Source organism: Stegostoma tigrinum, chromosome 6, assembly GCF_030684315.1.
Source record: "Stegostoma tigrinum isolate sSteTig4 chromosome 6, sSteTig4.hap1, whole genome shotgun sequence".
NCBI classification, from domain to species: domain Eukaryota; kingdom Metazoa; phylum Chordata; class Chondrichthyes; order Orectolobiformes; family Stegostomatidae; genus Stegostoma; species Stegostoma tigrinum.
The window spans coordinates 100,860,447-101,004,625 of NC_081359.1; the positions used below are offsets into that span (position 1 = coordinate 100,860,447).

The window sequence follows — 144,179 nt, forward strand, 5'->3', positions numbered from 1 at the left end:
AGCGGAATACAGCTTGACCGGTAAGCCGTCGCTTCCGGGAGTCCTATTCCTCTGCAAGGACTTGAGGGCTCTGGCCAGTTCGTCCAGGGATATCGGCCGGTCCAGCTACTCCCTCGTGCCGTTGTCTAAGACCTCCGTGATAGACGACAGGAACGACTCGGAGGCCGTGCTGTCCGTGGGCTTCGTGTCGTACAGTCCGGCATAGAAGTATCTGCTGATCCCCAAAATGTCGGGCCGAGAGGACGTCACCGAGCCGTCGTCCTCCTTCAGCTGGCTAAGCACAGAGCTCTCTTTGTGCACCTTCTGAAAGAAGAAACGCGAGCACGTCTCGTCCTGCTCCACGAAGCGGACCCTGGACCGGAAGATTATCCTGGAGGCCTCCGCGGCGAAGAGCGAGGCTTGCTGGCCCCTCACCTCGCGGAGGTCCTCCGTGACATCGACCCCCATCAACTGCAGAAGGAGCAGGTTCTGCACCCTTTTCTGGAGTCGCGACAGCTTTCCCCGCCTCTCTCTTGCCTTCTGAACACCCTTGAGGACAAAGAACCTCTTGATGTTCTCCTTCACCGTCTCCCTCCCAGCCAGACTGGTTTCACGGTTCTCCAACCGGCGTACTCCCTCTTAAGCTCCTCGACGTTCTCTGGGGTCAACAGAGTCGTGTCGAGCTTCCACGTCCCCTTGCCGGCCGGCTGGTCGTCCTGTAAGTGACAGTCGGCCAACAGGAGGCAGTGGTCAGAGAAGAACACCGGCTCGACGCTGGTGGACCTGACCGAGAACGTCCATGACACAAACAGGAAGTCTATCCTTGAGCGGATAGACCCGTCTGGCCACGACCAGGTGTACCTCTGCTGCGCTCCGTCTGCAGGGGTGCTGAAGACGTCGAGCAGCTTGGCGTCCTTCACCGTGCCCATCAGGAATCTGGACGTGACGTCCAGTTGACTCCCCCCACCCGCTGTCCCCACGCCGGATCTTCCATCTGCATCAATGATGCAGTTGAAGTCTCCGCCTAGGATGACCGGCCTGGACGTAGCCAGCAGGAGTGGAAGTCGCTGCAGGACGGCCAACTGCTCACTCTGTACCGCTGGGGCGTACACGTTGATCAACCTCAGGGGAGCATTCCTGTAGGTGATGTCAGCCACTAGGAGGCGCCCCCCCCCACCACCTCCTGAACTTGAGAGATGGTGAAGTCGCGCCCCCGCAGCAGAATAGCCAGGCCCGAGGAGCGACAGTTGTTACCCCCCGACCAGATCGAAGGCCCACAGGTCCAGGCGCCGGGCCATTTCCCGTACCTGCCGAGGTGCGGTATCCCACACTCCTGCAGAAACAGGAGGTCCACCTTGATGGTGGTCAGGTAGGCCAACGTGGACGCACATCTCGCGGTTGACTTGACACTGCGCACATTAATGCTCACAACCCATACCCCCATTGTGGGCAGTGACCGCAGTACCCTCGCCAAGTCAAAGGTCCAACCCCTCCATCTGTCCCTTCATGCCCATTGCCCGGGCTAACTGCTGGACGCTCTCCGGGCTCAGGAAGCCGTCCATGCTGCCTTCCGGGTGGCATCCCCCCGTCAGGGGTGCGAAGGCAGGAGGGTCCGGCTCCGGGTCAGGCTGGGGACGCGCTGTTTCCTCCTTCCCGCCTGGAAGTTCCGGGGGGCCCTCCAGTGCTCCAGCGGCACTTGACTGGGTGTCGGAGTGAGCCTCAGGACGCCTCCCGTCACCTGGAAGCGGGGTGCTGCTTTCCTTCCCCCTCGAGACCTTTAACTTCTGCTTCGGGTGGGCCCTCTCCGAATCCTCCTCGTCAGAGGAGCTCTTATAGCCCCCCTGTAGCTGCCTCTTCCTGCCTGATGGTTGCGGTTCCTGGGCCCATCGACGCACCTTCCTCCTCGCTTTTTGGACTGTTGTCCACTCCTCTGGGTCACCTGTCGCCACCTCCATTGGCTCCGGGTTGTCGGGGGGGATCGGAGCCTGCAGGGGTGCTTTGCTGGCCTCGGGCCCATCCTGCAGGGCTGGGCCCTCCTGCACAGCCTGGCCCTCCTGCATGTTAGTGGGGTCCTTGCTGGGCCCTGGTACCTTTCTCTCCTCCGGGGGGGCTGGCCCCGCATTTCCCCTGCCGGCGACCTGGGCGTAGGTGGTACCCCGCCGCGGGCATGCCCTATAGAAGTGGCCCGCTTCCCCGCAAAGGTTGCAGCTTCTCTCTCGTGGGCAATCCTTTGCAAGCTGTCCCTCCTCCCTGCAGTTCCTGCAGATGGTGGCTTTGCAGTCGGCCGCCATGTGACCTGACCTACCACAGGCATGGCAGACTTTAGGTTGCCCTGCATAGGTCAGGTAGCCCCTGCTCCCACCGATCACGAAGCTGGACGGTGGGTGTGCGACATTCCCGTCTGCGCCCATCCTCAGCGTCACCTTGACCTGCCTCTTACTCGTCCAGATGCCAAGGTCCCCTTCCACCTTCACATACCTTCCGAGGAAGGTCAGGACATCAACTGCTGGCACATGCGGGTTGTACATGTGTACAGTCACCATACGGCTCCTCTGTGCTGGCATCGCAAACAGTGGGACAGCGGTCAATACAGAGAGGGGGCCCTCCCCTCCTTTCTCCCTGAAAACCTCCAGGAAGCGCTCGCAAAGCTTGGCACTCCGGAAGGTCACGTCGTAAAAACCTCCTCCGGGGAAATCCTGCAGGCAGTAAATGTCCGCAGCAGCGAACCCACAACAGTCCAACAGGACCCTCTTCACAAAGAAGGTGTGGTCCACAGGTGCACCTTCCTCCACCTTCTTCACGGAGACACGGATGGTGTTCTGGACCCCCTGACCCGGGGCACAAGCACTTGCCGCAGCCATTGTTGCAGGTTGGCTGCTCCCCTGAACCAGCGTTAGGCCGAAGCCAGCATTAAGATCCACTGGTCGCAAGGGTGCACAGCCAACCCGACGTCCTCCTTTCACCTCCATGATAGCACTCTCCTCCTCTCGGTCCACAAGAGAGTGGGTCTTTATTGTGTTCCAGATGTAAGCTAGTTCACTGAGCTTGCCGGTTTGTTCCCAGATGTTTCGTCACCATTCTAGGTAACATCAACAGTGAGCCTCCGACAAAGCGCTGGTGTTATGTCCCACTTTCTATTTATCTGGTTAGGTTTCCTTGGGTTGGTGATGTCATTTCCTGCATTGGTGATGTCATTTCCTGTTCTATTTCTCAGGGGATGGTAGATTGGCTCCAAATCAAAGTGTTTGATGGAGTTCCGGTTGGAATGCCATGCTTCTAGGAATTCTCGTGCGTGTCTCTGTTTGGCTTGTCCTGGGATGGATGTGTTGTCCCAATCAAAGTGGTGTCCTTCTTCCTTATCTGTGTGTAAGGATATGAGTGATAGTGGGTCATGTCGTTTTGTGGCTAGTTGATGTTCATGTATCCTGGTGGCTAACTTTCTGCCAGTTTGTCCAATGTAGTGTTTGTCACAGTTCTTGCAAGGTATTTTGTAGATGACGTTTGTTTTATTTGTTGTCTGTATAGGGTCTTTTAAGTTCATTAGCTGCTGTTTTAGTGTGTTGGTGCGTTTGTGGGCTACCCTGATGTCAAGAGGTCCGAGTAGTCTGGCAGTCATTTCGGAAATGTCTTTGATGTAGGGGAGAGTGGTTATGGTTTCTGAGCCCGTTTTGTCTGTTTGTTTGGGTTTGTTGCTGAGGAATAAAGATTAAAAGGTATAAAGATCAAAAAAGATGAAAACACTGTTATCCTTCCTGCAGGCAAAGGACGCCTGACAGTCATCTTAAACCGAACAGACTACATTGAGAAAGCGAACGCGCTGCTCGCAGATACTGACACTTACCAACAGGTGGCGATAGACCCGACCCCACAACTGGAGAACCGAATCACAGCCTTACTCAAAAAACTTCAAAAATCTGGAGAATTAAACAAGAGAGACTTCCAAAAAATGAAACCAGATGGATCCAACACACCACGCTTCTACGGACTACCAAAAATTCACAAACCAGAAGCCCCCCTCAGGCCCATAGTGTCGCTACCTGGAACACCAACCTACAGATTAGCCAAGGAACTACACCAAAGACTAAAACACCTAGTAGAAGACTCAAAAGCTGACGTTTCGGGCCTAGACCCTTCATCAGAGATTGATGAAGGGTCTAGGCCCGAAACGTCAGCTTTTGTGCTCCTGAGATGCTGCTTGGCCTGCTGTGTTCATCCAGCCTCACATTTTATTATCTTGGAATCTCCAGCATCTGCAGTTCCCATTATCTCTAGTAGAAGACTCACACCACTCCATTCGCTCCACCCAAGAATTCCTGAACACCATCAAAGACACCAAGATAGAAGAGGATGAAATAATGGTCTCCTTTGACGTAACAGCCCTGTTCACATCCATCAACATCAACCTGGCCAAAGAAACACTGACTACACTATTAGAAGAACAGAAGACACATACACCAGACACCACCAACCTCATCAGCAAGGACAACATCATCAAGCTAGTGGACCTGTTCCTCACCACCCACTTCACTTTCAGTAACAAAACCTACAGACAAACCAATGGTACACCCATGGGATCTCCGATATCAGGGTTCTTAGCAGAGGCAGTAATGCAGAGACTCGAACAAACAGCTCTGCCAATCATCCAACCCAAACTTTGGGTCCGCTATGTGGATGACACCTTTGTCATCACTAAACAAAACAAATTAGAGGAAACATTCAAGACCATCAATAATACCCTTACTGGCATAACATTCACAAAAGAGGAGGAAAACAACAGCAAACTGCCATTCCTAGATGTCACAGTAGAGCGACCAGCCAATGGGGAACTTCAAACCAGCGTCTACAGGAAAACAACACATACGGACCAAATACTGAACCACAGGAGCAACCATCCCAACACCCACAAACGAAGCTGCATTAGAACATTATTCCAACGAGCCACCACACACTGCAGCACAGAGGAACTACGCAGAGCAGAGGAAAATCACCTATACAGCGTATTCAAAAAAGAACGGGTACCCTATGAACACAGTCCGCCGATTCCTCAGCAATAAACCCAAACAAACAGACAAAACGGGCTCAGAAGCCATAACCACTCTCCCCTACATCAAAGACATTTCCGATATGACTGCCAGACTACTCGGACCTCTTGGCATCAGAGTAGCCCACAAACGCACCAACACACTAAAACAGCAGCTAATGAACTTAAAAGACCCTATACAGACAACAAATAAAACAAACGTCATCTACAAAATACCTTGCAAGAACTGTGACAAACACTACATTGGACAAACTGGCAGAAAGCTAGCCACCAGGATACATGAACATCAACTAGCCACAAAACGACATGACCTACTATCACTAGTATCCTTACATACAGATGAGGAAGGACACCACTTTAATTGGGACAACACATCCATCCTAGGACAAGCCAAACAGAGACACGCACAAGAATTCCTAGAAGGATGGCATTCCAACCAGAACTCCATCAACAAACACATTGATTTGGAGCCAATCTGCCATCCCCTGAGAAAAAGAACAGGAAATGACATCACCAATGCAGGAAATGACATCACCAACCCAAGGAAACCTAACCAGATAAATAGAAAGTGAGACGTAACACCAGCGCTTTGTCGGAGGCTCACTGATGATGTTGCCTAGTATGGTGACGAAACGTCTGAAAACGAACCTTCCAGCTCAGCGAGCAAACTCACATCCAGAACCTCAACCTGAGCTACAAATCTTCTTAAAACTCGCTGAATAAATCCTTCTCTGAATTGATTCACTGAATTCATTTTTAGATTTACCAATGAATATTCTAGACTGATTATCCCTCATGTTCAATTCTCAGAAAGTGGAAAATTGCACCACATTTGGGTGGCACTTACGGAGTTTGTTTCAAGAAGAGTTCGACATCAAGACTTCCTTTCACTTTCATTGGCAGTTAAGGGGTAGTGTACTCCAAACAGCAAAATAGCCATCTGTAATGTCACAGTTTTGTAAAGGTTAGGAAAGTGGAAAGAAATAGGACAAGTGAATTTGTTGGATTATTGCGTGTCTGTTTCTGGAAAATAGTTGGTTCATATCGAAAAAGCCAATGTGAGCATTGTGAAAAATAAATAATGAATTTGCACTTGTATGCACTGGAAGCACATTTTGGTGATTTGTGAATTAAAATGAATGTGTGGACTCTGCTGTGCTGGCGTACAAAATTGTGATCATAATACTGAAATACTTCTCTGCCCAGGACTTTAAGAAACTACATAACGTTTAAACACAGCCCAGATTATCACACAAACTAACCTTCTGTCCAATGAGCACCTGTTCTGAGGAACACTCACTCAATCTGAAACTTTAACTCTGATTTCTTTCCACAGACGCTGCACAGTTGAGCTCTTCCAGCAGTTCCTGTTTTTGTTTCTGATTTACATCAGCCTCCGTTCTTTTGGTTTATTCTATCTATTAACTCCTTCTGTACTTCTCGATTGCACGGAAAGGCAGCCAGCATGATCAAAGGCACTCCCATCCCGGTTATATTCTCTTCCAACCTCTTCCATCATGCGGAAGATACAAAACCTAAGCACATGTACTAACAGGTTCAAGAACAACTTCTTCCCTGCTGTTACTAAATTTCGAAATGGATCTCTGAAATTTCAAATTTAACGTTGATCTTACTTTTGTGCCCATTCTCTACAGCCGTTGAGTTTGTATTCCTCACTTTGTTGCATTACTCTATGATCTTTGGATGAAATGGCCTGCCTGTACTGCACACAAAACAAAACTTTTTACTGTATCTAGGCACATGTGATAGTAATCCATCAAATCAAATCAAAGCCCTGAAATACCTGTCTGATGTGACTGATCCTGATCTGTGGCATTACTACTGTAATATCTCTGAGCTCTACATTAGAATTCCTTCCCTCAGTCTCTTGATTGTCACTTCCCTCTCTTCCTTTTCAACTCATCTTTCATAAAATCCATTAATTTGCTAAGTTGTCATTGCTCCTAATAAAGATAGAGTTGCATATATGTAGCGTCTGTCATGATCTCAGGTAGGTCAAAATATTTTATAACTAATATTGAGGAGAACTAATTACTTCTACAATAAAGGATCACCTGCTTTAGCTCTGTGTTCATTTTTGTTCAATTAAGTTTCTGTGAAGCACTTTGGGTTTCACTTTTTGTGTTAAATGATGTGTTATAGAACAAATGTAAGCTGTTTGGCCCTTGAACACAACAGAGTTTTAGCGTTCTCAAATGATTGCACCATAAATCTTAAATAAAACTATGAAATAATGGGTAGGACGATGGCCTGACAATGGCAGGGACATGGGTTCAAATCCACCTTCAGGTGACTGTCTGTGTGGAATTTGCACATTTTCCCCATGTCTGCGTGGGTTTCCTCCAAGTGTTCCGGTTTCCGCCCACAATCCAAAGATGTGCAGATTAAGTGGACTGGCCGTGGGAAATGCAGGGTTAGGGTCAGGAGGTGGGTCTGGGCAGGATGCTCTTTGTAGTTCAACATGGACTTGATGGGCTGAATGGCCGCATCCCTTTTTCAGTGATTCACTAACATCCCTTTTTGTAAAATCTCATTACGTTGCATCTCCTTGGATGATATAGACAGTCATTAACAATCAGCTTGCTGCTCCAACAAAGAAATTCCTCATTTAAGATTTGCTTTTCTGTAATCGGATATGTTCCATTCTTATGATCTTTAAAAAGCACCTCAGCAGTAGTTGGTTGTTTGCAAATGTGGTTAAGCTGAGGACAATGAGAAGCTGAGTCACAAACAAATTGGTATTTTGAAGGATAAGATCAAGTAAAGCTGAACAGATCTTCGTTATCTGATGCAATCTGACAAACTTGTGAAGTCTCACATTTGTTAAGGCCAGCAATCTAATGTCAGTTTCTCATACTGCCTTCCTTTTTCTTACACGTTCGCCAATTTCAAACGTGCAACCCCTGCTTATAGCTTTTGTCGATTTGCACTTTGCACAGTTAGGACCCTCAATGGTTTCAATGGCCAACAGCACAGAAACATCGAAATTAGGAGTAGGCCATTCAGGCCTTTGAGTCTGTTCCACCATTCCTACTTTTCTTCCTTTCCTTTAATACCTTTCATCCCAAACGCTACAAGAAGGGTCACAAGTCGGCAGACTGGTCTAGAAATCAGGCTGGATCCATCTTTAAGAGTAGGAGGAAGGCAGTTAAGGAGGGTATAGTGGAAGGGAATTACAAGGTGAATTGGAGGAAGGGATGTGGGATGGGAGGAGGAACAGGAGAGATTGTGGAGTAGGATATGATCATATGTGCTCTTGATCCATAGAAAGATGTTTTAATAGAGCTTTAAACTTAGAAGTGATCGTTGAATTAAATTAGTATTATTGTCGCATGTACTCGAATGAATACACTGAAACGTTTACAAGTCACCACTTACAACATCATCTTAGGTACCGAGGAAGCTCGGTACAGATACTAAATGATTTGGTATAAAACAGAAAAAAAGAGCTTAAGAATTAAAAGGAAAAATAGAAAGTAAAAGTACTCAGTTTACAGTCCTTCCACTCCAGTCCGTGCCAGAATCTAGCCTCAAGACAGCACCAGTCTCCAGTCCATTAGGGCTTCAAAACTCAAGGCCTCACCTCCATTCCACAAGGTGCCCTCACCTACCTGTGATAGCCTCCAGCCCCTCACCTCCATTCCACAAGGGGCCCTCACCTACCTGTGACAACCTCCAGTCGCTCACCTCCAGTCCACAAGGGACCCTCACCTACCTGTGACAGCCTCCAGTCACTCACCTCCAGTCCACAAGGGACCCTCACCCACCTGTGACAACCTCCAGTCGCTCACCTCCAGTCCACAAGGGACGCTCACCTACCTGTGACAACCTCCAGTCACTCACCTCCAGTCCACAAGGGACCCTCACCTACCTGTGACAACCTCCAGTCACTCACCTGCATTCCACAAGGGGCCCTCACCTACCTGTGACAACCTCCAGTCACTCACCTGCATTCCACAAGGGGCCCTCACCTACCTGTGACAACCTCCAGTCACTCACCTGCATTCCACAAGGGGCCCTCACCTACCTGCGACAACCTCCAATCGCTCACCTCCAGTCCACAAGGAGCCTTCACCTACCTGTGACAGCCTCCAGTCGCTCACCTCCATTCCACAAGGGGCCCTCACCTACCTGCGACAACCTCCAAATGCTCACCTCCATTCCACAAAGGGCCCGCACCTACCTGTGACAGCCTCCAGTCCCTTACCTCCAGTTCGCAAGGGACCCTCACCTACCTGTGACAGCCTCCAGCCCCTCACCTCCAGTCCACAAGGGACCCTCACCTACCTGTGACAACCTCCAGTCCCTCACCTCCATTCTACAAGGGGCCCTCACCTACCTGTGACAACCTCCAGTCCCTCGCCTCCGTTCTACAAGGGACCCTCACCTACCTGCGACAACCTTCAATCCCTCACCTCCACTCCACAATGGGTCCTCGCCTTCTTTCAATGCCCTCCAGCCTCTCACCTCATAGAGTCATGGAAATATACAGCATGGAAATAGACCCTTTGGTCCAATTCGTCCATTCCAACCAGACATCCTATACAAATCTCGTCCCATTTGCCAGCATTTGGCCCATATCCCTCGAAGCCCTTCCTATTCATAAATACATCCAGATGTTTTTTAAATTTTGTAATCACACCAGCCTCCACCGCTTCCTCTGGAAGCTCATTCCATACATGCACCACCCTGTGTGTGGAAAAAGTTGCCTCTTAGGTCCCTTTTAAATCTTTTCCCTCTCACCTTAAAACTATGCCCTTTGTTGTTGGACTCTCTCACCTGAGGGAATAAACTTCGTCTATTCACTCTATGCACGCCCCTCATGATTTTACAAACCTCTTTAAATTGACCCCTCAGTGTTCAACGTTCCAGGAAAATAGCCCCAGGCTATTCAGTCTCTCCCTGTTACTCAAACCCTCCAACCCTGGCAACATCCTTGTAAATCTTTTCTGAACCCTTTCAAGTTTTGTGACATCCTTCCTATAGCAGGGAGGCAAAATTGACACAATACTCTAGAAGTGGCCGAACCAATGTCCTGTAAAGCCACAACATGACCTCCCAAGTCCTATACTCAATGAACTGGCCAATAAAGGCAAGCATACATAATGCCTTCTTCTCTAAACCGTTTACCTATGACTCCAAAGTCAATGAACTATGAAACTGCACTTGAAGGTCTCTTTGTTCAGCAACACACCCCAGGAACTTACCATTAAGTGTATAAATCCTGCCTTGGACCACCAGTCCACAACGGGACATCTTGTATGTGGGACGACATTCAGTCCCTCACCTCTTGTACACAAGGGGCCTCACTTACCCACAATCTGGCCTTGCTTCCTTGTGAAGGCCTCCAGTCTGGGGTCTCACCTCCATTACACACCAGGGGCTCACCTAAAATGTGTAACAGGATTCTGGCATAGCCACCATCGAAAGCCTGTTTGATTAAGATGCCTAATGCTTGTTTTAGGCATTAACTTGGGGACTCTGAAGCAAAGGGCCTGATGAATTTAACATTGGGACAAATATCTGTACAGCTTCACGTTCCACAGCATCGACAAACAATGTGTTACTGTTAAACAGATCTAGGTGCTATAGTTGATGTAAAAGATCCCTTTACACTATATTGAAGAACTGGGGAGTTATCACCAGTGTTCCAAACAATATTTATCCCTCAAACAACATCACGAAACAAACAGATTATCTGGTCACTGTCATGACTGGTACGAGGTCAGCCAGGTGCACCTCATAGAATATGAGTTCCCTGACTGGGGCTGTTAACCTGGCCCAATCAGGGAGCCCTGGCTGACAGATATAAACAGGGGCTCTATTCATTCTAAGAGATGGCTCTGAGTTAGCTGGTCAGTGTTATGTATGTGGAGATAAAGGGTGACTCGGTGACAGGATACCGGTCTTTGTGGAGTTACTTCAGTCCCTACCATATTGGTTGCTGGGTGTCTGACATACACAAATCAAATGCCTTAGTTCTGACACTACAACAATGATTGCACGTCAATAAATGTTTTCATTGTCTTTAGAGTGGTTAAAAACAACAGCGGTTGTGAGAAGTCATCACCTTTTCTTTTAGCAAAGTGCAGGGTTAATTAAGGAATGTGGCAGACTTTGCCTCATTGGTCTGCTCTCATCCATTTACTCTTCCTTCAGAGGAAGGCTCAGAGGAAATCTGATCAAGGTTTTCCTGATAAGTAACTTCTCCTGCTTGTGCAGGAACAAAAACGGAGAGGGCATAGGTTTAGAGTGACTTGCAAAAGAAGCAAGGATGATATGAATTAATATCTCTCAGTGAATAGCTAGGGTATGGAATGCAATGTCTGGAATGTTGCTGGACACAGATTCAGTTGAGGCATTCAAGACACCTTTGAATGAAGATAAAACTATAAATGTAACTGTATGGGAGAAAGGCAGGAAATTAGAACTAGGTAATGATTACCATTTGAAGACCCAGTTTAGCAATGCTGGGCCGAATGCCCTCCTGCTGTGTCAGACAATTCTGTGGGTTGATTCTGTGATTTTTCAGATCCTGCACAGTTCCTCCTCCATGTCAGGTGAGCTACAGACAGAAATTTGAAGCTGATACTTAAAGATGCCAAGCATTTTTTGAATGTCACTCGATTTATTCAAACCAGTTTCTAAAATTTAAAAAAATTTATAAAGAAGGGTCACTGGACCCAAAATATTAACCCTGCTTTCTCTCCACAGAGGCTGCAAGACCTGCTGAGTTTCTGATACAATTTCCATTTTTGTTGCAAATTTCCAGCAACCTCAGTTCTTTGCGTTATCTGAGATTGTATTATCCTGCTTTGCTGTGAGTTCACAGAGGATAGATATGACCAGGCACTGAGGTTAGAAACTTGAGCCTTTCCAAAGAGTACAAATCTATGTTTTGGTTTTTGTTTACAGAATGGTGAGTAGTGGCTCAGTGGTTAGCACTGCTGCCTCACAGTGCCAGGGGCCTGGGTTTGATTTCGCCCTCAGGTGACCGTCTGTGGAGTTTGTACATTTTCCTTGTGTCTGCATGGGTTTTCTCCAGTCCAAAGATGTGCAGGCTGGGTGAATTGGCAATGGTTAATGCAGGGTTATAGGGATGGGGTGGGAGAGTTGTCTGAGTAGGATGCCCTTCAGAGGGTCAGTGCAGACTTGATGGGCTGAATGGCTTCGCTCTGCACTGTCAGGATTCAATGAGAATGGCATTCAGTTCCTCAGATTTATGCTCAGCCTTTTTCAACAAGTCCTTCTGTTCCCTGCTCTCGCATATGTTCAAGTAGATCACCCTTAAAAGCACCAATACTGTTCACTTTCATTACTCATCATTGAAATTTAAATACTCTTTGGTTAAATTAGTTCTGAATCCCTGACTAGATTTATTGTTGATGATCATACAATCATGCTCCATAGTTTTATGGAATCATCTTCTCCATACCTATCCTAATGAATGCTTTTACCCATTCATTCATTGGATATGGGTGTCACTTGCTGGACCAATATTATTGCCCATCCCTCATTGCCCAGAGAGCAGTTAAGAGTCAACCACATTGCTGTGAGTCTGGAACCACATGTAGGTCAGACCAGGTAAGGATGGCAGTTTCCTTCCTTAAAGAATATTAATGAGACAGTTGGGTCTTCCCTGACAATGTTTTCATGGCCATCATTAAAATCTTTTTTCCAGAAAATTATTGAATTCAAATTTCAGGGTGGGATTCAAACCGTAGTCTCCAGGATCAGCCATGATCACAATGAATGGTGGTGTTGGCTCAAAGGGCCGAATAGCCTGCTCCTGCACCTATTGTCTATTAGAACATACATAGAACAGTACAGCACAGAACAGGCCCTTCAGCCCACGATGTTGTGCCGACCATTGATCCTCATGTATGCACCCTCAAATTTCTGTAACCATATGCATGTCTAGCAGTCTCTTAAATGTCCCCAATGACCTTGCTTCCACAACTGCTGCTGGCAACGCATTCCATGCTCTCACAACTCTCTGTGTAAAGAACCTGCCTCTGATATCCCCTCTGTACGTTCCTCCAACCAGCTTAAAACTATGACCCCTCGTGTTAGCCATTTCTGCCCTAGGAAATAGTCTCTGGCTATCAACTCTATCTATGCCTCTTATTATCTTGTATACCTCAATTAGGTCCCCTCTCCTCCTCCTCTTCTCCAATGAAAAAAGTCCGAGCTCAGTCAACCTCTCTTCATAAGATAAGCCCTCCAGTCCAGGCAGCATCCTGGGAAACCTCCTCTGAACCCTCTCCAAAGCATCCACATCTTTCCTATAATAGGGCCACCAGAACTGGACGCAGTATTCCAAGTGCGGTCTAACCAAAGTTTTATAGAGCTGCAACAAGATCTCACGACTCTTAAACTCAATCCCCCTGTTAATGAAAGACAAAACACCATATGCTTTCTTAACAACCCTGTCCACTTGGGTGGCCATTTTAAGGGATCTATGTATCTGCACACCAAGATCCCTCTGTTCCTCCACACTGCCAAGAATCCTATCCTTAATCCTGTACTCAGCTTTCAAATTCGACCTTCCAAAATGCATCACCTCACATTTACCCAGGTTGAACTCCATCTGCTACCTCTCAGCCGATCTCTGCATCCTGTCAATGTCCCGCTGCAGCCTACAACAGCCCTCTATACTGTCAACGACACCTCCAACCTTTGTGTCGTCTGCAAACTTGCTGACCCATCCTTCAATCCCCTCATCCAAGTCATTAATAAAAATTACAAACAGAAGAGGCCCAAGGACAGAGCCCTGTGGAACACCACTCACCACTGACTTCCAGGCAGAATATTTTCCTTCTACTACCACTCGCTGTCTTCTGTTGGCCAGCCAATTCTGTATCCAGACAGCTAAGTTCCCCTGTATCCCAATCCTCCTGACCTTCTGAATGAGCCTACCATGGAGAACCTTATCAAATGCCTTGCTGAAATCCATATACACCACATCCACAGCTCGACCAGCAGAGATAGTGGCAGTCTCATTTCTGCTGCTTGGGGACTCTACACAGTACTGTTAAAAGCTTTCATAAGTGAATGTGCTATAGATTTTTACACGTACATAATTATGCTATGGATCTCGGGGGTGACTTGAAGAATTATAAAAGTTTATGTTAGATGTTGGTTTCATCACACTTGGAATACCACACAGTTCTGGACTCCATGTAAGAAAACAAACGTAGATTGTGCAAAAAGATTAAGTAAAGTCACCATAGTCCCACTCACCCATCAGAAAGAGACAACTGGCAGTGAGGGTCATAATGTCTCAGGCAAGGAGTGAGAATTGAAAAGGCAGAATCTTCAAGGTAACCTAAGCCAGTGCAAGAATTGAACACACAGTGTTAGCATGACTCTACATCACAAACGATCCATCAAGCCATCTGAGTTAACTGAAATCAAGGTGCTGAAAGGGCTTATAGTGCAGTCTAGGAGAAAATACTATTAGCTTGAAGATGAAAATTCAGGAGACACTTCTATATCCTGAATGGTGAGTATTGTCTATTGATATTACTTGGGCCTCTGGATTAATAGTATAACCTAATACCACTAACCTACACACAATTTTAAATGCCCTACAAGATCATTCCTGGAACTTCCCTTCCCTTTTCAAACAGGAAGGCTGTCCAATGTCATGACAGCATGAGAAGAGGTAGATGAGACTTGTCTCATCTTGAGGAAACAGCACTGGTTCTAGAATTAAAGGTTCCCTACAAGGTGGAAAGAGGCCATTTGGCCCATTGAGTCATTACCACCCCTCCAAAGAGCATCCCACCCAGACCCACCAGCCCCATCTTATCCCTGTAGACCTGTATTTGCCATGGCTAATCCACTTAGCCTGCACATCACTGAACATTATGGAGCAGTTTAGCACGGCCAATCCACCTAGTCTGCACATTTTTAGACTGTGGCAGGAAACCGGAGCACCTGGAGGAAATCCACACAGACACAGGGAGAACGTGAAAACTCCACACAGACAGTCACCTCAGGCTAGAATTGAATCTGGGTCCCTGATGCTGTGAGGCAGCAGCCCTCACCACTGTACTGCCTCGTAAACCATCATAACTAGTAAAACCAGTAAAACTAAAATGAAAACAATTGATTTCATGGATGTAAGGAGAGTCTGACAGGTTCACACTAGCCACAAGCCAAACCAGTACTCCAATAACATTGAGGTGCAATTGGTCTGAACTAAATCTAGCATCTTATGAATAAAATGCCCCTTACCATGCAGAAGGCAAGTTTCGCTGTTGCTGAGTTAGCCTTTATATTCCTATTCGGTGAAACACAGCTGCCTGGGATTTCCGCAGGGGAATGCCCCAAATATAATTTTATTGTAAGATCAGAAGAAATCCTAGGATTTCCTCAGGGGTTTCCTGCTGATATTCTTAATGTGGAAGAATGATGTAGAAATCCTCCCCCACCCTCTTCGTCAACATCAGCAAAATACTGTGGATGCTGGAAACCTGAATTAACAGTGGAAAATTTCAGGAAAAACCAAACGTTTTCTCTTTCCAATATACGCTGCCTGATCATTTTCAGCATGTTCTGTCACTGCACTCTAGATGCAAGTCCCAGTGACAAAGGCATGAGGTGGCACCTAGTGGGGGAAAAGAGAATTGCTCTTACTGAGCTGCTCACGGTTCTTTTCAACTCGTTCCTGCAAAACCACCTTTCCTAGAAACATTAAGTATTAAATACACCAGTTGATTTACTGCACCTCCCAGTCGCGAACCATTTCAACTCCCCCTCCCATCCCTCAGACGACATGTCCGTCCTGGGCCTCCTGCAGTGCCACAATGATGCCACCCGAAGGTTGCAGGAACAGCAACTCACATTCCGCTTGGGAACCCTGCAGCCCAATGGCGTCAATGTGGACTTCACCAGCTTCAAAATCTCCCCTTCCCCCACTGCATCCCAAAACCAGCCCAATTTGTCCCCTCCCCCCAATGCATCACTAAACCAGCCCAGCACGTCCCTGCCTGCCTAACCTGTTCTTCCTCTCACTTATCCCCTCCTCCCACCTCAAGCCGCACCTCCATTCCCTACCTACTAACCTCATCCCGCCTCCTTGACCTGTCTGTGCTCCCTGGACTGACCTATCCCCTCCCTACTTCCCCACCTATACTCTCTCCACCTATCTTCTTTTCTCTCCATCTTCGGTCTGCCTCCCCCTCTCTCCCTATTTATTTCAGAACCCTCTCCCCATCCCCCTCTCTGATGAAGGGTCTAGGCCCAAAACGTCAGCTTTTGTGCTCCTGAGATGCTGCTGGGCCTGCTGTGTTCATCCAGCTTCACACTTTGTAATCTTGGATTCTCCAGCATCTTCAGTTCCCATCATCTCTGATCCCAATTTTTACAAACATCTTTTATATAGTTACAAAGTACAATCAAGGCTATGGGCAAAATGCTAGAAAGTGGGAGTGGTGTAGACTTGATGGGCAAAACGGCCTCTCCTGTGCCAGAATCAGGCTATTCAGCCTATTGAATCCACACTAGCCCTTCTGAAGGGCATCCCATCCAATCCTACCTCCTACTAGCTCCCTGGACACGATGGACAATTTAGCATGGTCAATCTTCCTAACCTGAACATCACTGGGCTGTGGGAGGAAACCGGAACACCCAGAGGAAACCTGGGCAGACGTGGGGAGAATGTGCAAACATCACACACACACTTGTCTGTGGGTGGTACTGAATCTCAGTCCCTTGGCGTTGTGAGGCAGTAGTGCTAACCACTAAGCCACTATACCATCCTGTGCTGTATGTTTGATTCTCCAGTCTATTCAAACATGCATCTCCTCACCCAGCACACAGAGTCTACCCCTTTATAAAGAAAAATTCAATTAACCTAGTCAGATCTGGTTGTCATGTCCCCAATGCAAGTGAAATTTTAACCCAGACCTTGTGACTCTGAGGTAGGGGCAGTACCACTGCCCCACAAGACTCTTCTGCACCTTTATGAAGTGGCACATCATAATGTCCATTGCCTGCATATGGCTGAAAATAATTAATATAGAATTTACAACTGTGCGTCCACATGGAAAAGTAATATTAGAATGGTTTTGGGGCGGCACGGTGGCTCAGTGGTTAACACTGCAGCCTCACAGCACCAGGGACTGGGTTCAATTCCAGCCTCGGGCAACTGTCTGTGCAGAATTTGTACATTCTCCCCGTGTCCATGTCGGTTTCCTCCGGGTGCTCCAGTTTCCTCCCACAGTCCAAAGATGTGCTGGTTAGGTGGATCAGCTATGCTAAAATTGCCTGTAGTGTTCAGGGGTGTGTGGGTTACAGGGGGATGGGTCTGGGTGGGATGGTCTGAGGTTCAGTGCAGACTTGTTGGGCCGAAGGGCCTGTTTCCACACTGTAGGGAATCTAATCTTTACAAAGGAAGATTGTAACGTCTCCTTTTCTGCCCTTCTCCTTTAGTGAAGGCATGCAAAATGAAATCCCAAAATGTGGTTTATCTTTCATAAAAACTGAAAGAACTGTGGATGCTAGAAATCAGAAACCAAAACAGAAATTGCTGGAAAAGCTCAGCAGGTCTGACAGCATCCATGGAGAGAAATCAGAGTTAACATTTCGATTCCTTTCCTCAGAACTGGCTGGATCCGAAATGCTAACTCTGATTTCTCTCCACAAACGCTGCCAGGCCTACTGAGATTTTCCAGCAATTTAAGTTTTTTTTTGTTTTTTTTAATTCATTTTTGGATTTCAAGCATCATTGGTAAGGCAGCATTTATTGCCCATCTGCCTACAAAGAACAAAGAAAATTACAGCACAGGAACAGGCCCTTCAGCCTTCCAAGCCTGCACCGACATGCTGCCCTTCACAAATAAAACCCCCTACCCTTCCAGGGGACCATATCCCTCTATTGCCATCTTATTCATGTATTTGTCAAGACATCATTTAAAAGTCACTACTGTATCAACTTCCACTACCTGCCCCAGTAGGAAGTTCCAGGTACCCACCACCCTCTGTGTAAAACACTTGCCACGTACATCACCTTTAAACCTTGCCCCCTGTACCTTAAACCCAAGGCCCCTGGTAACTGACTCGTCCACCTGGGAGAAAGCTGCTGTCATGTCTGTCCATGCTCTTCATAATCTTGTAGACCTCTATCAGGTCACCCCTCAACCTCTCTCATTCTAGTGAAAACAGCCCAGGTTTCTCCAACCTCTCCTCGTGGCTAATGCCCTCCATACCAGGCAACACCTGGTAAATCTTCTCTGTACCCTCTCCAAAGCCACTACATCCTTCTGATAATATGGCGACCAGAATTGAACACAATATTCCAAATGTGGCCTAAGGTTCTATAAAACTGCAACATTACCTGCCAATTTTTAAACTCAGTGCCCCGGCCGATGAAGTCAAGCATGCTGTATGCCTTGTTGACTGCCTTCTCCACCTCCGTTACCACTTTCAGTGACCTGTCTACCTGGTCACCCAGATCCTTCTGCCTATCAGAACTCTTATGGGTTCTGCCATTTACTGTATATCTTCCATTTGGATTAGACCTTCCAAAATGCATTACCTCACATTTTTCCAGATTAAACTCCATCTGCCATCTCTCTGCCTAAGTCACCAACTGATCGATATCCTGCTGTATTCTCTGATGGTCCTCATTGTGATCCACATTTCCACCAACATTTGTATCATCCGCTGACCTACCAGTCAGGCTAGTTACATTTTCCTCCAAATCATTTATATGTATCACAAATAGCAAAGATCCCTACACTGATCCCTGAGGAATGCCACAAGTCACAGCCCTCCATTCAGAAACACACCCTTCCATTACTACCCTTAGTCTTCTATGACCGAGCCAGTTTTTTTTTAATCCAACTTGCCAGCACATCTCTGACCCCATGCGACTTTACCTTCTGTAATAGCCTGCCATAAGGGACATTGTCAAAGGCCTTAGTGAAGTCCATGTAGACAGCATCCACTGTCCTACCCTCATCGATCATCTTTGTCACTTTCTCAAAAGCTCAATCCAGTTAGTGAGACACAACCCCCCCTTCACAAAACCATGTTACCTCTCGCTAATATGCCCAGTTATCTCCTAGTGGGAGTAAATCCTGTCTCAAAGAATCCTCTCCAATAATTTCCCTACCACTCTCATAAGGCTCACCGGCCTGTAATTAGCTGGATAAACCCTGCCACACTGCTTAAACAAAGGAAAGACATTGGCTGTTCTCCAATCCTCTGGGACCTCCCCTGGAGAGAGTGAGAATTCAAAGATTTCTCTCAAGGCCCCAGCAATTTCCTCCCTTGCCTCCCTCAGTATTCTAGGATATATCCCATCAGGCCCTGAGGACTTGTGTACCTTAATATTTTTCAAGACCCCCCAAAACCTCCTCCCTTTAGATCTCAAGATGACCCAGTAGCCAGTACAGTACACAGTGCAGTGAGGATATGTGTTGCAGGATTTTGATTCAGAGACAATGAAGGAATGGCGATACAGTTTGAGAAATGATCAATAAAGATTCCTGCAAATTTCAGAGTCCATTAGATGCTTATTTTCACACTTTAAATTTAAGGAGGCCGGAATTTTGCAATGTATTGATGTTTGGTCAGTTTTTCAATGAATTTGAAACACAAGATAGAAGCAAAGTCTCTGAGCTGAGGTACACCTGAGATTACAGCAGTGACATTGCTCAGACCTGGAGGCTGTTGTCCATTGTGCTCATTTGGTCACCGCCATATATTTTACTCGCAGGGAATTTCACAAGGGGTGCAGAAGAAAACTTTGTGGATTCACAATGCAAACATTTCAGCCGTGTCAGCAGATGAAATATGTTTACATCTCACACCTCTCTCACTTTGGAGGAGGCGACAGACTTGGTGGTATTATCACAGGACTGTTAATGTGGAGACTCAAGTAATGTCCTGGGGACCTGGGTTTGAATCCTGCCATGGAGCAAGGTGGAATATGAATCCATTTTTTTAAAAAATCTAGAATGAACAGTATAATGGTGACTGTGATTGTCAGGGAAAACCCATTTGGCTCACTGATGCCATTTTGGAAAGAAAACTGCCATCCTTACCTGGCCTGGCCTATGCATGACTCTGGATCCACAGCAATATGGTAGACTCTTAACTGCCCTCTGAGCAACAATTGCCGATCTAGGTGAAATGTCCTCAATGAATATGTGACACCACTCTCTAAAAAAAGGAAGTAGACAAAAAGCAGGTAACTATAGGCCAGTTAGCTTAACTTCGGTCATGGGGAAAATGCTTGAATCTATCATTAAGGAAGAAATAGCAAGACATCTGGGTATAAATTGTCCCATTGGGAATACCCAGCATGGGTTCATGTTTAACTAATTTGGTGGAATTCTTTGAGGACATTACTTGCATGTTGGACAATGGGGAACCTGTGGATGTGGTGTATCTGGATTTCCAGAAGGCATTTGACAAGGTGCCACACCAAAGGCTGCTACATAAGATAAAGTTGCACAATATTACAGGTAATGTATTGGCATGGATAGAGGATTGGTTGACCCAGTAGAAAGAAACAAGTAGGGGTAAATGGGTGTTTTTTTCTGGTTGGTGGTTAGTGACTAGTGGTGTGCCTCAGGGATCAGTGTTGGGATCCCAACTGTTTACAATTTACATAGATGATTTGAAGTTGGGGACTAAGAGTGGCATGAAAATTTGCAGATGACAATAAAGTGAGTGGTAGAGCAAAGGACTGAGGACACTGAAAGTCTGCAGACGGGTCTAGATAGTCTAATTGAGTGGGAAAACGTCTGGCAGATAGAGTACAATGTTGATAAGTGCGAGGTCATCCGTTTTGGTAGGAATAACAGCAAAATGGACTATGTTTTAAATGGTAAAAAATTGCAGCACACTGCTGTGCAGAGGGACTTGGGTGTCCTTGTGCATGAATCGCTAAAAGTAGGATTGCAGGTACAGCAGGTAATTAAAAAGGCAAATGGAATTTTGTCTGCCATTGCCAGAGGGATGGAGTTTAAAAACAGGGAGACTATGCTGCAGCTGAATAGGGTCCTGGTGAGGCCACACGTGGAGTACTGTGTGCAGTTTTGGTCTCCTTACTTGAGAAGAGATATACTAGCGCTGGAGGGGGTGCAGAGGAGATTCACTCAGTTGATTCCAGAGTTGAGAGGTTTGGATTATGAGGAGAGACGGAGCAGGCTGGGGTTATACTCATTGGAATTCAGAAGAATGAGGGGATATTTTATAGAAACATATAAGATTATGAAGGGAATAGATAAGGTGGAGGCAGGGAAGTTGTTTCTGCTAGCAGGTGAAACTAGAACTAGAGGGCATAGCCTCAAAATAAAGGGAAGTAGATGTAGGACTGAGGTCAGGAGGAACTTCGTCACCTAAACGGTTGTGAATCTGTGAACTTCCCTGCCCAGTGAAGTGGTTGAAGCTACCTCACTTAAGGCAAGGCGAGAAAAATTTTTGAACAGTAAAGGTATTAAGGGTTATGGTGAGTGGCGGGTAAGTAGAGCTGAATCTCAAAAAGATCAGCCACAATCTTATTAAATGGTGGGGCAGGCTTGAGGGGCCGGATGGCTACTCCTGCTCCTAGTTCTTCTATTCTTAAGTTCTAATATTTAAAAAAAAACCCTTACATCACAGTTGATTCATGGGGAAAGTTTACCAGGTTAATGCTTTGAATGGACGAGGCGAGGTGACTTATGAACAGATGTTGGAGAAGATAGTCTTGTATCCACTGGAGTTGAGAAGAGAAAGAGGCAAATTGAATGAAATATATAATTCTGAGGAACCTTCAGTGTGGATATGGACAAAATGTCCCTTCTTATGGGAGAATTAAAAATGTTTGACAAGTGGCTGTCCATTTAAATGAAAGATGGGGCGCAACTCTTTGGAACTCTCCTCCTGAAAAACCTTTGAATATTTCCCAGGCAGAGGTAGATAGATTCTTGATAAGCAAGGGGGTGAAAGTTACTGAGTGTGGTGGGAATATGGAGTTAACAGGTGAACCGTAGTCTCATTGAATGGCAAAGTAGTCTCGAGGGGTTCCCATACAGCACGAGAAGATGCTTTGGACTATAGTTGTCATGAAGATGCAGCAGATATTGTCAGTCTGAGTTAGCTGATTAAATTCAGACTGGGCTGGTAGATTCTGACTTGCAGCTGAATGTATTCTTATCTGCCTACCAAAGGCAGGTAGCAGGAACAGGAGTTGGATGATCAGCCATGATCATATTGAATGATGCGGAGGTGCCAGTGTTGGACTGGGGTGGAAAAAGTCAGAAGTCACACAACACCAGCTTAAAGTCCAACCAGTTGATTTGACATTGCAAGCTTTTGAGGCGCAGCTCCTTTGTCAGGTGAAGTGGAGTGAAGCACACATTCTTCTGCATCTATGTTCCAATGTTTCAATACAAATTGACTTTGCCTGATAACCATGAATTGTTCAGTGCACTGCTATGACATATTTAACAATATATTCGAACATTGGGCAAGGAAACTGGAAATTGTGGAAATGATGAAGAATAAGTGGCTAGTGAAATAACTCCACGGAGGTCAACATCGCATTACCAAGATACCCTTTATTTACGCATGGTGATTGGACCAGATTGACAGCCCCAATCGGAAAACTCATATTCTATGAGGACCAGAGATAGTAGGAACTGCAGATGCTGAAGAATCCGAGATAGCAAGATGTAGAGCTGGATGTACACAGCAGGCCAAGCAGCTTTCCTGCTCCTAAGATGCTGCTTGGCCTGCTATGCTCATCCAGTTGTACATCTTCTATGAGGACCAACTAGTTGACATCATTACAACCATTCCATCACTCCCCTCTAAGTCCAGGGATATAGGCCTGGTCTTCACCTGGAGTATCTCCTGGGGTGTTTCCGCATTGGGTCAAGTTTGCCTGGCTCAGCCTCAGAAAGGGGTGATGTGCCCTGGATTGTAGCCCGCCTCTTGCATCCTCTTGAATCTTGAAGGAAATTCATCATCTACTTCAGGGCATAAAGGCATTGAGGCTGTGGCATCTGCCTTGTCCATCTCAGGCTCCGATATTTCTTACAAGCTTGATGGAGGGATCAAGTTCATTATTCCAACAGTCTTTCAGCGGTTCTGAGGGGCAGGGAATGTTTTGCTGCTGCCCTGTTTGTGAGTTTGCCATTTTCATGTGGCCCACGTGCTTGTTCAGGACTGCCTCATCTAATCAAACTTTGTATGTCATGGGATCTGACCTCGCTTCGACATGCTTCTTACCCATGCAGGGCTATTTCCGTGGTTTCGTCACCAAATCTTGCCCCTGAATTAACTGTCTCTCTCGCTTACAGAAGTCTAGCGTCCAGTATTGGCGTTCTTAATGCTGCTTCACCTTCCCCACCCCCAGGTCTGGGAAGATCATATGTAGCCTGGTGCTGAGTCTTCTCCCCGTTGGCAATTCTGTTGTAGCTATCTTTGTAGTTACTTGAGGGGTGGTCCGATAATCAGACAGGAACTGGAATAGTTTGGCATCAAGTGAAGCTATATGTTGTTTCTTTAAGCCTATTTTTAAAGTTGGGACTGTTCTTTCACCAGGCCATCTGTTGATGGATGGTATGGGTTATCCTGATATGCCAAATGCCATTTAACTTTAGGAAATACTCAAATTCCCTGCTGGTAAGTGATGATCCATCGTCCATGACCAACATTTCCAGGAAGCTGTGTACTGCAAAGGAAGCTTGCGGCTTTTCCATCGCCACCTCTGTGTTTGACAAATGAACTCTAACATCCAACCACTTTTCATGGGCATTCATGACGACTAATAACATTGAGGCCATGACAGGATAGGCAGAGTCGAGCTGATATCAACCTCCATTAAAACCGGGTGACTGTTTGACAAGATACTTATTTTGATTGGTTCTGATTTGAATGTTGATAACTGTTCCAAGCCAGATGTAGTGAGCTTTCCAGGGTGAGCACCCTCCTGGATACCGGCCTGTGAGTCCTCTTATTAAATTCAGGCCTACTGGGAACTTTTGTGTTGACTCAAGTCCACATACCAACAGCGACTACAATAGCTTACTAGTCCGGACCTTGAAGAAAGTGTTTACTGTTTAGCTGAGGCTTGAGTTTGTTTTGGGGTTTTGTTGGGGACTGACCTAGGGTCCCTCAATTCAAGATATGCCTTGAGTGAGGCTATGAAATTGTCTTTATTAAAGTGGTGTTCCCCAAGCTCATTCGGCCTGGTGAGGGTGTCCACTTCAATCAGCATACCCCGTAACTCACATGCTCCACTTGCTACACTTTCTAATGACAGAGCCAGTTGTGGAGCCTGTTTAAAGTCTAATTGTGCTTCAGAAATAGGTGCTTTTGCATAGATATGTTATCAATCCCACATACCAAATGATCTCTCACATCTCACTAAGGGTTAAATCAAGGTTACATGTCTCTGCCAGTTGTCTTAACCTAGTCAAAACTCCCAAGACGGAGTCCGTTGGTTCTTGAATTGCCGAATAAAACTGGCAGCATCTTAGAATTAATACAGACGAGGGGTTATAATATTCCTTTACTAAATCCGCCAACTCTTGAAAGGTTTTACTATCTAGTGCCTTAAGAAACATTGGTCTCCTAATAACCAGTAAAGCTGCGGGTCCACAAGCTGTCATGAGAATTAGTCATTGGTTTTCATTTGCCCAAATGTCAACTGCCCAGAAAAAATAATGCATTCTTTCCAGATATTGGACCCAGTCTTCGAAGGCAGGATCGAATGAGTCAAGTATCTCAAACAATTGCACGGTGGTAAAAATGCTTATCCCACTCAAAGACGACTGCTGTAAGTGAATTTCTTCAGGAGCATATTTTATCTCTCGTCGTCACTGAAATAACTGCACAAAAGCTCGTAAACTGTCACCAGATCATAATTTATACACACATGTATATTACTTGACGCTGATCCAGCTACCTCAGGGACAGCTTTCTGAGTGAACAATACGTCTGACACTCCTGTTTCTATCTTCCAGCTGGGACTCCCTGATTGGACCAGATTAACAGCCCCAATCAGGTTAGACCTCAGAGAAAGGAATGCAGCAATTTCATAGGTAGACAGGTTCATTTTTACTACTCTGTTCATTTTATCTACTGTAGCTACTGTAATTATGATTGAACTGAACTGTATTAAAATTAACATAAAATTGTACCGAGCTGCATTGTGATTTTTTTGGAACTTCTCTGCTTTTTTTTTAGGATTTAAAACCTGTTGGCTACATGTTCTCGATAACAAAGGATCTAGGCCCGAAACGTCAGCTTTTGTGCTGCTGAGATGCTGCTTGACCTGCTGTGTTCATCCAGCTTCACACTTTGTTATTGAGAACATGTGGCCAACAGGTTTTAATTCCTAAAAAACAGCAGAGAAGTTCCAAAAAATCACAATGCAGCTCGGTACAATTTTATTTTAATTTTATTACAGTTCAGTTCAATCATAATTACAGTAGTTACAGTAGATAAAATGAGCAGAGTAGTAAAAATGAACCTGTATACCTCTGAAATTGCTGCAATCCTTTCTCTGAGGTCTAACCTGATTGGGGCTTTTAATCTGGTCCAATCAGGGAGTCCCAGCTGGAAGGTAGAAACAGGAGTGTCAGACGTACTGTTCACTCAGAAAGCTGGCTCTGAGGTAGCTGGATCAGCGTCAAGTAATATATATGTGTGTATAAATTATGATCTGATGAAAGTTTACGAGCTTTTGTGCAGTTATTTCAGTGACGACGAGAGATAAAATATGCTCCTGAAGAAATTCACTTACAGCAGTCGTCTTTGAGTGGGATAAGCATTTTTACCACCGTGCAAATGTTTGAGATGCTTGATTCATTCGATCCTGCCTTCGCAGACTGGGTCCAATATCTGGAAAGAATGCATTATTTTTTCTGGGCAGTTGACATTTGGGCAGATGAAAACCAATAAGTAATTCTCACGACAGCTTGTGGAACCGGAGATTTACTGGTTATTAGGAGACCAATGTTTCTTAAGGCACTAGATAGTAAAACCTTTCAAGAGTTGGCGGATTTAGTAAAGGAATATTATAACCCCTCGTCTGTATTAATTCTAAGATGCTGCCAGTTTTATTCGGCAATTCAAGAACCAAGGGAACCCGCCGTGGGAGTTTTGACCAGGTTAAGACAACTGGCAAAGGCATGTGATAATGGGAACTGCAGATGCTGGAGAATCCAAGATAATAAAATGTGAGGCTGGATGAACACAGCAGGCCCAGCAGCATCTCAGGAGCACAAAAGCTGACGTTTTGGGCCTAGACCCTTCATCAGAGAGGGGGATGGGGTGAGGATTCTGGAATAAATAGGGAGAGGGGGGGAGACGGACCGAAAATGGAGAGAAAAGAAGATAGGTGGAGAGGAGAGTAAAAGTGGGGAGGTAGGGAGGGGATAGGTCAGTCCAGGGAAGACGGACAGGTCAAGGAGTGGGATGAGGTTAGTAGGTAGGAGATGGAGGTGCGGCTTGGGGTGAGAGGAAGAACAGGTTAGGGAAGCAGAGACAGGTTGGACTAGTTTTGGGATGCAGTGGGTGGAGGGGAAGAGCTGGGCTGGTTGTGTGGTGCAGTGGGAGGAGGGGACGAACTGGGCTGGGTTTGGGATGCAGTGGGGGAAGGGGAGATTTTGAAGCTGGTAAAGTCCACATTGATACCATTGGGCTGCGGGGTTCCCAAGCGGAATATGAGTTGCTGTTCCTGGAACCTTCGGGCGGCATCATTGTGGCACTGCAGGAGGCCCATGATGGGCATGTCATCTAAAGAATGGGAGGGGTAGTGGAAATGGTTTGCGACTGGGAGGTGCAGTTGTTTATTGCAAACCGAGCGGAGGTGTTCTGCAAAGCGGTCCCCAAGCCTCCGCTTGGTTTCCCCAATGTAGAGGTAGCCACACAGAGTACAATGGATGCAGTATACCACATTGGCAGATGTGCAGGTGAACCTCTGCTTAATATGGATAGTCATCTTGGGGCCTGGGATAGGGGTGAGGGAGGAGGTGTGAGGGCAAGTGTAGCATTTCCTGTGGTTGCAGGGGAAGGTGCCAGGTGTGGTGGGGTTGGAGGGCAGTGTGGAGCGAACAAGGGAGTCACGGAGAGAGTGATCTCTCCAGAAAGCAGACAAGGGTGGGGATGGAAAAATGTCTTGGGTGTTGGGGTCGGATTGTAGATAGCGGAGGTGTCGGAGGATGATGCATTGTATCCGGAGGTTGGTGGGGTGGTGTGTGAGAACGAGGGGGATCCTCTTTGGGCGGTTGTGGTGGGGGCGGGGTGTGAGGGATGTGTTGTGGGAAATGCAGGAGACGCTGTCAAGGGCGTTCTCGACCACTGTGGGGGGAAAGTTGTGGTCCTTGAAGACATCTGGGATGTGCGGGAGTGGAATGCCTCATCGTGGGAGCAGATGCGGCGGAGGCGGAGGAATTGGGAATAGGGGATGGAATTTTTGCAGGAGGGTGGGTGGGAGGAGGTGTATTCTAGGTAGCTGTGGGAGTCGTTGGGCTTGAAATGGACATCAGTTACAAGCTGGTTGCCTGAGATGGAGACTGAGTGGTCCAGGAAGGTGAGGGATGTGCTGTAGTTGGCTCAGGTGAACTGAAGGTTGGGGTGGAAGGTGTTGGTGTCCTCCAACACTTCTGCCATCTACAATCCGACCCCACCACCCAAGACAATTTTCCATCCCCATCCTTGTCTGCTTTCCAGAGAGACCACTCTCTCCGTGACTCCCTTGTTCGCTCCACACTGCCCTCCAACCCCACCACACCCGGCACCTCCCCTGTAACCGCAGGAAATGCTACACTTGCCCCCACACCTCCTCCCTCACCCCTATCCCAGGCCCCAAGATGACTTTCCGTATTAAGCAGAGGTTCACCTGCACATCTGCCAATGTGGTGTACTGCATCCATTGTACTCGGTGTGGCTTCCTCTACATTGGGGAAACCAAACGGAGGCTTGGGGACCGCTTTGCAGAACACCTCCGCTCGGTTCGCAATAAACAACTGCACCTCCCAGTCGCAAACCATTTCCACTCGCCCTCCCATTCTTTAGATGACATGCCCATCATGGGCCTCCTGCAGTGCCGCAATGATGCCACCCGAAGGTTGCAGGAACAGCAACTCATATTCCGCTTGGGAACCCTGCAGCCCAATGGTATCAATGTGGACTTCACCAGCCTCAAAATCTCCCCTTCCCCCACTGCATCCCAAACCCAGCCCAGTTCGTCCCCTCCCCCCACTGCACCACACAACCAGCCCAGCTCTTCCCCTCCACCCACTGCATCCCAAAACCAGTCCAACCTGTCTCTGCCTCCCTAACCTGTTCTTCCTCTCACCCATCCCTTCCTCCCACCCCAAGCCGCACCTCCATTTCCTACCTACTACCTCATCCCACCTCCTTGACCTGTCCGCCTTCCCTGGACTGACCTATCCCCTTCCTACCTCCCCACCTATACTCTCCTCTATCCATCTTCGGTCCGCCTCCACCTCTCTCCCTATTTATTCCAGAACCCTCTCCCCATCCCCCTCTCTGATGAAGGGTCTAGGCTCGAAACGTCAGCTTTTGTGCTCCTGAGATGCTGCTGGGCTTGGCAGAGGCATGTGACCTTGATTTAATCCTTAGTGAGATGTGAGAGATCATTTGATATGTGGGATTGATGACATATCTGTGCAAAAGCACCTATTCCTGAAGCACAACTGGACTTTAAACAGTCTCTGCAACTAGCTCTGTCATTAGAAAGTGCAGCAAGTGGAGCATGTGAGTTACGGGGTATGATGAAGGGTCTAGGCCCGAAACATCAGCTTTTGTGCTCCTGAGATGCTGCTGGGCCTGCTGTGTTCATCCAGCTCCACACTTTATTATCTTGGATTCTCCAGCATCTGCAGTTCCCATTATCACGGCAACATGTTCTCATTCCCGTGGTGTCAGCACTCGGATATAATCGGTCACCCTCGTGTACTTTCGGCACCATCGTTGCCCCTCACAAAGATGGCGGCAGTGGGCAGTCAATCGTGAAGACTTGTGCGCCCGGCCTCCCGCCCCGATGAAAAGTCCCTTAAGCCGTCTATTAGTTGCCTGACAAAAACTCCGCGTGAGGTGAGACGCCGGTTGGGCGAAAACTGCGCTCTCTGGGAAGCGCCTTCCTTCAGCAACACGCGAGAGGAAGATCTCCGCGAAATAGGTTTGAGGCGTGGTGATGGCCCTGCCGGGTGGAATCATCAGGCGGGTTGGCTGGTCGGTCACAACGGTCCTTTATGAGCTGGGTCGCTGTGGTGCTGGAGGTGGTTGTTGCTGCTGGCCGGAGGCCTCTAGCAGTTTGCCGGCCCTCGGCCTAACGTTCCCCCCGCCCCCGCGCTGCAGCTTCACGAAAAGGTAGGTCGCTGAAAACCAGCTGCCCTCAAGGCCACGAACCCCTGCCTCCATATCTCGGAGCCGCCGCAGCGTTGTCTTAATTCACTAGGACATTTCTGTCCGAGTCGCAGGCTTTGATCACGTCATGTTTGTGTTTTGTATAAGAGTTTATTTTTAAATTATTCACTCGAGGGACGTTGCTGGCTGGGCCCAGCAATTACTGTTGCCTGTCTTAAGTTCTGAGGAAGGACCCGAAATGTTATAACTCAGCTTTCTCTCTCCACAGATGCTGCCAGACCTGTTGAGTTTCTCCAGCAATTCCTGCTTTTTGTTTTGTTTCTGATTTCTGGCATCTGCAGTTTTGTTTTTTTTTTAAAAACTCTTCATTGCCCGTCCCTGGTTGACTTTGATTTGTGGTGGTGGTAAGCTGCCTTCTTGAACCAATGCATCCATATGCTTGAAAGTCGACTTAAATACCTTTCGGGAGGGAATTCCAGGATTTTGACTCAGTGACACAAAAGGAACATTTCTGGTCTGGATGGTGAGTGATTTTGAAGGGGAATTTTCAGGTGGTGGTGTTCCCATGTATCTGCTGTCATTGTCTTTCCAGATGGCTGTGGGTTTATTGAGACAACAAACAGAAATTGTTGGAGAAGCTTGGGAGGTCTGGCAGCACGAGGAGAGAAGAAGGCAGAGAGATGCTGCCAGACCTGCTGAGTTTGGATGGAAAAATATGGTTTTGTTTCAGATCTCTGGCATCCACAGTTACTTGTTTTACAATATGATAGAGATTGGTTAATAGAAACCAAATGATGCAGTTTTCTAGGAGGTGCAGGAGTAGAGAGATATGGGGCAAGGAGTGGGATATATACACACAGACTTGGAGGTAAAAGCAAACTACTGCAAAGGCTAGCAATGCAAGCCAGGCAGCAGTTGTGGAAAGAGAAACAGAGTAGATGTTTCAAGTCTAGTATGATGACTCTCTTCTGAATTGAAAGGCATTGGAAAATTAGTTGAATGTGATAGCATATGTTCTTTTCAAATACACATCAATCTGACTTGGAAGTATATCACTGTTTCTCAGGTGTCAATTTGTTAAAAGTCTCTGGCAACATTGTGGATCTACCTAAAGCAAATGGACTGCAGCGGTTCAAGAAGTTCAGCTCACCACCATTTTCACTATGATAATTATGGATTGGAAAATAATATTGACTTGGTCAGCAGAATCTACATTCCCTGTATGAAATATAAGAAAATATTTCTTAGAGGTCTCTATATTGCATGGACTGGAGGCAAGTTCAAGAAAGTATCTAACCACCACCTCTGTTAAAGTGGAGATGGGCAATAAATTCTGGGCTAACCTGCTGTGTCAATATCTCAAGAACAAAATTAACTTTGAAAAAGTTGAGAAGGCTACTTAAAATGCCAAGATAATAAAATGTGAGGCTGGATGAACACAGCAGGCCAAGCAGCATCTCAGGAGCACAAAAGCTGACGTTTCGGGCCTAGACCCTTCATCAGAGAGGGTCTAGGCCCGAAACGTCAGCTTTTGTGCTCCTGAGATGCTGCTTGGCCTGCTGTGTTCATCCAGCCTCACATTTTATTATCTTGGAATCTCCAGCATCTGCAGTTCCCATTATCTCTGATACTTAAAATGCCAGCTGACTTCCCTTGACTTGATGAAAGGATTTGGGAGTAAGGGATTAATACTAAACCTTTACAAACCATTGGCCTCAGCTTGTCTTGTGTCTGTTCGACAAACCTCTGTGGATGTACATATTAAACATGGATTGTATGGTGTGTGGCAATTCACGACTACCTTTTTGGCCAATTCGGTGTGGGTAATAAATGATCGTTCAGCCAGCGAAGCCCTGTGAAAGAATATTTAAAAATTGTTCTGGTCCTCAGGTTTTATGGAAGGATGTCAGATCCATTAGAGAATGATCTGAGAAAATTTACTGGAGCAATATTGGGGATGAGGTCTTTAAATTATGCAGAAGGAATGAAGAAGCTTGTGTTGCTCTCTTTAATGCCCAGAAGTATAAGTGGAGGTTCAGTAGAGGGTTTCAAAATTGAGGAATTTTGATTGATTTAGATATAGGGAACCATAGGAAGGTTGAGAACCAGAAGAGGTACTGATTATGTATGTTTGTAAGTGACAGTTGGCAAAAAAAGATGAGTTCTTTACATGGTGTGTGGTGATCATCTGCAAGACACTGCCTGTCAGTAATGAAAGGATATTTAATAGTAGCTTTGAACAAGGAGTTGGCATTGGATGTGTGCTTGAAATCAAGAAAAATTGAACTGATATGAGCAAAGAGCAAGGGAGTTCAATTAATTGGCTTTTTCAAAGAGCCAAGTTTTGCCCTTCTATGCTGTATGATTCCATGGTTCAAATACGATGCTGAAGTTATTCATACCTTTATTAATCTACATGTGCTAAATTGTTGATAATGTACCATTTTTATTTGGATGCCACCAACATCTGATGCAGTTCCACCTGCAGCTGCAGAAATCTGCTATTTTAGGTGGAACTTCAAAAAGTTGTCAACCCTCACCCATGGCTCCAATCTCCCAAGTACATTAACAGGAAAGTTTCTGAGTACTCACACCAGAGGCAAAGCTCAAGAGCATCCACTAATGTATTGCTAAATGACAATGTTAAGTATTTTTAAGGATCTGTCGTGTGTGATCCACAGTATTGCCTCTGAGGCAAACTTGTAATGTTGAGAGTATTAAACCAAAATTTACCATTGTATTTTTCTGTTAGAAAATAGAAAAGATCCATTTAACTTTGCTCATCTCTTTAAGGTCAGAATGTCTTGCTAATTGACATGAATGCAGTTCAAGATCATTCAATTTACTAACTGTATGGGCAGATTGGATTTCATTTTAATGAGATTTCCTTTTCTCTGGTGATTGACTAATCCCTATCCATTAACTAATCTTGAGAATGGCATATGAAGCCCAGTCTGTTTTTCCATGGGAGAGGAGAGTGAAAAGCAAATGACATTGAACACTTTGACGGAGGTTGAGAATAGCATTTTAGAATAAATTGGTGTCACTTGTGCTTTGACCTTCATAATATATTTACAACTGTTAAAGTAGTGGTATTTTAATTAATGGTATTTACTGCATCAGTGAAAGGAGATTTGCATTTATATGGGCCTTTTCATGATCATGGGCCATTCCAAAGTTTTTTATAATGTAATCTCATTGTAATGCAGGAAGCATTGTTGCCTATTAATGCTTGCTGTTGATTTTTGTTTGGGTTTGTGATCACTGGTACCTAAGGAAGGAAGTCAAATATTTATTGCACTCTTCTGATGGATTGAGAAGCAGCTTAATTAGCCATTAGTTAATTAAGCAAAGAAAGGACCCATGAAAAATAACCAGTGCGGGAACTATTCTGTAGAATGGAGGAGCAGAGGCAGTGCTCCCCACCCTTTTGTGGTGGTCTTTGGTGGTCTTGGTACCCAATATTCTTCACACTTCCTTGTTACTGATGTTGCAGAACTCCTGATCTTACCCCAGTGAGGTGGTGTGCCTGTCTCCCTACTAATAAACCTTACTTTTGCAGCCTGCGCATAAATGCTGTGTCAGTCACCTGTCTGACCCCTCTTGGACGGCAGCCACTCATGTCAAGATGACTGTTGTCCCCTTGCTGCTTCCATTTGAAGGTGAGTTTTCATTCCTTCTAATCACAAAATCATCTTATTTTTTGATATACTTCTTGGGTATTGGAGTAGAGTGAAGCACAAGTCCAAGACCTTGCTAATCCGTATGACCTTTCCTCTGGTTTAATGGAGTGATTTGTTCACGTTTTCAGAAGGCGAGTTACTAACGTGACACTGTCAGATGAGGTCCCAATGCTCGCAGGAAATAGAAATATCAAATGCTGAGTTAAAACGTTTAAGAGGGCTCCCAATTTTCAACAGCAAACTGCCTCCAGCAGCAATGCCATAACGACTGAGTAATTTGCTTTTTGTGATTGAGGGGTCACGATCGTGGTGATAACTCCTGCTGCTCTTTGCATTGCTGCCCTGAGATCACTTGCATCTACCAGAGAAGGCAGACTTGACCTTGTCTTAACATCTCATCGAGACATTGGCCTCTTCTGACCTTGATCAGCCATGATCGTATGAAATGATGCTGCAGGCTCGAGGAGCTAAATAGCTGACTTCTCCTATTCTTGCGCTGCACTCCTTCGGTCCTCCACTGAAGTACTGGATTTCTTTGTTGAACTCAAGCCATGGAGTGGGTTTTAACCCCACAGTAGGAATAAGGAATAATAATAGGCCAATTTGCACTGAGCTTTCTCTGCCCTTCAGTATGTTCATGACTGATCTGACTTTAACCTCAACTCCACGTTCCCTCAAGAATCTATTCATGTCTGCCTTTAAAAATGTTTAAAGATTCTGCATCCACTACATTTTGAGGAAGGAAATTCCAAATAATCTCAAATGTTGGTCAGAAAGAAAGGCCTCTGTCTTAAATGGGCGTCCCCTTCACTCTAGATTGTCTCGCAAGTGGACATCCATTCAAAACCTACCTGGTCAAGTCCCCTCAGGATATTTTGTTTTAAGCAAGTCACCTCTGATGCCTCTAAACTCCAGAGGATACAGCCCTAAACTCTCCTAGACAACACCTTCCAAACCCATGACCACTTCCACCTAGAAGGACAAGGACTGTAGATACATGAAGCACCACCAGCTGCAAGCTCCACTTCCAGCCTCTCCTCATCCTGACTTGGAAATGTATTGCCATTTCATCAGTGTTGCTGGGTCAGAATCCTAGAATTCCCTCCCTTAGGGCATCGTAGGTCAACCAACGGCATGTGGATTGCAGTGGCTCACAAAGGAAGCTCACCATCGCCTCAAGGGCACCTTGGAATAGACAATTAATTTTCATTTTATTGTCACATGTCCATCTAGCAATCTGCCTCTCGCTCTGCACCACCTCTATGGCTGTAACACTGTATTTTGGACTCTGTTCTGCAACTCTGATGCACTTTATATAGTACGACCTGCCTGTAAAGCATGCAAAACAGCACTTTTCATTGTATCTTGGTAGATGTGACAATCAATCAATAAATCAAAGTTCACGTCCCATGAGTAAATATATATTTGAAGCTGAGAAGTGTATGCGCAGTTATATGAGGAATTAAAGAAGGGGCAATCAGCTTCTGTGCTGGTGTAGAGAACGGCATTCTCTCTGGTGTTTTTAGTATTATATTGGGATGCTGTTGAGATTAATGAGACTATTTTTACTGTGTTTCAAAATATTTAATTGTGTGTTATTTGTAAAAAAAAATATGAATAATTTAGTTTATTCTATTTTATCCTAACTTCTGTTTTGTTGCTAAGTCAGAATCTGCCACATTGCTTCGGTGAAAAAACATCTTGTTAAAACTGAAAAAAAACAAAATATGATCTACCAAGTGAGATTTCAGTCTAGGATCTGATTTGCCTGTCATATCACTTGCAGGGATCATAATACCTGATTTAGTTGCAGACTTCAAATTGAGTGGATCACTTTGTCATGATCAAACAATTGTCACTTCTGTTCCCTTCAAATTAAGTGTCAAACAGAGAATGCAGAATCAAGGGGTCGGAAGAATTGAAGGGAAGAGAGAAACTTGATCAAATTCCAACTGAGTAAATTATTCGAACTGAATAGTCTGTGTTCTGACTGATTTCATGCTAGGATCTTAAAAGAAGTAGCTAGTGAGATAGTTAATGAATTGATTTAATTTTCCAAAACTCATCAGTTTCAAGGAAGGTTACTTTAGATTGGTAATTTATTAATTCAATACCTTCTCTCAATGAGAGAAAGGCAGAAAGCTGGAAGCTGCAGGCTAGTTATCTTAACATTCTCTTGTAGGGAAATTTGTAGAAGCTGTTGTAAAGATGTTATAACAGGGCATTTGGACAAGTTCAAGGCGGTTTTGTCAAAGGAGAATCACGTTGAATTTACTGGAGTCCTTTGAAGTTGTAACTTGTGTCATAAATATTGGGGACCCAGGGGTGTTTTGTACTTAGATTTCTAGAAGCATTTGATCAGGTGCCACAAAGATAACGATGGAAGAATAAAAGTTCATGATGAGGGCATGATATATTGGCACGGATAGAAGGTTGGCTGTATAACAGAATAAATAGGTCTTTTGCAGGCTGGTGGGATGTCACAAGTGGCATGTTAGAAGGGTCAGTGCTGGGGTCTCAACTCTTTACAATTTGTACAAATGATTTTGTACAAAGGTAAGATGGTAGATTTGCTGATGATACAAACAAAGGTAGAAAGTGAGTTGTGAAGAGGACGTAAGGAGCCTACAAAGGGACAAACGTAAGTTAACAGAATGGACGTTTTGTCAGAGAGAATAAAAAAGCACGTTATTTAAATGATAAGAGATTACAGAGCTCTGACTTGCAACGCGATCTGATGTCATAGAGTATGAATTGCAGAAGGTTAGTATGCAAGTACAGCAAGTAACCAAGAAAGATAACAATACGGTTGTGAGGTGAATTGAGGTTGTAGACTTGCTCATGTTTTGTCGTCCTGCTAGGTAACACTGCCAGTGCCCCTTGGTGAAGCGCTGGTGTTCTGTCCTGCTTGTTATTTATATCCCTCGGTTTGCTGGGGTGGTTGGCATCACTACTGGTTCTGTTTTTCACTCGTTTGTGTATCGCGTCTGCGGCATTCGTGCAGGAAATACAGTTGTTTGCAGGTTGCACTCAGATGGATGGCATTTGTCTCCCATCTGTGGGTCAGTTTGAGGGTGTTGCACCCACAGGTGTTTAAAGTTTTTGAGAAGATTTGTAGCTCGGGTTGTGGATGAGGCTGTATGCAAGTACAGCAAGAAATCAAGAAAGATAACAATACTATTGTGAGGTGAATTGAGGTTGTAAACTTGCTCGCCGAGCTGGTCAGTTTAGTTGCAAACATTTTGTCACCCTGCTAGCTAACGTGGCCAGTGCGCCTGTACTGAAGCATTGGTGTTCTATCCCATTTGTTATTTATATGCCTCGGTTTGCATGTGGGGTGGTTGGCATTACTTTTGGTTCTGTTTTTTACTGGTTTGTATGTGATAGTAGAGAGGCTAGGCATCAATTATGCAGAGCATTGATGAGACTGAATCTGGAGTGCTTTGAACAGTATTGGTCACTGAAATTTTTACTCTCAGGCTTGCATTTCTGTGACGGAGACCATTGAGCTCTCAGTAGCATTGCGTGATGTGCAGGGAATTACAACTGTGGCATTAATGCTGCTGGAAGAATTGAACTTACAAGCTAAAAGCATCAGAAGAAACATGGTGGCCTTTTATAGTTTCAGAGATGGTAGGAACTGCAGATGCTGGATAATCTGAGGAAACAGGTGTAGAGCTGGATGAACACAGCAGGCCAAGCAGCATCAGAGGAGCAGGAAGGCTGACGTTTTGGGCCTAGACCCTTCAGCAAGTGAACAAGAAGGTGGTGGTATAGATCCAACTGATTCCACCATCAACTGTCAGCAGCAGCAGTGGGTAGCTCCTTCACTGTGCACTGCAGAAATTCATGAGGCTTCATAGACAATACCTTCCAAACTTACAATCACTTCAATCTTGAAGAATAAGGGCAACAGATACGGTAGCATCGCCAGCTGTAAGCTCCCCTCCAAGCTACTTACCATCCTGTTTTGCAGATATATTGCCGTTCCTTCAGCGTCGCTCGGTCAAAATCCAGAAGCTCCCTCCCTGACGGCACTGTGGGTCTGCCTATACTAAATGTTTCGAGACAGCAGCTCACCACCACCACCTGCTGAAGAAGAATGAGCAATGGGAAATAAATACTGGCCCATCCAGTGATACTCCTATCCTATGAATGAATAATAAAAACATCTGTGATTATTAGAGAAACGTTAATATTCAGCATAGTTAATAAACTCCATAACATCTGTCTCAACATGAACTCAGTTTTTGTGGCGTATGTTACAAGAGCTAACATAGTGGGTACTACTCAGGCCATATTGTACTGACAAGAATCATCACTGTTTCTTCAAGCAATGTGTCAGTATTTAATTTTCCATAGGAAGCAGACACAATCAGTCCATCCTTTTCTGGTAGATATGACCAGATACTACTTGTAAAACCTTAAGGGCCGGTTCTGTGCTGTACTGTTCTATGTTCTATGTTTACAGATCCTTTTGCTTCATGCATTCCATGGAGTTTGCTTTTTCTGGGCTGTCCCTGCACTAAGTATGAATAAGCCTGGCATATCCAAATTGAGATCTGTATTGCAGCTTGTAGCAATGTTTGTGATCTAAACCATAAACAAACATGTTTGTAACGGTTAGTTTGATGCTTTTATCAATGGTTCTCAGTGCCAGATTGTTTCTGGAGGTGAAATCAGCTGAGACATCTACTTGTTGACATTGGCCGTACTCCTTAAGAGAGAAGCTTATGAAACAGACTTGAAGTGGCAAGTTTGGCCTCAAGAGCATCATTAGCTGAATTATAATGGGTGGAAGTGTTGCCCTGTGCCTGAGGTGGTCAAAGTATTGCCTCTAGGCTGTATAACTAATGCTGGGTTGGCCTATAAACGGTGCATTGTTTGTTTAATATTTTCTTGAAAGTTAGTGTTTAAAGTTACAGTTGATCTTTAGCTGATTTTATTTTGTATGTTTTGTAGTTTTTGGTTTTGACTTTTTGTTACAAATCAAAGCTAACAGGTTCCTGTAAAACCTAGATTTTTCATCCAGTATTAAGTGCTGACTTAAAAACTGCTTTGTTCCGTGTTGTGAGTTTAGTCATTTTTAAAATAAGCATCAAATGAATAAATGTAATTCCTAAGGTTTTATCTAATGGATTTCACTTGGGTTCACTTGCAAGCTTCTAAAGCTTGCTGACAATAATACAAATGCACTGTTGCTTTAATCGCCTTCTGACCTGAATGCAGTGGTGTAATTTACTGGCTAGAGGTTGCAATTCCCATCGCTGAGATCGATGCAATCCATAATCTGTGATGGGGATGAGAAATGCGTCACACATAGTTGGTTTCAAATCCATTCCTATGCCTTGGGTAATCACATTGAAAAATACTTTTTATTGCTGCTTTATATTCATCTCTCTCCTCTCTGCTCACTAGTAGTTGCTGCTTTTCATGGGGAAACAATTTAAAACGTTGCATGCTGAACCTGTAAAGGTCGGGAGTATTTGATAGTCGAATAAGAATTGGTCTCAGATTGAGCTGCAACAGGTGTTAAAGCCTTGCTTCTAGTTGTCATTGAAAAGTTTCTAAGATTATTGATTTCATTCCCTAGGGTAGAGACTTTTGACCTTGGAATACATCATAAAATTTTACAAAAAACACTTTATACTTGGACTTGATATGTTCCACCTTCTTTAGCTTTGCCTCATCTGTAGACTTAGACATTATGTTGATGATTCCTAACTCTACAGCATCTATAACAATATTGAAGAAAAAAGAAGTCCAGAAACAGATACCGATGAGCCTTCACAGTTTTGTAGGGGCAAGAGGAGACTGAGGGGACAGTATTCAGTTGGTTTAAGCTGCTTAAAAGGACCTTGAACTGTTGGCAGCAGCCAGTTTTGTGGAGGTCCCATGCAGGGACATGTTTGTCACAGAAGGTGCATTCGTTACATGGCCCAACAGATTGATTGTTTGTGAATCCTTCCAGTGCACCTTACGGGAGGCAATAAGAACAGGAGTTTCCTGGTCTGCCATCTGCAGAAACCTCAGCTTTACTTTTGTCTTTGAGTCTGGACCAATGCAATGGAGGTCCATGGCCTCACTTTCAGTAAAGATGGATAGAATAAAAGACAACTGACTGTAGTAACAAATGATCACACTAACCCCTGCACCCCCAACATTTTCTCGCTATAGTTTGCTTTCAATTTTTCTATGTGGCCCTGCCACTCATTCCAGCACAGTAATGCCGTGTGGGAGTAGGGAATGTGTGGTTTGGAAGAAGAGCTGACCAGTGCGAACAATCCTTTCTATTTGGGAAGGGAGGTGATAGTGGTCTTGAAAGGGAGGAAGAGAGCTTTGGAAGAGAGGAAGTCATTGAAAACATCAGATGGCATGAACGCCAAGAAGGGAAGTTGGATGGTTAACATTGTGGTAAAAATGGAGTGAGGAGATAAGACATGTCTTCGTGGAGGAATTGATGAACAGGGAAGAACATGCAAGAAAATAAAGAAGGAGATAAGAGTTCAGGGTTATGCTAGAGATTGAGATCCTAATGTAACAATCTGTTACAAAATTCCATAACATTTTGTACAAATAAAGAGTAACTTATTAATACAGTGTGCTTTTGTATCTTGGTCCCTTTCTAATTTCCTGTGCAATAAGAAAATAAGTATCAGTAATGAGTTACACAGGTCCATTTCATGTGGATAGTTTGCAAAGGTTTTTTTGGTTAAGCAATGACCACAGTATGGTTCAGTATCCTTCATTTAACCCATGTGTGTATAGAGTGATTATTTTCAGGCTCTGGCTTGGCTAAATGGGAAGAGTACATTTTAAATTAAAAATTACCTCCTGTGCTTATAACATAGCTGCTAATTTCATACTTGAGTAATTTTTCACTAACCTTATCCAAATGCTTGATGCTAAATTGACAATAAAAGACAAGGTGCTTATTTGACTGTCTGATTTTCACTACTTAGCCTGGTGCTATTGTTGCCTGTCATCCATGTGTGTGCACTTTTCAGCAGAATTGTTGGATATATTTTGGAAAACCTGACTAGTTTAATTCTCAGCTAGTAAGAACTGCCGATGCTGGAGAGTCTGAGATAACAAGGTGTCAAGCTGGATGAACACAGCAGTCCAAGCAGCATCAGAGAAGCAAGAAGGCTGATGTTTCGGGCCTAGATCCTTCTGAAGATATAAATAATAAATAGACTTGGATATATTAAGTATAACCTCAAAAGTTGCAACACAAAGCAGCGACGTGAAGTAAACAGTGAGGATAGTAGCGAACTTCAGGGGAATGAAGGCAGAGACATGCTAAATTTTCAAAAAAAGATTTACGAGGATGTTGCCAAGTTCAGAAGCATGCAAAATGTAACGAAACTTCGTCTTTTGCAAATAATTAACTGCAGCTGATCTAGTATAAGTACATCTTGCATTGCTATTCATTCTACCAGAGTATTATCTGCTTGCAGAAATCTCTTCTCTTCCACAGTTACGTAACAGCCACATAATGTTGTGAGCCTGCCGCTGGATCCCGCAGCATCTATCTGGCCTGTACCCATTATAGTTGAGAGTTGATATTGCTGAACGTATAAGATCCTGAGGGGACTTGAGGGTGGGTGCTGAGAGCATATTTTCCTTGTGGAAAAGCCTAGAATTGGTTGGTACATTTAAAAATAAGCAGCCTGGTTCCATTCCCAGCCAATTCAGCCTCTCCCTGTAGCTCGAATCCTCCAACCTCACTGACGTCCTTGTGAACTTTTTTTTGAAAATTTAACAAAGATTACTAAAAAACAGCTGCTTTCTCAATTTTTCTAGCCACTTTCAAACATTTGTGTATATCCACCCCTCCTTTTTTCTCCTCAATCTTACTGCCAAAGTAAATCACTATAGACTTTTCACTGTTGAATATTAAACAGCATGTCTCTGCCTTCATTCCCCTGAAGTCTGCTATTATCCTCACTGTTTACTTCACGTCAGTGCTGTGTGTTGCAACCTTTTGAGATTATACTTAATATATGCGAATCTGTTTATTACTTACGTCACTGGGGGAAATCAGGTTTCCTCCCAGAGGTTCATGAGTATAGATCTTATGAAATGGTGGAGCAGGTCTTAATATTGTAAAGGCATAATATCGGCATAGAATCCTTAGTGTGGAAACAGTCCCTTCGACCCAAGAAGTCAACTCTGACCCTCAAAGCATCCCACCCAGACCCATCCACCTAATCTACACTTCCCTGAACACTACAGGGAAATTTAGCATAGCCAATCCACCTAGCCTGCACATCTTTGGACTGTGGGAGGGAACCAGATCACCCAGAGGAAACCCACGCAGACATGGGGAGGATATGCAAACTCCACACAGACAGTAGCCCAACGATGGAATCGAACCCGGGTCACTGGTGCTGTGAGGCAGCAGTGCTAACCACTGAGCTACACTGCCACCCTGTATGTGGAGGGTTTGGAGAGGGTACAGAAGAGGTTTACCTGGATTAGAGAGAATGATCTATAAAGAGAGAATGGAACAACTTGGGTAGTTTTATCTGGAGCGGTGGGGGCTGAGGGGAGACTGGATACAAGTCTATATAACTGAGATGAACAGATAGCGTTGACTGCCAGAATCTTTTCTCCAGAGTTAAATGTTTACATGCTTTCCCCCCTAGTATTAATGTGAGGGGCTTTTTTTTTTGTTACAGGGTGGGAGGTATCTTGAATGTGCTGCCAGGGATAGTGTTGGAGGTAGATATGAATATGCAAGGAATGGAGGAATACGGACCAAGGACTGGTAGAAGAGATCAGTTTAATTTGGCACATGTTCAGCACAATATGGTGGGCTAAAGGGCCGGTTTGTGCTCTGTATTGTTCTATTTTCTAGGTCCAAAGGGCTTAATGGCCTACTGCACCTAATTTGTATGTTTTCTGCATTATTTATGAAGGCAGAAAATGTTAGTGATCCCTGGGTAATCCCAGTGAGTTGTGGCTAACTTCCATGTAAGTGTGCAAAGTTAATAGTGATTTATTGTATAGGGTAGTGCTAACAATTTAAAGTTATGTCAAGGTGACCTATTAGGAGAATGTTGAGTAAAACCTGATCCATGTAGACAGTATCTGCTTTGTTACATTGAAAGTTAGGGTCAGAACTGGTAGGGCAATTTTTGCAAGTTAATAAGACATGGCTTCCATTTCCAGAAGGTATTTTGAGTGTCTCTGATGACTGGTTTATTCAGCTAACAAACAGCTCCTCTCCTCTTCATGCATCTTGTCCACAACTGGTGAATGGACCGAGCTTGCAGTCTTCTGGATCTGAGTTGTCAGCCTTTTAGAAATCGGAGCTTCATCAACGTCTGCCTAGCCTGTAGGAGCACCCCCAGACTCTAATTCTGTATTCACTAATGGGATGAGGGTGTCACTGACTGGGCAGTATTTATTGCCCATCTCTAATAGCCCTGAGAGCAGTTAAATCACCCACATTGTTGTGGGTCTGGAGTCACATAAGCCAGACCAGGTAAAGATGGCAGTTTCCTTTCTTAAATGACATTAATGATCCAGAAAGAATTTTTCTGACAATTGGCAATAGTTCACGATCATCATTAGACTCTTAATTCCAGATATTCAATTGAATTCAAATTCCACCGTCTGCCAAGGTGTGATTCGAACCTGGCTGCCCAGAATGTTGTCTAGGTCTCTGGATTAACGGTCCTTTGAAAATACTGCTAGGCCGCTGCTTCCCTTCCCTCCCTCCAGTGAACTGGTGCAGAAATGGTCAGAAATCACACAACACCACGTTATAGTCCAACAGGTTTATTTGAAAACACAAGCTCGTTGGACTATAACCTAGTGTCATGTGATTTCTGACTTTGTCCACTCCAGTCCAACACTGGCACCTCCACATCGTGGTGTGGAATTGGGCAAGGGTCATGTAATCTCTTAACTGCAGCAAAGTGCTGTTTGCTCCAATTAACACACTGTTTCCTTTTCCCAGGTAAATTTCTAACCACTATTAAGATGGCTGCTACAATAGTGCATGATACTTCAGAGGCCGTGGAACTATTTGCCCCACAGGGCTTATTTCTGAAGCCAATCGCTAAGCTGACTCTTAGCGTATCACTCCCCCAGCTGAAGCAACCAGGTAAGTCCATATCAAACTGGGAGGTGATGGAGAGACTCAAGTACATGGTTCACCCTGAGCAATTTGCTACACTGCGTGTGTCCAAGAGCACAATGGATTTTGTTCGCTTTGAAGGGGAAGTTGAAAACAAGAACATGGTGAAAACCTTCCTGTCCAAACTGGACAGTAAGACAATTAAGCTCAGTGGCTTCACAGACACCTTAAAAGTGCGAGCAGCTGAAGTGAAAATAGATTTCCCGACCCGTCACGACTGGGATTCATTCTTTCGGGATGCCAAAGACATAAATGAGACCTTACCAGGTGAGAGGCCAGATACCATTCATTTGGAGGGGCTGCCATGCAAGTGGTTTGCCCTGAAAAATTCCAGTTCAGAGAAGCCAAGTGATTTCATCCTGCGCAAGGTATTTGAAACATTTGGGGAGATTCGAAACGTGGACATTCCAATGCTCGACCCTTACAGAGAAGAGATGACTGGGAAGAACTTCCACACTTTCAGCTTTGGGGGTCACTTGAACTTTGAAGCATATGTGCAGTACCAGGAGTATATCGGATTTGTGAAGGCAATGGATGCCCTCAGAGGAATGAAACTGCTGTACAAAGGGGACGATGCAAAGGCAGTGGCTTGCAGCATAAAGGTGAGTGCTTGATACATTCTGTGCTGTTTTGGGCACTCTGGTAGAACAAATACGAGAGCACTTCATAAAGTATGTGGTAGATGATGCATGGGATGTAGCTAATAAGGGACCCTTTTGTAAAACAACGTGTATTTTTTGTTCCTTTTGCGTGATGATGACTGAAAACTTAGCTTAGACAAAGTTTTAAGGAGTATCTTGAGGAAAGCGAAGTAGAGGGGTGGAGATGTGTAGGAAGTGAATTCCAGACTTTAATGTTGTTGGCATTAGCAATTAAAATTACAAGTCCCTAATTAGCTGTTTGTGTGGAAATGTGGCATTGGAGGCGATCAGAAGTAAGGAGAGACAAAGACACGAAGCAATTTGAAAATGAGGATAAGAATATTAAAATTAAATATTTTACTATGCATTCACGGGATGAGGGTGTTGTTTCCCCATCCTTAAATGCCCAGAGGGCAGTTAAGAGTCAGCCACATTGTTGTGGGTCTGGAATCACGTGTAGGCCAGATCAGGTTAGGATAACATGTTCCTTCCATAAAGCACCTTAGTGAACCAGGTGGGTTTTTCCAGTAGTTAGCAATGGACTCATGGTCATTATTAAACTCTTAATTCCAGATTTTCATCTGCTGTGATGGGGTTCAAACCTAGGTCCCCAACACGTTATCTGGGTTTCCAGATTAACAGACCAACAATAATACCACTAGGCCACTGCCTCACAATATTGTTGCTTGGCCAAGAGCAAGTGTATATCTTTGAGAACAGGATTGGTAGGTGTATAGTACTTGGTGTGAGGCAGGACAAGGCAGTAAAGTTTTTTTTAATGAATTCAGGCAAATGTGGCAAGATTTGAATCCCCATCGGGAGAGCTTTTGATAAGGTGTGAATAAGTTTATTTAGCATCAAATGGGCTGAAGCAAGGGAAAATTGGGTAATATTGCAGAGGCGGAAATTGGCTCCTTGGTTAGTGTCAGATCAAAAGCCTCTGCTATTTATGATACCAAGTTTGCGAACAAACTGGTATAGCCTCGGAATGCAACCTTGGGAGATGGATGAGTCGGTAACCAGGGAATTGACCAAAATTTATTCTTCCCAATATTTACTTCTGAGGAGTTGTCTGCTATCCATTGCTGGTCATCAAATAAGTAATCTGATAATTTGTTAGCAGTGGAAGGGTTTCAGTCTAAACTAGGGGCTTGTATCTACACAAACAAAACTACGAAAGTGTGAGAGGTAAGTTGGCTAGTATAACTTCATTTAAAGGCATGACAGTGGATAACAAATGCATGCATTGTGAAACTTATACATTACATACTGGTGCACATGGCTAAAAATGCAATTTGAGGATAGTATAGATGCAAAGAGGAGTCGTATAAAATTGTTCGAAAAGATAGCAAGTAATTACATAACATAAGAACTAAGAGCAAGAGTAGGCAATTCAGTTCCTCAAGCCTGCTCCACCATTATATTACAATCATAATTGATCTCTTCTCAGCCTCAATTCCACTTTCCTGCCTGATCTCTCTCTAACCCTTCAGCCCAGTACAACTTAAGAAACCTGTCTGTCTCCTCCTTAAATTTACTCAATGTTCCAGCATCCACCACAAACTGGCACAGCGAATTCCACAGGTTCATGATTCTTTGAGACAGGTAATTTCTCAATCTCTTTGGACAAATTCGTCATCTCAGGAATCAATCTAGTGAAACTCCTCTGAACTGTTTCCAATGCGATTACATCTCTTCCCCCCCCCCCCCGCCCCCCCATCAAATAAGGATCTTAAATTGTATGCAGTACTCCAGCTGTGATCTAATTAATGCCTTTTACAGTTGCAGCAACACTTCCCTACTTCTATACTTTGTTCCTTCAGCAATGAATGTCAAAATTCCATTTGCCTTCCTTATCGCCTGCTGTACCTGCATACTAGTTTTCTGCAGTTCTCGTCTGAGGAAATTCAGGGTTTAGGATAGGCCATTTCAGACTGAGATGAGAAGAAATTTCTTCACTCAGGGTGCTGCTTTTGTGGAACTGTGTACTACATTAGGCTGTTGAGTTACTGTTACTGAATATGCTTGAGAAATAAATAGATTCCTAGAACTGACAAGGTATGTGGAGATGTGTTGAAATAAAGGGTCAGCCACGAAGGGTAGAGCAATGATCTGATGGACCAAATGTCTCTCCAGGTCTGAGTTTCCATGTTTCTCTTAGAGAAAGGTGGTAATGAAATAGAGCTGAGTATAATCAGTGAACATGAGAAAATTAATGCTACACTTTAGATTATGTCACTGTGGGGCAGCATGTAGATGGGAAATGGAATGGCAGCAAGGATAAATTGTCATTTGTCACTACACCTCAGACCAGAGGACAAGTTGAGAAGGAACTTCTTTCATGGTAACCTCAAGTGGCGTGAGAATTAAACCTATGCTGTCAGCATTATTCGGCATCACAAACCAGCCATCTAATCAACTAAGCTAACTGACCCACTGTACCAAAGATAGACAGACAGAGGTAGAAGTACAGGCAAGTACATTGCAGTTGAGAGTCTGGTTATAGTCATTTTCCAACCAACCTGTTTAGAACTGTTGTTACACAGTTCATTTGGAGCAGGTTGGTCTTGACCCCGGACCTCCAGGCGCAGAGCTGGGGAAGCTACCTCTGCGCCACAAGAACCTCTAAGAATGTGGCTATAATTATGTAGATATGAGTAGAATCGTGAGCAAACTGTCCCACCCAACTGGATAACAGTAGAGAGATCTTCAAGAGGAATGGTTATAGAGAGCAGTGTCAAAGGCTGCAGATAAGAAAAAGCCAGGATGTGTAAGGATGTCACTTGTAACTGATAAGAGCAGTTTAAATACACTGATGGGAGCATAAATCTGATGAGAGGGATTCAAACATGGAGTTCCAGGAAAGAGGGAACAGATATGGAAGGTGATAACGTGCTCAGGAATTTTAGAGGGAAAGAAAATTGCAGATAGCTTGGCAGTTTGAATTGGTGGTTTTGAGTTTTTCTGGGGCAGGGTGATGGTGCACTGATTATAGCATTTCCTAAAGAGAGGCAACCATTAACAATATCAACTAACATTGATACAAGGCAGAGACGTAGGATGGCCATTAGTTTAGTCTAAATAGGATTGAGGGAGAAGAATATGGATATTATGAACAATGTGAGGTCAGAGTGGCAGGTGGGGACTTGGGGTGAAGCAAGAGAAAATAGCATTGTAAACTGAAGGAGCAAACCTTACAGGAACATTCAAAAAGTAGGTATAGAATTATGTAATTGTTCTAATCAGGAGTACATCTACTGTCATTGCTAACCATAATTTGAAGTCTGTTCATGCAACATGTAGCATGTGTGAAGTAGCTGGAATGCCAAGTAGGCTGGGTAAGCTGTTTTCTTGTTTACTTGTAGGCTGTCTGGGTCATGGTAACATTTTGTGTTCAGACCGTTGGAGGATACCGTGCACAAGCAAGTGTGAGAAGGAAAGGTTGACCTAATTTCAAACCAAGGACCATCTTGAGCTGAAAAGGTTTCACAGCATCTTTTTGGAATGGTCACTTCTGGTATACCATGGGGAAGCACCCTCTCTACTATAATAATATTTTGAGTTCAGTGAACTTTGTAAATGAGCTAACTTAATTTGGGAGATATGGCTATGTTTGATGTGGAGCAGGCACCAAACCCTTGAGTTGGTAATGCACACAGTTAGAGTTTAGCACATATTTGTTGGGAAGGGGATAGATGTTTTTTAGCTGTTTGTATCAGATATCCTGATGAATGATGACCACTTGGCTGAGGTAATGCAATGCTGCCAGATACTGTGGGTCTATTCCTCGGGGGGAATCCAGTGTCCGAAGTGAAGGGAAATAAAGAAGGAGATGTAAAGGAAGAATTCATAATACTTGTCTTTCAGGTGACCTTTGACACAACAAAGCACCTGAGTGATGCTTCCATCAGGAGGAGACAGATGGAGAGACAGAAGCTGCAGGAGCTGGAACTGCAGCGAGAAGAGCAAAAACGTCGGGAGAAAGAGGAAGAAGAGCGAAGAAAGGAGGAAGAAAGGTATATTGGATAAAATTAGTGTTTAAATAGCAGCTGCTTCTTCACATAAGGAATGATCTTATATCAAAGGGACAAGAAACCTAATGTAATAAATTTAGTACAGATCAATTAGTACTTCTCCAGAGATTACCATCTTACTTAATTCAGCTGATGGCCACAGAGCTTCCCCATTCCCTTACATTCTGCTCCTGGTCTCTCAGGCTTTAAATTCGCTATCACTTCCATCATTCCAGCTGACTCTGCATAGGCTATAGCCAACTTTACTGTTAGTATTTGGGAATCAGTGTGGTCTTTATCCTTCAATATACACCAGTTCTTTCATGGGGAAATACAACACATCGGCTGGGACTCACCCTCCCTAGAAGTGGCTGGAAGTAATGACTACTTAGGGCCTCAATCCATTAGCACTATGACCTTTGTTTCCAATAGGTGAGAAAAGTGACGGCCTTCCCAGCTACTATAATGGATGCTTTACCTGTGAGGTTGTTTAGAATGTTTTGCTCAGTTTGCACTAGTATTGAGGATGTGTACTCAGAGGCATGGATGGGGGTGGAGGCAGGTAGTGACCACTGAAGATTAGAGTCCTGACCTTCCTTCTGACCCACCTCTACCCATGAGTTCCCGTCCCGCACCCCAGCCTTACACTGTACACAAAAGTAAACAAAATTATGTTTGTTTGTGTTGCTCCTGGTCTTCAGTATTGCTGTGCAGCCATCACCCTGAGCAATTGATGTAGCACTGCTCCTTACAACAACTGTGGGCCTCTGATTGCCAGCAGTTTCAGGCATTGTAGGATGTTACGATCCTGGAAATTGATTTGAGAAGTCTGCCAAATCACCACTAAAGTGCATGATTGGCAGTTAACCTGGTGGGCTTTCTCATTGACCGGGTTGTGGTTGGCCTCAATCTTAAAGATACCTGCCCCCGTACTTGGATGATAAAGGTAAAATCCCAGCCGTTGAGCTTAGGAAGTATGGAGGCAAAAGCCATTGCTCCTGCTTGTGAATGTCTTTCACCTGACGTTTTAATTTCAGGTTACTCCATTGAATGAAGTCACACTACTCAAAATTACTTATAGACCTTTACAGCACATAAGGAGGCTATTTGGCCCATGCTATTTATGCTGGTTAACAACACTAATCCTGTTTTCCATCTTTAGCCCCATAGACCCCTGGAGGCTGTGGTGATGCAAATTAATAAACTTTGATAGCAACTTTCAGTCCCAGGATGTCCACTTCAAAGAAGAGCAAGGGCTGCAGGTATCATGGGAACACCATTGCTTTCTAGCTGTTCCATTTTGATTTGACTATTCAACACACACGTGGTTTGATCAACTTGAATTTTTTGAGTTCTGAGGAGGGGTCACCAGATCTGAAATCTTAACTCTGACTTTTTCTTCACAGACCTGCTGAGCTTCCAGCAACTTCTGTTTTTGTTCTTGAATTTTCTACCCCTTATTATTCCAATTCTCCAGAATGTTGTATAGCCAGTAGAACTGTAGAATATAGTTTGTAAGGTGTCTATAATCTTCCTCCTCTGTTCCATCTGGGTTGGGACACTGACTCCTCTCTAGAGGAACATCCCGACTTTTCACTGGCAGCTTTTTGTTATCTCAGTCAAGTGATCATTCTCCAAGTCATGTGGCTTTGCTTTACATGGCTTTATGAACTTAATGACATATTTTTCTTAAAAATATCACAGCCTGCTCTCAATATATTCAAAACTCTCCACAACCTGGTAATTACTGTCGGTCGTATGAGTGGTGAACAATATTGTGTATGATATTTATTGGTTTGTTTTAATGTTAGCTTGGGCCCATTTTAAAGTAGACTTGTAAATTGTTTTGTGAGCATTTAGGCACATCAATGAACATTTGCTTCACTGATTTTAACTTGAGTCATAAAAGTACTGCAGTGTTATTGAAGTATTTTAACTGCTTCCAGCATTGCTCACAGTGTGCTGTGTTCAATAAATTTGGTAATTTGTAATAATGGAAATAATCTATTTAACAATAAAAGAAAATTTAAATTTGTCATTGACTAAGACATTTTTATCTCTTGTTTTCGTTCAAAGTGTGGCAGTCTGTCTTCTCTCTGCATGGATACTAATATTTACCGACACATGAACCAGCATATCATTCCTGAAATTACAGGTCCGGTAAGATTTGCTACTAATTGGATTTTTTTCTCGGTTCTCCCCAGGAAGCAGAGAGAGCTGGAAGAGCAAGAGCGGGAGAAGAAGAGAGAAGAAAAGGTTAGAAAGAGGGAACAGAAGCAGAAGGAGCGTGAAGAGCGGCGAAATGTGCGCAAACTGCAACGGGAAGAGCAGAAAAGGCTGCAGGAAAAAATCGCTCTGGAGGAACGAAAACTCCTTTTAGCACAGAGGAACCTGCAGTCTATCCGCCTTATTGCAGAGCTGCTAAGCAGAGCCAAGGTGAGAGTGCCTGAATTCTGGAAGATCAGGTTAGGATGATGTGTTTACGTGGCTAACCATGCTGTAATGATGATCAAAATGTCCTGTGTTTTGGCATCATGAGCTGTGACTGCAGGGTTTTGTTTGTTATCTTGTATGTGTTGTCAGGGCCTTGAGATTAAGCAACTTGTCACGCCTAAAATGCTTCCTATGTGGTGTTCAGAATATAGCAAAAGAAACATCGATTCAGTTTGATTCTGTAATTCTTAGTACAATTGCTTAACTATTGTAGTGTTGGGTATAGCCCACCTCTCGTTTGAAGAAAGTATTTCAAATTGGAGAGGCTTTTGGTGCAGACAATTTTAATAAATTATATCTCAGCTCTGCAGGGAAGGGCATGGTGTAATAGTCATACCACTAGACTAGTTAGTTATCCAGCGTTCTCTGCCAATGCTGTGGAGATGAGTATGACTCCCTTTCACACAGTGAAAGTTTAGCTCAATAAAAAGCAGACCTAATGGTAACTGCAGTTGTGATTTGTTGTAAAAACCCATCTGTTTTACTGAGATCCTTCAGGGACGGAAATATGCCGTCCTTACCTTGTCTGACATGCATATGACTCCACAGTCCCTGTAATGCGGTTGACTTCTAACAGCTGTCTGTGCAAATGGGAATAGGTAATAAATATTTGCCTAGTCAGTGACACCCACATAACTTGAAAAGAAGCAGCATTTTGCCTGCTCCTGGAACTTCTAATGTGAGGTTGTGATGTGAAAAGGGGCAATTACACTAATGACCCTAGCCTTTGATAATATTGGACGAGTCAGATTCCACAATAAAACTAGGCAAAACAGGTCATATATTTAATGTTTCAACTTGATTAACAGAGTGTTTAGTCAATGTAACATATTTACATAGGGCTGTAGATTTTGCTTAACCAATTTAGCATATATTTATTGCAAGGAAAATGAGGAGAACAGAGCTGTTTCTATATAAAATATTTATTCTATAGTTAGATCTTAACAGCTATTAAAATAAAGTTTCATCCTGTTTACGAACAATATATATTTCAAAGATGCATTTCCAGAGAAACATCACTGACCTCAATTTTTTTAAACCTTGATTTAACTGAAGTATCCCAGTTTCTTTCCATTGGACCTTTTGAGACTGTGTTTAGCACAATTTCTTTTTGTTTGATGACTTGGACCTTGCACAGTTCTGGGGGTCCACACTTTCTCAACTTGAAGATTTCTACATCAGCCATCTTGGCTTGGAAACTCTGAACTGAATTTTCAACCTTCTGTTCTCATAGAAACTAAACTAATTATCTTAATCTGAGATAACAACGTGTAGAGCTGGATGAACACGGCAGGCCAAGCAGGAAGGCTGACGTTTCGGGCCTAGACCCTCCTTCAGAAATGGGGAAGGGGAAGGAGGTTTTGAAATAAAATAGGGAAAGCGGTTGGAGGCGGATAGAAGATGGATAGAGGAGAAGATAGGTGGAGAGGAGACAGACCTGTCAAAGAGGCGGGGATGGAGCCAGTAAAGGTGAGTGTAGGTGGGGAGGAGATAGATTAGTCCAGGGAGGACAGACAGGTCAAGGAGGCAGGATGAGCTTAGTAGGTAGGAGATGGGGATAGGGCTTGAGGTGGGAAGAGGGGCTAGGTGGGAGGAAGGACAGGTTAGGGAGGTGGGGACGAGCTGGGCTGGTTTTGGAATGCGGTAGGGGGTGGGGAGATTTTGAAGCTTGTGAAGTCCACTTTGATACCATTGGGCAGCAGGGTTCCCAAGCAGAATATGAGTTGCTGTTCCTGTAACCTTCGGATAGCATCGTTGTGGCACTGCAGGAGGGCCATGATGGATATGTTGTCTGAGGAATGAGATGGCAAGTTGAAATGGTTCGCGACTGGTAGGTGCAGTTGTTTAGTGCGAACCAAGTGTAGGTGTTCTGCAAAGCGGTCCACAAATCAACTTCTGTAACAGACTCCAGAACAGAACCCATTCTCAGCCCAGGGAAGGCCTGGATGTGATTATTTTTAATTTTGATTTGAAGTGCAGCAGCATATGCTCACAAAACATTAAGGATACTGGGCCAGGACATCAAGATTGAATTAGATGAGTGCTGCCTTGCCATAACAACCATTCTGAAGAAGTTTCTCATCCTTCAGAGGAAGTCAACACTTTTAAGAATGTATGGATTCATCTAGGATTTTGTGAAATTTCCACAGGAAGTTTGCGCATGTTGTCATACCAGCATTGCCCTAAACCCCCAACAAAGATCCTTGCCAAGAACTGTTTGTCCTGCAAATGAGTGTGAGTCAGTGGATTGTCCCTTGGATTCAGCGAGTTTTTTTGTGTAGTTTTAAAGGAACAAAAGGATTTAAAATTACCAATAAATTTCACACAAGTCCTTTTTTAGGACAGACAGTTCTTGGGCTATAAGTTTGGAAAGTAGAGAGTTTGAGTTAAAACTACCAAGGGGAATTGCCATTGAAGCTGTCCTACCAGTTCAATGGTTTTACTTAGTGAGTAAAAGATCATAAATTCTGTAATAGTGGGGTCATTGACAAACCAGTATTTACTTCTTATCCCTAAAAGGCCATGGGCAGATTGCATGGTGTGCAAATGCCTTGTTGTAACCTCTCTGAGAGACAATAATACATACATAGATGAAGATACAATGGAGATGCTTAGGGTTCTATAAATTCAGTTAATTTATTAAGTATTCAAACAAATAACATACGCTCTTAACTATTTAGAGATATTTTAGTCACAGTCTTTTACTACCCTGATTTCTGTAACAAAACCCGAACATTACTAGCTGGGAGAGTTGGCAGCTGGCCAGGCTGAAACTCTGCTCAGCATCTTCACCACATCTACTGACTTCTTACAGCGTGAATCTTCGAAGTGCTGCTGAACAAAGGAATTTCTTCAGGCTCTCCGCACAGAGTCTATGTGCCAAGTGTATACCTTATTTGGAATTATCCATGCACATGACTAATCCTGAAAGTTTCACCCAAATGCATGCCTAATTTGGTGGAGGAAGCGGTTACTGATTTCCTGCAGTTTTAACTCTCAGCAGACCTGAATGACTCAGCATAATTCCATTCACGTAACAGTCAATTGTAAAACCTCTCATTGGTTCCTGTTATCTTCAGCCTTATCCAGCAGTCTTTGAGGTGAAGATAACAAAGTGTGAGGCTGGATGAACATAACAGGCCAAGCAGCATCTCAGGAGCACAAAAGCTGTCGTTTTGGGCCTAGACCCTTCATCAGAGAGGGGGATGGGGAGAGGGTTCTGAAATAAATAGGGAGAGAGGGGGAGGTGGACCGAAGATGGATAGCGGAGAAGATAGGTGAAGAGGAGAGTGGAGGTGGGGAGGGGATAGTTCAGTCTTTGAGGTGAATTTACCCTCACAAAACTGTCAGATAGAATTTCACAGTTTCAGCATGTAGTTATTGAATAGACTAAAATTGGTCTAAATCAAGAAAGCTCTAAACCCCTGTAGCTTGCCTTGGGTTCGAGGTGACAAACCCACCCAAGTTTGTTTACCAGGTAGATTGGGTGGTTACAGGAGCAAGCTGATCTTGACATGCCTCTGCAGCCGAAAACTCTGTCTCAGTTAAGTAATGGATGGCTGTACTGCATCCTGGAGGTAAACTGCAGCTAGAGAGTCTAACTTAAGGACAATGCCTTAAAAACACAACAATGCCTCTTAGCTGGCTCCTGTTTGAGCTTCTCTCTTTTTTTTTTTCTTCCCCCACCTTCACACATGGACATCTTTTTTTTTGCTTTTTCTCATCAGTCTCCTTGCCACTGCACAAGTCTGCCTGGTTATATCAATAAATACTTAGTATCTCCCTTGGCTAATGTAAAACGTATTACTCATAACTTGGAGCAACCTTTTTTTTCAATCCTGTTTTTAGTGGCTGGCATACTGCTTGAATTTAATGTCACAGGAAGTGAGATTGATACAGATATAGAATCTGTATAGTGTGGAAGCAGGCCATTTGGCCCATCGTGTCTACACTGTCCCTGCGTAGAGCATCCCACCCAAACCCAACCCACCCCCAATCCCTGTAACTCTGCACTTCCAACAGCGAACTTACCTAGCCTGCAATCCCTGGACACTATGGGCAATTTACCATCCACCTAACCCGCACATCTTCGGACTGGGGGAGAAAACCAGAGTGCCCGGAGGAAACAAACATGGGGAGAATGTGCAAACTCCACACCGACGGTCACCTGAGGGTGGAATTGAACCCTGGTCCCTGGCGCTGTGAGGCACCAGTGCTAACCACTGAGCCACCATGCTGTCCATTAGGAAATATTACAGTAAAAAATCTGTTTTCTGATAAGCATGAACTTTCTACCAGCAGTTCAGTGCTTGAATTACAGTGATTTGCCTTGGAACCATGCCACTAAATAGGATTGAAAAACATTTTTTGACTATTTAATTCATGATAAATGGTTTATTCATGCTAAATCATAGTCTTAAGCTGCTGTACCATTTAATTGTTTAATAATTCAAATTACCCTGAGCAAGAAAACTGTGTTGTTGATTTGAATTACTAAATACAATGTTTCTCAAGACAAATAAAATTCTATTTATAGGAATCAAAATAGAAAATGGTAGAAACACACTGGTCAAGCAGCAAACTAGGACAGAGTGAAACAGAGTTATTATTTCAAGCCTATGACCTTTCATCAGAACTGGTCACCATGTTAGGGTTGGATCTAAGTGAATAGGGTGCTGCGAGTTGAAATGAAATAGATTACAATGACTAGCAAAGCAGACACATTGAGACAGCTGATATCATGGAAGCAATAGGATCATGGCGTAGTGGAAATATCACTGACTGTTAATCCAGATGCTCTGGGCCCTTTGTTCAAATCCGACACTAGCAGCTGGTAAAATTTAAAATTAATGAGTAAAGTTAAATCCTGAAATCAAATGCTAACCTTGGTCATGGTAGCTATCGATTTGTCATAGTGACTCATGTGATTCACTAAAATCCTTGAGAGAAGGAAATCTGCCATCCTTACCTTGTCTGGCTCACATGTGCCTCCAGACCCACAGCCACGTGGTTCATTATTAGCTGCCCTCTGCCCTGGCCTAGCAAGCCATTCTGTTCAAGGAAAACAGAAGCAGATTTTCACATAATCAGTGAGCCTCACATCCCCTGGAATGACTTATTAAAAAGTTTTAGTGAGACAGTTGGGAATGGGTAAAAGGCCAAAGGGAAGAATCCAGATGAAGGGAAAATACATGAGGATGGGTAAAATGGCCCACTAAACTGAAAATTCTCCTGCCCATAGAAGTGGATAATAAGACAAAGTTGATAGAAAGTTCATGTGAGGGGATAGAGCTGAGGCAAGATTGCTCAGATTCCCTAAAGGCACAGAGCATGTGAATGAAAAATGAGTGGAGGGCTAAAGGGAAAGGGAGGAAGGTTGCTTTTTGGTACCCATGAATTGTTGCAGCTTGCAATCCTTTGCGCCTGAGATAAAAATAGTCATTTTTGTTAAATCACTGAATGAGTAGAAGGATGAAATGAAACTACAAACCAGAATGGTTTTGAGGTAGATTGAGTTGGTTCTCTTGAGAACAAATGTATCACAGCTCATGGTAATAAAAATGGATTTTAGGATGGGATGTGAATAGTGGTTTGAAGAATTCTGAACATCTAATGAATATCTGTAAGTGTGGCATGAAGGGTGGAAATATTGTTGGAATTTGTTAAATTGGTCACTGGCATGAAATGTGAACTGTCTTTCTCTCTCTGCTGATGCTGCCTAATTTAGCTTCCAGCATTTTCTATTTTTGGTGTTCCAGTGTCCATAATAATTTGCTTTTGAATTTTTTTTATTCATTCATAGAATGAGGGCGTCACTGGCTAGGCCAGCATTTATTGCCCATCTTTAATTGCCCAGAGGGCAGTTAAGAATCAGTCACATTGCTGTGGGTCTGGAGTCACATGTAGGCCAGACCAGGTAAGGATGACAGTTTCCTTCACTCAAGGGCGTGAGTGAACCAGATGGGTTTTTCTGACACTTGACAATGAATCATGGTTGTTGTTAAATCCTTAATTCCAAATTTCTTTTCACTGAGTTCAAATTCCACCATCTGCTTTGGCAGGATTCAAACTCGGGTTCCCAGAACATTATGTCAGTGTCTGAATTAACAGTCCAATGATAGACTGTCTCTGGCCTGAAGGTGCTTGATAGTTAAAGTTCCATTCACTGTCAAAAACAAATATTTTCACAAGCCTCGTGCGAAAATGGACAGGAATATAAAGTGGGCAACTCCTTTTTCTTGGTCAGTTTTGAAGAGACTGTTTGTTTGACTTTCAATCTCTGTGGCTTCTCTCTGCAGGTTGGGAAGCAGCAGGAGCTGGAAGCATGTGAAGCAGAGGCAGCCCGTCTGCACCAACTGGAGGAGAAGAGGAGGCAGCAAGAAGCTGAGCTCAGGCGAGTGGAGGAGGAGAAAGAGCGTGTGGTGGAGCTGCAGCAGAAGGAGAGGGAGCTGAGGGAAAAGTTGCTGGAGAACCTGAAGCGGAAGGAAGAAAGTGAAGGCCAGCAGTGCAGAGCAGAGCCGAAGATGGGGTTCGGAGACCAGATGGCTGTGAATGTGTGCTCAACGTTGGGAACAGCTCCTGCACAGGCTGCTACCAGTCTCCTGGCATGTCCTGGTGCTCTCAACCATGGCAAGAAAGTGCCACTCGCTCAGGAAATCAATGGAAAGCCAGATGCTGGTGAAAGTTTCACTGGTGATTTGGGCCAGATTCAGCCACAAAGCGACATCATTCCTACTTCTCATCCAGGTGCGTGCAAGTCTGTGCAGAGCAAGGAACACATAACCACTTTACCTAATAGTAAAGGCTGTTCCCTGCAGGAGGGCAGTGGTAAAAAAGCTAAATATCAAAATGGCCCTAGCCATGCAGAAAAAGATCTTCAAACCAATACGGTCAAGGTGGAAGGCAGCCAAATGCAAAAGGACTTGAAAAGGGCTCACAAATCACGACAGAGCAGCACAAGCAGTGAACGCAGTAGAAACTGGAGGGACTCGAGTAGTGATGGCAGCTGCCATCAAAGGGAATGGAGCCGGCACCAAGTCCACTCCAGGAAGGAGAGTGCTCGGCGTGGCAGGGACTCAAGCCGGGAGCAGAGCCGCAACTGGAGAGGCTCCAGCAACGAGCGAAGCTGCAGTCGACAAGACCAGAGGCTTGAGGGGAGGCGGTACCGAAGGAATGCCAGCAGGGATCGGGTCCGCGTCCAGCAGGGCTCCAGCAGGGAGCGGAACCGCCAACGGAATCCAAGCAAGGAGCAGAGACGGCGGAGGGGTGCAAGTGGGGAGCGGGACCGTCGTCGGAAAAGCTCGAGCAGAGAGCGTAGCCGTCATCGTAGGGACACAAGCCGGGAGCGCAGCCATTATAAAGACTCCAACACAGGACACAGCCGTCATCGGAGGTAGTCAAACCCTTCGCCTGGCTGGCTGTCATCAGAGGTGAAATCAGAGAGCAGCAGGTTAAACAAAAGAAGTGAATTCAGTGATTTATAGAGATCTACAGCATGGAAATAGGCACTTCGGCTCATCACGTTTGTTAGTAAATATAGCACGGTACTGATTATGCCCATTGTAACAATTCAATTTAAGCAGGGAAGAAGTAATTCTTCTTGGAAAGCTTATGAAGTAGGTAAAAGTAAAGTCACAATAGACCCAGAGAACTGTAGGGTTGCACTGTCATCAGAGAGACAATAATATAAATTACTCTCCATATTATCAGAAGAACAAGGAAAGTATTGAAAAGCAAACAATCACATAGATGCTAAAAATTGGATTCTAACATTGGGCATAATCAAATGTCACCATAATTGTCGGAACCAGTGCATAATTATTCTGTTGTTTAACACACCAAATGTGTGTTAGTTTCAATGCTAAATTTCCCTCATCATTTTCCCAAAATGCACATTTGAATGTACACCACAAACTTTTAATGTTTACGTTGCAGATTAATATTGCAAGGCAGAATTAAGGGAATGCCAGAGATGGGTATTTAGTTATGAATAGTTTGTTATGGCAGTTACATCCTGATGGCTGGTAGAGTTACCCATAAGGGGGCTTCTTGCCTCTGAACAGCTGTTCATAACATATTTCCCACATTACCACATATTTTACAATGCAAATACCCATTGTTTGGTTGAGCAATAAGTCCTGCAAAGAACTTAAATGTACAATGGGGGGAATGTGAAATCCTTGTTACAGAGAACATTTTTCTTGGAATTTTTTGGCAGCTGTCTTTTGGAAGTTTTCTTGGATAATTTTGGTGCCTGAAATTGTAAAATGGGACAGTCTGCAACTCTTCACAAAACCATAAAGTCCCATTTCTCTGGGATCCTAGAGGTATTTTCTCTAATTTGTCAGTTTGAACTTTGTAGTTTGGCAGTTCTATCGATTTTACGTTGTAGCCCCAGCAGCTATTCATTGGCACAATGGGCAGTGTCCCGAATTTGAATTCTGAGAAGCTGCTGCCATGGGAAGTTGTAAAATCTACAATGCTTTTTAATGGACTTAATGCTGGTAAGCGCTTCCTTCCCAACACAAAGTTAAAAAGCCAGAGGAACAGCACTGAGGTTTTTGATGTGAATGTTCCCTGTTTTCTTTTAGCTGAGAGAAAATGTCAGGGCATTTCCAAATAGACTGGCTGGATAAGTAATCAACAACTCTGGTAAATACGTGCCTCTGCAACTGATTTGAATGGATTAGGGAAGTGTCCAAACATTTCTAGGAAATGGGACATTCTCGGGTGAATGGCACTGGAGCGCAGTGCGAATGAGCATACATCTACGCAACACAGTGGCAGTTTGAATCATAAGTCTGAAACAACCAGCACATTGGGCACCTTTTCTGTCATACCAGCCAAAGCAGTTCAGTGCACGATGCAAGAGTATGTGGCTCATCTCTTTAAAAATATGCAGTATGTTTTTGCATATAATGTACAGTTTGGATAACTCTGTTCATTAGAACGTTCAGTTGTGGTTATCTGGAACTAATTGAATCATATGCCAACAAAGAGCAGGGAGTGCTAGAAAAATACTGAAGGTTCTGATGAAGAACCACTGTACTCAAAACATTAACTCTGTTTTTCTCCTGACAGATGCTGCCAGACCTGCTGTGTTTCTCCAGCATGCACTGTCTTTATTTCAGCATCTGCAGTGCTTTGTGTTTATTGTGCCAGCACCGAGAAAACGGATTATCCTTGCAGAGCGTGCCAGTGAGCCAGGCTGGCAGGTTTGCTGCGCTGCCTTAGTCTGCTGAACGATTCTGTCTGCCGCATGCATCGTCTTGAGGAAGACTTTACTCCCAAGGAAACTTGCTTCCAATCCCAAAATACTTCGTGAATACAAATATTGTACGTTTATGATGCAAATTTGAGTGACGTCACTTATAGTGTGATTTAATTCCCCTCACTTTGTAACCTGTTGATATCCAGATCTTAAACCTGCCTGACCATTTTGAAACTTCTTTTCCTGACATCAGTACTTGAATACTGAAAGGTGTCTGTAGAGGGTTCACAGGTGGAGCTTGTGACATTTGGGCCGATGCACTTCTTTGTTTTTCAAAAAAGATCATCTCTTTAGGTTTGTGCCCTCTTTTCCACATTCTCCTTCACTGTGACATTGACAAAGATCCAGGCATACAAGTTGCAGCTATATTTTCGAAAGTGTATAAATGACGAAGCCAACAAAGGATTTGAAGCTTCAAGAAGTGGATTTGGGAGTTGGGTAAATGAGCTTCAGTAGGCTATTTCCCACTAATAACTTCTCTCCAAGAATCCAAACTTATGTTTATAATCTCATCTTAATTAATATTAACCATCTTTGAGTTCTATTAATACAAAAGTTATGAAAACTGCTCCATTTAAATCATTTATTTGAAATTACTGGAAATTTTAAATTTTCTTGAGCAAAGTAAAACTTTGCATTGACAGGAGTGTGTTTAAAGTTCTTAATAGATTATCTCAAATCATTTTATGATTTGACCCAATGAGGGCTAATAAGGACTTAAATAGGAACCAAAGTCAATCACTGTGACCTATCATTAACATTTAAGCAGATCATGGCAAATATTCCATTTCAGGTCTTTTTTTGCCTTATCCTGAGACTTCTGATTCTTTCTGTGTCTTCAAATCAATCAGTCTCAATTTGAATATACTTGACCGAAACTCTGAGAGGCCACAAATTCTAAAGAATTGCAACTTTCATCCCAATATTAAATGATTGACCCTTTATCCTAATGTCATGATTCCTTGTTGTGGACTTTCCAGCCAAGGGAAGCTGCCTCTCAACGTCTAGAAAGGAGTTGATGAGATCCTGAGAGAATTAGTCGTCAAGGCGGCTTCAGAACATTGAAAGATAAATAGAAAAAGTGAGAGATTTGGTAAAATAAGATGGCCAAAGAATCTGATGGCAGTTTGGGAGTGGAATCCAGCACACGAGAATTGCTAACATGAGTAATATGGGCAGGGACAAGGAGCTCAAGGATGCTATCAAGGTAACAAAGAAGAGGACCATGAAATAATTTCACAACTGAGTGAGGGATTGGAGCCAGTTCTTTATGTGAAGAAAAGACGAGGCAAGTACAATTTATGTGGGATAGTTTACAAATTATGTTGTTCAGAATGAATTGACAATCCAATGCAATGGACAGATGAGTGGGAAAAGCATAGTGAAAATATCCATATCTTGCTGTGTTCAGCTTTGTATTTCCTGTGGGAGCACCTACCAGAGGGATTGAGATGCTGATAATTCTAGAACAATGAAGTGAACTCTTGCCCTTTGCTTCCAGTTTCTAAGTCCGCCATGACTCAGTGTGCCTTGGTCACCTTTTGAGCTTTAATGACTCCATAGTTAATTAACATTAAAGCACACAGCAACCTCAAGAAACCAGTATTCAAAAACATGGGCATTCTACTAGTGCAAGGTTACATTTGAGGACTCTTGAATTTTGCAAACTATGGTGATGTATGTACTAATTACAAACATAATTTGGGACATTTAAGCTACTTTGAAATTCAGCTAAACAAAAATTTAAAGTTTAATTATATATTCAACAAAAATTTGATTTCTGTTCTCTAATTTTGAAAAGTAACTTAATTTTGATGAAACTCTCCAGTTCTACAGAAACCAAAACAAACCGGGTATCCTCTTCTAAAGTATATTTTCTGTAAAAGTAGAGGTGAATGCAGGCCTGTTGCAAAGGGTGTCTTGATATTTGGTACAGTTGATTTGTTCCATCCACTATCTCTACATGATCTAATGCTTTAGCTTCATGTTTTACACAAATGGTCACCCTATGGAATAGCTCCAAGTTTTTAGTATTGTCACTTGTTATTACTGTGTCAAGCTTATCTCAAACCTTGAAATATAGAGCAAGCTATTTTGAACATGTCCTCTTGTGGGAGATGAGTCCTCCCCCTGCCCAGTGGTCTTCACTTCCATCTGAAACATGTTTTAGGCCTATGATGATAATAGATAAGTACCGATAGATGTGCCATGAGACTGATGTTCATGTCACAAAATGGGCCTACAACATAATTAGCGTAAAAAAATTTTGGTCAGAAAGGACTGCAGTTGGTCATGGGAGCATAAATTGCAAGAACATGGAGCTGTGGCAACTGATCGTAGATACAATTTTTAAGGTTTTCTTTCTCTTCTGTCATCTTGATCTTCCCACCCTTGAGATGAGATACACGATGGTCAGTAATTTCTGTGAGCATGGACATTTTAGGGTGTGAGGCATTGTAAGAGTTAAATAACTTCACTCTTCTGCAAAAAAACAATGCTTTGGACTCATTCTCTGTCTCCCCCCCGCCCCATTGATTTATGGCGACTATAAATCAAGGCTACGTTTTAACATGATCTTCTTTAATTTTAACAGGAGTAATGACAATATTAGATATGACCAGCGTGCTTACGATCAATTTGCAGCTCAGCAATACTTAATGCTGAAAATAGTAAACCAAAAAGGTTTTGGTTATATTTCAACATCTTGCTTAAGTTTGTTTACTTCCACAGACATAGAAAGAGGTAAGGATGTAGCAAACTTAATCTTAGCCTTTTCCTATTCTGCTTCAACCATCAATAATCAGTTTTTGCAGTTCTGACAGGTGCACAAGGTTATCACAAGGCAGCAGGCAGACTAAAGCAGTGTATTTTTACAGCACAGTAACTTTAGGGTAAAGCTTAAGGTCATTCAATTCTTGTGATGCCTAATTCCCCTCAGACAATCACATATTCGTACATCTGGTAGGATTCAGCCATTGCTTATCTGCAAATCAGCTCCAGGAACTGCACAAGAATGACCCTCAAATGGTGTTCTCCAGCTTTCCCTCAGCTTCTTTCTTCCCCATTGCTGAATTCTATTACACCACATGGTGCAGTAGATGAAGCAGAGGTCACAAGCAGGAATATACCTCAGTTCTAAAGCTCCCCTGCCCAAATTGATAGTTTATTTAAAGACTTGAATTCCTGTGCTTCAGTTGTTGTAATGCTTCTTTTATTCCTTTTTCTGGTACACGGAGACCAATTTCATTCACAGAATGAGAAAAGCTATATTGTGGAGAAGTTGAACTCAGTCCTTAAACAGCTTTGACATTTTGACCACTATTTATTTGAAGGTAAGGATTTCAAAGTATCAATGACATGAAATCACAGTCAAATCATTTTGAGAGATCAGTATTTTCAAAAAGCGTAAATAAACTACAAATTACTCTGTCTTCTGGCAGAACACAAATATGTAGCAAATGAGATGTACAAAAGGAAAAAGTTATTTTGTGCACTTAATTGATAAGAAGAAAGCAACACAATTTGTGATGGCTGTGAGCCACAGTCAAATCAGATTGCACTTTGAAAGTATTTTTAATTATTCATTTGTAGCAAAATAACGCAATGAGTATCGTGAGGATTTTTAAACACCGTGGTCTCTGTTTTGTATAGCATCCTTGGCAGACACGAGTGCTCCATCTCATTGGCAGTGTTGTGCATGTTCTGTCCTGTGTAAGACACTTCCTTTGACATTGTGGGAATAAATACGCTTTTGTTTCCATTTGACTCTTTACTGTCATTTGTTGACTTCCAAATGTATGCTCCTTTGTTTGGTTCCACCAAATTGCTTGAAATTGTCCTGTATTTATTTTGTATTTTCTTCCATACATGATTGTGAATTGTTTGTAATCTTCAGTAAACAAAAAGTTTTTTGAAATATCTTTTCCTGGTTGTCTTTTTTTTATTGAGAAACCTAGATAAAAGTATATGTAACTGAGCTTTTGACTTTATTCAAAGGTAATTGGTTACCATCTTCAAAATGTTCAGACTACTTATTGATTAAAAATTCATGTATCCAAAATGGACTACTTGCATTATCAAAGATAACAATGTGTAGAGCTGGATGAACACAGCAGGCCAAGCAGCATCATAGGAGCCGGAAGGTTGACGTTTCGGGCCTAGATCCAATCAACTTTTGAAAGTTCTTGTGTCATACCATCTGTATTTGCTTTACTCCAATTAAAAACTCTTACTTGTTATAGAAGGCTTATTCTTTTCCATAACTATTTTAAAACTAATAAAATTATAATCACTAAACCCGAAGTGTCACCCTATTGAGCAATAAGGCAATGTTGAGTTTTGCTCCTTCTATTTAAATATTATTAGAGAAAGTTTTCTAAAACTTATTCAGCGAATTATTCACCATCTGAACCTTTAATACTGTGGTGATCCCAGCCAATGTTTGGAGAATTAAAATCACAACTATTACAACTTTTGTTATTTTTACATATATCTGAGATCTCTCCGCATACTTTTTCTGCAATTTCCCTCTGAGTAATAGTACAATACCATTGAGATGATCATTTCTTTCTTCTTTATAATTTCAATGTATATTGTTTCACTGCACAATTTATCAGAAATATTTTCTGTAGTTACAGCAGTAGTTTTCCTTAATCAAAAAATAAATCCTCCCTCCTCTTTTGCCTTTCTGCTTATCCTCCCTACAGCATTTAATTCAAGTTCATTGATGCATGTTTATCCATTTTCAAGCTGTCAGATAAAAATTAGACAGCAACAATTCCTGACATGACAGTCTGGGGTGAATGTACCTCACTGTTCGTTCCTCCAGCTTTTCATCTTCAACCAGATAGGGACAACAGGTTTCCTTTCCCAGTTGGCATTAATGATCCAGATGGCATGTTTTCCAACAATCTGACAGCCACCTATATCTCAGGGCACACTCCATTGACATCCACCACACACAGCTCCCATCCACCAGAACTCAGCCAGTAAAGCAGTGTGTCAATTGCCCTCCATCCTACATGTGTGGAGTAATTGACAGAAATTGTAGAGAGCAACCCTGGGCAGCCAATGCTCGACCTGCCAGTGCCAGTTTTCAAAGATGGCATTGGTGCCAAGAATCTCCCAGCTGGAAACTTGTACAAAAGCGCCAGTTTTGTGGATTTATTTTGCGCAGAGTAACTGACAGGTTTACAATTTCACCAGTTGCATGCGCTGAAAAAAGATAATGAGCATATTACTGCCATAATATTTTATCAATCTCGAATGTTTCAGGTTTGTATCTAAATAGTGTATTCAAGTTCGCACGCTCATGCTCAGGCAAGCCTAAGCCATTTTGTAATACAGAAGATTATGAAATCCAGAAATGACCACTCCAAGCATCTGGACTGAAGAGGTTGCAGTGTATCGGTCTGATGATTATGGCTGTCAGATTGTTGGAAAACATCCCATCCCATCTGGATCATTAATGCCAACTGGGGAAGGAAACCTGCCGTCCCAATCTGGTCTAGGTCCAAAACATCAGCCTTCCTGCTCCTGTGATGCTGCTTAGTCTGCTGTGTTCATCCAGCTCTACGCCTTGTTATCTCAGCTTCTCCAGCATTGGCAGTCCCTATTATCTCTGCTTACATTATATATCTGTCATGTGTAGGATGCACAGCTTGCATTATTTCCCTTTTGAACTTCAGCTCTTGTAAATGCATTGTCATTCCTTATATTCATTCAAAGGATTTGGGTATCATGAGAAATGCCAGCAGTTACTACTTATCCCTGATTGTCCTCAAGATGGTGTTATATCACCTTCCAGAATACATCTGTGAATGCTTTGCAAGGCAATTTCTGAGTACATGCAAGTCAGCTGTATTACAGTGCGTTTGAAAGTCGGATGCATACCGAACCGGATAGGGACAGCAGGTTTCCTTTCCCAGTTGGCATTAATGATCCAGATGGCATGTTTTCCAACAGTCTGACAGCAATAGTTACCAGACTGAAATACTGCAACCTCTTCTGTCCAGATGCTTGGAGTGAAACGATTTCTGGATTTCATAATTTTCTGTATTACAGAATGACTTGGGCTTGCCTGAGCACAGGTGTATGAACTAGAAAACACCATTTAGGTTCAAGCCTGAAACATTCGAGAATGATAAAATATTATGAGATAGTAATAAGTGTTCCAATCCATAAAACTGGTGCTTTTGTACAAGTTTCCAGCTGGGAAAGGTTACATTATGCTAGCTTTCTATTCCCGATTAATTCTTTATTATAATATATACCATGCTGCTTGTTGGAATTTGAAATCATGGGATAAATATACCAAAAATTGGCTGTGTCAGTTTGAGAGTTTGTGGAATGTTCCTGTGTGAACTTCAGCAAGCTTTCTCACCATCGCATCCTAACCTCCCCTCATACTCTCTGTACCACCCTCTACTCATCACGTTCATATATTTACATGTGTAAGGTCTGGGCACTGCTGGGACAACCTTAGATTCTTGGCACCTATGCCATCTTTGAAACCTGGCACTGGAGGGTCGAGCATTGGCTGCCCAGGGCTGCGCTCTACAATTCCTGTCAATTACTCCAAACATGTAGGATGGAGGGCAATTAACACACTGCTTTACTGACTGAGTTCTGGTGGATGGGAGTTGTGTGTGTTGATGGAGTGTGCCCTGAGATATGAGTGGGTGATCATCAAGATGAAAAGCTGGAGGAACAAGCAGTGAGGTACATTCACCCTGGACTGTCATGTCAGGAATTGTCGCTGTCTAGTTTCTATTTGACAGCTTGAAAATTGGTAAGCACATATCAGTGAAGTTGAATTGAATGCTGTAGGAAGGATAAACAGGCAAAAGAGGAGGGAGAATTTTTTTGATTAAGGAAAACTACTGCTGTAACTAGAAGAAGATATTTCTGATAAATTGTGCAGTGAAAATATGTACGTTGAAATTAGAAATAAGAAAGAAATGATCATGTCAATGGTATTGTACTAGGGCTGCCCATTACTCAGAGGGAAATTGCAGAAAAAGTATGCGGAGAGATCTCAGATATATGTAAAAATAAAAAGGTTGTAATAGGAGGTGATTTTAAATTTCCGAACATTGGCTGGGACCACCACAATTAAAGGTTCAGATGGTGAAGAATTTGTTAGATGTGTTTAAGAAAACTTTCTTAACAATATTTAAATAGAGAGGGAGCAAAACTTGACATTGCCTTATTTCTCAAGGCAGGGCAAGTGCCTGGAGTGATAATAGGGTGACACTTTGGGTTTAGTGATTATAATTTTATTAGCTTTAAAATAGTTATGGAAAAGAATAAGCTTTCTATAACAATTAAGAGTTTTTAATTGGAGTAAAGCAAATACAGATGGTATGACACAAGAACTTTCAAAAGTTGATTGATGTAGACTGTTCACAGGTGTAGGGATATAAAGGTAGATGAATCTCCAGGGTTTGATCTAGTGTATGACAAGTAATTGTGGCAAGTTAGAGAGGAAATTGCAGGGCCCCTTTTTTTTTGTCTAGGTCTGAAATGTCAGCTGTTCTGCTCCTCTGATGCTGCTTGTCCTACTGTGTTAATCCAGCTGTACACCTTGTTATCACAGGTGAAGGGATGTCTGATAAAAGGGATGCTTTCAAAAGCCTGAGTCAGAGAGTTCAGAATCAATAAGCTCCGGTTAAAGTGAAAGGTAAGGCTGGTAGGATCAGGGAACAATGGATGAATGATGATATTGAGGTTCTAATCAAGAATTTTTTTTAAAAAATCCTAGATAGGTATAGACAACTGGGTTCAAATGAATCTACTAATTAGTATAAAGGGTATAGGGGCAAAGAGCTAATATGAGATCATGTTGGAAAGTAAGGTTAAAGATAATCCAAAGAGATTCTGCAAGTACATTAAAAGCAAGAGAGCAACTGGAGAGAGAGACAGGCCCCTTAGATATCAGGGGTCATCTAAACCTCATGAGACAGGAGAGATATTAAAAGAATATTTTGGAGAATGAAATGAAAGAGAACTCCGCAGTATATATTGATGCTTTGAAAATGGCACACGTTATACAAGAGGGTGTGCTGGAGGCCTTAGAAAATATAAAGGTGGACAACTCTCCAGGGTTTGATCTAGTGTATGCCAAGTAATTGTGGGAAGTTAGAGAGGAAATTGCAGGGCCCCTTGCAGAAATATTTCTATCATCTATAAATATGGGTGGATGACTGGAGAGAAGCTTTTGTTTATGAAGGGATATTTATGAGATGCCTAGGAGATATCAGACCTATGAATCTAACTTTGGTGGTGGGTAAGTTGTCGGAGGTGAGTCTTAAAAATGGGACTTTTATGCATTTGGAGAGGGATATTCAGCATAGTTTTGTACAGGAGAAATCATGTCTCAAACGTGATTTGAGTTTTTTTGAGGAAGTAACCAAGAAAGTTCATAGAATCTTGCAGTGCCATTTGGCCCAACAAATCCTAAACAACTGTCCAAAGAGCATCCCACCCAGGCACACACCCCTACCCCTGTACCCATGCGTTCCCCATGGCTAATCCACCTATCCTGTACATCCCTGGACATGATGGGGAATTTAACATGGCCAGTCCACCTAACCTGCGCATCTTCGGACTGTGGGAGGAAACTCATGCAGACATCAGTAGAACATGCAAACTCTACACAGTCACCTAAGGCTGCAAATAAACCTGGGTCGCTGGTGCTGTGAGGCCTCACTGCTAATCATTAAGCCACCATGCTGTGATTGATGAGGAAAGAGCAGTAGACATTGTTTACTTGGACTTTTGTAAAGCCATTGGCAATGTTTCTCATGGTAGACTAATTACTAAAGTTAGACCTCACTGGATTCAGGATGAGCTTGTCAATTGGACATTAAAATTGGCTTAATGGTAGGAGACAGATTGATGGTGGAGGCGTGTTTTTCAGACTGGAGGCCTGTTACTGGCGCTGTTCCACAGGATTTGTACTGGGTCTACTTTTGTTTGTCATTTATGTAAACTATTTAGGTAAGATTATAGAAGGCATGGTTAGTCGATTTGTGGATGACACCAAAATTGGTGGTATAGCGGATCGTGAAGAAGGTTATCTAAGATTACAAAAAAAATCTTGATCAATTGGGTTAATGGGCTGAGGAGTGACCAATGAAGTTTAATCTGGATAAATGTGAGGTATTGCATTTTGGTAAAAGAAACAAGGGCAGAACTTTACAATTGAAAGTAGGGCTTTGGGTAGTGTCGTAGAACAGACAGATCTAAGGGTTCAAGTTCGTAATTCTCTGAAGTTTGTATCACATTTTGACAGTGTTGTTAAAAAGGCAATTATTACACTTGCTTTCATTGCTCAACCTTTTGAATATAAGAGTTGGGATATCATGTTGAGGTTGTACAGGATGTTGGTGAGCCTTTTCTGAAGTACTGTGTCCAGTTTTGGTTGCCCTGTTATAGAAAAGATATTCAGGGTTCAAAAAAGGTTACCAAGATGTTGCCAGGAATGGAGGATAGTCTTAGAGTAGAGTGCAGGAGGTTGAAAGGTGACCTTATAGAGGGTTATAAAATCATGAGAGGTATAGATAAGGTGAATGGCAGATGTCTTCACTAGGATGAGGTTTCAAAGACTAGGGGGCATTTCTCTAATGTGAGAGGAGAAAGATTTTTAAAAAGCCATGAGGCAACTTTTTCTCACAGTGTGGTTCATGTGTGGGAAGAACTTGCAGAGGAAGTGGTGGATTGGATTAAAGCATGAGTAAGAAATGTTTGGAAGGATATAGCAAAGCATAGGCAGGTGGGACTGTTTAGTTTGGGATTATGATCAGGACTGATGGACCAAAGGGTCTATTTCTGTTCTGCACAATTCAATGCCAGTTAAGAGTCAACCAATTTCACTGTGAATCTTGAGTTACAAAGAGGCCTGCCCAGGTAAAGACAGCAGATTTCCTGCCTTAAAGGGCATTTGTTAATCAGGTGATTCTTGGATACTTGTCCTGATCACCAATACTTATAGGAACTTTCAATACCAGACTTTAATTGAATCCGCCAGCTTGATAGTCAGGTTTTGAATCCATTTCTCCAGAGAATGCATCTGGATTTTTTGCATTACTGTACGAGTGAAATTACCACTATACCACTGTCTTCCTCCAGAAGCAATTTAACAACTCAATCCTGTAATAGCAGGCATGTAGGGCCTTGAATTGGAATGGATTGACGAGCAAGAAAGAAGTGCACTCTCTCAGTGAATTAATTAACATCAACTGAAACTGCTTAAAGCAAACGTGCTTATTAAAAGTAATTTCTTACTTCAATGCATCTGTAACGGAATAAGCTAATTAAAATATTCTCTCGGGTTTCTTTGCACTTGATCCAATTCAGGCTCATAGGCAGTTGAACCACCTCTTTGTCTTGGACAGTTTTGACAAAGTATTCCGACTTCTATATTCCATTCCCTTTGAAATAAAGGCCAACTTTCCATTTGCCTCTGTGTATTTCTTTCAAAAGCTTTAACTTTTGTCATGAGTCCCGGAATAGCAGTAGGTATACAGCCAACTTATCTGAAAAATATATTAAAATGTTTTTATGGAGAAGTTCCAACAAAATGGAGGAAGTCAAGTAAGGGCAGCTTAATCATAGTCAAACCTCATCATCTAGATTTTCAGAGTAGGGCCAATCTCATGTAGATTGTCACTACTATTGGATCATTTCTGAAGTTTACCTGACTTGGATTAATGACAGGCTGACCACAGACAACAGGGACGAATTGGTCGTTCTCACGTTGGCAGGCTATAACAAGTGGGGTAGGTATTCTCTAATCCATCTATTCAGAGATATTGTTATACACACTTGCAGCAGGTGTGAGTGGAATACAAGCCTCATGGCTCAGAGGTAGGAACACTACCATGATGTCACATGGGCCCACGTGACTAAGGGGGTACCACAAGAATCAGTGCTTGAGCCCCGGTTGTTTATAATGTACTATCGATGATTTAGAGTTGGGGACCACGGGGATACAATTCTTCACCCTCCAAGTCCAATTTGATTTAATCCTTTCCCTCTCTCCCTACCTCCCCCTCACTTTTGATGGCTTGCTTTGCTAATATGGGCTTTCCTTGTAAATATTTAATTGACCACCTGGATGATTACTGGTGGTGGTTAGTACTTAAAGGAAAGAAAATGTAAGAATAAAAAGCCGTGGTGATTTTGGTGGTGGGAAGGTAGCTCAGTTGTGCGTAATAGCATTTGTGGGGGTATAACAAAAAGTGGAGGAGGGACCAAATGTAATATTCCAACTTGACTTGTGGTTGATACAAAATGAAGTGGAAATGTGTGTTGTGAGGAAGGTGTAAAATGACTTCAGGAGAATGTCGATGGGCTAAGTGAATGAGCAAGAACATGACAAATGGAATACAATGTGGAACAAATGTTGGAGGAACATGTGAAGAGTATTTCTTAAATGGTAAGAGGTTGGAAAATGTAGGCGTAAGAAGGATTTAGGTGTCTTTATCAACAATTCACTGAGGGCTAACATGCAGGTTCAGCAAGCTTTTAGGAAGGCTAATGGAATGTTAGCTTGCATTGCAAGAGGATTTGAGTTCATGAATAGTGAACTTGCTGCAATGATATGGGAGCGTGGTTAGACCACACCTAATGGATTGTATGCACTTGTGGTCTCCTTATCTCAGCAAAGATACTATTGTCATAGTGGGAGTGTGACAGAGGTTCATTGGACTTATTCCTGAGATCTCAGGACTGTTCTATGGAGAGAGATTGTGAACGCTAGAGTTTCAAAAAAAATGAGGGGTAACCTTATTGAAACTTGCAAAGTACTTAAAGAGATAGTAGGAAAGATGCAGGTAAGATGTTTCCCATGGTTGAGTTGTATAGAACCAGGAGGCACCATGTTAAAATAAGGGAGAATACACTCACGTCTGAAAAGATAATTCTCTTTACTCAGAGAGTTGATAACTTTTGACATTCTCCACCACACAGTGTTGTGGAAGCTCTGTCTTTGACTATGTTGAAAGTAGAGATTTCTGATTGCCAATGATGTACAGGGTCATGGGGATGGGTGGGTCAAAGGCATTGAAGTATTTGATCAGCCATGATCATACTCAGTATTGGGGCAGGCTCAACATACTAAAAGGCCTACGCCTGTTCCTGTGAGATTGGCTTTCAATCTAGATTGGTTTTTGATTAATTAGTTGAATTAATAAATTAATTCAAATTCCACTCGTTGCCATGGTGGGATTTGAACCCATATCTCTAGGGAATTGGCTTGTTCCTGTAGATTACTAATCCTGTGACACTGCTACTGTCTCCTGTCTAAGAGTATGGAACAATTATGTGATCAACTGTTTCAAAAAAGAGAGGCCACAAACATTCTTGGCATCCAGTACCCTCCAATTCTTTAATCTGATTCAGACTATGAGGGGCTTATAAAACTCTGCCTTAGATGAAATTTCATTTGGTTTTTTCTTGAAGACCTGCTAAGATAAGGATCCTAATAACCAAAGTGATAATGTCAGAACAGAATCACGTGTGGCTATAATCTCCTTAAATGATTAGAAAGACGTCTGGGATTAGTACCTCCACAGCCAGTGAATCAAACACAATCATTTTATTGTGCCTGTGAGAGTAAAATTTCTGAAAGTTACATCGATGAACTGCTAATTTGGTGGAAAACTTTCAACTCTGAAGTATTGAGTTGCTGGTGCAAATTTTACAATGGAACTATCCAAACAGGAACTTGAATATCCTCAGAAGCTGTTAAACTATATGGATGGATTTCTCATTTCTAAGGTAGGCCAAGATCCCACCGAGGTGGGAAAGTAAGCATTTATAATGCTGCTCTCTAGATATGTTTTCCAATTGATTAGATTTGACACATTTTGACTTTATGCACTTGTTGAAAGTGGATGATAGCAAATCAAAGACCTGGTTTTATATCTCGCTGCATTCTTATTTCCAATGACTTCAAGAGAAATAAGAGCCTGAGTTTACAATGAGAGGATCCTACTTGATTGACCTTCTGAGGAAAGAGCTCAGGTTGGCCTGCAGAAAAATATTTTTGAAGTTTGACATGAAGGGCTGTTAATGTGCTCAAAGCTCTGTGGATTCAGGGAAACTTGAGATCAACTGAACAGTGGAAAGAACAGGGTACCTGCAAGAAGAGTTACATAGGATACAATTTAAGTGCCACCAAAGAACCAGTGCAGTCTTCACTTCATAAGACTGTAAGACATAGGAGAGGAAGTAAGGCCATTTGGCACATCAAGTCCTCTCCGCCATTTAAATCATGGCTGATGGGCATTTCAACTCCACTTCCCTGCACTCTCCCCGTAGCCCTTGATTCCTTCTGAGATCAAGAATTTGTCGATCTCTGCCTTGAAGGCATCCAATGTCCTGGCCTCCACTGCACTCCGTGGCAATGAATTCCACAAGCCCACCACTCTCTGGCTGAAGAAATGTCGTCTCATTTCCGTTTTAAATTTACCCCCTCTAATTTTAAGGCTGTGCCCATGGGTCCTCGTCTCCCCACCTAATGGAAACAACTTCCCAGCGTCCACCCCTTCTAAGCCATACATTACCTTGTAAGTTTCTAATAAGATCTCCCCATAACCTTCTAAAGTCTAATGAGTACAATCCCAGGATCCTTCGCTGTTCATCATACGTTAAACCTACGATTCCAGGGATCATCCGTGTGAATCTCCGCTGGACACGCTCCAGGGCTAGTATGTCCTTCCTGAACCCTAAACTCGACACCTATCAATCAGATTTGCAAATGATGCTAAGACACAAGGGGTAGTGAAAATGTAAATGGCAGTTTAAGAATTGCTAAATTAAGTAGGAAAAATGTGTAACTGGGCAGAAGAAGCAGCGAATGTACAGAACCACTATACTTCCTTTTAAGAAGTAAAGTAAAACAGTACATGCCATCTGTGATTGATGTTGAGAAGGTAAGAGATGAAGCTGAAAGCAACCTAGAATAGTCACTGAATACAAGTCAAACCAATACAGAACATCAATCAGCAAATCCAATCGAATGTTCAACAATACAGCCAATCCAGTGGAATAAAAACAATGGAAAAAAAAGATCAAATTCTGTGATGTTCTCATTATACTGTCAGACAAAGCTGAGAGGTAACTTAATAGTCATTTTAATGGTATGTTTGCTAGGCTGCCTGTGGAGAAAATATTTCCACTTTCATGATTATAGATGTTATGTTCATAAATACAAGATAGTCATGAATTAATGCAAATATGAATTTAGCTAGATGTGCTTTCTAGTTGCAATATAAAACTTGTGACCTCATAAAGGCAAAAAGCATGGATGGATTTAAGCATCAGTTAAATAAGTACATAAAGAAGAAAAGAATTGAAGGCTTTCCAGGTCAGGTTGGATGAAGAAGGCTAAGAAGTTGTTTGAGTATTTCACAAAATGCTGACATCAGCCAGTTAGACAAATGGGCTGTTTTGCTGATGAAGTTTGTGGTTATGTCACTGGACTAGTAATCTAGACAGCTAGACTAATGCTCTGGGAATGGCGGTTCACATCCCATCATGACAGATGGTGAAATTTGATTGCAGCAATATAGTTATGGAATTAAAAAACATATAACTATTGTCACAAAACCCAATCTGGTTCACTGATGCCATTTAATGAAGGAAATCTGCCAACCTTATGCGGTCCGCTGTGTAGGTTTTTGTTTTTGTTTCTGACTTTAAAAAAGAGATGATACGGTGATTCAGTGGTTAGCACAGCTGCCCCAGTGCCAGGGATTCCACCCTTGGGTAACAATGTTTGTGGAGTTTACACATTCTCCCCATGTCTGCGTGGGTTTCTTCTAGGAGCTCTGGCTTCCTCCTACAGTCACAAAAATGTGCAGGTTAGGTGGATTGGCTATGCTAAATTGTCTGTAGTGTCCAGGGACATGTTGGTCAGGTGCATTAGCCATGGGAATTGCAGGGTTATAGGAACAGAGTAGGGGCATGGGTCTGGGTCTGGGTGGGATGCTCTTTAGAAGGTCGGTGTGGGCCCCTTGGTCCTAATGGCCTACCTCCAAACTATATGGAATCTATGAATATGTGACTTCAAATCCACAGCAATGTAGTTGACTCTTGAGTGCCCTCTGGCCTAGATATACACAAATAATTAAATATGGTATGTAATACACTCATACAGTATGCCTGGTTCTGATCCCTGAGAAACATTGGAAGTAATGGATAGAAGAGACCTCTGTTATTGAGAAAATTAAAAGCTTTTTTTCAGCCTGGACAAGAAATCATGAATCAAGTTCTTTATTAAAATGTTAATGTTAGTGAATGATTATAAAGAATTATGCCAAAGTAAATTACAAATTGGGCAAGTAGTACAAAATCAAACAAAGTGAGGTTACACTGGAAAATTCAGGTGCAGGAGCAGAATACATACTGGAAATTTAAAATGAAAAGGAAAATTTTAAAATAAAGGCTGAAAGTACTCAAAGCCAGGCACTGACAATGGAGAGGTCCGGATTAGTGACAAGGTATCTTTGAATGGATGAACTAGCATTCTCCGATTGCATGTTCCCCTGCAAGTTCTCCTCCAAGCCACTCACCATCCTGACTTCGAAATATGTCACCATTCCTTCTCTGTCGCTGGATCAAAAGCTTGAAATTCCATCCTAATGGCATTGTGAATCAGCCCATAGCACAGACTCCAAGAAGGCAACTCAGCACCACCTTCACAGGACAAATAGGAATGGCCAACAAATGCTGGCCCAGCCAATGACACCCATGTCCCATGAAAGAATGAAAGAAAAACCTCCCATAGACAGTAATCTGGTTTTAGAAGATTTTAAGCAAGAAGTATTGGGGAAAACTCTCATGTACTTTTACAAATAATGTGGAGAGATCTTTGATTTTGTTTAGAATCATAGAATTGTACAGCATGAAAACAAATCCTGTGGTCCATGCTGACCAGATACCCTAAATTAATTGAGCCCCATTTGCCAGCATTTGGCCAATATCCCTCTGGACCCTACCGATTCAGGTACCCTTCCAATGCCTTTTAAATGTTGTAATTGTACCTGCCCCCACCACCTCCTCCGGCATCTCATTCTGTACATGCACCCACCCTCTATGTGGAAAATGTTGTCATCCAGGTCCCTTTTATATCTTTCCCCTCTCATCTTAGACCTATGCCCTCTAGTTTTGGACTCCCCTACAGTGAGAAAAAGACTTTGTCTATTCACTTTTTCAATGCCCCTCATGATTTTCAAACTTCTATACATCACCTCCTCAGCATCTGATGCTCGAGGGAAAATAGCCCCAGGTCATCCAGCCTCTCCCTATAGCTCAAACTCTCCGATCCTGGCAACATCCTTGTAAATCTTTTCTGAACCCTTTCAACTTTCATGATATCTTTCCTATAGCAGGGACGTCAGATTGAACGCAGTATTCCAAAAGTGGCCTAAGCAATGTCCTGTACAGCCACAACATGCCATCCCAACTCCTATACTCAACGGACTGACTGATGACGGCAAGCATGCCAAATACCTCTTCACCACTCTGTATACCAACAACTCCACTTTCAGGGAAATATTCACCTTTAGGTGTTTGTGTTCAACACTCCCAAAGCCCTATCATTGTCTGTATAATTCCTGTCCTGGTTTAACTTATTAAAATGCAACTCCCCACATTTATCTAAATTAACAAAGTGTGGGGCTGGATGAACACAGCAGGCCAAGCAGCATCTTAGGAGCACGAAAGCTGACGTTTCGGGCCTAGATCCTTCATCAGAAAAGGGGGATGGGGAGAGGATGGGGGCAGGAAGTGCTACACCTGTCCCCACACCACCTCCCTCACCCCCCTCCCAGGCCCGAAGATGACTTTCCACATCCAGCAGATGTTCACCTGCACATCCGCCAATGTGGTATACTGCATCCGCCGTACACGGTGTGGCTTCCTCTACATTGGGGAAACCAAGCGGAGGCTTGGGGACCGCTTTGCAGAACACTTACACTCGGTTCACAGTAAACAACTGCACCTCCCAGTCACGAACCATTTCAACTCCCCCTCCCATTCCTTAGACGACATGTCCATCTTGGGCCTCCTGCAGTGCCATAATGATGCCACCCATAGGTTGCAGGAACAGCAACTCATATTCCGCTTGGGAACCCTGCAGCCCAATGGTATCAATGTGGACTTCACCAGCTTCAAAATCTCCCCTTCCCCCACTGCATCCCTAAACCAGCCCAGTTCATCCCCACCTGTCTAACCTGTTCTTACTATCACCTATCCCCTCCTCCTACCTCAAGCCGCACCTCCATTTCCTACCTACTAACCTCATCCCGCACCCTTGACCTGTCCATCCTCCCCGGACTGACCTATCCCCTCCCTACCTCCCCCGCCCCCATACTCTCCTCTCCACCGATCTTCTCCTCAATCCATCTTCAGTCAACCTCCCTCTCTCTCCTTATTTATTTCAGAATCCTCTCCCCACCCCTCTTTTCTGATGAAGGGTCCAGGCCCGAAACGTCAGCTTTTGTGCTCCTTAGATGCTGCTCGGCCTGCTGTGTTCATCCAGCCCCACACTTTTTTATCTCGGATTCTCCAGCATCTGCAGTTCCCATTATCTCTTTATCTAAATTAAACTCCATTTGCCATACCATTGGCCCATCTGATCAAGGTCCTGTTGTACTCTTTAATAGCCTTCTTTCTTGTCCACTATACCACCAACTTTGCTGTCATTTGCAAACTTACTAATCATACCTCCTATATTCACATCCAAGTCATTTATATAAATGATGACAAACAGTGGACCCAACAAAGATCCTTGTGGCACACGACTGGTCATAGGCCTCCAGTCTGAAAGACAACCCTCTGCCATTACCCTCTTGAAGGTCTTCTACCTTCAAGCCAATGTTGTATCCAATTGGCTAGCTCCCCTGAATTCCATGTGATTTAACCTTATTAAGTAGTCTACCATGCAGACAGATTCTCCATTTTATGGCTCGTTCGGGAGAAAAAAACACTATTAAGCGCAGAGGACAAGAAATTAGGAATGAAACTGACTGATACACTGCTCTCACCTACTTCCAAATGAATTCTGGTTGTAGACCATGTTTGCTGCCTGTGAGCTGGGAGTATTTGATCTGCTGGAGAATGAAGGGGCCCTCCCTTCCAATGCGGTTGCAGAGAGGCTTGGCACCAGTACTGATGGCATGGACAGACTCCTCACTGCTTGTGTTGGGCTACAACTGTTACAAGTCAAACAGCACCAAGGCGAGGGTAATCAACTTCTTGACGTTTTCCACTGCCAATATATTTTGAGATTTTTCCGTGTTCGTGTGCTTGTGTAAGTGAGTGCCTGAAGAGATGGGGTTAACAATTTATAGGACTTTTTGTTTGTATTTAGAGTAATGCAAGTATATTTAATTTACAACGAATTCCTTCTGTGCATTATTATTAATACACACATGACTCTTGTTCTCACGTGTTCCTGTCAATGCCTTTTTTTTCACTTTATTCATTTGTTGGATGTCAACATCCCTGGCTGGCCAGCATTTATTACCCATCCCTAGTTGCCCTTGAGAAGGTGTTGGAGGGCCGCCACCTTCAACTGTTGCAGCTGTCCTGCAGTGGGTTGACCCACAATGTCATTAGAGAAGGAGTTCCAGAAAATTGACCCAGTGACAGTGAAGGAACAGTGATATATTTCCAAGTCAGGATGGTGAGTGGCTTGGAGGGGGGACGCGGTGGATCTTGAAGGTGGTGGTGTTCCAATTTATCTGCCACCTTTGTCATTTTCGATGAAAGTAATCGTGGGGTTGGAAGGAGCTGTCTGAGGATCTTTGGTGAATTTCTGTAGTGCTTCTTGTAGATACTACACACTGCTGCTACTGACTGATTGACAGTGGAGGAGGGAGTGGATGTGGTGCCAATCAAATGGGTTGCTTTGTCCTGGATGATGTCAATCTTCTTGAGTGTTGTTGGAGCTGCACTCATCCAGGCAAGTGGGGAGTATTCCATCATACTCCTGACTTGTGCCTTGTAGATGGTGGACAGGCTTTGGAGAGTCAGGAGGTGAGTTACTTGCTGCATTATTCCTAGCTTCTGACCTGCTCTTGTAGCAACCGTGATTATGTGGTGAGTCCAGTTGAGTTTTGGGTCAATGATAACCATCAGGATGTTGAAAGTGGGGGGGTTCAGTGCTGTATTAATGTGGGTGCCAACTAGTTCCAACAATCAGGGAAATTTGTGCCAAGTATAGCTCAGACAAGAGTTTATACATTTGAATTTCTTTTCGTATTATCACATACTGCTGGCAGATAGGACTTAAACTGAGACTCTCAAGTCCAGAAGTAGAATAACTGTAAAACCTGAAAAAAATGCATTATTATCTCTTCTGAAGACAGTGCAAGGAGAAAGACTGCTGCTAGTCTACTGAAAACAGTTTTTGTCCTGTTATCTAAGGAAAGATATCCTGGCTTTGGAGACAGTCCAGAAATTGTTCACTGGCTGATCGTGGGTACACAGGGACAGCCTTAACAGGAGAGATTGTGTAGGTTGGGCTTGTACTCAATGGAGTTGAGGAGAATGAGTGGTAATCTTAATAAAACATTTAAGATTCTTCAGAGACTTCACAGGGTAGATGTGGAAAGTTTGTTCCACCTTTTGGAAGAGCCAAAAACCAAAGGGCATCAGTTTAAGGTTGCCCTTTTAAGATAAAAAAAAAGGAATTTTTACCCTTAGAAGGTGGTGAATCTGTAGAATTCCTTACTACAGAGGATGTTGAGGCTGGGTCATTATATATATTCAAGGCTGAAAGAGACAGATTTTTATTCATTAAGGGAACTGAGTTGTGGGAAATTGCAGCAAAATAAATTTGAGGATTATCAGGTCAACAATTATCTTGTGAAATGGTAGCGTGGACTCAGTGGGCAGAATGGCATACTTCTGCTCCTATATATTGTAGTCTTATGGTCTTAGTTATTAATTAAAGGCTAAATTCAATGTAATTTGATGGTTAGCTGCTTTGTGAAAAGCCTAGTGAGCTGCACAGTTCAAGGGCAATTAGGGATAAGCAACAAAGTCCACTCCAGCCAAGAGTTTTTTTCAAAAGTCCAACTGACTTTTCACTCTCAGAAATGCCACTCTCTTTCACAGAATCAGTTGTGTGAGTGGAAGAATAACGTGTTAATGCTTTGAACCCAACCTTGTGAAAAGTAAACAATTACCCATTTTCCCCCTGCCCCAGGCTCTCTTGTCCCCAAGCTCTCTGCTTCTGTACCTTGATATGTTGATGGTTGGAGAGTAACCTATCTATCTCTATCACAGATTATATCATTAGTACTCATTTTGTTCACTCATCAAGGGAGCATTGATCGATATCTGAATGGGGTAACACATAAAGGTCCTATGTTAGGACAGAATGCATGAGAATTAATATATTTATCTTGGACAGAAATAGAATACAATTTCCTACTTTTATTTTAGAATTAAAGTTAAAAAATCAGCTTAAAAAAAATTCAAGCAGCTGCACATCATATAGACATAAAGAAGTCATTATAAATAAATATGATAATTCATTTTCCAATTTATAGTCTTGTACAGTAATACAGATCTGTCTCAAGTCTACCTGACCAAGGCAAGTCCCAGAACACTCTACTATTCGATGGCTTATTATTCACAGACTATCTACCATTGCTTTGCCTTCCTGAATGATGCTGTCAGGTGAGACAGATTTTGTACATTCATTAAAAGTACATTGTTCCATTAAAATTTGGGTCATTATTTTAAGACACATTAAAACATAAATGAATTTGCATTAGCACCTGCAGTGCTCTGTCACAGCTGGGCTGGCAGGGAGATAATTGCGTGTTCAGGTAATTTGTTTGCCTAAAGGGAGAGAGAACGGTTCGTGTCCTCCTCACACATCCCTTTGTAACTGGCTCAGTTCGGAAAATGGTGTAAATTTAGCGAGGGGGTGGGGGATATACTCACTTTCTCAGAGAAGAGGGATGAGAAAGTATTTGGTAACCTGCAGATGGTTGAGAAAACATTTCTTTTCTCACCCAACCAATGTTCACAATCTGTGTGCGCGCTGTCAAAATTGGCGATGGTGGCAGATTTAACAGCAGCTGACAAAAAATTAGTGGATTCAGACTTAAACAGCAAAAATAAAAATTGCTGGGCTGGGAGAGGTCCACTTGACAGGGGAGAGGAATGACATAAATCGGATAACTCTTCCAAAGGGTTAGCACAGGCATGATGGACCAAATGGCCACCTTGTGTGCTATAAGATTCTATAGTGCTATGTCCCATAAAAAGCATGAGATAAAAATTGGACTTCACCAAATCTAATTTTTTTGACTTATTAAAGGTTTTCTCACGTCATGTATTTCTGCATTATCATTTCTCTTTCAATGTTTCACTTCAGGGAAGGGAAAAACCAGTATGAGAGAGCATTTGGTATTTCTCCTAAGGACCTATTTGAAACTCTCTATAGGTAGGTTTCTAAAACGTTCTGTGGTGCTCTTCAAACCCCTTAACAACCACAATTCAACTGGGCAAAAGAGAAAAGGCAGAACTGTCTGTAAACAGAATGTGAAATAACTCTGCTGTATTTTCCTTGCATCGCATACATGTCTCTGATATGCACTGAAACTAGAGTTTTCCATGATTTAAGTGCATGCCATTTTAGACCGGATCTTTGGAACTGATCTCACAAAACTTTAAGTTTCTGACTGTTCAAATCTGTTCAACACAAGAAGAGCATGAAAAAAAGGGACATGAGTAGACCATATAGTCCTTCATTCAATACGATCATGGCTAATCTTCAGCTTCAGCTCCTTATATCCCTGGTTCTCCAAGAAATAAGAGAGCCATCTATCCCACCACTAAAATGGTGAAACATTTACAATCTCCTGGGGACTTTGAACATTGTTGATTGAGTTATTGTCACGCTTACTGAAGTACACTGAAAAGCTTTGTTTACGAGCTGTCAGGCAGATCAGAGTAAGCGAGGTTGTACAGATCAAAAAGACTTCAACAGGGGCGTACAGGTTCTATTGCACAGGGTGTGCACTAGACAAGATTAACGTTAGCGAAATCAGCGTTATTTGAGTTAGAGAGTCCATTCATCAGTCTAATTACGGCCACGAGAAAGCTGTTCTTGAGTCTGCTTGTGCACGTGTTCAGGCTTCTGTATCTCTTGCCTGATGGAAGAGGTTATAAAAAGTCATTACTGAGGTGCGATGGGTCTTTGATGATGTTGACAGCCTTTCCGCGGCTGCGAGCCGTGTAATGGAGTCCATGGTTGGAAGGTTGGCTTCCGTGATGGTCTAGGCTGTGCACATAACCTTCTGTAGTCTGTTACGGTCCTAGGCAGAGCAGTTGCATTACCAGGCCATTATGCACCGGGACAGTTTGCTTTCAAAGTTGGTGAGGGACCTGATGGTCATGCCAAATTTCCCGAGGCACCTGAGGAAGAAAGGCATTATTGTGCCTTTCACATGAAGGAATCTGTCCCCATTGCAGTCCTAAGTCAAAGACCTCTTATCCTGAGATCGTGACAGGTGTGTCGGATCTCCTCAGCTAGTGTCTTCCCTGGCAAATCCTTCAGAGTTTTATAGATTAAAAGCAGGGAGTTGAATGATCAGCTATGATCACACTGTTACCTTCTGACTCCCACACTTTTGCCGTCACTTTAACAATTCAAAATCTGTGGGAGTTGCTGTTATTTCTCAGGTCATCTATTAAGGAAGTTCTATCCTCATGTGTAATTACCAATGCATTTTTCAAAACATAAGAACTGGTAACAAGATTGGGCAATTCAGCTTCTTGAGCCAGCTCCACCATTTATTAGGATCATGACTGATCTCATTGCAGCCTCAGCTCTACTTTCCTTCCCATTACAAGTTAAAAATATGTCTATCTCCTCATTAAATTTGCTCAAAGCCTCAGTATACACCATATTCTAGGATAACGGATTCCATAGTTTCTCCTCATCCGTTTTAGATCTGCCACTCCTTAGTCTGAAACTATAATGTCACATTCCACATTACTCATTAAGAAGAAGCATTCTCTCTACATTTACTTTGTCAATCCTGTTTAGCATCTTATATCCCTCAATTCGATTACCTCTCATTTTTCTAAACTCCAAAGAGTATGGGCCTAAACTGCTCAATCTTTCTTCATAAAGATAATCTCCTCATCAATCTTGTTAACCTTCTCTGAACTGCCTTCATTGCAACTATATCCCTCCCATGTAAGGGGATTAAATTTGTACACAATACCCCGGGTGCGATCTAACTAATGCTTAGGAAAGTTACAGCAACATTTCCCTACTTTTATGTTCTCTCCTTTAGCAATAAATGGCCACATTCCATTTGCTTTCTATAGTGATTGTAACAAGGTCAGCCAAGTGGCCCTCATAGAATATGAGTTCCCTGATTGAGGCTGTTAATCTTGTCCAATCGGGAAGCCCTGGCTGACAGATAAAAACAAGTGTGTCAGAGGTTCTGCTCACTCTGACAGCTGGCTCTGAGAGAGCTGGATCAGTGTCAAGGACTCACCACATGTAAATAAAGGATGACTTGTTGATGGGATGCTGGCCTCCATGGACTTATCTCACCTTCATTATTGCCTGCTGTTACCTGCATACTAGTTTTCTGCAATTCATGACAACATTCAGATCCCTCTACACCAAAATAGTTTGAAACTGTTCTCTTTGTTGATCAAATCACTGAATCCCTACAGTGTGGAAACAGGCCCTTCTGCCCAACTAATCCATGCTGACTCTCAGAGCATCCCACCCAGACCCATCCCCCATAACCCACCGAAGCTGCACATCCCTGGACATTATGGGCAATTTAGCACGGCCAATGCACCTAACCCGCTCATCTTTGGACTGTGGGAGGAAACCAGAGTGCCCGCAGGAAACCCACAGAGACACAGAGAGAATGTGCAACCTCCACACAGACAGTTGCCCGATGGTGGAATCAAACCTGTGTTCCTGGTGTTGCATGGCAGCAGTGCTAAACACTGAGACGGCGTGTGGCCCCAACGCTGCCTTTCTGTTCTCTCTTAAAGTAACAAAGAGTTGGAATACTGCAGTGTTGAGGCATACATTTTCATACTGATGGTATAGTTTTATGTTAATACATTAACGTTTTGATACCATAGATCCGAGGAGGAAATGCTGAAATTCATGCAGCTGATGAATTCAATATGGAATATTTGTGGAAAAGATGTGGTCGTGGCCTTTGATCTTTCCATTTTTACCCACATCGTAGATCTTGGCGGTTAGTTTCTTTTTCAAAATGCTCTCTTTCAAGGAACTTAAAAATGTTTGATATTTTTATATTTAGCTAGTTCCTTTCTCTTTGATACCATTCCCGAGCCCCACTCATCATGGGGATTTGATTATCAGTTTTCCCCTCCCTTTGACCTGCTATTGAGATTATTTTGGCTCACTTCCTTCATCTTCTTGCTGAATATGCTCATGTTAACATGCTTTAAAATATTAGATGAATGTTACAAGTTTCACAGAGAAGTTTACTGAGGGTTCACTGGTACCCTAGGCTCCCACTCTAGTTAAACCTCAGTCTTAAGTCCCTCCATGTCCTCATTGCTCCCTACCTCAGTGATTGTCTCCAAGATCACCCACTCCACTCAATTACACTTGTCCACCCCAAATTATAATTGACCCGCAATCCAACAGTCACATAGGGAAGAACTCAATAGGTCATGTCAACAGGAGCACTAGGCATACCTAAAACTGAGGTGACACTACAGCACAGGACCATTTGCATGCCAAACAATGAAAACAACATGCGCTTCATAGAACAAGTAATTCCCACTATCAGTGCATTGGATCTAAACTCTGCAGCCCTGCTGTATCTAGTCATGAATGGTGAGCAATTAGAAGATTCACTGGAGGAGGAGGAGGAGGAAGCTTCAACGATGGTGGAGTCCAGCATATCAAAGCAAAAGATAAGGCTGCAGTAAAATATAATGAAGAGCTGTGAATACAGAAAAATCAGAAATTGCTGGAGAAACTGAGCAGGTCTGGCAGTATCTGCGGAGAGAAAACAGATTTAGAACTTCGAGTCTGGTGTGACCCTTCTTTAGGATGAATAAGGCTGAAACATTTGCATCCATTTTCAGCCAGATGTGCCAAGCAGATCATCCATACCTGCCTCCAACTGAAATCCCCAGTACCTCAGAAGCCAATTATCAGCCAATTTTCAGCCAATTTCATTCACCCCATTTGATATAGAAAAATGGCTAAAGGCACTGGACTCCAGGTTATGGGCTCCAGCAACATTGTGATAAGAGCACCGCAGATTTGTGTGCCAGAACTAGCCATGCCCCCAGCTAAGATTTAAAGCCACAATATCTACATAGATGGTTCATTTCAGTTCCTGGTCAATGGTGTCACCAAGGATGTTGATTGTGGGGGTTTCAGTGATGGTAATGCCATTGAATGACAAGGAGCGATGATTGGAAAATCCCTTGTTGATGGTGGTTGTCACCTGGCATACATTGTTGCAAAAAATGTTACTTACCACTTATCAGCGCAAGCCTGGATGTTGTCCGGGTCTTGCTGTATTTGAACACATGGGACTCCTTAGAGGCTGACGAGTCACAAATGACGTTGAACATTGTGTAATCATCAGCTAACATTCCGACATCTGACTTTGAGAGGGAAGGAAGGTAGGATGGAGGGAAGCAGCTGAAGGTGCATGTGTTTTGGACACTACCCTGAGAAACTCCTGACAGGATGCCCTGTGGCTGAGATGACTGATCTCCAGCAAACACAACCATCTTCCTTTGTGCTATGTATGACTGCAGTTGGCAGGGAGCTTTGATCTAATTCTGTTTAACACTGTCGTGATAAACCTATCCTTCATGATCTTGATATCATTTTATTCGCATAATTGCTACATCTGTGGGGGGGAGGTGTTATTTAATGATGAAAAGAACTCTATAAAACAATACCAATGTTTAATTTAAAAGGGCAACTTTTGGATTTTATTTTTCTTTCTGTCTGTTTTGAAGGATGTACTGGTGCAATAGCTAAGGAATGTATCTCTGCATATCCACAGTCAACGGTAACCATCTATGACCTTCCTAAAGTCCTAGAAATGGCAAGAAATCACTTTGTGTCTCCACATGAGAAACGGATTACATTTCATGAAGGTATACATAACCAGAGGAATTGCTCGATAGTAATTTTTAGATTAACACTCTCCACACATTTCAGCATTACAGTGCTTCATGGTACAGTGACAATGGAGCTCTTGTCTAACTATTGCCAACAGCTTCTAACCACTAGACCAAAGCTGACCCAACTATGAGGTGGGTCAACGTACCAATAGCGAGAACTTTGGGACCCCTGGGCTGAATTTCCGGGGATTTCGAGGGGTGAAGTATTCACAATCCCTCCAAAGCCACACAGACAGATCCCAGACCAATTTTATCCTGAAAGCACCTTTAAAAGAGGTATTTTTTGGACTTCTGCACATCAGGAGCAGGAAGTCCTGCCCTCACCAAGTTGTTAGCTCACCTGCTTGACCATCAACTGAATTGTCTCAGCAATGCCACAACTCCATAGTGGCAGCTGCTAGGAACTACAAGCAGTCTCATGAAGGACAAGGGTACCTGACAGGTCAGTCAGACATTTTGATGGGGAAGGGATTAAGGACCCTTGTGGGAGGATAAGGGATGGAACTGACATTACTTTACAGTGTTTCAATCCAGAATATTCTAAAGAATCTCTTATCTAGCAGCACACTTTACCAAGCTTTCTGCTTCAGAACATAGACACCACGGTAGCTATTGCAGAAAATACAGAGGCATGGGATTGAGGGTGATTTAGCGGTTTGGATCAAAAATTGGCTTGCTGTAAGAAGACAAAGGGTGGTAGTTGATGGGAAATGTTCATCCTGGAGTTCAGTTACTAGAGGTCTACCGCAAGGTTCTGTTTTGGGGCCACTGCTGTTTGTCATTTTTATAAATGACCTGGATGAGGGCGTAGAAGGACGGGTTAGTAAATTTGCAGATGACACTAAAGTCAGTGGAGTTGTGGATAGTGCGGAAGGATGTTGCAAGTTACAGAGAGACATAGATAAGCTGCAGAGCTGGGCTGAGAGGTGGCAAATGGAGTTTAATGCGGAAAAGTGTGAGGTGATTCACTTTGGAAGGAGTAACAGGAATACAGAGTACTGGGCTAATGGTAAGATTCTTGGTAGTGCGGATGAACAGAGAAATCTTAGTGTCCATGTACATAGAGTCCTGAAAGTTGCCACCCAGGTTGATAGGGTTGTTAAGAAGGCATACAGTATGTTAGGTTTTATTGGTAGAGTGATTGAGTTTCAGAGCCATGAGGTTATGCTGCAGCTGTACAAAACTCTGGCGTACAATTCTGGTTGCCGCATTATAGAAAGGATGTGGAAGCATTGGAAAGGGCGCAGAGGAGATTTACCAGAATGTTGCCTGGTATGGAGGGACCGTCTTATGAGGAAAAACTGAGGGATTTGAGGTTGTTTTCATTAGAGAGAAGAAGGTTAAGAGGTGACTTAATAGAGACACACCAGATGATCAGAGGATTAGATAGGGTGGACAGTGAGACTCTTTTTCCTCGGATGGTGATAGCTAGCAGGAGGGGACATAGCTTTAAATTGAGGGATGATAGATATAGGACAGATGTTAGAGGTCGGTTTTTTACTCAGAGAGAAGTAAGGGCGTGGAATGCCCTGCCTGCAACAGTAGTAGACTCACCAAGTTTAAGGGCATTTAAATGGTCATTGGATAAACAAAAGGATAATAAGGGAATAGTATGGTTTAGGTGGGCTTCAGATTGGTTTCACAAGTCGGCACAACATTGAGACTCGAAGGGCCTGTACTGCGTTGTAGTGTTCTGTGTTCCATGTTCTACACCAAATCTCCAAGCCCTCTAAAATTCTCCTGCACTTTCTTTCCTTTGAATATGATGAAATAATCAACTATCTAAACCCATTAGAAAACACCCCATCTGGACATGTCTTTTCAATTTTCATGGTCTCTGGGCGCATTCTCAATCACCTTGAACTGAGATTGCAAATGGTAGTTAATAGGTAATCAGATCAGTGTGTATTTGGTGTCACAAAATTAAGGATTGGTAAGTACAGCAGATTTCCTTCCCTAAAGGGGCTTGAGTGAACCAGATGAGGTTTTATAACAACCAATGGTAGCTGTCGTGGTTACCATGACTGAGACTAGCATTGTACTCCAGACTTGTTCATTCATTTCCACCAGCTTCTGGTGCTGTGGTGAGAACTGAAGCCATATCTCCTGGCTCTGGTTTATTATTAACCTAGTGACATTACCACAAAGGCACTGTCTCTCCTTTGGTGCAGTTGCAAGCACTGACCCATTCTTTGCATCCCATCCCTCGTAATGAAATCTACATTTTAACATGTACCCTGCAACATAAGCATAAGCTAATGTCACCACTGGGTCTTTGTATTAATCTTTCAGTGGCCTACAAGTTCATCAACTTGTATCCACTTGTGGAAGATTATGAGTAAATTGCTTTAAAATGTTTCTCTATATTTTCTGACCTTCTAGTATACTATTTCTAATTCAGTGAAATACTAAATATTTGGAGGAATGGTAACATTTGTCCAAAATGTGGCATCAATTTTGGACCTAACCCTCCTGGCAGAAACTAGGGCAGTTAGTATTGACCAGTTAATTTACCTACCAATTGTCTCATCTAGCTCACAACCTCTTCCATTGCAGTCCAATCTTTTCAGTAAATGACAGTTTCACTGCCTGGGGCAGCAGGGCCTCCTGAATTTAGAAGAATTAGACTTTCCTTGCCCTGGATTTACTCCACAATTTCGAACCATGAGGATGACCCCCATTCTGTTCCCAGCATCCTGGCCCCCACATATATCTGAATTCCTCGGCATGGTATTTTTCAGTTCAATGTCTGCTTGGATGCTCCAAGCACTTAAAGGTTATTTTCTCCTTTACTTCATTCAGGCTTGCAAGCCAAACTCAATCTCTGTGTATGGCTACCAGTGGCAAGATAAGAATTTATTGACCTTTTCCAACTTACCTAAAAACAAATCCAGAGAGAAAAGATACAAGTTTTTTTTTTAAAACATCAGAAATAAATCTACTGATCATATTTTTCCCCTGGAGTGTAGGAGATTGAGGGGTGACCTTATAAAATCATAAGGGGTATAGATAGGGTTAATGGTAGGTGGCTTTTACCAAGGGTGGGGGATTTCAAGTTGAGGGGGCATATTTTTAAGGTGAGAGGAGAGAGATTTAAAAGACATGAGGGGCAAATTTTTCACCCAGAGTTTGGCTCACATGTGGAATGAACTTCCTCAGGAAGTGGTGACTGTAGATACAATTACAATGTTCAGTAGACATTCGGATAAGTTAATGAATAGGAAAAGTTTGGACGGTTATGGGCCAGGAGAAGGCAGGTAGTTCAGTTTTGGGATTATGGTTGGAATGGACCGGTTGGAATGAAGTGTCTGTTTCTGTGTTGCATGACCCTGTGGCTCATCATTTTGAAGCGCGAAAAGACAAGTTGAACCAATGTGTTCCATTCACTGGTTGCACTGACTTTCCCTTCTGAGAAGGTAGGTTTCCTTTTTAAGCAAAAATATTTGTCAGGAACCATCCTCTTGAATTGCCAGTGGAAATGATGAAGGGAAAATAATTTTTCTGATGAATTTGCATACCTCAAATCCTGTTGATAATCATTCTTGTGAAAAGTCTTGTATTTTGCTGTGGTAAACTTATAAAACATCAAAACATATAAAATAGGAGCAGAAGTAGACCATTCAGCTCTTAAGCCTGCTCTGCCATTCAATATGATCATAACTGATCACCCAACTGTGTACCCTGTTCTTCCTTTCAACCTATTTCTTTGACCTGTTCAGCCCTAGCAATTCCATGTATCTCCCTCTTGAAAGCTTGCTGCTACAATGAATCATTGTTCTTCAAATTAAATGTATGTCTGAAAGGAAGAAGTGGAAAGTGCTTGCATTTTTATACACCCTCAAGATATTCTGTAGTGGATGCAGCAGCAGCTACAACTAATCCTTGTTCCCTTCTAAAGATAGAGCAAATTAGCCACCCTTCCCACTTAAAGGAATAAATCCTCATTAGAAAGTGGGTGCAGAGTTGAAGCTGGCTGTTGTGGCCGTAACAATCATGTGAGAAGCAAACAATATTTTAAAATAATATTTTAATTCCAAATGATTGACAAAAAAGAAGCACAGGACAAGATTCTGAGTTTTAAGACTTTTACTATTACTTACTATTGGATCAGAAATTGGCTGGCTGAAAGAAGACAGAGGGTGGTAGTTGATGGGAAATGTTCATCCTGGAGACCAGTTACTAGTGGTGTAACACAAGGGTCGGTGTTGGGTCCACTGCTGTTTGTCATTTTTATAAATGACCTGGATGAGGGCGTAGAAGGATGGGTTAGTAAATTTGCAGACGACACTAAGGTCGGTGGAGTTGTGAATAGTGATGAAGGATGCTGTAGGTTGCAGAGAGACATAGATAAGCTGCAGAGCTGGGCTGAGAGGTGGCAAATGGAGTCTAATGCAGACAAGTGTGAGGTGATGCACTTTGGTAGGAGTAACCAGAAGGCAAAGTACAGGACTAATGGTAAGATTCTTAGCAGTGTAGATGAGCAGAGAGATCTCGATGTCCATGTACACAGATCCTTGAAAGTTGCCACCCAGGTTGACAGGGCTGTTAAGAAGGCATACAGTGTTTTAGCTTTTATTAATAGTGGGATAGAGTTCTGGAACCAAGAGGTTATGGTGAAACTGTACAAAACTCTGGTGCGGCCGCACTTGGAGTATTGTGTACAGTTCTGGACACTGCATTATAAGAAGGATGTGGAAGCTTTGGAAAGGGTGCAGAGGAGATTTACTAGGATGTTGCCTGGTATGGAGGGAAGGTCTTACGAGGAAAGGCTGAGGGACTTGAGGCTGTTTTCGTTAGAGAGAAGAAGGTTGAGAAGTGACTTAAATGAAACATATAAAATAATCAGAGGGTTAGATAGGGTGGATAGGGAGAGCCTTTTTCCTAGGATGGTGACGGCAAGCACGAGGGGGCATAGCTTTAAATTGAGGGGTGAAAGATACAGGACAGATGTCAGAGGTAGTTTCTTTACTCAGAGAGTAGTAAGGGAATGGAACGCTTTGCCTGCAACGGTAGTAGATTCGCCAACTTTAGGTACATTTAAGTCGTCATTGGACAAGCATATGGACGTACATGGAATAGTGTAGGTTAGATGGGCTTGAGATTGGTATGACAGGTCGGCACAACATCGAGGGTCGAAGGGCCTGTACTGTGCTGTAATGTTCTATGTACAGTAACAAACTACGAAAAAGCAACATTGATTAAGCACTGGGGAAAAAATACACTAAACTACAAAAACATCCTTCCTTCAACATTTTAATGTGACCAAAAACATCACAGCAGGCTATATTTATTTCCCAGAGATAATGGGAACTGCAGATGCTGGAGATTCCAAGATAATAAAATGTGAGGCTGGATGAACACAGCAGGCCAAGCAGCATCTCAGGAGCACAAAAGCTGACGTTTCGGGCCTAGACCCTTCATCAGAGAGCTCTCTGATGAAGGGTCTAGGCCCGAAACGTCAGCTTTTGTGCTCCTGAGATGCTGCTTGGCCTGCTGTGTTCATCCAGCCTCACATTTTATTATATTTATTTCCCATTCTCTGCCAAATAAGTTTTCACAAGAACCATTCCAACATCAGTCCCATTTGCTAATATTGAATCCCCATAGCGTGGAAGCAGGCCATTTGGCCTATTAAATCCACACTGACACTCCAAAGAGCATCCCACCCAGACCTACCCATCTACCTTATAACCCTGCATATCCCTTGACTAATTCACCTAATCTACATATCCCTAGACACTGTGGGCAATTTAGCATGGCCAAGCCACCTAATCTGCACATCTTTGGACTGTGGGAGGAAATCAGAGCACCCAGAGGAAACTCACACCGTGAGAGCGAATGTACAAACTCCACACAGACAGTCATCTGAGGGTGAAATTGAACACAACTGCACTCTGAAGCAGCAGTGCCACTAAATGTGTCTGTATTGCCAATCAATTGATTACATAAACATGCAGCAGTAATGCCAAAGCAGTCTTCTTGTTTTATTGATAATCAATGTGTGCTAAAATCTAAACCTTTTTAAATATTGTCATTGTACCAGCCTCCACCAATTCCTCTGGCAGCTCATTCCAAACACACACCACCTTTGTATGAAAAATTGCCCCTTTTAAATCTTTCTCCTCTCACCTTGAGCCTATGACCTCATGTTTTGGACTCCACTACCCTGGGAAAAAGACCTTGACTATTCACTCTATCCACGCCATCATGATTCTATAAACCTCTATAAGGTCACTCTCCAGCCTTTGATGCTTCAGGGAGAACAGCCCCTGACTATTCAGCCCCTCGCTATAGCTCAAACCCTCCAACCCTGGCAACATCCTTGTAAATCTTTTCCGAACCCTTTCAAGTTTCATTACACCCTTCGGCCAGCGAGCCAAATAACCTCAACACCCTTCCCGTAGCAGGGAGACCAGAATTAGTGGCTAACCAATGTCCTGTACAGCCGCAACATAACCTCCCAACTCTTCCACTCAATGCACTAACCAATAAAGACAAACATATGAAATGCCTTCTTCACCATCCTGTCTACCTGCAACTCCACTTTCAAGGAGCTATGAACCTGCACTCCAAGGTCTCTTTGTTCAGCAACACTTCCCAGGGTCTTATCATTAAGTGTATATTTCCTGCCCTGATTTGCCTTCCAAAGTGCAGCACCTCACATTTACCTAAATTAAACTCCATCTACCACTCCTCAGCCCATTGGCCTATGTGATCAAGATCCCATTGAACTCTGAAGTAATCTTCTTCGCTGTCCACTACACCTCCAATGTGGGTATCATCTGCAAACTTACTAACCATACCTCCTGTGTTCACATCCAAATCATTTATGTAAATAACAAAAAGCAGTGGACCTAGCACTGATCCTTGTGGCATACGGCTGGTCACAGGCCTCCAGTCTGAAAAGCAACCGTCTACTACCACCCTCTGTTCCTACCTTTGAGCCAGTTCTGTATCCAAATGGCTGGTTCTCTCTGTACTCTGTGTGTGCTTAAACATGCATTCTGAGAATGTCTTTGAAGACAGGATTTGACTGAAATGATGGCGGAAACTCACTCCTGAAGAACTCATATCATAGAATCATAAAAGTGATTCTAATACAGACGAAGATGCTCAGCTCATTATGACTGAAAAGGCTGTTCAAATGTGCATCATTAGCCAGAGCCAATCTCATATCCCTGCACACTATTTCTGTCCAAATGATCTTCCAATGTCCTCTTGATTATTCCAGTTGAGCCTGCCTCCACCACATTTCCAGGCAGTGCATTCCATACTCTAACTATTCACTGAAGGGAAAAGTTTTTTTCTTCCCCCTCACAAAGTATTTGCTCTTTTCGTAAATCACTGTAAATCTATGCTGTCTCATTTTGTTTATTTTATGATCATAGAATCCCTACAGTTCGGAAACAGGCCCTTTGGCCCAACAAGTCCACATCAACCCTCACAGCATCCCACCCCATCTACAAATCCCTGAACACCAGGGCAGTTTAGCATGACCAATCCACCTAACTTGCACATCTTTGGACTGTGGGAGGAAACCAGAGCACCTGGAGGAAACCCACACAGACACGAGGAGAATGTGCAAACTCCGCACAGACAGTTGCCTAAAGGTGGAATCGAACACAGGTCCCTAGTGCTGTGAGCAGCAGTGCTAACCACTGAGCCACTGGGCCACCATCAGGAACAATTTCTCCCTATCCACCCTAGTCAACCCATTCATGATGTTGAAAATCTTTCTCAGTTCCCCTCAGCCTTCTTCATTCCAAAGAGTTGGGACTTTTTCAATCCGTCTGAATAATTGAAGCTCATCATCACTGGAACTGCTGCTGTAAATTGCTTCTGGACACTCTCCAACATACTCACATCCTTCCTATCGGAACTATATAACGATCAGTGCAGAAGAATTCACTTGAGGTCTAATAAGGGTCTTATACAATTTCAACATCACCTCACAAACAAGAACAAAACTTGCTGGAATAGCTCAGCAGTTCTGGCAGCATCTTGAGTTCTGAGAAAGGGTCACTTGAACCAATATGTTAACTCTAATTTCTCTCTGCAGATGCTGCCCTTTCTGTTCTTGTTTTTGATTTACAGCATCTGCAGTTCTCTCAGTTTTTATTCAACATCACCTCCTGGCTCTTGTACTCTGGGCTGCTAAAGCCAAGGATACTGCTTTCTTGATTAACTGCTCTATCTATCTGTCCTTCAATCTCAATGATCTGTGCACATATACCCCCAGCTTCCTCTGTTCTTGCGCTCTTAGAATTTTACTTTGTACTTTATATTGTCTTTCAATGTGCCTCCTAAATAATGCACTACCTCACACTTGTCGGCATTGAACCTAAGCCATCACCTATCCGGCCACTCCAGCAATTTGTCTCTATGCTTTGGAATTCTACAAAATCCTGCTCACAGTTTACAATTCTTGCAAGTTTCCTGTAATCTGCAAACTGCGAAATTGTCGCCTACACACTGAGAAGCACATCAGGAAAAGCAAGACTCTAATACCATCCCCTGGCAAACTCATACTACAAAACTTCCTTCAGCCTGAATAAAGGAGATAAGAATAATTAGATTATTGCACGTAGAAGAGGACCAGCTGGTCCACCATGCCTACCTCACATTCTTGCTAGGACATCATGAGAAGATATTTCTGGTCACCCAGGCCTTCACCTTGACCCTCCTCCCACAGTCATGGCATCTTCTGGGTGAGTCAGAAATACTGTTTCAATAAGGGGCCAGAATATCGTGGAAAATTTCTCTTCAATGTGCTCAGGAGATCATGTGAACCATGTATTACCTTACAAGTTTAACTTGAGAAATCCTTGGGATACTACAGTATATTGACAGTGTAACTTGACTAATTAATCAAAAATGCAAGTTCAAAACTCCACCATAACACCTCATGAGTTTCAGTTCAGTTACTGAGAAAACAAAGTCTGTCACAATGGGCTAATGACCACAATAGTAACTATAAAACCACTGCGTTCTTGTAAAAATTCTTTTGTTCACTAATATCCTCAAAGGATGGAAATTTGTTATCTGTACTATCTTTACTGAGTCCAGAGCCACTGCATTATAGTTGATATTAACCTCCCTCTGAAACGCTCTAGCAGACCACTCAGAAGTGGTTGACAGCTTCAGTTTCCTAGCAGTAACCAGCACCAACAATCCATCCTGGTCTGTCCACATTGACGCTAAAGTTAAGAAAGCACAACAATGCCTCTACTTCGTTAGGAGGCGAAGGAAATTTGGCATGTCCACAATGATCTTTACCATTTTTTAAAAATGCACCATAAAAATCATCCAATCTGATGTATCACAGTTTGGTATGGAAATTTGGTATTTGATCCAAAGACCCAAGAAATTACAGAGAATTGTGAACACAGTCCGGTCCATCACACAAACCAGCCTTCCTTCCATTGGCTGCATCTACACTTACTGCTGCCTCAGGAAAGCAGCCGACATAATCAAAGACCCCGCCCACCCAGGTTATAATTTCTTCCGCTATCTTCAATTGGGCAGACAATACAAAAATTTGAGATCACATACCAACAGATTTAAGAACAGCTTCTTCTCTGCCATTACCAGATTTATGAACGGACCTCTCATATATTAGAGTGATTCTTTCTTCGCATCATCTCTATAGCTGTTACACTGTGTTCTGCATTCTGTTCTATTACCCTCATATACTTGAATAAGGTATGGTTTGTCTGGATGGATTGCAAAATAATACATTTCACTGTATCTTGGTATATGTGACAATAATAATTCAAATCAAATCAAATCAGTTGTAATCAAGATAGTGACTTGCTATCATTTTATCAAGGACAATTAGAGATGGGTAAGTGTCAGTGACTTCAAGAAAGAGGGAAAGATCATTGTGACAGCTGTATTTATTTTTTTAATGGCATCAATGACTGTATACAGCAGCCCTAACCTTACACACTTTTCAAAAACAGGTGACTTCTTCAAAGATCCTATACCTGATGCTGACCTCTACATTCTTGCTAGAATCATTCATGACTGGACTGAGGACAAATGTCTGAAGCTACTCAACAGGGTTAACAAAACTTGTAAACCAGGTAGGTCAGTCAGAACAAGGCAGAATATTAAAGGACACAAGAGTATCTTCAGTAGGAAACTTGACATTGAACATCCTTGTTTTTAAACTAAGGCCCAAAAAACAGTGCCCGTTTGATATCTTTAGAGAGCAAAGAGTTTGTTTGTTTGAAATACTGAAAACTGGCACGCAATCAAGATCCTGGAAAAAAAATCATCGACCAGAAACTGAACTAACCATATAAATACAGTGGTTACAAAAGGAATAACTCAGTGGGTAACTCAATTCCTGACTCCCCAAAGCCTATCCCATCTACAATTCACAGGCAAATAAGTGTTATAGAATAGTCTTCATTTGCTTGGATGGGTGCAGCTCCATCAGCACACAAGAAATCCTGCAATGTCCATTTGATTGACATTCCATCTAACACATTCAATACTCACTCCGTCCACCATCAATGTACAGTAGCAGCAGTGTGTACCATCTACAAGATGTGCTGTAGTAACTCACAAATGTTCCTTAGATAGTGCCTTCCAAATATGTGAATTGTACCATCAAGAAGGACAAGGGCAGCAGATAGACACATGGGAGTACTACCACCTGCTAGTTCCCCTCCAAGCCACTCACCATCCTGACTTGGAAATATATTCAGTGTCACTGGGTTAAAATCCTGGAATTCCCACCTTAACAGAATTGTGGGTCTACCAACAGTGCATGGAGTGCAGTAGTTCAAGGAGGCAGCTCTGAAGAGCAACTAGAAACTGGCAATAAATGCTGGCCCAGCCAGCAATGCCCACATCCTGTGAATGAATTTTTAAAAGAAAGGTATATGAGGCCCCATTCCTGTAGTGAATGTTGCTTTTTCTCAAGCTGAAATTCCAGGCCAGGGTAAAATGGAAGGTGCAAGAGGGCTCTCTGCCAACTGCATTGGAGAAAATGATTTTTTTAAAAATGCATTAATGTTATGATTTGCATCTCTCTGAAATAGGCAGTGGAGTACTGCTGATTGAAGCATTATTGAATGAGGACCGGACTGGCCCTGTCACTGCCCAATTGTACTCTCTGAACATGTTGGTACAGACAGAAGGGAAAGAACGAATGGCCTCCGAGTACATCAACCTTCTGGAATCGGCAGGATTTAAGGATGTGCAAGTCCAAAGGACAGGGAAAATTTACGATGTTATCCTAGGGAGGAAGTAAACTAGCAAGTCGAATATTTTGTCTCACTGGGTATGATTATTGAAGCAAAATATGTAACTGTTCAATAGGAGAAGGTAGGCCCCACAGAGACAATTTCTCCAAAATTTCCTCCTGCAAGCAGTTAAAACATACCTTTCTACTTTTTCAATGTATACCAGCTAATGTAAGTGATCATAATTTCACAGTTGAGAGATAGTAAGAACTGCCAATGCTGGAGTCAGAGACAATACGGTGTGGAGCTGGAGGAACACAGGAGGCCGGGCAGAATCAGAGGAGCAGGAAAGCTGACATTTCAGACGGGACCCTTCTTCAGAAAATTCAGTTTTCCTGCTCCTCTGATGCTGCCTGGCCTGCTGTGTTCCCCCACTGTGTTATCTATAATTTCACAATTGACATCTTCCTAAAGATATTTGTTGACTTTTTCCACTCCACGGGTTCGTTTCTATTGGAATCCCAGAAGTTCTCATTCAGGTTGCTGTGGTTATGTTACTGATAGGGAATGGTTCCACATTGTCCTTGGCCGTAGACTTTGAACATCCATCAGATTTGCCATTGCAGCCCAAGAACAACTTTGGAGAGCAATTTCAGCTTCAAACTCTTTCCCTGTTTCAACACCATGCATGAAGTTGCTGCCTGAATGCTGCAATAATTGTTGGAATTTAATGCCCTCCCTCAGTAGTTCTGGGCCTTTCCAAGGTTCAGCAGCTGCCACTGATCCCACTTGCATTGTCTGCACTGGACAGTGCCAACCTCTGATTGACCAAAGGCTCTAGGTGGAGGAAAAAGGGGTGGGATTTTCACTGGGAGACTTTGATCCCAGGGAAGGTCCCCTCCTGGCCATTTAAGTGCCCAAGAGGCAACCAGTAAGCCTTCCCTAAAGGAGACAATGTAGGACTCCTGCCAACTCTACCTGGTAGGCAAGACTCCCATTGCCTTGATTCAATACTACCTGATGGTGTGATTTCCCAAGATTTTAAAACACATTTGGATAAGCACATCAATAAGAAATGTTTGGAGGGATGTGGGGATATGGCAGGAAAGTTTGGTTTGGGAATGTGGTCAGCACGGACTAGTTGAACCGAAGATATGTTCCCATGCTGTATGACTGTATGAATCTATCTGGTAGCTTGGATCAAGTTTTACGAATTAATTAGAGGTTTAAGGGGTTAATAATACCATTTAATGATACCTCAATCAGTTTCTGTAATTAATTGCTTCTGGAGGGCAGTGGCTGTTCGATGCCAGCCATGGTTCAATGGTTCCCATTTCACCTTCCTCTTATAATCAAGGGTTCAAGTCTCACTCCAGACACCCAAGCATACAATGTAGTTGCAACCCAGCACAAATGTATATCTGGAAAAGAAAAATGATCTCACCATCATATCAACACAGAAATTACAAAATACAACTCTGGTAGACATTATCATTCATGCATTGCTAAAATATTTGTTTCAGTGGTTGACCCATTTATAATGAATTGTTCAAAATAATGGATGCAGCGGTAAGCATTTGTAGACATTTCCCTTTTTCTGCAAATATCTCAAGTAGTAAAACTGAACAATGTTTTCTTCATAAAGGAAATAGAAGTATTTTGAAAGTGTTTCCTTTGCTTCCTTCTGCCATACACTACAATCAGATTCCTGTACCAATAATATGAATAAGTTTGAGAGGAAGATATAATGATTTCAGTATCAAGTGGCTATCATTAGTTGCATATAAATCGATACAATTTAATTGCAGCACTGAGTAAGTGCTGTCTGTCAATGTCACTGTTGTCCCAATGCAACGCGAAATTGACGTCTGCTTATTCAGGTGAGCATGAAAGATATTGCAGTACTGGCGAGTTGTGAGAAGATTTGTAGCCCAGGTTGAGGTTCTGGATGTGAGTTTGCTCGCTGAGCTGGAAGGTTAGTTTTCAGACGTTTCGTCACCATTCTAGGTAACATCATCAGTGAGCCTCCAATGACATAACACCAGCACTTCATCGGAGGCTCACTGATGATGTTACCTAGAATGGTGACGAAACGTCCGAAAACTAACCTTCCAGCTCAGCGAAGAAACTCACATCCATATTGCAGTACTATTTGGAAACAACATAAAAACACAAGTAAGACTTATGTAAGTCCTATAGACCATCATTCCATCATTCATTACAACTGTGACCTGTATTCTGCCTCAATGCAATCTTCTTGTCTGTTTTCCATTGCTCATGATTCTTTAAGAGATGAAACTCTTTCTTTCGATATCATCCTGAAATATATTTGGAGATGGAGCATTCATAACCCTCTGGGGCTTAGAGAACTCCAAAGACCAATCTTTTCCCAACTGAAGAACCTTCTCCTCTGAAAAGACTGACCCCTTACCCTGAGACTGTACCCTTTGTGTTTGACGTCCCACTCCCATAACCCATTGGCATCTACTCTGTCATGCCTCTTCAGAAACTTGTATGTAAATCTGATCTGGTTATCCTGGCCATCACTGATCTCCAGATTAATGCCACTGAAATCTGACACCACTTGATTTACTTCACTCCTCCTTGCAGGAGCTTATTTTACACAACTTCACTCTCACATTTCAACATACTGCAACAGTGTCATAGAATGCCTATACTGTTGGAAAGAGGCCAATCAACCCACTATGCTGCAACAACCTTCCTTAGGGCACCCTACCGAGACCCAGACCCAGACGCAACCTGCTATCTTATCCCCCTAACCCCAAACACCAACCTTCCTTAGGGCGCCCTACCGAGACCCAGACCCAGACGCAACCTGCTATCTTATCCCCCTAACCCCAAACACCAACCTTCCTTAGGGCACCCTACCGAGACCCAGACCCAGACGCAACCTGCTACCTTATCCCCCTAACCCCAAACACCAACCTTCCTTAGGGCACCCTACCGAGACCCAAACCCAGACGCAACCTGCTACCTTATACCCCTAACCCCAAACACCAACCTTCCTTAGGGCACCCTACCGAGACCCAGACCCAGACGCAACCTGCTACCTTATCCACCAAACCGAAAATTTCCGATAGCTTATCCACTTTGCCTGCACACCTTTGGACTGTGGGAAGTAACTAGAGCACCAGGAGGAAACCCGCGCGGGCACGGGGAGAATGTGCAAACTTCACACAGACAGTCGCCCGAGGATGGAATTGAACCTGGATCCCTGGTGCTGTGCAGCAGCTGTGCTAAACTTCAAATATGATTACTGCCTGTGAAATGGTTTGAGAAATATTAAGATGTAAATTAAAGTCTTTCAGTGTCTCTCAATTAGCTAAACAAAATATTTTGACAATACCTTAAATGTCCTCCTTTTGAAAAGAGGGGAACCAAGTGATAAGCAGGAATGAAAGCTGACGTGAGAACGAGGGGATCCTCTTGAGGCGGTTGTGGCGGGGGCGGGGTGTGAGGGATGTGTTGCGGGAAATGCGAGAGACGCGGTCAAGGGCGTTCTCGACCACTGTGGGGGGAAAGTTGCAGTCCTTGAAGAACTTGGACATCTGGGATGTGCGGGAGTGGAATGTCTTATCGTGGGAGCAGATGCGGCGGAGGCGGAGGAATTGGGAATAGTTCCTCCGCCTCCGCCGCATCTGCTCCCATGATAAGACATTCCACTCCCGCACATCCCAGATATCCAAGGTCTTCAAGGACTGCAACTTTCCCCCCACAGTGGTCGAGAACGCCCTTGACCGCGTCTCTCGCATTTCCCGCAACACATCCCTCACACCCCGCCCCTGGGACAACCGCCTCCAGAGGATCCCCCTCATTCTCACACACCACCCCACCAACCTCCAGATACAACGCATCATCCTCCGACACTTCCGCCATCTACAATCCGACCCCACCACCCAAGACATTTTTCCATCCCCACCCCTGTCTGCTTTCCGGAGAGACCACTCTCTTCGTGACTCCCTTGTTCGCTCCACACTGCCCTCCAACCCCACCACACCCGGCACCTTCCCCTGCAACCGCAGCAAATGCTATACTTGCCCCCACACCTCCTCCCTCACCCCTATCCCAGGCCCCAAGATGACATTCCACATTAAGCAGAGGTTCACCTGCACATCTGCCAATGTGGTATACTGCATCCACTGTACCCGGTGTGGCTTCCTCTACATTGGGGAAACCAAGCGGAGGCTTGGGGACTGCTTTGCAGAACACCTCCGCTCGGTTCGCAACAAACAACTGCACCTCCCAGTCGCAAACCATTTCCACTCCCCCTCCCATTGTTTAGATGACATGTCCATCATGGGCCTCCTGCAGTGCCACAATGATGCCACCCGAAGGTTGCAGGAACAGCAACTCATATTCCGCTTGGGAACCCTGCAGCCTAATGGTATCAATGTGGACTTCTCGAGCTTCAAAATCTCCCCTTCCCCCACCGCATCCCTAAACCAGCCCAGTTCGTCCCCTCCCCCCGTTGCACCACACAACCAGCCCAGCTCTTCCCCTCCACCCACTGCACCCCAAAACCAGTCCAACCTGTCTCTGCCTCCCTAACCTGTTCTTCCTCTCACCCATCCCTTCCTCCCACCCCAAGCCACACCTCCATCTCCTACCTACTAACCTCATCCCACCTCCTTAACCTGTCTGTCTTCCCTGGACTGACCTATCCCCTCCCTACCTCCCCACCTATACTCTCTCCACCTATCTTCTTTTCTCTCCGTCTTCGGTCCGCCTCCCCCTCTCTCCCTATTTATTCCATAACCCTCACCCCATCCCCCTCTCTGATGAAGGGTCTAGGCCCGAAATGTCAGCTTTTGTGCTCCTGAGATGCTGCTTGGCCTGCTGTGTTCATCCAGCCTCACATTTTATTATCTTGGATTCTCCAGCATCTGCAGTCCCCATTATCACTGATGTCTAGTCCTGAGCTTTGTTCCAATATTTTCCCATAGGTTTTCCAACAACATTTGCATCATTTCTGCTATTTCCATGTGATCTAAATGTCAATGGGAAGGCCAGCATTTGATGCCCATCCTTAATTGCCCTTGAACTCGGTAGCCGAATGGTGGAGTCCCAAGATTGTATGGTACATTGATTTAGAGCTTGGGTTTGGATTTGGGTTTTAAGTCAAAAGTCTTCCTATGCAAGCTGAGGATAAAAATGATGCAAGCTCGTTTGTGAGGTCAGTATTACCTCCCCTGATGAGCCATTTGCTGTGGAACTTTGAGGCCTGAGCCTCATAGACTGTTGAGATGTACACTTTGAGATAATGGGAACTGCAGATGCTGGGGAACCTGAGATGCTGCTTGGCCTGCTGTGTTCATCCAGCTCCACACTTTGTTATCTAACATCATTACCATGATGCTGTTTCAAACCCACACCACCTCTGGCAAACCTGCAGTCCACTGAACACTCAGTGTTGTATCTCCCACTTCGAGGACAGAAGGTCTACAATCATGGCCCACCTACCGCTGAAGATTGACTGAACAGGTTGACTAAAATAATGACTTTCTTTTGAAGAAGGTGTCTGCTGGCTTCGGCTTTCATTGCACCTCTCAGTTTGCCCACTAGAGGGCAAACACAGCCAGCCAACTGCATTGTCCGTTCCTCATGTGAATGAACCAGGAGCGAGATACACCGTGATCAGCTCTTTGGGATTGTCTTGGCTTAATGAACAATAATCAGCATTTTTGTGGCATTTTTAACATGGTAAAATGTCCTAAACAATGACCATAAAAATCAATTTGACACTGAGACAGTTGTGGAGACATTAGGAGAGATGAGCAAAAGTTTGGCAGAAGAGGCAGGTTTTAAGACCTACTTTGAAGAGGTAACAATGAGCTGACAATGATATTGAGGGAGGGAATTCCAAAACTAAGGGGGCTGCCAGCTTAAAGCATGGCTGACAATTCTGGAATAAATAAAATTGGGAATGGGCAGGAGCCTAGAATTGAAGTGCAACACATAACTCACAGTGTTTTAGTGCTGGAAGAGGTTCTGGAGAGAGAAGGGTTTAGTTGTGGAGGGATGAGCTCATACAAAGTTAAGAGGTGAATGGGATCTGGTGTGAGTTATGAGCAGCAAGCTTTGGATCAGCTTAGGTTTGTGGAGGGTGGAACATGCGTGGAAAGCCAGGAGAATATTGGCAAAAGACAGGGATGATGTATCAGCAGAGAAAGGAGCAGAGGCAAAAATGAAAAATTAATCTCTGAGATTTTGCTGTGGCCAAGGGAGGAAATTCACAGGGTCATTAAAAAATATTTGTTTGTTAATTTCTCTAAAAATATTCGAGAAAGTGAAAGAATACTGCTTTGCAAGACCATCAAAAATTACTCAACCAGATAATGGAAACCACATTAATTTTCCAATTGGTTTAGAAAAACAGTGTGCCTTAAACAATCAACGTTTCCATTCACCTACAGTGATCTTTGCAGAACACCACTGGCCACTGAGCACCAGGCTGAATACTTTCCATCTACTACCACCCTCTGTCTTCTATTGGACAGCCAATTCTGTATCCAGGCAGCCAAATTACCCTGAATCCCATGCCTTCTTACTTTCTGAATGAGTCTACTATGTGGAACTTTATCAAATGCCTTGCTAAGGTCCATATACAACACATCCACTGCTCTACTACCTTCATCAGTGTGTTTTGCCACATCTTCAAAGAATTCAATAAGGCTTGTGAGGCATGACCTGCCCCTCACAAAGCCATACTAACTATATCTAATAAAACTGTGCTTTTCCAAGTAATCATAAATACTATCTCTCAGAATACTCTCCAACAGTTTACCCACCACAGAAGTAAGACTGAATGGCCTACAACTCCCAGGACTATCCCTATTGCCTTTCTTGAACAAGGGAATAATATTTGCCACCCTCCACATGGCACACTCCAGTGGACAGTGAGGACGCAAAGATCATTGCCAAAGGGGCAGCAATCTCTTCTCCTGCTTCCCGTAGTAAGCTGAGGTATATCCCATCTTGCACAGAGGACTTGTCTATCCTCATGTTTTTCAAAATTTCTAGCACATCATCCTTCCTAACAACAATCTGTTCAAGTATATCTGCCTGTGTCACACTGTCCTCACAGACGTCAAGGTCCATCTCACCGGTGAATACTGAAGCAAAGTATTCATTAAGGATCTCCCCTACCTCATCTGACTCCAGGCACAAGTTCCCTCCACTATCCCTGATTGGCCTGGCCCTCACTCTGGCCATCCTCTTTTTCCTCAAATAAGCATAGAATACCTTGAGGTTTTCCTTAATCCTACTGCCAAGGCTTTTTCATGCCCCCTCCTAGCTCTCCTAAGCCCATTCTTCAACTCCTTCCTTGCTACCATGTAGACCTCCAGAGTCCTGCCCAATCCTCATTTCCTCAAACTTAAGTAAGTTTCCTTCTTCCTCTTGACTAGGTGTTCCACATGTCTTGTCATCCAAGGTTCCTTCGCCTCACCATCCCTTCCTTGCCTCAGTGAAACAAACCTATCCAGAACTGCTTGGATACAGAATTGGCTGGCCAACAGAAGACAGCGAGTGGTAGTAGAAGGAAAATATTCTGCCTGGAAGTCAGTGGTGAGTGGAGTTCCACAGGGCTCTGTCCTTGGGCCTCTACTGTTTGTAATTTTTATTAATGACTTGGACGAGGGAATTGAAGGATGGGTCAGCAAGTTTGCAGACGACACAAAGGTCGGAGGTGTCGTTGACAGTGTAGAGGGCTGTTGTAGGCTGCAGCGGGACATTGACAGGATGCAGAGATGGGCTGAGAGGTGGCAGATGGAGTTCAACCTGGATAAATGCGAGGTGATGCATTTTGGAAGGTCGAATTTGAAAGCTGAGTACAGGATTAAGGATAGGATTCTTGGCAGTGTGGAGGAACAGAGGGATCTTGGTGTGCAGATACATAGATCCCTTAAAATGGCCACCCAAGTGGACAGGGTTGTTAAGAAAGCATATGGTGTTTTGTCTTTCATTAACAGGGGGATTGAGTTTAAGAGTCGTGAGATCTTGTTGCAGCTCTATAAAACTTTGGTTAGACCGCACTTGGAATACTGCGTCCAGTTCTGGGCGCCCTATTATAGGAAAGATGTGGATGCTTTGGAGAGGGTTCAGAGGAGGTTTACCAGGATGCTGCCTGGACTGGAGGGCTTATCTTATGAAGAGAGGTTGACTGAGCTCGGTCTCTTTTCATTGGAGAAAAGGAGGAGGAGAGGGGACCTAATTGAGGTATACAAGATAATGAGAGGCATAGATAGAGTTGATAGCCAGAGACTATTTCCCAGGGCAGAAATGGCTAGCACGAGGGGTCATAGTTTTAAGCTGTTTGGTGGAAAGTATAGAGGGGATGTCAGAGGCAGGTTCTTTACGCAGAGAGTTGTGAGAGCATGGAATGCGTTGCCAGCAGCAGTTGTGGAAGCAAGGTCATTGGGGTCATTTAAGAGACTGCTGGACATGTATATGGTCACAGAAATTTGAGGGTGCAGACATGAGGATCAATGGTTGGCACAACATTGTGGGCTGAAGGGCCTGTTCTGTGCTGTACTGTTCTATGTTCTATGTTCTAACTCGTACCAAGCGCTCCCTAAACAACCTCCACATTTCTACCGTGCATTTCCCTGAGAACATCTGTTCCCAATTTATGCTCTGCAGTTCCTGCCTAATAGCAGTGTAATTCCCCTACCCAATTAAGTACTTCCCCACATTGTCTGCTCCTATCCCTTGCCATGACTATAGCAAAGGTCAGGGAGTTGTGGTCACTATCATCGAAATGTTCTCCCACTGAGAGATCTGACACCTGACCTGGTTTGTTGCCAAGCACCAAATCTAATATGGCCTCCCCTCTTGTCAGCGTATCTACATATTGAGTCAGAAATCCTCCCAGGACACACCTGTCAAAATCTGCTCCATCCAACCTATTTGCACTTTGTAGGTTCCAATCGATATTAGGAAGTCATCCATCACTTCTGCACCTCTCCAAACTCTGCCTCCCAATCGGTTCCTCAGTTTCTCTGTTGCTATTGGGGCGGGTGGAGTTCTATAAAAAAAACTCCAAATAAAGTGACTGCTCCTTTCCTGTTTCTGATTCCCATCCTTACTGACTCAGTAGACAAGCCCTCCCCAATGACCTCCCTTTCTGCAGCTGTGATACCAGCCCTGATTAGCAATGTCCCTCCCCCACCTCTTTTACCACCCTCCCCTTTTCTCAAGAAACATCTAAACCCCGGAACATCCAACAATCATCCCTGCCCCTGTGATATCCAAATCTCTGTAATGGCTACAACATCATAGTTCCAAGTACTGACCCATGCTCTAAGTTTGTTACCCTTATTCCTGACAATTCTTACATTAAAATAGAAACATTTCAACCCATCATACTAACTGCAACTTTGCCCTATCAACTGCCTCACAGGTTCTCTGCATGCTATATCTGCCTCTTTGTGATCTTTATAAATGGCTTGGAAGAGGAAGTGGAAGGGTGGGTGAGTAAGTTTGCCAACAACACGAAGATTGGTGTTGTTGTTTGCAGTGTGGAGGGCTGTTGTAGGTAACTGCGGGACATTGACAGGTTGCAGAGCTGGGCAAAGAAGTGGCAGATGGAATCCAACCCGGAAAAGTGTGAAGTAATTCGTTTTGGAAGGTCAAATTTGACTCCAGAATGCAGGGTTAATGGCAAGATTCTTGGCAGTGTGGAAGAACAGAGGGATCTTGCGGTCCAATGCCCATAGATCCCTCGAAGTTGCCACCCAAGTTGATAGGGTTGTAAAGAAGGCGTATGGTGTGTTGACTTTCATTGGCAGGAGAATTGAGTTTAAGAGTCACAATGTTATGCTTCAGTTCTATAAAACCCTGTTTAGACCACACTTGGAATATTGTGTTTAGTTCTGTTCACTTCGTTATAAGAAAGATGTGGAAACTTTAGAGAAGGTGCAGAGGAGATTTACCAGGATGTTGCCTGGATTGGAGGGTAAGTCTTACGAGGAAATGTTGAGAGAGCTAAGGCTTTTCTCATTGGAGCAAATAAGGATGAGAGGTGACTTGATGGATGTTGCAAGATGATGAGGGGCATAATATGTAGAGTGGATAGCCAGAAAATTTTATCCAGGGTGGAAATGGCTATTATGATGGGGCATAATTTTAAGGTGATTGGAGGAAGGTATAGGGGAGATGTCAGTGGTAGGTTCTTTACAAAGAGAGTGGTGAGTGTATGGAATGCACTGTCAGTGGTTGTAGCGTAGCCAGATACTTTAGGGACATTTAAGCTACTCTTGGGTGGGCACACAGATGATACTAAAATGTAAGGTATGTGGGTTTGTTTGATCTTAGAGTAGGATAATAGGTCAGCATAACATATTGGGCTGAAGGGCCTGTACTGTGCTGTACAGTTCTGTGTTCTATGAGCTTGCCAGAGGGAAGGAAGTGAGAGATGGGAGGCCTCGTGATGATAAGTCCATGAACATGCTTATTTAGTATAATCTGTTCCTGGTTTCACGAGTAATAATGGCAGGCTCACTCCAGATTCAGCCACCTGACAGATTAATTCCATCAGGAATAGTGATTTCTTACTGCAGCTGCTGAAGTAGTAATGGGGCACAAAGATATGGAAGAGAAAACTGAATGGGTGCTCATATAGTCATAGAGTTATACAGCATGGAAACAGACCCTTCGGTCCAACTCTTCCATGCTGAGCAGATGCTGCACTTTAATCTAGTCCCATTTGCCAGCATTTGGCCTATATTCTTCTAAATCCTTCCTATTCATACACCCATCCAAATGCCTTTTAAATGTTGTGATTGTACCAGCCTCCACCACTTCCTTGGCCACTCATTCTCTGCGTGAAAAAGTTTCCCCTGGGGTCTCTTTTAAATCTTTACCCTCTTACCTTAAATCTATGCCCTCTAGTTTTGGACTCTCCTACCCTGGGAAAAAGACCTAGAGTATTCACCCTATCCATGCCCCTCATGATCAGATTAACCTCTTTAAGGTCATCCTTCAGCCTCTGCCAATCTAGGGAAAATAGCCTCAGCCTTCTTTAGCCTCCCCCTATTGTTCAAACCTTCCAACCCTAGAAACATTCTTGTAAACCTTTTCTGAACCCTTTCAAGTTTCACAACATCTTCCCTTTAGCAGGGAGACCACAATTGAACACAATATTGCAAAAGTGGTGCAACATGAACTCCCAACTCCTATATTCTGCATAAGTTTTCATGCTACAGAGCACCAGCAGAATACCAGAAGGTCAAGAGAACTGGGGACAGAGGCGAGTGTAGTGACCAGCACTAAGGAGGAGGAGCTGGGGAAGCCAAAAGGTCTGAATGTGGATAAATCCCCTGGACCAGATGGACTACACTCCAGGGTTCTGAAATTGATAGCTGAGGAGATTGTAAGGACATTGGTAGTGATCTTTCAGGAATCACTTGAGTGTGGAAAAGTCCTAGAGGACTGGAAAATAGCTAACATCACTGTTTAAGAGAGAGGCAAAAGTTTGGAAACTGCAGGGCACTTAGCCTGACCTCAATCTTTGTTAAGATTTTAGAGTTCATTATTAAGGCTAAGATTACAGAGTGCTTGTAAGTGCATGGTATAGCAGGGATGAATCAGCACAGTTTTATCAAGGGAAATCATACCTATGGAATTCTCATACAGAGAAGGATCTGGAAGGCAACTCACTGAATATATTCAAGAAAGAAATATATAAATTTTTAAATGTCAAAAGAATTAAGATATGTGTAGAAAGAAGGAATATGGCATTGAGATGGAGGATCAGCTATTGTCAAATTAAATAGCAGAATTGGCCTGAAAGGCCAAATGTCTTACTCCTGTTCCTTGTTTCCACACTTCTAGGTTCACTAAATGGTCGAAGCAATTCTCTCTGTTATTTTTGAGGGAAGTTAACTTTTAGAATAGAATATCTGCACTAAGATGCCATGGAGATTGCATGAGAATGCTCATTGAAACGTTAAAAGCCCAGCTAATGAGTAGGAATGGCACTGAAGAAGTTTAACATCATCTAGGACTAAGCAGCCCACTTGATTGGCATGACATCCACAAGCATCCGCTCCCTTCACCACCGACGCTCAGTAGCAGCAGTGTGTACTGTCTACAAGATGCACTACAGACATTCAACAAAGATCCTTAGACAGCACTTTCCAAACCCACGATTACTTCCATCAGAGAATGACAGCAGATAAATAGGAACACTGCCACCTACAAGTTTCCCTTCAAGCCAATCACCATCCTATTTGGAAATATATTGCTGATCCTTCACTGTCACTGTGTCAAAATCCTGTAGTTCCTTCCCTAACAGCATTGTGAGTCAATGTAGGACACAGGGACTGCAGTGGTTCAAGAAGGCAATTCACCACCACCTTCTCAAGGACAACTAGGGATGGGCAGTAAATGCTGTCTCGTTGGCAACCCTCACATCCCACAAGTGAATGAGAAAAGTCTCTGAATAGGAACAAAAGTCATGTGCTCCATCAAACTTTCTAACCACCCTCATTTGAAGAGCAGATGCAGGCATTGTTGTCCCAAATAATCTCCATCTGAGCTATTAGACTGTGATTCTGAGTGAGGGGGCATTGTTGAGTGAGACAGCATTTTCAGGATGGGCAATTTGTAACTGGTGGAGTACCACACGGCTGGCTGCTCGGGCCACAGTTATCTACAACATACATTTATGACTTGGATGATGGAAATGAATGAATGTTAGGTTTGATGGAAATGAAATTTACAGATGAGCGAAAAGTAGTTAGGAGGCAAGTAGTGAGAATGGTACAATGACTTCATAGACGGATACAGACAAGTTAAGTGAGTGGGGAAAACCATAGCAGCTAGAACATCATTTGAGAAAAATGTGAGGTTATATATTTTGACAGAAAGAATGGAAGAGTGGAGAATAAAAATAGAACAAATGAAGAACAAAGAACAAATGGCACAGGAGCATGCCCATTGGCCCTCCAAGCCTGCTCCAACACATTGCGCCCTTCCATACTAAAACTGTCTTCACTTACAGGATCTGTATTCCTCTATTCCCTTCCTATTCATGTATACATCCAGGACCTTCTTGAATAATACTGTTGTGTCTGATCTACTGCCTTCTCTGGCAGCATGTTCCAAGCACTCACCACCCTTTGTGTGAAAAACTAGTTCCGCACTTCTCTTTTAAACTTGCTCCCTCGCACCTTGAACTTGTGTCCCCTAGTAATTGACTCCTCCACCCTGGGAAAAAGCATTATACTTTCCACTCTATCCATGCCATTCACTATCTTATAAACTCGTATCAAGCTGCCTCCCCACCTTCTGCATTCGAGTGAAAACATATGCAGGCTATTTAACCTTTCTTTGTAGCTAAAATCCTCCTCACCAGGCAACATCCTAGTAAACCTTCCGGTAGTGTGGTGACCAGAACTGTACATACTATTCCAAATATGGCCTAACTAAAGTTCTGTAAAGCTGCAGCATAACTTGCCTATCCTTCTACTGGGTACCTTTTCCAATGAAGGCAAGCATACCATAAGCCTTTTTTACTACATAATCTACCTGCACTGCCACCTTCAGTGATCTGTGGACCCACATACCCAGATCAGTCCGTTTGCTTCTAAATGCTTAAAGATCTTGTCCCAAACAATATTTTCCAGTAATTTCCATACCATTGACATGAGCCTCACAGGCTTGTAATTTCCTGGATTATCGCTGTTGCGCTTTTTAAACAATGGGACAACATTAGCTATTCTCCAGTCCTCTCGGATCTCGCCTATGGCCAAAGAGGATACAAAGAGGCGAGGCATTCAAATGTGGGAGGTTATGGCCGAGTGCTATTTTCACTGGGCTGTTAATCCAGGGACCCAGGTAATTTTCAGTGACCTGGGTTTAAATCCCACCATTGTGGATGATGGATTTTGAATTCAATAAAAAATCTGGAGTTAAGAGTCTGATGATAATCATGAATCCATTGCTGATTGTGAGGAAAACTCCATCTGGTTCACTAATGTCTTTCAGGGAAGGAATCTGCCATCCTTACCTGGTTTGGCCTACACTTGACTCCAGACTAACGGCAATGTGGTTGACTCTTAACTACCCACTAGGTAATTAGGGATGGGCATAAACAATGCCCTGGCCAGTGATGCGCTCATCCTGTGAATGAATATTTTAAAAAGTATGCCGCACAAGGGCGTAATTGGACCGAGAAGGTAAAAGTGGTAGCATCTGCATCTCTGAGCCAGGAGGCCTGGGCTCAAATTCCACCTGGTCTAGAAGTGTGCAATTACATCTCTGAACAAGTTGATTAGAATTGTACTCACAACGGGGACCGTTTTACTACATTGGCCATGCCTCTACCTCTGAACTAGGGGACCTACCTGCCCCAGAAATGTATAATAACATCACCAAACAGATTGCTTAGAAAGTATCTGTACTCACAGTGACGGTAGTTGCTTAGAAATCCCCCAAGCCACCTGTATCAGATGGTCAATCTGTCAACAGATCTGCTGATATGTCTTCAGTGTAAGAAGCTGTCTGATCCAACTGCAGCAGCAAGCTTCTCTCAAAACCTTTTCTCCTGCTGTGTCTGTGTGCCATCGAAAGGAATAGTTAGGCTTGATACCTTTAACTGTTGCTTTAATTACATCGCTGTCCTGTCTGAAGTCCTTACCAGTTGCACTTTCTCCGGCCTCTGTTCAAGATTATGCTTGTAGAAGAACAGGTTGATGACTAGGTTCTTAACTCCAACTCCCTTATCTCTATGTTCACAGAAACAACTGGAACAGTTCCCCCAAAGCCTCACCGCAGTTTAAAAATTACCTGGAAGATTTTTGCAAATACATGTTCTTGGTCACAACCTTCCTATTCTGCCTTCCTGATCTCAAACTTGTAATGCAGTTCTTCAGGCAGGGAGTCACCTCTTCTCCAATGTTGCATTCCACCACTGTTAGACAAACACAGCTCGCTGGACTGCATCAAGTTTCACTTAGTCTTATGAATAAAGAAAATGATAGTTACATGATTCAAAGTGATTAACTAATATATTGACTTATAGAGCTTTTGAATCTGTGTTTAAAGATGAGCACTATCTTACAATTTATAAAATTTCCACAACTCTTCCTTAAGACTTTTCTCTGCCTAGTCGATGCTCCATAACTCAAATGCTGAGAAAAAAAAGATTAGTGATCCCACTGTCTGGGGAACTCTTGTCTAACCTATAGCCAATAAACTGCTCTGAAAATGCTGCACACATTTTGACAGTTGTGATAATCCATAACATTTAAATCATTCAAAAATATTCTAAATAAAACAACGTTTAATGTTCTCAAAAACAGTCAATTTGGTCTATGTCTCAATGCCAATAATATTTTAAACAACTCCAGGATCTGGATTGGAAACTACCTGATCAATAAAAAAAAGGCTTACTATGGATGTACCCAATTTGTTTACATTTTGTTGTCAAAATCCATTCATCAGTTTATGTGATGTATTGTTTATACACAAATGAACAAATAAGGGTAAAAATATTACCTTTTGTAAGTAGGGGGGAAGCATTACCTTGCTGATAGAAACAGGCAAGTTTATAAAACAATTGAAAATTGATATCACATAAGATTTGGTCAAAGTACACATAGAAATAGAAAAATGTTCGAAATACTTAACTGGTCAGGCAGCATCTGGGGAGACATAATTTTTCTGTGGGATGTGGATGTCACCAGCTGGCCAGCATTTATTGCCTGTCCCGCGTTGCCCTTGTGAAGATGGTATTGAGCTGCCTTATTGAACAGCTGCAGTCCACCTGCTATGGGTTGACCTACAATGTCATTAAGATGGGAATTCCAGGATTTTGACCCAGTGACAGTGGAGAAACGGTCATATATTTCTAAGTCAGGATAGTAAGTGGCTTGGAGGGAAACTTGCAGGGGGTGGTGTTCCCATGTATCTGCTGCCCTTGTCTTTCTGTTTGGAAGTGGTCATGAGTTTGGATGGTGCTGCCTGAGGATCTCTGGTCAAGTAGATAGTAAACACTGCTGAAGTATGGGCAGTATTTTTATGGGGCTGAGAGATGTGGGCTATGATGAGATTTGTGGCAGAATCGGATGAGAAGCCCAGTGAAATGTATCTCAGCATAGGGGACATCTTGCTCCATCCTTTCTGCTTTACACTAGCGGTGTGGCCAGGTTCTCACTAGGCAGTAGCAGGCTGCCGATTAAGAGGGGTATTGCTTGTTAAATCATTCTTGATAGTCCAATTCCCCTCATTAATATTCAGCTTCCCACCTCACCACACAAACTTGACGACAAGAGAAACCAACATGGAAACCACAGCCAGTGACATCAGACAACTGCTTGGTCTGAAGTTGTTCCATGTTGGACACACTAATGAATTGGAACACAATCCATGGGCACTGCCACATATAAGCCAAGTCTGTAGACATTGGCATCCAATATGTGCCAGCAAGTATGAACCATCAGGGCATACCCCTACGCACTTTCAGGACACTTTGCACTCCAATGCTGAATCTTGGGCGTGACCTATAACTCTCATTTAATAGATCAGCATGGACACTGTATGTTCAGGGATATGCATCCAGCCCATGGACTGGGCCAGGTTGCATCTCTGGGCTTTTCACTTGTCCTAGTGCACACTCATTGATTCTACATGGAAACATTGTGACCTGCATTGCCTCGCGTTTTTTTGTACTTTATACCTCCTCAGCCATGGATACCAGGTACACAGTATTCTGTCTCGCCATTGAGTGCAGGCACAAAGACAGGAAGCCTATCATGGTCATCAGCAGGCATCAGTCAAGTCAAGGAGATAGCTTTCAGTCAGGGGGTCCCTGTGCAGTAAGTCAAGGGCAGACTCCACTAACAGTCCAGGAGCTTGGACGTGGTCAGTCAGCCACTCACGACAGTCAGAGTCAAAAATGTCTCCTCACAACTAGCGAGGAACAAAATGTTGGGCAACCCAATGCCTACCTTGACTCTTCCTGCCCTCTGTCTGCTGTTTTCCTCCTGGAATAAGAGAGAGGCAGATATAAAGTAAAATGAAAGATGGCAGTAAGCTGTGGTGCAGGTGGGGAGGTGCCCTGAGTGAGTGAGTAGCATACGGGTTTCATAATATTGGGGATTGTGATGTGTGACAGAAGATGTTGCAGGCAATAGCGCATGAGCCTTGGTGGATAGAGCAGCATAGATACAGCGGGTTATTGGAAAGAAGATAGTGGCACTTGCACTGGTTGGGTGGAAAAACACATTGACCTCTTTCCTACTTTTCCAGACGTTCCTTCAGACACCATTGCTTTAACCCAAGTAGCAGCCTAGGATTAGGCTGACATGGGCTGATTTTGTGCTGGGCCTGGGGGACAAGGAATTTCAGTGTGCTTACCATCCTCATACAGCAAGACCTTTAGGTCCCTGCCTTCAAAGTGAGGCACTGGCCACCATGTCAAGGTCAGAAATCAGGAGGCATGCAGGGCAGCTCTGGATTGACAATGTATGTAACAGATTTTAAAGATGGCACAAGTGGGAGGAATGCCGGTCAATTCTAGGATATCCCAGTGGCAGCAAGCCGTTCTGTGAATAGCATGTGGTAAGGTGGGCCTGGAACTGGATGAGACAGACATCAAAGTGATGGGTGGTAAGGTGTAGTCATGTAGCATGAGTCAAGCCAGTTAAAGTGATGGCAAGATTACTCCCTCAATCTCGGGGCAGAAATCCCTCTTACAAACCCAACACAATTCAGACTTAGCCAAAATAATTGTAAGGTTCTGGCCAATGTCTCAAGTCAATGACTCTTCCCTTGAGCTGGGCATAAGATCAACCACATCTTTGAAACTTTCAATAAGCCCAAAATTTTGTGGGAATAGAGTTCTACATTTCCGTTCCCATTTGTGTGAAAGAATGCTTTTATTGTGTTCACACCAAGAGGAACCTATCTCTAACTTTAAGATTGCACCTTTTGTTCTGGGTTCGTTCAGCAGAAGAAAATGGGCTATCTGTGTAGACCCCCTTGAATCCCTTAATCATTTTAAGTGCTGTGACTTTCCTTCACATTTTTAACTCAAGATCCGAAAGTCAAGTGAATCCGTTAGTTCCCTGTTGCTAGCAATATTATTAGGGTGACTATTACTGTTCACGGTCAATAGACTTCCCACAATAAGTGGGCTTTAAGTCTGCTCTGATTTCAAAGAGCATCTACTCTGAAAGCTATGTGAAACATCAGAACAAATTTAATAGTACCTGCTTTGAAAGCTAAAGTTTGATGTTTTTCACTTCCCTACTTACATCTATTCATACATATTTATTTTGCGGCCTGTATTACTCACAACTGACAAGAAAAGAAACAGTGCTTTGATGAATAGCTGTAATAATGGATGGGTCACAGCCTTGTGAATGAAGTGTAGTCATTTGTAAAATACTTCTGGATGCCATTTCATCTCAACATATTCATACAACTTCAGCAATGCAGATAGGAGCCTACTGACAAGATAAGGTACAAGGACTTTGTAACTTTATTTAATTTAAATGCCAGACTGGAATATATCATTTTACTACGTTGGGTAGTAATCTTCAGTGTCTGCAGTTGCAAAATTATATAATCCCTGCAGCATGGAACCATTCAGCCCATCAGGTCCAAACTAACCCTCTGAAGAACATCCCACCCAGGCCCAGTGCCCTACCGAATCCCATTCCTGTATTTCTTGTGGCTAATCCAGCTAGCCCTGGACACTATGGGCAATGTAGTATAGTCAATCCACCTAACCTGTACATCCTAGAACTGTGGGAGGAAACTGGAGCAAACTCACGCAGACATGGGGAGAATGCGCAAACTCTACACAGACAGTTGCTCAAGGCTGGAATTGAAGCTAGGTCCCTGGTGCTATGAGGGAGCCGTGCTAACCATTGAACAACCATGCCACCCTATGTATTCCATAGACAACATTGCCACTTGCCCACTGTCACAAGTTGCTCACAGCACTCAATCTCCTTCTGAATTACTTTTAATCAACCTGTTTAAACAGGTTATAAACAACTCTGGGGAAGACTGGTGCGACTTAAATCCAGTCCTTCATGCCCAGAGGAAAGATGCTACCACTGTGACATAAGAATCAACTACTGTTTCTATCCCTCAGTGCTGTGGATAGTCAGTTCCAGCAATGTAGGAATAATAATAACATGACTAATATTTAATTTAACACATTAAGGGTCAGAGCATCACTGAATTTGATGCTGAGCAACGGGAGCATCAGTTCTCACTGCCTTTCAGTTAGACCAGGAGATCAACTCTACTTACCTACTTAATACAGACAAATGGACTAGTCCAGTTGAAGAAGCCTGTTTAGTGTGGACAAGTCGGGCCGAAGGGCCTGTTTCTGTGCTGTATGACTATGACCTTTGATCCATTTACCTTGCCTCAAATATCTGTCTTGGAAATTTCAATTGATCAAAGTATTTTTGCTGCTAGAGTGTTGGAAGTTTCCACTCTCATAGATTTATAGATAACAGGAGCTGAAGTAGGCTATTCTGCCCATCAAGGCCAATCACCATTCAACATGATTATGACTGAACCGCTATCACAATGTCCTGTCTCCCCCTGATACCCGTTTACAGCTTTAGCTTCTAGAATTTACACTATTTCTTTCTTAAATTTATTCATCAACTTCACCTCAACAACCTTCTATGGTAGAGAATTGCACAGGTGCATCACTCTCTGAGCAAAAATAAAATTCCTCATCCGTTACCTTTTGTGAAATAAAGTTTACTCTGATTTCACAGCCAATTGATCCAATTCTGAATTTATGCTGAGAGGGGAAATAACTTCTCTGCATCTACCCTACAGCATCTCTTTAATTGGTTAAATCTTTTCAATGCAATCACTTGTTAATCTACTGACTTTAAAGATGAACAAATCTATACAACTTATCCAGAGTTGGGCAGGGCAGTGGTAGTGTACAGACCTGTGAGCTAGGTGACCTTAGTGCGAGTCCCAGAGGTGTGTTAATACATATCTGAAAAAGTTGGTTGAAAATAATGGTATGGTCTGTCTTCATAATTTAATAAGCTACAGAATCATTGCTTTGCACCTGTACTGTATCTCTCCAAGGTAAATATTTCTTTCCAAATAGTCAATGACCAAAACTGAAAGTAGTGGTTCCTGGAAGGCTACCAGAAGCAGCAAACTTTTACTTTTATTTATTCATTTGTGTGATGTGAGCATCACTGTCTGGCCAACATTTATTGCCCCACCCTAGTTGCTCTTGAGAAGGAGGTAGTGAGTTGCCTTCTGGAACCACTGCAGCCTACCTGCTATGGGTTGACCCAAAATGCTTTTAAGGAGGGAATTCCAGGACTTTGACAGTGAAGGAACTGCGCCACTTTTCCAAGTCAGGTTGGTGAGTGGCTTGAAGGCAAACTTGCAGGTGGTGGTGTTCCCTTTTATGTGCTGCCCTTGTCATTCTAGATGGAAGTGATCATGGGCTTGGAAGGTGCTGTCTGAAGATCTTTGGTGAATTCCTGCAGTGCATCTTGTAGATAGTACACACTGCTGCTACTGAGTGTTGGTGGTGGAGGAAGGAGATGCTTGTGGATGTGGTGCCAATCAAGCAGCTGCTTTGTCTTGGATGGTGCCAAGCTTCTTGAGTGTTGTTGGGGCTGCACTCATTCAGGCAAAATGGGAATATTCCATCACACTCCTGACCTGTGCCTTGTAGATGGTGGACAGGATTTGGGGAGTCAGGAGGTGTTAGTTGCCATAGCATTCCTATCCTCTGACCTGCTCTTGTAGCCACTGTGTTTATGTGCTGAGTTCAGTTCAGTTGCTGGTCAATGATTACTCTCAGGATGTTGACAGTGGAGGGGTTCATTGTTGAATGCCCATGGGCTGTGGTTAAGTTGTATTTTATTGGTGATGGTCATAGATTGGCATTTGTGTGGCGTGAGTATTACGTGCCACTTGTCAGGCCAAGCCTGAAATATTGTCCAGATCTTAGATAACAATGTGTGGAGCTGGATGAACCCTTCTGATGAAGGGTCTAATGTTCATCCAGCTCCACACCTTGTCGTCTCGGATCCCCAGCATCTGCAGTTCCTATTGTCTCTCATTGTCCAGATCTTGATGCGTTTGGACATGGACTGCTTCAGTATCTGAGGAGTCGCAAATAATACTGAACATTGTGCAATCATCGGCAAACATTCCACTAAATGATCTTGAGTCCATCTGAGATCAAACAACTCAGTGAAGATTGGAATCCCCATTGCTGCAGTAGTTTCACATTGGAGAGCATGTTGAACAAAGAACTGTTGAGGAGTTGGATAGGTTACTGTTAGATGGCAGTTTTTATGAATCTTGACACTGTAAGATTTGAAATCAATTCAATGAATACAGATCGATTGATTGATTTATTGTCACATGTGCCAAAATACAGCATAAAGCTTTGTTTACGAGTGATACAGGCAGATCATAATAAGCACAGGATATACAGGTCAAAAAGAATTAGACAGAGGCATACAGGTTACATTGTACAGGGCATGCATTCGGCAAGATCAATGCTACAACGATCAATGTTAATTGAGGCTAGTCTGATAATGATCAGTCTGCTATCAGCTCGGAAGAAGCTGTTCCTGAATCTGCGTGTGTGTGTGTTCAGGTTTCTGTATCTTCTGCCTGATAAAAGAGATTGTAGGAGGCCATTACTAGGGTGCAATAGGTCTTTGATGATGCTGGCAGCCTTTCCACGGCAGCAAGCCATGTAAATGGAATCTATGGATGGAAGGTTGGCTTCTGTGATGGTCTAGGCTGTGCAAACCACTTTCTGTAGTTTCCTGGGCAGAGCAGTTGCCATACCAGGCTGTTATGCACCCAGGCAGTATGCTTCCAATGGGGCCGCTATAGAAGTTGGTGAGGGATGTTATGGACATGCTAAATTTCCTGATGTTAATGTAGTATGATTCATACAAAATCATTGCATTAGCAGTTGGAATAGAAACAATGCCTATCAATGAATACATTAAAAAGGAGGATAAATAAATAAATAGCAAAGATTATTGGTGATCTTTAGCATCTGTGTGTTTGTTCTAAAGAGTACAAGGAGAAGAGCTTTCAACAACATTCAAGTGCAATACAACTAGGCAAACGTAATTTACATTTTAATGAATGTAATGCACCTGGCTATCATTCAGTATTTTGATAAGATCCCCATGGGGGAATTATAAACCAAAATAATTCAATCCAACCCAGCCAATTACCACCTATCAGTCTACACTCAATCGTCAGTAAACTAATGGAAGGGTTCATCAACAGTGCTGCCAAGCATTTGCTCAGCAAAAACCTGCTTACTGGTGCCCAGTTCAGGTTTCACCAGGGCCACTCATCTCCTGACGTCATTACAACCTTGGTCAGCATGGACAAAAGAGCTGAATTCCAGAGATGAGGTGAGAGTGACAGCCCTTGACATCAAGGCCACATTTTCCACAATGTGGCATCAAGGAGCCCTAGCAAAAGTGAAGTCAATGGGAATCAGAGTAAAAACTCTCTTCTGTTTTAGGTCACACCTAGCACAAAGGAAGATGGCTGTGATTTTTAGAGGTCAATCATCACAGCTCGAGGCCATCGCCTCTGGAGTACCACAGTGTTGTGCCTGAGGCTGAACCTTCTTCTCCGGCTTCATCAATGACATTCCCTCCTTTACAGGGATGTTCACCAATGATTGTACAATGCTGAGCACATTCGTGATTCCTTAGATAATTAAGTAATATAGGTCTAAATGCAGCAAGATCTGGTCAATATCCAGGCTTAGGCTGAAATATGGCAAAAAAAAATTGCATCACACTAGTGCCAGGTTATGACTGTCTCCTAGTGTAGAGAAACAAACCATCCACTCTTTAAATTCAATGACATTACCATCACTGAATCCCTTCTATCAGTATCCTAGGTGGGGGTGGAGGTTACCATTGACAAGAAGTCGAAGTGGAGTGGCTGTACAGTGGCTTTCAATGGTGCATCTGTAGAAGTTGATGAGGAACATTACGGCGTGCCAAATTTCCTGCTGTTACTGTTGTATAATTTATACAATTCCAATGCACTAGCCTTTGGAACTTTAATCAGTGCCTATCAATGAATACATCAAATACAGTGGCTACAAGACCAGGTCAGAATCTAAAATTCCTGCAATGAGTAATTTACCTCCTGATTTCCCAAAGTCTGTCTACTATCCAGAGGGCACAGGCCAGGAATACTGTCCAGTAGCCTGGATGAGTGCAGATGCAACAACTCTCAAGGCACTCAACACTCAAAGCAAGTTAAAAAAAAAATTCACAGGCAGTTCAAACTTCAAGGTTATCACAGAGAATATAATAACATAACCATCTCGATAGAGGATTGTCTGCCAGGCAGAAAACAGAGACAATACAGAAATGGGTCATTTTCTGATTGACAGAATATGACATGTCAAATCTCATAAGATTCTGTGCTGGGAGCTCAAGATTATACAAGTTATATCAATAATTTCAATGAGGGAACAAAGGCACAGTAGTTAAATTAGCTCGGTGGATAAGTATGTTGTGAAAAGGAAATAAACAGGATGCAGATGGATGTAGATACACTGAGTGAGTGGGCAAAGATCTGCCAGATGGAGTATAAGGTGGGAAAATTTGGCAGAAATAATAAAAAACATAGAGTATTACTTAAATGGAGATGGTAAAGGTAAATAGATTCCCTGTCGACAATGGAATCAAAGGTTATTTGGAGTTAATAGAAATATGGAATTCAAAATACTAACAAATTGGCAATGATCTTATCAAATCACAGAACAGACTTGAGCAGCCAAATGGCCTACTTATGCTCTTGATTGATATGTTTCTGTATTCATATGTACAAATAAACAGGTCAATTTCACTTTAAACAGTTGCTAAAACAAAGGTAAGTATTATATGACTTGTATTGGTCTCCATTGGTATGTAGCTACACAGACAACATGTTGCTCTTCAGTCACATAGGGGAGTTCAGGAGCCCCATCCAACAATCACTTTCACCTTTAAGGTTCAAGTTACAATTTAGCATCAGCAAGGCACACTTCTACAAACCTTCTTTCCCTTGGGTCCTGATGCTACAGCTTTCCAGAGTTCCTTGTCAACCGTTCAACCAATAAAACATGGTTCTCAATTTGACCATTCCTGGGAAACCACCTTCTGCACCAATCCTGCCACACCCACCATTCCCTGGCCCCACCCCAGCTCTTTAACCTATTTGTACTAGTCATACAGCTTTCCAGATTTTACATCTTTTTATTCAAGGTGGTATAATGTTTCCAAGTGCTTCTGTATGTCAAACTGAAAAAACTGACCACTCCATGTGAGTTATTTATTTCTTCCCTTCACAGGAATCCTTTCTGTCTCTGGCTATTTTCTCTTTGTGTCTGAATCTATGTTTTCATCTCCCATTTGCTCTGCTAGTTGCTTTTCTTTGCCTCTAAGCTCTCTCCTTTGCGTTTGGCTGTGTAGCTCCTGTCAAAAATGCCTTCTGCTGGAGCAGATTCCAGAGTTATCAGATCAGCAGTATTTCTTATAATCTGAATAAACCACAATTTGATCAAATGTAATTACAGAATACATATGTTTAACAATTCCCATGGGTTTCTTCCATAATCCAAGCTTTTAGTTTAACTGCACATCTCTGTTCTCTTTCCATCGTAGAGCTATCTGTGTATTTTGTGTTTCTTTTAATTCACTCCATGAACTGTAGATGTCACTGGCTGAGCCAGTATTTATTACCCATCCCTAAATGCCCTAGAGAAGGTGGTGGAGAGCTGCCTTCTGGAATTACTGCAGTCCACATGCTGTAGTTAAATCCACAATGCCATTAGAGAGGAACTTGCAGGATTTTAACCTAGCAACAGTGAAGGAACGGTGATGCATTTCCAAGTCAGGATGGTGAGTGGCTTGGAGGAGAATTTGCAGGTGGTGGCGTCCCAATTAATCTGCTGCCCTTATCCTTCTTGACAGAAGTGGTGGTGGTTTTGGAAGGTGTCGTCTAAGGATCTTCAGCGAATTTCTGCAACACACCTTATCAATGGCACACCCTGCTACTTCTGAGTGTCAGTGGTAGGTGGAGTGGATGTAGTGGCAATCAAGAGGGCTGTTTTGTCCTTGGTAGATATATTTAGAAAAGTTTGTATTTGTGAGTAGAATTCTGCAATGGTAGACTGGATTGATTTTCCTTGGAAGAAAGGAGTCTTACAGGAGGCTTAATTGATTTATATAAAATTATGAAGGGCCTAGATAGGGTGCATTGGATGGAGTTATTCCTTTACCACAAAGTTAAGTGATCACAAGAAAATGATATAAAGTATGTAGAAAGATTGAATGGGAATTAATGAGGTAATTTTTCACCCAGAGAGTGGCTAGGATCTGGAGCAAGCTGCCAGGAAGTTCAATGAAGTGATAAATCCTTGCTGCATTAAAAAAAAACAGTTGGATAGTCACTTAAGGTGTGCTCTCTGACAGGGCTCATGACCAAGAACTGGAAAATGTAATTAGACTGGGTAGCTTTTTTGCCAGATGACGTAAATATACAACGCAGAATTACCTCCTCCTGTGCTGTAAGTCTTACCATGTTTCTTTGTTTTGATTCAGAATAGTAGCTTCTTTGTCAGGAGGCTGGAATATTGTTCTGAACTCTTCCTTCTATTTGGAATTTCACCCTTTTTGTTCGTCACTCCTCCTGAAAACATATTTTTATGGATGTCTTAGTGGTTAACACCGCTGCCTCACAAAGCCAGGGACCCAGCTTCACATCCAGCCTCAGGTGACTGTATGTGTGGATTTTGAATGTGGTCTGTGTGGGTTTCCTTTGGGTGGCCTGGTTTCCTCCCATGGTCCAAAGATGTATAGGTTAGGTGGATTGGCTATGTTAAATTGCCTGGGTGGGAAATGCAGCAATAGGGTAGGGGGTAATTCTAGTTGGGATGCTCTTCGGAGGGTCAGTGTGGTCTTGATAGACCAAATGGCCTGCTTCCATACTGTAGTGATTCATTGGGCCCTTTGGAAACATCAGCATTTTTCACCTTTGACATCTGGATACAACATTGAGGCTAGCCCAATTCTGTCCTCTCCTGACATTTCAGTTAGAGCTTGGTTTGCTGATACCATTAGCTCTAAATCAAAAGACTGCATCAGAAGTCACAACACAAGGTTATTGTCTGACAGGTTTATTCAAAATCACAAGTTTTCAGAGTGCTGCTTTTTGTCAGGACCTCCAAAAGCTTGTGATTTTAAATAAAGAGATAACAAGGTGTAGAGCTGGATAAGCACAGCAGGCCAAGCAGCATCAGAGGGCAGGAAAGCTGACATTTCTGAAGAAGGGTCTAGGCCCGAAACATCAGCTTTCCTGCTCCTCTGATGCTGCTTGGCTTGATGTGTTCATCCAGCTCTACACCTTGCTATCTCAGATTCTCCAGCATCTGCAGTTCCCACTATCTCTGATTTTAAACAAACCTGTCCAACACTTGTATCTTCACAACAGAATACTGTGGATTTCTGAGGTTGTGCCACACTGTTGAAGGAATGTCCTTCAATGGGGATCTTAAATCCAGATCTTGGCTGGTCTCTCAGGTGAATATTTTAAAGTGTATGGGAGTTATTGGCCATGCCTTGGCAAACAATTACCCCGTGTATCGACACTATACAAAATATCTGAACAAATCATTTTCACATTTTCTGTCAGCTGCTACACTACAACAATGACTTCACTTTGCTAAATACCTTGTTCGCTCTCAAGTTATAAAAAGGGGTTATATAAATGCGAGTGTATTTCCTGATTGCAATGGCTATCCTGACTGAATATTCCAATTCAGTGCCCAAGTACCTATTAGAAACATAGAAAATAGGAGCCAGCCAATCTAATACTCACCAGTTCAACCTTGCCTCATATGGTAGCCATGCCATCCCAGGAATCAGTCTGGTAAACCTTCGCTGCACTCTCTCTATCATGAGTACATCCTTCCTCAGGGAAGGAGGGCAAAATTGGACACAATATTCTCAGCAAGGCCCTGTATTACTGCAGCAAGCCATCCCTGGCTTTGTACTTGAATTGTCTCTCCCTATGAAGTCGAACATAACCATTTACCTTCTTTACTACCTTCTCATAAGCACTTGTATGCTTATCTTCAGTGATGAGTGTTCAAGGACATCCAGCTCTCATTACACATTCTTCTCTTTCAATTTATAGCCATTCTTACAGTAACCTACCTTCCTTTTTTTGCTACCAGTGTGGATTACCTCATATTTATCCACATTATACTTCACCTCCCCTCTATTGACCCACTCTACTGGCTTGTCCAAATTATACTGAAGCATCTCTGCAGTCTCCTCACAAGTCACCCTCCCACCCAGTTTTGTGTCATCTCCAAATTTGGAAATAGTACATCTTGTTTCCTCAAGCAATTCTTTAGTATATATTATGAACAGCTGGGGTCCAATGAATGATACCTGTAGCACCCCACTAGGCAGTGCCTATCTTTAGGAAAGAGACCCGTTCATTGGTCCTGAGATAATGGGAACTGCAGATGCTGGAGAATCCAAGATAACAAAGTATGGAGCTGGATGAACACAGCAGGCCAAGCAGCATCTTAGGAACACAAAAGCTGACGTTTCGGGCCTAGACCCATTCATTGGTCCTCCTTGTTTGCTGTCTGCCAACCAGTTTTCTATCCATCTCAATTAATTATCTCCAATCCCCAGTCTTTTAATTGTAGACCTAATCCTCAATCCCACACTTTCATTTTATATATTTGGAATTGAATTAGAATATATTTTATTGTCACATGAATTCAATATAAAATACAGTGAGAAGTGTGTACTGTTGCCCATACATATGTGCCATTCACGTTAACTTCGAATATAATAAAGATAACCTGGAGAGAGGTCAACTTTTCCTTCTGCCGCATGTTGCTCAGAGTGTCCCACTCTGGTCACCTCAACCTGCACCATGCTGCTGCCAAGGCCCCATTCCACACAGAAGGGAAAGCCTTGCTCCAGGTGTCACAGGCCGACCGACCAATTCTGTAGCCACATAGCCTCTGAAGACACCACCGCTGCTCCAGAGTTCATTGAAGCCTCCTCCTGCTAAAGAATTCTCTTTATGAGGTAGGTTTGAGAAAAAGAAGGTGTAGAAGGAGAAAAAAGAAGAAAATGCAGATGAAGAGACCAATCTAAGAGCCCGTACATTGCCTACTCATGCCACCATCATGTTTAAAGGTCTGATCTCTCATATGGGGACATTTTCAAAAGCCCTCTAAAAATATAAATAAACCACATCCACTGGTTATCCCACATCAACTCTATTAGTTACATCCTCAAAGAAGTCCAGTAGACTTGTCAAGCATAGTTTCCCTTTCTTAAACCCATGCCATGAATCTGTCTAATTTTGCCACTGTTGTTCAAGTTCATTGCGATTAAATCCTTTATAATGGATTTTCCCTACTACCTATGTCAGGCTGACTGTATAATTATTACTGTTCCAATTGCTGAGATCAGCTAGCTTGGCAGAGATTGAATCTGAGACCTCCTAGCTTGTCTTCCTCATGAGTTGGTACATTTACTCATTAAATTCACTGGGCATTAATCACCAGCTCTTTGTGTTGTGTAAGCAGATATGCCCTGGGTGCACATAAGCAGCTAATTCCCTGCAATTGTTCCACCAGCTCATTTATTTCCTGCAAGATAAAATGAGAACAGGACAAATGTTCCCAGCCTGCTGCCTGATTAAGTCTGGTGCTTACAATAGCGATCGTAGCATAGTAATTTAAGCATGAATTCTATAGCCTCATTGTCTCCCATGTAGGGTTGGATCAAATTTAATATCAGTATGTGGGGACCAGTAAATTAGTTTTTTTTATACACATTGATTCATTTCAACTTGTCCCTTAGCAACATTAGAGTTCAGTCATTCAGGACTCCATATGTAATCCATCTTAAGGATAGGCTAAAGCCAAGCACATTTTTTATTCCCTAACAGTAGATATTAATTGTACAATATCTCATTAATCAGGAGCATTCTTTAGTGACATAAATGTTTGTTCTCCTTGTTGAATCATTTGATGGATTTTTCTTGTCAATTTAAATAGATTTTACATATTTTCTTCTGATGCAATCATTGCTGCTTATCCTCACTTTCCTGTAACCTTGCAATGTTGGATCTTGTTTTTCTTTTCCCTCCATTTGTTAAGGCTGGACATAATTGCGCAAGAAAATTTAATAAGTGAACTTAATAAAACTTTTAAATGATGTGTGCTGCAGATAGCCAATAAATCTTGAGATGTTTGTTTATTAGTCTACTATCTATAATTAAGTTGGATTTGACTCTGTCTTCTAAATAATGTTGTCAGCTTTATCTTGTAAGCGTAACTGATGTTACTAAAAAGAGAACTGAAGTCAATGTTTTTTGACTTGAACTCATCAGCACTGAAACACAAGAAAATCAGGTTCAGAAAGAGAACAGCAAGTTATGAACAAAAACAAAGTTGCTGGAAAAGCTCAGCAGGTCTGGCAGCATCTGTGAAAGAAAAAACAGAGTTAATGTTTCGGGTCTGGTGACCCTTCCTCAGAACTGGACCTGAAATGTTAACTCTGCTTTATCCTTAACAGATGAAAGCTACGGTTTGTCTCACAGGATGACTCACATGTGTGTGCTTTAAAGCTATATTTATTCACACTTGGACAACTTTCCTTTGTGGGCAAAAGGAATATGTCTACACTTTGCACTTTTTCATTGAGGAAAGGGCTATGTGAACAATCAAGCTCACTGTGTCTCCTTGGCAATACCTAATCAACCAATTTGCCATATTTGAACTTAATTGGTTATCTTTTTTTAAAAAAGCCAAAGAATTGCAGATCAGAAACAGTAAGACAGTGAATAATTCTTACTATATTGCTATGCCTACCATCCAATCAGTTAGCATTATCTTCTCACATTGTATCCTTTGTTCCTTTTGGAATTTAGTTCTCTTCCATTTCGATCATAATAAGTGCAAGACAAAAACGATTGAACCGCAAGGATTTCTTTAGCAATGTTGAACTGAGGTGTCCACGTGTTCCAGGTGGCATTGTTTGTGCCTTTCAGTGACATTGTGGCTCAGTGGTTAGCACTGCTGCCTCAAAGCCCCAAGGATCTGGGTTTGACTCCACCCTGGGGCAACAGTCTGTGTGGGTTTGCTCTGGTTTCCTCCCACAGTCCAAAGGTGTGCAGTTTAGGTGGATTGGCCATGCTAAATTGCTCATAGTGTTCGCAGATGTGTAGCTTAGGTGGGTTACAGGGCGATGGGTCTAGATGGGATGCTCCAAGGGTTGGTGTGGACTGGTTGGTCCAAAGGGCCTATTTTCACACTGTAGGGATTCTATGATACTCAATTCTATGACACCTCAATCTAGGTGTTCTTGTACATCAGTCCATGAAAGCAAGCATGCAGGTACAGCAGGCAGTGAAGAAAGTTAATAGCATGCTGGCCTTCATAACAAGAGGAATTGAGTATAGGAGCAAAGAGGTCCTTCTGCAGCTGTACAGAGCCCTGGTGAGAATGCACCTGGAGTATTGTGTGCAGTTTTGTTCTCCAAATTTGAGGAAGGACATTCTGGCTATTGAGGGAGTGCAGCGTAGGTTCATGAGGTCAATTCCCGGAATGGCGGGACTATCATATCTTGAAAGATTGGAGCGACTGGGCCTGTATACACTTGAGTTAAGAAGGATGAGAGGGGATCTGATTGAGACGTATAAGATTATTAAGGGATTGGACACTCTGGAGACAGGAAGCATGTTCCTGCTGATTGGAGAGTCCAGAACCAAGGACACAGTTTAAAAATAAGGGGTAGACCATTCAGAACAGAGTTGAGGAGAAACTTCTTCACCCAGAGAGTGGTGGATATATGGAATGCTCTGCCTCAGAAGGCAGTGGAGGCCAACTGTCTGGATACTTTCAAGAAAGAGAAAGATAGAGCTCTTAAAGATAGTTTAATCAAGGGTTTGGGGATAAGGCAGGAACAGGATACTGATTGTGGATGATCAGCCATGATCATAAAGAATGGTGGTGCTAGTTCGAAGGGCTGAATGGCCTACTCCTGCACCTATTGTCTATTGTCTATTGTCTATAATGTTATAGCTGCGTTAAAAAAATGAAAGAATTGTGGTTGCTGTGAATCAGAAACAAAAGCAAAGTTGCTGGAAAAACTCAGTAGGTCTGGCAGCATCTGTGAAGAGAAAATCAGAGTTAATGTTTCAGGTCCAGTTCTGAGGGAGGGTCACCAGACCTGAAACGTTAACTCTGATTCTTTTCTTCACAGATGCTACCAGACCTGCTGAGCTATTCCAATAGGTTTGTTTTTGTTGTAGCCGCGTTGCCTGGAGAGAAGTGTAGATTTCTGTTGATAATGTAACTAAAACTCTACCTGAAATTGTCATCACCAACTACTCCACCTTCAATTAACGTAACCAACAATTCAGCCCCAAACCAATATCATGATCTCATTCTCTCTCGTCCAACATCACTATAAAAAAGTGCTTCTCATTCTCAATGGCGGAATGCTTCTATATAGAACAGACACAGTATTTATCAAAATAATAGTCACTGCACTCAAAGGGACAGCTACTGAAGTGCTTTGACATTTTTGAAAAAAATGACACTGCTGAAATTGTAAAGAATGAGAACCAGAAAGAAGTAGCTAATTTGCATGCAACAAATAGCAAATTCCCACAAATAGCAAAGTTATAATGACCGATAATTTGTTTCTTTGTTTGATGCTGATTGAGAGATAAATATTGGCCAGGACATTGATGATAACTTCCCCACTATTCTTCAAATTGGTGGCATGTTCACATTGAGCTGAGAGCACAGGCAGGGTCTCACTTAGCAAAGCGCACTCCAGTCAGTACAGCACCTCCTCAATACTGCACTTTTTTTAAAAAATTGATTTGTTTTAATGTTTTGTTTTGCATGCAGTACAGCAAATCATAACATGCAAAGATCATAGGGTAATTGAACTGAGCAAGGAGCACAACATTAAGGCTGCAAAGTAGGTGTACAAAAGCAAAGATCAACATTAGATTTGGAATTTAAGAGGTCCATTCAGAAGTCTAATAACAGCAGGAAAGAAACTGTTCTTGAACCCGGTGGTATGTGTGTTTAAGATTTTGGTATCTTCTGCCTGATCGAAGAGATTGGAAGAGATTATAAGCAATGTGGGAGGGGTCTTTGGTGATGTTGGCTGCCTTGGTACCTAGAATAGGTCTTGAACTCACAACTTTTGGCCTCAGAAGTGAGAGAGCTGCAAGTGACCCAGGGTAAATGGTCAAGCAGCTTCTCTAACACTAAGTTTTACTTGGAATGCATATTAAAAATCTGGAGACTTCTGATTCTCAGTAGACTTTTCACAGCCACTTAACAAGCTCAGCGAGATTTCACATAGAAAATCAATACTCTGCTGCACACTTGCTAATCCAGAGGCAGAATTTCCATGAGGTGATTGGAATGTCAAGACAAAACCTTTGCACACACCTCGCCACCGTATTACACAGTGATAGCACTGCAGTACATTGATCAGTGCCTGCTTCATTTAGACTAACGAGATCACAACAACCTGTCACAATTTCCTCTGCAGAAGAACAGTACCGACTGTACCAGAAACAGAAAGACTGAAACACAAAGCAATTGCAACAAGGAGATTTCTGAAGAAGGGTCCTGACCTGAAATATCAATATTCCTGCCCCTCTGATGCTGCCTGGCCTGCTGTGTTCCTCCAGCTCCACATTGTGTTATCAACAAGGAAATAATTATGTTCACTTTATCCATTCTCTTTTCTTTAAAAAAAACCCTGATTCAGTGCCAGTTAGAACACAGTTATGATGTTCTCCAGGGTCTGACCCCTCACTACCTATGTAACCTCCTACTCTCTGAGAGTCCTTCATTCTCCAATTCTAGCCATCCCCATCCCCATGTACATCCCCAACTGTATGGCATGATATGTGTTCTAATACATGTTCTTTGACCTTGCTGCTCCTTAAGAAACTTCTCACATTTTTGACTAAGCTTTTAGTAAACTATTCTAAGAGATCCTTATGTGGCTCACTGTGATTAGAGTCACAGAGTTTTTGAGTTTTTAACATTACGGGAAAAGGCCCTTCAGCCCATTATCTCCATGCTTGTTATCAAGCATTGATGTATTCTAATCCCATTTTCCAGCACCTGGTCTGTAGCCTTGTATGCTATGTTGTTTAATCTAAATTCTTCTTAAATATCTTCCTGCGTCTACTGCCTTTTTAAGCAGTGAATTCCAGATACCCACCACCCTCTGGGTAAAAGTAATTTTCCTCAGAATGGGCAGATTATAAAATAGGATAATAGAACAGAGCGAACAATATAATGCTACAGCTGCACAAAAATTCCACAAAGAGCTAGATCAACATTAAATTTAAAATTTAAGAGGTCCATTCAGAAGTCTAATAATGATGGGGAAGAAACTATTCGTAAATCTTTTGGGATGTGTGTTTGAGATTTGGTATCTTCCTTCCAATGGAAGAGGCTGGAAGAGATTATAACTGGGGTGGGAGGGGTCATCTTCCTGAGGCAGTGAGAAACATTAATAGAGTCAATAGTTAATAGCCCTTCAGTTAATAGCCCTGGGCAGAGCAGTTGCTATACCAAGCGGTGATACATCCAGATAGAATGCTTTCTATGGTTACGTCTACGAAAGTTGGTAATTGATACAGTGTCACACAATAGGCTACTTAATTAGATAAGAACCCATGATGTTGTGGGCAATATATTAGCATGGACAGAGGGCAGGCTAACTAAAAGAAAGAGCAAAGTTGTGAAAAGGGGATGCATTTTCAGGATGGCAACCTGTAACTAGTAGAGTACCGAAGGGATCGGTGATGGGACCACAATAATTTACAATATATATTCATGACTTGGATGAAGAATGTGAATGTACTAAAGCCAAGTTTGCAGATGACACAAAAATACATGGAAAGTCAAGTATTGAGGATGACACAAAGAGTCTGCAGATGGATATAGACAGGATAAGTGTGTGGGCAGAAACTTGGCAGACAGAATATTGTGGGGGTAAGTGTGAAGTTATGTGTGTTGACAGGAAGAACAAAGGAGCTGAATATATGATTTAAATAGAGAAAGCTATGGGGTGAGAGGGATTTAGAAGACCTCATCATGAATCATAAAAAGCTAGTTTCCATGCTCAGCAAATTATAGGGATGGTAAATGGCATGTTGAACTTTATTCAGAAGGAAATGTAGAATAATAGCCAGGAAGTTTTACTAAAAGTACACAAAGCTCTAGTCAGACCACAGCTGGAATACTGTGATCAGTTTTGGGCCCTTTATCTAAGGAAAGATATCATTGCAGAAGGCACTGAAGCTTGGTTACTCAGTGTACTCAGGCTGAAATAGACATTTTTAATCAGTTTGGAAATCAAAAGTTTTGGGGAAAAGGCAGGAAAGTAGAGTTGAGGATTATCAGATCAGTCAAGATCTCAGTCAATGGCAGAGAAATCAGTGAGCTGAATGGCCTATTTCTGCTACTACATCTTATGGTTTTATTAATGCTTTCCAAAAAACATCACTCAAACCTGCCTGAAACAAGTTTCCCTGTTGTGATGTGAAAATGCCTTTTCTCTCCCTGACCAGACATCTTTGTGATTTTGCAAATTCCCATCAAATCTCCTTTTGGCCTTCTGCTCACCAAGGGATAAAATGGTCCAACTGCTCCAATCTATCTTCATAGCTGAAGTTTCTGATCCCCAGAGCTTTCTCATAAACCTCTTCTACACTTTCTCCAACATCTTCATACCTTTCCTGAGAATTTGGTGCCTAGAACTGTACAAGATACTCCTGGTGAAGTCTAATTTATGTCTTTTACAAATTCAATATAACCTCCATGCTCCTGTGCTCCATACTCCTATTAGTAAAGCCTAAGATATGTCATATGTTTTATTAACTGTTCTGTCAACTTGTCCTGATGCCTTTATTGACTTACATGTCAAAACATCCAAATCTCTCTCTTCTGCACAGCATTTAGAGTAGTACCCTTTGTTTTACTCTGTCCCTCCATACTTCTGATACCAAAATGCATCATCTTACAATCCCCTAATTTGAACTACATCTGCAGCCTACCTTCCCACTTTAGCAACTTGTCAATGTCCTTTCGAAGCTCTAATCCATCGTACTTACCATTCACAATGCTGCCAAGTTTCATATCATTCACAAACTTTGAAATTACATCAAAGTCTAGATCATTATTATATATCAGGAAACATTCAATATTCTTCCAGTCTGCAAAAATATTGTCCCTCATTGTTTTATACATCTCAATCCAAGTCCCTTCTCAATCACCTTTGCTCTATGGAAAACAACATCAGTCTGTCCAATTTCTCTTCATAACTGAAATTCTCCAGCCCACACAACATCCTGGTAAGTCTCTTGTGCCCCTCTCCCATGCTATGACATCCCTCCTAAAACATGGATTCCAGTACCACACACAATACTTATTTGATGAGTCATGGAATTAGCGGAATAGGCTTAACATGAAAATTGGAGCAGAAATTAAAGGTTTGTAGGAGAATGTGAATTAAAATTTTCCTTTTAATCAGCTAATTAAGTATCCACATTGTTACTGGTCCCTTTACCCCATTAACTCTAACTTAGCTCACAAATCAGTTATGCAGCACTGTATCAAAACTTCTTTTATGTGACTTCTGTACTAGATGTTGAGGCAATGGTGCTCAGTGTTACAAAAGGCATGAATTATGGAATTGTCTTTAGTTATTTCCTTCAAGGAGCAAGTATCAAACTCCTGACCATACATTATGGAACTAAAGAACAATAAAAATTTCAAAGCCAATTTTAGTTGACATGGTAAACTATAGGTAGCAAAGAAGCTTCTATTTTAAACATCGATTTTTTTTCCCAAAGTATGAAGACTGATATACAATGTGCAATCTTAATCTTTCAAAATCATGCACTAGCCATCTACAAATTTGGACTATCAGCTTGTTTCAATTGGTAGTAAACTTTTCAATCCATCTTTTAATTATGAACCATTGCATTGAGATCTCATAAATTTCTCTGTTGTTTGATAGAACAAAAAATGTTTAAGTGGGATGAAAGGATAAAAAACATTGAAAAGAATTGCATTTAAACAGAATCCTTCATGAACACACAAAGGTCTAGAACAGAAGAGATTAGCAGAGAATTATTAGAAATCATTAGAAAGAAAATGTCAGTGAAGCAAGGGGAAGATATTAAAAGAATGAATGAGCAAAGAGATAAGATGCAGCACAGGTTAGCACAGGAAGAAATTTAAACAAGAAATGCATTTAAATCTTCAGAACTTATTCTGACTTGAACCTCCAAGGGTGATTTCGTTCAGGCTTCATATCAGTCCCCAAGATCAATGTTGGTGATGATGAAATCTTAACCTGCCTCAGTTCAAAACCAAACAAAATGCTGTGGGGCTGGAAATTGGAGAAAACAGAAAGCATTGGAGGTCAGCAGTCAGCAATGGTGGAGAAACAAACAGAATTAACATCTCAGGTTGGAGCTGGAGGAACGCAGCAGGTCAGGCAGCATCAGTGCAGCAGGAAAGTTGACTTTTCACGTTGGGACCCTTTTCCTGGCCTGCTGCGTTCCTCCAGCTCCATGCTGTGTTATCTCTGACTCCAGTGTCTGCAGAGCTTGTTGCCTCTGAGTGACTTATAACTTCTGGAATTTTTTGAGGATGCAACTATGAAGATGGACAAGGGAGAGCCAGTGGATGTAGTATACCTGGACTTTCAGAAAGCCTTTGATAAAGTCCCACATAGAAGATTAGTGAGCAAAATTAGGGCACATGGTATTGGGGGCAAAATACTGGCTTGGATTAAAAATTGGCTGGCTGACAGCAAGCAAAGAGTAGTGATAAACGGGTCCCTTTTGGAATGGTAAGCAGTGACCAGTGGAGTTCCAAAAGGTTCTGTGCTGAGACCGCAGCTATTTATAATATACAATAATGACATAGATGAAGGCATTAAAAGTAATATTAGCAAATTTGCTGATAACACAAAGCTGGGTGGCAGGGTGAAATGTGAGGAAGATGTTATGAGAATACAGGGTGACTTGGACAGGCTAGGTGAGTGGATGGATGCCTGGCAGATGCAGTTTAATGTGGATAAATGTGTGGTTATCTACTTTGTTGGCAAGAACAGGAAGGCAGATTACTATCTAAATGGAGCCAGGTTAGGTAAAGGGGAAGTACAGCGAGATCTGGGTGTTCCTGTACATCGGTCCATGAAAGCAAGCATGCAGGTACAGCAAGCAGTGAAGAAAGCTAATAGTATGCTGGCCTTCATAACAAGAGGGATTGAGTATAGGAGCAAAGAGGTCCTTTTGCAGCTGTACAGGGTCCTGGTGAGACCGCACCTGGAATATTGTGTGCGGTTTTGTTCTCCAAATTTGAGGAAGGACATTCTGGCTATTGAGGGAGTGCAGCATAGGTTCATGAGGTCAATTTCCGGAATGGCAGGACTATCATATCTTGAAAGATTGGAACGAATCGGCTTGTATACACATGAGTTTAGGAGGATGAGAGGGGATCTGTTTGAGACGTATAAGATAATTAAAGGATTGGACACTCTGGAGGCAGGAAGCATGTTTCCGTTGATGGGGGAGTCCAGAACCAGAGGACACAATTTAAAAATAAGGGGTAGGCCATTTAGAACAGAATTGAGGAGAAGCTTCTTCACCCAGAGAGTGGTGGATATATGGAATGCTCTGCCTCAGAAGGCAGTGGAGGCCAACTGTCTGGATACTTTCAAGAAAGAGAAGGATAGAGCTCTTAAAGATAGTATAATCAAGGGTTTGGGGATAAGGCAGGAACAGGATACTGATTGCGGATGATCAGCCATGATCATAATGAATGGTGGTGCTGGCTCGAAGGGCCGAATGGCCTACTCCAGCACCTATTATCTATTGTCTATTATCTCAGGTTGGCTTTTCATGGGAATTATCAGACCAGGGTGAAAGATGTCAGCATTTGCAGTAAAAAAGGCAATGGACGTGTGGATGATAACAAAGTGTGGTGCTGGATGAACACAGCAGGCCAAGCAGCATCTTAGGAGCACAAAAGCTGACGTTTCGGGCCTAGACCCTTCATCAGAAAAAATGTGTGGCGGAGGCAGGTTTAACTCAGACATTCATGTGGCATTAGATGATTATTTGGATAGAAATGGTGTGCAGGGAGATGGGGAAAGGGCAGGAGATCAGCATGAGGTAATAGAACCAGTGCAGGTATGATGGGCTGAGTGGCCTCCTGCTGTGCCATATAATTCTGTTATCCTATGATAAGATGCACAGAACATCTCTTGCAGCTGCCAAGATCGATCATCAATGCAGCCTAGCTGATTCCAATCAATTGTTAGATTTTATTTCTGGTTCAGATCATATCCAAGGTTACTTTTTAAAAATAAACATGAAAAAGATCATTGAATTAAGTGACATTTATTTATTTGGGCAACTGAAGAATCACACTCTTCCTTTTATCCATTCCCTCCCTGCCCTTGAAGTGATGCTGAGTTTAATAGTCAGATCCCTCAGATTTTATTTTACTCTTCAAGCCTTTTCAGTCTTCACTCACATTCACAACTGAAACTAAAATAGAACAGCAAACATATCAAGGAGATTTCCTTTGCTTTTCCCCTGGGAGGGATTTATTGAGCTGTCAAAGTGGGCAATGATACAGAAGTAAAGCCAAGGGGTGCCCTCCAGGAATGAATGGCAGCCATCAACAATATAAGCCCCTTCACCAGTGACCTGCCCAGTGGAAATGTCATCTCTTAAAAAGTTCACTGAATTTGTGTGATAGGCATCTCCATTTCCAGAACCATTGAATTCCAGTTGCCAAAGGACTGCTGCTTAATGACTGGAAAATTCACTTAGCAGCTTGCAGTAAAACAAAGAAACATCACAAGCTGCATCACAGCAAGTACTATCAAAAGAAGCACCAACTGATTTAAGGAGGAATTCAGTTCAGCTTAAGAAATCTTGGTTGAAGAGCTAGGTCACAAGGTACACCTGACAGGTAGAGAGTGAGATAATAAAATGTGAGGCTGGATGAACACAGCAGGCCAAGCAGCATCTCAGGAGCACAAAAGCTGACGTTTCGGGCCTAGACCCTTCATCAGAGAGGGGGATGGGGGGAGGGAACTGGAATAAATAGGGAGAGAGGGGGAGGCGGACCGAAGATGGAGAGTAAAGAAGATAGGTGGAGAGAGTGTAGGTGGGGAGGTAGGGAGGGGATAGGTTAGTCCAGGGAAGACGGACAGGTCAAGGAGGTGGGATGAGGTTAGTAGGTAGCGGGGGGTGCGGCTTGGGGTGGGAGGAAGGGATGGGTGAGAGGAAGAACCGGTTAGGGAGGCAGAGACAGGTTGGACTGGTTTTGGGATGCAGTGGGTGGGGGGGAAGAGCTGGGCTGGTTGTGTGGTGCAGTGGGGGGAGGGGACGAACTGGGCTGGTTGAGGGATGCATAGAGAGTGAGGTTGCGATGAGGACTGATTTAGGGAGGGAGTTGCAGTGTTTAGCAGGAGTTAGCAAGTCCAACAGTAGCGGGGATATTAAAATCCATGAAGGTCAGTGGTCCAGCATGGGAGTAGCACTGAGATTTTAGAGGATTGTAAAGAGGTAACAGAGGTGAAGTCATGGAGGGATTTGAAACCAATGAAATATGCCAACATCAGCCAACAGAGAATGACCAACGGGTATAGTTTTATTCATTGACAGGACGTGGGTCACTGTCTAGGCCAGCACTTATTCTCTGTTCCTAAGAGTCAGCCACATTGCTGTGGGCCTGGACTCACATTTCAGCCAGACGCGTAAGGACAGCAATTTCCATTCCTGACCTAATGAGCCAGGTGGTATTTGCAACAATGGTTTCATGGTCACTATTAGACTCTTAGTTCCCGGTTTTTAAATTGAATTAAAATTCTACCATCGATGGAATTTGAGCCCATGCCCCTCAAACATTATCTTGATCTCTGGATTAACTGTCTAGCGATAATACCACTAGACCATTGTCTTCCCCAATGAAGGATTCCAATAAAGTAAGGCTAAAACATTGAATGGTTTCAAGAAGGATCCAGATACAGTTCTTAGTGCTAAAGGAATCAAAGACTATGGGGAAAAAGTAGGAACAGGGTATGAGCCTATGACCCCTGATTCTAGACTCCTGAACCAGAAGCTTCAGCAAGAAAAGACCAGGTGGGAAGTTTGACATCATTCAACCTCAGCCACAGAAAGTGGTTGAGGTCAAGGATTCAAAGAAAGCGATAGGCCCGGACAGAGACACCAGCCTTGCCGTTAGATCCAGTGTGAACCAACTGGTGGAGTCATTCACTGGCATCTTCCAACCTCTCCCTCCTACAAGTTGAAGATCCCACCTGCTTCAAGAAGACCAATGTCATCCCAGTACTAAATAAAGCACATGCAATGTGCCTTAATGACTATCGTCCAGTGGTTCTGATCTTCACAATCATAAAGTGCTTCGAGAGGCCAGTCATGGCCCACATCAACTCTAGCATCCCAACCCACATGATCCCCAATTATGGAATTGTTGAATATGCTTTTCTTCTCCTTGCTCTTATGTGGGAGATAAACTAAAAGGGAGCAATATTTATGATGGGTGAAGGGAAAACTGAGAGAGTAGCAGGATTTGAAAGATAATATTCACTTTCCACACTGGGACTCAATCAAAAGTCAGCCAATGGATGTCAAGAGTTTGAAGAAAGCTTTGAAATCTTCGACCTTCATCATCTGCCTTGCTTCAAAGCTGGTTGCATCTTAGAATCAAAGAATTGTACAATAAAGAAGAAGGCTTTCTATACTGTGCTGCCAAATATACACTAAATTTACACTCGGCCCATGGCCTTGAAGGTTATGAGACTTCAGGAGCTCAGCCAAGTACATTATTTTTAAAGATGGTGATGTTTCGCACCTGTCCTACTGTCCCTGACTGTGCATTCCAGATTCCCACTACCCTCTGGGAGGAAAAAGCTTCCTCATATCACCTCCAAAAATCCTGCCTCTTGCCTTAAGATTATATCACTTGTTATTGACCCTTCAAATAAAGGGAAATGTTACTTTCTATCCACCCTGTCCATGTCCCACATAATCGAACACACCCCTATCAGGCCCTCCCTCAACCCTCTCTGTTCTAAAGAAAACACCCCAGCCTGTCCAGCATCTCCATATAGCTGAGATGTTCCATTCCAGGCAACACTCTGGTGAATCTCTTCTAAACACTACATCTCACCCGGCTCAATGCAATCATATCCTTCCAAAAGTGCAGTGAACAGAACCGCACTCAGTACTCCAACTGTGGTCTAACCAAAGTCTTGTGCAGTTCCAACATGACCTCCTTGCTCTTATAATCTATGCCATAACTGATAAAGACAAGTATCCCACATGCTTTCTTAATAACCCTGTTAACTTGCCCTGTAACATTCAAGGATCTGTGGACAAGCACCCCAAGTCTCTCTGTTCCTCTGAGCTTCCTAGAGTCCTGCCTTTCATTAAATACTCCCTTGTCTTGTTATTTTGTACAAAGTTTATCACCCCACATTTTTGAGGATTGAGTTCCATCTGCCACTGATCTGCCCATCCAACCAATCCATCTAAATCCTCCTGTAATCTAAGGCCTGCTTTCTCACTGCTAACAATACACCAATTTTCATGTCATCTGCAAACTTATTTTTCACAATTTCATCTATATCATTGACATATATCTCCAGCAATAAGGGAGCCCAGCACAGATTGCTAAGGCACATGACTGGAAGCTGGCCTCCAGTCACACAAACAAACCTCTACCACCACCCTCTGTCTGCTGTCGTTAAGCCAATTTTGGATCCAACTTGACAAGTTATTCTGGAGTCCATGTGCTTTTATCCTCTTTATCAATCTCCCATGTTGGACCTTGTCAAAGTCCCTGCTGAAACCTATGTACATTACACCTGCTGCAATACCCTCATCCACACACTTGACTGAATCTTTTGAGGAGTTAATCAGATTTGTTAAGCACTCCCTCCCTCTGGCAAGCTGACTATCCTTGAACAATCCTTGCCTGTCTAAGCAGGGATTAATTTTCTCCTTCAGAAGTACCCCCATTAATTTCCCTACCACTCAGTGAAGTGGGCCTCCCTGTAATGAGTGACCCAGTGTCTTTCCAGCTATTAAGGTCCAAGCCAATCTTCTTCAAATCTATGGAAACAAGTATTTAAGTATGCCAGAAATATCCATGGTCAAACATGCTATTAGTAGATTGGCCATGTCCCTGACTTGTCAGTCTTTGGAGAGGACATTGCTCTTCAGCAGGGAATTAGTTAGCTCTATTGGCTGGATAGCTCATTTGTAATGCAGGGTGATGCTAACAGTATACTCATGCTAGATGCCTGATCATCTGGATGAGTACTTAAAATGTCAGGGTAAATAGGCTATGGACCAAGTGAACATAATTAGGATTAGCCTAGTTTGGTGTTTGATGGTTGCCATAGACATGGTGGGCTTAAGGTCCAGTTTCTACGCTGTATGTCTCTATGACTCTGTGAATGTGGGTTCGGTTCCTTTACCAGCTGAGGTTACCATGAACTTTACCTGAGGTGTGGTGAACCTCGAGTTAAAATCACCACTTCTCTCTAATGCAAGTGCAGCCGTTGGTGTTTATGGCCATTTTACCTTCAATGCAAGTAATTGACCAAATAAATGGTGCAGGTGATGGTCCCTTTTTAGTTTTCAATTCTGTAAGTGTTCTTGGTGAAATCTGGTCTCAATTTTCTCACTTTAGGGGAAACAGTATGAGGACAGCAAAGAAATTGGAAAGAAATACAGAGTTATAAGGATTAGGCAACACCAGAACGTAATAATTGTTGTGAAGAAGTCTAGCAAACATGGTTTGTTCAGATGAACATGCATTAGCTCATAGCTCTAAAGCTGACAGGCCTGAGTTATATTTCAAAAACGAATTCTGCAAGGAAATGGTCAATTGTGTGACTGCTGTGTTTTCCTATCCAAAGATTTGATCAACTGCAAAGCTTAAATATAAATACCCCAAAGCTGAAACTGTGGGAAATGCACAACAGAGCCATACATACCTGAGCAGAGAAAAGATACACAATGGTTCATTGGTGTTGCATTTGCTCTGGCCGTATTGAGGTCATACCAGATCAGGAATGGAAACAGAAAATGCTAAAAATGATCAGCAGATCTAGCAGCAACTCTGCAAAGAAAGATAAGTCCTCCCGACTCGCACCACATAGACGCTTCAGAACATGAAGGAAAATGAGAGGTGATCTGACTGAATGATACAGGATTCTAAGATGATGCTGAGGGGAGGATTTGTATTCTGAGAACTTCTGGATCTTGGGAGCACAATTTCAAAATAAGGAGCCTTCTGTTTAAGCAGGAGAGGGAGGATTTTTTTTTGTTGCCTGAAGAATTGTTAGGCTTTAGTTTTCTCTTCCCCAGAGAACAGTGGAGGCTGGATCACTGAATATGTTTGAGAGTAAGTTAGACAGATTTTTGATTGATTACAACAATGAGGGATATCGGAGGGCAGGCAGTGACGTGGAGTTAAGGCCAAAATCAGATCAGTCATTGTCATTTTGAATGACGGAGTAGGCTAGAGAGTGAGAGGCCCACCCAGCTCATTTTTCACATGTTCTTAACCTGCAATCTTCTTGTCACAGAAAATTGCCACATTCACACTCATCTTTCCTCATAATTAGAAATCTGCATTCTGTATGTTTCGGTAGTGTGATTACATTGATGCATTGACCTGAACTATGGGTACAACTAACTGTGGCCTAACCAATCTTCATATAATATGAGCATAACCCCCTTGTTCTCATACTCTATGCTTCAGGTAATATAGAAAAGTATCCCACACAGTTTCTTAATTACCTACCTATTTAGCTGCTATCTTTAGGGATCAATGGACATGCATTCTAAGATCCCTCAGTTCCTTTACACAATCTGTTAATTCCAAGTTCGTAAAACAATAACAAAGCTGATATTTCATCTCATCCAAATACAATGGCATTGAAATGATACGACAGAGGCATGGCTATTTAGCCCAAGAAGTCTGAGTTACTGTGTATCCTCCACGTGAACTGCAGTCCTACTGATCTATTCACTTGTCCCTTTATCCTTTTTGTGCAAATACCCACTTAAGTTGTTCTTAGACGCTGAACATGTTTTGATCGTGACTGCACTTCCCCTCCTTACAACCCTGATACGATCACAGGAATTCAGGTCATGCAGCTTACCACTTGGTAATCACTTCATTTACGAATACAGTGCAGGAGCCCTGACTGTGGCATCGTTCAAAGTCGCGTCTTCTATTTCCAGGAACTTTATCAGGTGGAATCCTCTGCTTTATAACCAAAATGTCAGATGAGCAGTTGAATGCTAGCTGCGTCATGCATCATTTTGTAAAATGGTGTTAAACATAAATGGTGTGAGCTGGGTCATTGAGAATCTGAATTCCAATTTCCTGTTTTCTGATGAAATCATGAGACTAAAGTGTGAAAAATGTGGTTGTAATGGGCATGGGTCAGCTGCCGATCATTTCTCAGCATTGTCATGACAGCATTTATGATAATACTGTCAGATTAATTATTCCAAAATCAATTATTTTGTGGCACATTCATTTGCAAGGTCAGATGATATTTGTTATTAATTCCTGCAACTGATCAGAGATAGTTTTCAGAAAGATGTAATACAGCATTTTTTTAATATGATCAACCTCTATAGTTGTCAAGCAACATCTTTATAGTTGTTCAAAACTAATTGTGAAAGCACGTGAATTTTGGCCCAAAACCTTACTCCCGGCTATCTGAAATGTTCTTTGAATTTGTTTCATTGACATGTGTACTCACATGTGTATAATGAAAAGTTTACAAGTTGTCATCTATAGCAACATCTTAGGTACAGATTATTAATAGAACATAGAACATAGAGCAGTACAGCACAGTACAGGTCCTTCGGCCCACGATGTTGTGCCAAACTTTTACACGAAACAGGAGGTCTATCTAACCTCCACCACTACCTTATACTATCATCGATATGCCTATCTAATAGCTGCTTAAATGTCCCTAAAGAGGGCGACTCCACTACCCTCTCTGGCAATGCATTCCACACCCTTACCACTCTCTGAGTAAAGAACCTGCTCCTGATGTCTCCCTGATATTTACCTCCTTTTCTTTACATCCCCTTGTAAAAGTTATCTCCACCCAAGGAAAAAGCCTCCGGCTGTCTACTGTTTCTATACCTCTGATCATTTTATACACCTCTACCAAGTCACCTCTCATCCTTTGTCGAAATAAAGAGAAAAGCCCGAGCTCTGTCAACCTTTCCTAGTAAGACCTTCCCTCCATTCCAGGCAACATCCTGATAAATCTCCACTGCACTTTTTCCAATGCTTCCACATCTTTCCTGTAATGAGGTGACCAGAGCTGGACACAATACTCCAGATGTGGCCGAACCAGACTTTTGTATAGCTGGAGCATAACTCAACAGCTCTTGAACTCAATCCCTCTACTAATGAAAGCTAACACACCATACGCCTTCTTAACATCTCAATCCACCTGGGTGGCAATTCTCACGGAACTGTGAACATGAACCTCAAGATCCCTCTGCTCCTCCACACTGCCAAGAATCTTTCCATTAACCCTGTATTCTGCTTTCAAGTTTGTCCGTCCAAAATGAATTACCTCACACTTTTCAGGGTTAAACTCCAACTCCCACTTTTTAGCCCAGCTCTGCATCCTATCAAAGTCCCTTTGTAACCTAGAACAGTCCTCCACACTGTCCACAATGTGACCCACCTTCGTATCATCTGCAAACTTACTAATCCACCCTTCCACTCCGTCATCCAAATCACTCACAAAAATCACAAATAGAAGAGGACCCAGAACAGATGCTTGTGGTACACCACTCGTAACTGAGCACCATGTTGAATATTTTCTGACTACTACTACCCTTTGTCTTCAAAGTGTCGGCCAATTCTGAATTCAATCTGCCACATTTCCCCGTATCCCATGCCTCCTTACCTTCTGCATGAGCCTACCATGGGGAACCTTATCAAACACCTGACTTAAATACCACACCCACTGCTCCACCTTCATCCACGTGTTTGGTCACTTCTTCAAAGAATTCAATAATATTGTGAAGCATGATCTACCCCTCACAAATCCATGCTGACTATCATGAATCAAACTGTGCCTATCCAAGTGATCATAAATCCTGTCTCCCAGAGCCCTTTCCAATATTTTGTCCAACACTGACATAAGACTAACTGGCCAGTAATTTCCTGCACTATCCCTGTTCACTTTTTTGAACAAGGGAATGATATTTGCCTCTTTCCAATCTTCCGGCACTATACCCCTGAACAGTGAGAATGAAAAGGTCATCACCAAAGGCCCTGCGATCTCTTCCCTCGTTTCTGGTTGCAGCAGCGGCGCGAGCGGGAGCCTAGAGCAGGAGCCTGTCGGGAAGCCAGTGAGTCACTGTTTTTGAATCTTTAAAAAGCTTTCCTCGAGTGTCGGTGCCTTCCATGTCTGGTTGCAGCAGTGGCGCGAGTGGGAGCTTGGAGCAGGAGCCTGTCGGGAAACCGGTGAGTCACTGTTTTTGAATCTTTAAAAAGCTTACCTCGATCAGCAACATCTCGGAGCAGAGGTTTCTGGGAAGGGAGTGACTTTCTTTTCATCCCTCTGCTATATAACTGATCGTTGTGTAAACCCAAGACCCTACCCTTGTAGGGCCTCCCACCCATCCACCTCCTCTAACCTTATACACCAGGGACAAATCAAGGTAAGCTTCTCTTTTTTTTTACTTTCTGTTTAGGCGATTAGCAGGGGTGGCAGTGCAGGTAGAGGAATGTTCCTCCTGCCTGATGTATGAGGTGAGGGGCGCCATTAGTGCCCCATCCAAATACGTCTGCAGGAAGTGCACCCAACTCTTGCTCCTCCAAGACCGCGCTAGGGAACTGGAGCGGGAGCTGGATGCACCTCGGATCATTCGGGAGGCAGAGTCAGTGATAGACAAGAGTTTCAGGGAAGTAGTTACTCCTAA

At 43.0% G+C, this 144,179-nt stretch overlaps 2 protein-coding genes across 4 annotated transcripts; both read left to right on the forward strand.

Moving 5' to 3' along the window:
* The first annotated feature begins 29,196 nt into the window (after positions 1-29,196).
* Positions 29,197-63,501, forward strand: LOC125453365 (A-kinase anchor protein 17A-like). Its single transcript, XM_048532841.2, has 5 exons — positions 29,197-29,392; positions 43,043-43,824; positions 47,731-47,879; positions 50,081-50,312; positions 56,669-63,501. Exons 2-5 carry the CDS (start codon positions 43,066-43,068, stop codon positions 57,764-57,766), a joined length of 2,238 nt encoding a protein of 745 aa, XP_048388798.1. The 5' UTR covers positions 29,197-29,392; positions 43,043-43,065; the 3' UTR covers positions 57,767-63,501.
* Positions 63,502-72,223: 8,722 nt separating this feature from the next.
* Positions 72,224-98,647, forward strand: asmt (acetylserotonin O-methyltransferase). 3 transcript variants are annotated; one of them, XM_048533181.2, is made up of 8 exons: positions 72,224-72,423; positions 77,724-77,895; positions 80,211-80,340; positions 81,047-81,115; positions 83,794-83,912; positions 85,672-85,812; positions 95,802-95,924; positions 96,891-98,647. In XM_048533181.2, the coding sequence occupies exons 1-8, from the start codon at positions 72,349-72,351 to the stop codon at positions 97,100-97,102; spliced, it is 1,041 nt and encodes a 346-aa protein (XP_048389138.1). In that variant the 5' UTR covers positions 72,224-72,348; the 3' UTR covers positions 97,103-98,647. The 3 variants fall into 3 exon arrangements, with proteins under 3 accessions (XP_048389138.1, XP_048389140.1, XP_048389139.1); XM_048533183.2 differs by lacking the exon at positions 85,672-85,812; XM_048533182.2 differs by lacking the exon at positions 81,047-81,115.
* Positions 98,648-144,179: the final 45,532 nt, after the last annotated feature.

Bases quoted from the DNA above. Each gene is read 5' to 3' on its own strand.
- LOC125453365 (XM_048532841.2), top strand. From the start codon at position 43,066: ATGGCTGCTACAATAGTGCATGATACTTCAGAGGCCGTGGAACTATTT. The intron at 43,825-47,730 runs GTGAGTGCTTGA...CTTGTCTTTCAG, and splicing joins CAGTGGCTTGCAGCATAAAG to GTGACCTTTGACACAACAAA. The intron at 50,313-56,668 runs GTGAGAGTGCCT...TTCTCTCTGCAG, and splicing joins AGCTGCTAAGCAGAGCCAAG to GTTGGGAAGCAGCAGGAGCT.
- asmt (XM_048533181.2), top strand. From the start codon at position 72,349: ATGGAACTATCCAAACAGGAACTTGAATATCCTCAGAAGCTGTTAAAC. The intron at 80,341-81,046 runs GTGAGACAGATT...GTTTCACTTCAG, and splicing joins TTCCTGAATGATGCTGTCAG to GGAAGGGAAAAACCAGTATG. The intron at 95,925-96,890 runs GTAGGTCAGTCA...TCTCTGAAATAG, and splicing joins TAACAAAACTTGTAAACCAG to GCAGTGGAGTACTGCTGATT.